Below are 137,264 nucleotides of genomic sequence, written 5' to 3' on the forward strand. Positions count from 1 at the left end.
AGACCACTCTGAAAGGTGGTCTAGTGTGGCTGAAAAGGCCGATTCGGGAGTGACAGTCCCTTCCACACCGGGAGCAAGTGCAATCTGTCCCTGGTCTGTCTCCCTGGCGATGGGCCTTCCTTCTTTGCCTCTTTGCCTCAGACTGTTGGCCAAGTGTCTCTTCAAACTGGGAAAGGCCATGCTGCACAGCCTGCCTCCAAGCGGGTCGCTCAGAGGCCACAGTTTCCCACTTGTTGAGGTCCACTCCTAAGGCCTTCAGATCCCTCTTGCAGATGTCCTTGTATCGCAGCTGTGGTCTACTTGTAGGGCGCTTTCCTTGCATGAGTTCTCCATAGAGGAGATCCTTTGGGATCCAGCCATCATCCATTCTCACGACATGACTGAGCCAACGCAGGCGTCTCTGTTTCAGCAGTGCAAAATGGTTTCCAACCATTTTTTTTTAAAGTTCAGCTGTCCCCCACCTCCCATCTCCACCCAGACAAGATTTCTGAGTCATAAAGTTCATCTTTTGGATGTGAAATTCCCAAATGCAGATTTTGACAGGTCATCTGGGACGCTGAGCAGGCTTGATTTTTAGTTTTAGTTTTTTTTTAATGAAATAATTTATCATGATTGATCAAGGCGGACTTCTGAAAATGTGGATGGGGGGTGGGAAAACCAACCTGACCACCTGTCCAAGTAGGAATGTTGAGGCTTCCTTACATGAAAATGAAAGAACTGCAACTGAGAAATTCTCTTGTATTTCCTGTGACAAAATGAGGCAGGAAAAGGATCTGTGGAACTTTGGAATGAGATGAATTAAGATTCTACATCTGAATGTTCATAAACACATACACACACGTGAGAGAGAGAGAGAGAGAGAGAGAGAGAGAGAGAGAGAGACAGACAGACAGACAGACAGACAGACAGACAGACAGACTTTGGGTGCAATCCTCACCTACTTTCCAGCACTGGCATAGCAGTGCCCATGGGGCATGTGCTGCAACCTGCAGTTCGGGGGCAACCACAGAGGCCTCCACCAGGTCAGGGAACGTTTGTTCCCTTACGTCAGAGCTGCATTGCCCTTACCCTGGTGCTAGAAAGTTGGCTAGGATTGTGCCCTTAATGTCATTTTGTTCAAAGTTGCTTTGTCATCAAGTTGATGAGAAAAAACAAGATTCCATGATCTGTGTGGTGTCTGCACCTTCTCCCCATGTCTGCGTGGGTTTTCTCTAGCCTGGAAAGCTCACAGTTATTTCAATGTGGGAAGTGTTTGGGGGTCTTTATTTAGAAGTTTGGTGATGTTTTTATGACCAGGAATCTGCTGCAGGAACATAATTCTTGTTTACATATCACAATTCACGGTAAAATTGGTTTTGTGATAAGTCACTTCGCTTAAAGTCACCGTTTCCAAGAAGCAATTGACAACTTTAAGTGAGAACACTCATCAAAACCATATTCTGCAAACTGAATATTGCACAGCAGGGGCAAACGCTCTGGTTCAACCCTTCTCTTGCGCCAAGAAGTTACTATTGACACCAATCCTCTGCCACCTCCTAGACTTCGGTCCCCACCATATATGTGTGTGTGTGTGTGTGTGTGTGTGTGTGTGTGTGTGTGTGTGTGTGCGCGCGCGCGCATGCGTGTGTGTGTTGCAACTACAATTTACAGGGGGGAAAAAAGGATTTCAACAATGCACTTAATTAAAATCATGTCTTGTTTGGACCGAAGGTGGTTTGAACACTTTTACTCAGAAAGCATGATCGAACTACACCTTATTAATTCCGTGCAGGAAGTAGAACTGGCAAAGCTCCCCCCCCCCAGAGATCTGATTGCTTTGCACATCTTTTACTTTGTTGCCTTTAGACAGAATTGACTTGCTCCACATCTGGTGCCCAGTGTCTGCTACTTGATCTACACCTCAATCCCAAACACATTTTCCTGCAAGCAAATGGCAAAACTAGACATTCAGTGGTGGTGGTGGTGGTGGTGGTGGTGTGTGTGTGTGTTTGTGTGTGTGTGTGTGGCATCCTTGTATTTTTCTTTCCAGTAAACAACAACTGGATCACTCCACCCCCAGGGATTGGGACCATTATACGGGGAGGGCTTTCTGAGCCCTCTTCCTCTGCCACAGCCTTGAGTCAGATCAGCATCTCCCAGCCACAACTTTGACTTGCCACGAAAAAGAGACTCCTGTTGGCGCAAGCGAGTGTTGTTTTCATGGGAGAGAGTGTTTTACTTCCTCCAGTTGTGGAGGAAGTCAGACATGACTGTTGGAAGGAGCCAATGAGGCCTCTCTGAAGCGCCTCCAAAAGTGCGCTCCTTCCGAATGAGCCGTTTTGTGTTGTTTGTGTTGCGCTTGGCTGTTGTGTGTGTCTTTGCTGCACTGGAGTTGAGGTTTCTTTTTATAATCTTCCAGTAACTCACCAAGCTACCTCAGGATTCCCGCTCTGCAAAGCATCCTTCTAATGGATTCTTGCCTCTCTTTTTTTCTTCTCTCTTAACCACAGAAAGCGGAAACCCTCACAATATTTCTTACACACACACACACACACACACACACACACACACACACACACAGAGTGTATATATATGTGTGTGTGTGTGTGTATATATACACATACACACACACACTTTATACTTTATATATATATAAATTTTAAATATATATATATATATTTTCACTACTTTTCTTTCTATATATATTTATATAAGGACTCATATTTTTATATACCTCTTATATAAGGGCCTTATATATTTATATAAGAACTCACTTCCATATATATATATATATATATATATATATATATATATATATATATATATATATATATATATATATATATATTCACTCCTTTTCTGCTTCTTTCTGGTGTGTGCATTCAACCCTGCATCTCAAAGTGGGAAAGGAGAGGGAGAAAGAGGAAGAGGAGGGCACAAGTGTGATAACCAATGATGGTAGACTGTCGTCTTATGTTCTTATGGTACCAACATGCCAGTTTTGCCCTTTGTAGGTTGCAGGGGTGAACCTCCAGTTCAACCCTCCCCCTCCTCATGCGCAGAACCTCCAGCACTGATCATGTGTTAATACCATTGACAAGAGCAGGGTTGGCCTTAGGAGCTAAGGGGTCCAGTGCAAGACGTTTTTGTGGGGACCCCCCCAGCTCTCCCCCCCCTCCCCAGGTTGAGCAGCAGTGGTGGCCCTGGGGCTGATGGCACCCCATGTAAATCACAGCACCCAGAAGTAAGTAGCGGTGACATAATGACATCGGCACCAACTGTTTCCGGGGGGGGGGGGAGGATTTCCGATCAATCAGACCAATAGGCAGGCAGGAGGGCAGCCCAGTGGCAACACTCCACTAGCAGTGCTCTCCTTGCAATATCTCGGCATGGAGGATTCCATGCTGGCCCGTCAGTGAAAGAGTGAGGTGCCAGCCGTGGCTGTGGGCAATATGCTCTACACCACAGCATAGCCCCCCCCCCCACCAAAGGCAGGGACCAATTGGGCCCAATTGGTCAAAGCTAGCTAAAGCTGGCCCTGGATAAGAGGATTATGTCCCATCCTTTTATTGTTCTGAAAACACACTCTGCTCTGCATTTGACTGCCGAATTCCAATTGGACGAGGACAATTACCAATATTAAATCTGGAATTGGAACCTGCTGAGTTGCCAGAACTTTCTGTCTCCCCTGTTCTTTGGAGTGCATAGGATTTCAGCCTATAAGACTGAGCTAAAAATCATTCTTTACCAGTTTGAATCTCAGCTCTGCCACAAACTCATTAGTTAGCATTTGGCAAGCCACTTCCTCTCGGCCTCAGTCTTCCCCATCTGCAGCATGGGGATAATGATGTAACCTTCCCTTAGGGTGGCTTTAGGGATTACACTGGAGGCATTTTGCATGCTCCCAAAGTGTTACCTAGATACATGGCAAGCATTGTGTTTATACTGAGAATTGCATGAATGATGGCTGAAAGGATGAAACTCCAAGGCTCACTCCTATGTCCTACGACGGATAAAAGGTGCATGCTAGTCGGGATTGTTAACAAGACCTCAGTGTAGTACTAATGCTACGGAAGAGCAGGTATTAAGAGGGCAAGACCTGTCCTACACTGAACCCACTGGCATTCCTGGAGGGGGGTAAAACACGAACCCCTTATGTCAGTGCTTTCCAGCACTGACATAAGGGCAACATAGCTCTGAGGTAAGGGAACAAACATTCCCTTACTCTGGGGAGGCCTCCGTGAGTGACACCCAACTGCAGGATGCAGCATATGTCCCATTGGCTATGCCAGTGCTGAAAAGCACTGACACAAGGGGGTTGGATTGCACCCTAAGTTGTGCAGGTTCCCGGATGCCACTGCAAAGCAGACCCTCTCCTGGTGAAGCAGCCATGACTGGCTCTGAGGTGGGAGGAGGGGCTGCATTACACCGATGTTTGAGAGCTTGCAAAATTTAATATTCCCCCCCGCCCTGCTCCAGAAACTCCAGTGACTGAACCAGAGTGCAGGCCCACCTTCCCCAGTCAGGGCCAGCCCAAGACATTCTACTGTGGGGAGGCAGAAAAGCCAAATCAAACCCCCTCTCCTTTTTCCCAATTAATCTGTGGAATTTCTTTCTGCAATTAATCTGTGGAACTCCTTGCCACAGGATGTGGTGAATGGCATCTGCCCTAGATGTCATAAGAACATAAGAACAGCCCCACTGGATCAGGCCATAGGCCCATCTAGTCCAGATTCCTGTATCTCACAGCCGCCCACCAAATGCCCCAGGGAGCACACCAGACAACAAGAAGACCTGCAAGGCCTCCTGGGAATTGTAGTTAAGAACATAAGAACAGCCCCACTGGCTCAGGCCATAGGCCCATCTAGTCCAGCTTCCTGTATCAAACAGCTGCCCACCAAATGCCCCAGGGAGCACACCAGACAACAAGAGACCTGCATCCTGGTGCCCTCCCTTGCATCTGGCATTCTGACATAGCCCATTTCTAAAACCAGGAGGCTGCGCATACACATCATGGCTTGTACCCCATAATGGATTTTTCCTCCAGAAACTTGTCCAATCCCCCTTTAAAGGCGTCCAGGCCAGTATAAAAGGGAATTGGACCAACTGATGGAGGAAAAGTCCATCATAGGTTACAAGCCATGATGGGTATATGCAACCTCCTGGTTTCAGAGGTAGGTGACCTCAAAATGCCAGGTGCAAGGAGTGGCAACAGGATGGAGGTCTGTTGTTGTCATGTGTGCTCCCTGAGGCATCTGGTGGACCACTGTGAGATATAGGAAGCTGGGCTAGGTGGGCCATTGGCTTGATCCAACAAGGAGCTATTATATTAGTTCAATTAGCTAGGAGTTCTATTAGCTAGAATGGGGCACAACCCACTTGGAGGTTCTCCTGTGCACACTTCATTGCCTCAGGCTGTGCATGAGCCCAGCCCCACTGTCCATCCCAAGAAGGCTGGAGTGCACAGCTGAAGACTCTGTTCCTTTCCTGGGACCCTCCGTTCACCCTCCGTTGCCTTCCAGCTTGGCAACTCGTGATTGGTTGTCAGTGAAAGTCTGTTTTTCCTCAGGGCACCCTGCTGGCTTGTCAGGAGGCTGGTATTCGTGTGGGAGGGGATGTAAATCCATGAGCTCTCATCACCTCGTTATACTCTAATGGGGTGAGGGAGGCAACAGTGCTTTCCTCTGCCGAGTCCTTAATTCCCGATGATTTCTGGGCTTGATCTCCTGGTGTTCATTGATATGTCGTCAGTGTTTGTGGTCCAACCGTTCTGGCCGAGCAGAGCTTGGGGGAAAACGAGGGGAGTGAGTTCATAGTTTCTTTTTTTGCATGCATTGCCCCCGACACATGGTAGTCGTTAGAAAGAATGCATCATCCTGTCTTTTTTGAAGGAGCAGGCAAACAATATGACAAAACATCCTTTAGTTGGCCTGCAAACAATTGCAAAGATGGATTGATCCTGCAGAGGGAAGAGAAGAAGATTTAAGACCTGTCTGGAAGCTCCTCAAAAACAGATGACAAGCAACCTCCCTCTCTGAAATCAACCACGGAGGAACTGGGGAGACTGGGGAGGAATTCGGAACAGATAAAATGACCAGATGGGTCTGGTTTTGTCTGCCACAAGAGGACCAAATGTGGTTGCCAGTCTTGTTTGCAACAAGGCTGCAAAAAAGAGCAACGGAGGCTGCAATCCTATGCACACTTTCCTGGGACAATGGAACACAATGGAACTTATTAATTATTATTAACAGTATTTATATACTGCTTCTCAACGGAAATTTCAGCAACTGTTACCCTGCACATGCTGGATCTTGTCTGATCTCGAAAGCTAAGCAGGGTCAGGCCTGGTTAGTACTTGGATGGGAGACCGCCTGGGAATACCGGGTGCTGTAGGCTTCTACCATGATCTCGGAAGCTAAGCAGGGTCAGGCCTGGTTAGTACTCGGATGGGAGACCGCCTGGGAATACCGGGTGCTGTAGGCTTATACCATGATCTCGGAAGCTAAGCAGGGTCAGGCCTGGTAAGTACTTGGATGGGAGACCGCCTGGGAATATTGGGTGCTGTAGGCTTATACCATAGTCTTTCGAGACTGAAGGTTGCCAACCATTACAGAGAAAAATCAAATAACTAATGGCTCCCTGTCCCAAAAGGGCTTACAATCTAAAAAGATGCAAAAGAACACCAGCCACTAGAAAAGACACTGCTAGGGTGAGGAGGGCCGGTTACTCTCCCCCTGCTAAATAAAAGAGGAGCACCCACTGGAAAAATGGCCTCTTACCCAGTTAGCAGGGGTTACTTAGCTGGACTTACTTCTGAGTACTCACTCACTGGTTTGGGTTGCTCAATGCTTTCATTATGGGACTGAGGGCCCAAGCCTGTCCAATTTCCCAGTGCCAGTGCAGCTCTACCAAGGGGGCATGTGTGGCATCCTGTGGTGGGGAGGCAGTCACAGAAGTTACAGTTGTTTGAACATTTGTTCCCTTGCTTTGGGGCTGCATTATGGCTGCACAGATGCTGGAAAGGTGGCTGGTACTGGGTTCCCTCTGTTCCTCCAGCCCTAGGACCAGAATGAATATTCGCCAGTGTTCAAAACGTGCTGAATCTTCCCATGTCATTATTCGCATGATTCGTTTGAAATTCAAAATCCAGATTTTGCTTGGGGTTTTTGGGCCTCCACATCCAACCGCTGGCCACTCGCTAGCAACTCTTGATAGCCCTGATTCAGCCAGGTTTTATAGTGTGGTTCATGGAATCTGACAGTTGACACCTTGTAGTGTCCATAGCGGGTGAAGACTCCTGGTGCGCGACCAAACGCGGGGGCTTAGCCTGTTGATGATGGGCAGTCGTCGACGGAGAGAAGGACGGGAGACAGACACGGTCACTTTGCACAGGCGGTTTACTTGAGTCAGACATTTAACATTCATGGGACCTGTGATGTCACAGGCCCCTTTGGCTTACATAGACTTGTGCCGTCGGCACATGTTAGGATTGTTCCCCAACCCTTCCCAACCCCTTGAGGTTCCAGGCAGAGTTCCCGGGCTGGTGCCTGTTGCCCCAGGATATGGGTTCCCCGGAGGTTGGTCGCCTGCAGCACTGGTGTTCGGAGTCAGCCCAGATGTCCTCAGGAGGATCCCAGTGTTTGGTCCTCGATCAGCTGGCCAGCATTGGGGAGAGTTGGCTGGGAGTCCTCAGGCCTGTGGCCTTGCTTCTGAGGATAGAAATCCTATCCAGGGGCCCAGGGAGGTCCCAGATCTGGGGGCTCCCAGTCCCAGCTCACTCTCTCAAGGACCGAGGCAGTCAAGTTCCCTTTCAGGTCATGGACCGGCAGAATAAGGCCAGGGTTGCTACCCCCCTCTGGCCTTCCCTCTGGTGCTGCCTGGGGAGAAGCGACCTCCCCCTAGGCTGCCTAGGCTGCTTATGAAGCCAGTGTCTGGCTTAGCTGGCCCCACCCTTTCCGGCCAAGTGGCTATTTGATGCTCCCAGGAGGCCCTGAGCCCTACTCCTGGGGAGATGCCCTGCTTGGGGGCCCAGTCCTGGCAGTATTTGTGACTTACCCCCAAGGTTCTTACCCTACCCGTGAGGAGACCCCTGCTCCTGAGCAAACCCTGGCCGGGGCTGGGCCCAGGTGACACACCTTATGGCAGGGATTTGCAAATCCTATCTAGTCACTAAAACACACTTGTGCATGACAACAACGACAACAACAACAACAACAGTATTTATATACCGCTTTTCAACAAAAAGTTCACAAAGCGGTTTACAGAGAATATCAAATATCTAATGGCTCCCTGTCCCAAAAGGGCTCACAATCTAAAAAGATGCAAATGAATACCAGCAGACAGCCACTAGAACAGACCCTGCTGGGGTGAGGTGGGCCAGTTACTCTCCCCCTGCTAAATAAAAGTGGAGCACCCACTTGAAAAAGTGCCTCTTAACCAGTTAGCAGGGGTCAACCATCAAGTACACTGTGGTGGTGGTTGGCAACCTTCAGTCTCGAAAGACTATGGTATAAGCCTATAGCACCCGGCATTCCCGGCGGTCTCCCATCCAAGTACTAACCAGGCCTGACCCTGCTTAGCTTCCGAGATCATGGTATAAGCCTACAGCACCCGGTATTCCCAGGCGGTCTCCCATCCAAGTACTAACCAGGCCTGACCCTGCTTAGCTTCCGTGATCATGGTATAAGCCTATAGCACCCGGCATTCCCGGCAGTCTCCCATCCAAGTACTAACCAGGCCTGACCCTGCTTAGCTTCTGAGATCATGGTATAAGCCTACAGCACCCGGCATTCCCAGGCGGTCTCCCATCCAAGTACTAACCAGGCCTGACCCTGCTTAGCTTCCAAGATCAGACGAGATTGGGCATGTGCAGGGTAACAGGTGACTGTCCTGTTCACTATGTAGTTGCTTCTGGCAAGAACAAACTAAGCGGAATGAAAATTCAAAAAAAAAAATGTTTGCACTTTTCTTTTGAAAACCACTGCATATCAGCTATTTGTCGAGTAATAAATACCACTACATGACAAATACCAAGCCTCAAATATCACACTTTGAAGTAAAGCATCGTTGGATGTCAAATGTTTGGCAAATATCTGAGCATTCAGAGACCATCTGCGGAACATTTAACAACATGGTTTACAATGAGGACTAAGACTGAGTTTGTCTCATGATGCAATCCAATGCATGTTTTCATAGGCGTAAGCCTCACCGAACACTATTATTATTATTATTATTATTATTATTATTATTATTATTATTATTTTATTAATTTATATCCCGCCTTTATGCCCAAGGCGGCATACAGCAATTAAAATACAACATCAAAAACAATAATTAAAACAATTTACAAATAATTAAAAATCTAAAAACAAACCCCGTGGATTCTCATATAAAAAAGCAAGAAAGCCAGCCAGCCTGTCAACAATTAAAAGCTTTTTGAAATAAAAAGGTCTTCAGTCCATGCCAAAATGTTAGCAAAGAGGGAGCAGTTCTCAATTCTAAGGAGAGGGTATTCCAAAGTTCGGGGGCCACCACCGAGAAGGCCCTCTTCCTGGCCGCCAATGGGACTTACTTCTGAGCAGTGGCAACACTAGGGTTTGTGTCACCCGGTGCAGGAGGCCAGTGAATCACCCGTATAATGGACAACTCCCATGCAATGGCAGTGGCAATGCCCCTTGGTAAAGTACCAGCTTGGTAAAGTACCACTGCCCCACCCCTGCTTGTTTTTTGGCTATAACTTTTGATAGAATAGAGATATTTCAAAATGGTTTGTTTCATTGCATTACGCATGAAATCACACATCGATTGATATATAACATGATGGTTTTACTGATGAAATAAATGATGGTTTTATTTGAAAATACCAAGATTTTGAAAATTTCGGTGAGTAGTGGTGTCGGCCCCTGTGTGTGTCACATGGTACGGCCCGCACCCCCCGCACCCTCAGCGCCTCCCTAGAGATGCCTCTGCTTCTGAGTAGGCACACGTAGGATTGAGCTGACAATTTTCCTAAGCACCAGCCTCCAGAGCAGAGATGAATTTGCTCCCAAATGTTCTTTCCAAAAATTCTCCTATGAGGATTTTGAATATTCTCTTGCTGTTGTGTGAATAGAAGAATGATTGCTGGATTTTTGCCAGTGTTTTTTTCTCTTTGGCATTCAGTGAACTTTGAGATTGGACAGTTTGATGTTTCACAGTAGTGTATATCTGGTCATGTGTAATAGTAGGTAAGAATCAGTTACCAGTGGGAGGAGGAGGACTGGTGGAGACAAGAGGCTGGGTGGAAATGTGTACTCCCCCAATACTTCACCTTGCTATGCAATAATAATACTTAACATTTGCACTTTTGAATAGTGCAAGGGTATAGCAGCAATCCCGCAATCTGGTCACCCTCATAGTTCCTTCAGTGACACCCCCTTCAAGTGGCGCCCAGGGCACATGACCTACTTGCATGGGCCTATATATGCCTCCGGTTGCATTATCATGATAAGAAAAGATGGGCCCATTGTGAACATATATTTGACACTCCAACTAGCACATCATGTCATAAAACTTTTATTCAAATGGATAGCAATAACTGCTAAATTCTCTGAAACGGATTACATCAATATATTGCAAAGAGAGAATGCTTAACTGTCTGGCTTTTGTTAAATTGTAGCGAACGTGTGTGAAAATTCAACAGCTGAAATTTCAAACTTTACTTTGACCTCAAGTGACTGTAAGGATACTCCGACTGACAACTCCAGTTCCACCAAAAATTAACTTTGTAATTTCTCCTTACAATCATGGGCACTGCAAATATTCATCATCATCATCATCACAACCTTTATTGGCATATATACTGCAAATATTAATACATTGATTACGATCTAAACTGGATGTGATGCTAAAACACATCATTGTCTAGAATCGCAGAATCATAAGAGTTGGAAGTGGCTGTCAAGGCCAGCTTGTCCAATTCCCCACTTGAATCTAGTTTGGTGCTTTCCCCCTGTCTTAAAATAGATGCTTTGAGGGCATGGAACTCTACTTGGATTGTGGTACAAGGGCATTTAACCATTTAATTCTATGTCATTTTCCAACTGAAGATGCCACATCCCTACCGGCTATTTACATCTGAAAGTGCCATTGCAGATATCAGTATTTAATGCACCAATATGGACCTCCTCCAATATGGAACCAACCTCCATAAGAACAAAAGGAACATATTAATGTACCAATATGAACCTCCTTCAAAATGGGTTCTGAGACAGCAATCGGAACCTTTTCTCCTGTCAATTTTAATCAGTGGTGGTGGACGTTCATTATTGGTGTTGTGAATCTTCCTTATTTCACAAAATGCTTCGAGCAGCTTCACACAATAATAATAATACACAGTAATTTACAGCTTTACACAATCATCACCACCATCAACTATGAAACAGCAGTATAATGAGAGCTACCTTTCTTGTGTTGCTTTAATAAGGAATGAACCAAAAATATTAAAGATAGCCATTCCATCTCATAGCGCTTGGCACCTTTTGCCAGTGCCCACCCAAGACATTTTACTTCACACTCTCCAATTCCTTCCTTCTTTCAACTCTCTGTTCTTCCTTCCTTTTCTATAAGGCAGGGAAGAGGAAAGGGATGTGATGCCACTTCCACCTTCCTGATTCCGCAGGTCATCCCTGGTACGGCTGAGTTGCCTGTACTCAGTGGCATCACTAGGCGTGTGCAGGCGTGAGGATGCATCAGGTGAAACCCTTGGGGGGCGACAGTACTATTGGCCAAAATTGTGAAAATCTTGGTATTTTCAAATAATGCCATCGTATTCTATATCATTTGATGGGTAATTTAATGCATAATGCAATGAAACAAACCATGTTGAAATATCTGTATTCTATCAAGAGATATAGCCAAATAACCAGAAAAGGAAAACACAACTGCCTCATGTAACAAAAAGTGGATTTCCGTCACACAAAACTGACCAATGAGACTGATTGTTGCGAGAGCCAATGAGGTGTTACAATGACAAAGCAGAGAACCAATCAGGCGTTAGTATGAATCAGCTCTCATTTCCATATATCAGAGTATTACTAGATTTCTGGAACTAGGATTACTAAAACCAGTATCACTAGAACTCTTATTCAGTTGTGTGAGTGTCATCGAGTTGGCCTCTGGTTTTTGGTTGGTTACTGATTTGTGCTGATTTAACCTGTGCTGTTATATATTTAAATAAACAACAAATCAAGTGAATGGGAGTGACACCATCCATAGTGATGGGATGTATTTAGGGCATTTAGGCTGTACTTATGATGTTGTCATTTATTCTGTACAGTTCGGTATAGGAGGAGGTCCATCATGGGGGTAACATAACAAGCTCTTGTAGTGTTACCTCTACCTGTACTGCCCCTGCACAGTTCATAAGCTGCCACCTGAAGCAGCACACCTCCTCTTGCTGCATGGTAGATTGAGCCCTTCTGTTGTAAGTTACATGTCTCAGAAAGGGGCCTGTAAGTGAGATTTTAGTACATACAAAATTCCATGTAATATATCAATCTGTCAATCCACCAATTGGCGAAAGAGCTGATGATTAACCCAATAAATGCCACTGAATTCATGGGAGAGCCCAAGCAGTTGGTGTAATGCCCCCCTTCCCAAAACACACAAGGTGTGTTTGTGCAATGCACGCAACCATTGTTTTCTGGCAGCCCAAGATCCACGAGCTGCAAAGTGTATGGGGAACAGCAGAGCCACCAAATCACCCTTGAGACCAAATGCCTTCTGTAAATGACTCAGCTGCTTTTATGCTTTCAGGATGTGGTTGCTGAATTGGTTTGCATTATTCTAGCCTGGATCTTTTTTTATACAATTCAGATGCTCCCATTTCTAAAAACCATGGGTGTTTTTAAAAAAAATTGAAAAAGCCCAGCCCCTAAAGCAGCCATTTTTTCAACCGGTGGGCCATGGCTTGTTGGTGTGCCGTGAATGGTCCACAGGTGTGCCACAGAAGTTTGGGAGAGGGGCATCTATTAGTAGGGCTATTGGAGGATGTGCGCCTCCCACCAGCAGCATGATCTGCCTGGTCAAATGTCAAAAAACAAAAATGTGCCTTGACAATGGTAGCACCTTGTCCATGTCTAGCCTAGACGCCTTTAAAAGGGGATTGGACAAGTTTCTGGAGGAAAAATCCATTACGGGGTACAAGCCATGTTGTGTATGCGCAACCTCCTGATTTTAGAAATGGGTTATGTCAGAATGCCAGATGCAAGGGAGGGCACCAGGATGCAGGTCTCTTGTTATCTGGTGTGCTCCCTGGGGCATTTGGTGGGCCGCTGTGAGATACAGGAAGCTGGACTAGATGGGCCTATGGCCTGATCCAGTGGGGCTGTTTATGTTCTTAACTACAATTCCCAGGAAGCCTTGCAGGTCTCTTGTTATCTGGTGTGCTCCCTGGGGCATTTGGTGGGCCGCTGTGAGATACAGGAAGCTGGACTAGATGGGCCTGTGGCCTGAGCCAGTGGGGCTGTTCTTATGTTCTTATGTGCCGTGAGATGACAAAGGTTGGAAATCACTGCACTAAAGGCTCTCTCCTGATGGCAGGAATGGGGCAGGGAGGGGAAGGAACGGGGGAGAGAGGGTTGGATCCTGGCAGCACTGGCATGCACCAGAGGAGAAAGAATGGGGATAGGATCCTGGTGCATGCCGGGATCCAACCCTCCCTCCCCCATTCCACCTCCTGCCGGCTCCTTCTCCACCCAGACACTCCCGCGTTCCTTCCCTGACCTGCCCCATCCCTGCCATCACCTGCTCCCCCTCTCCAGCTTACCTGCACTCCTACAGGTAGCTGGTAGCAGCAGCGGGCTGCCAACAGCACTTCCATTTGTTAAGGTGTCTCCAAAATTGCTACCAGTGGCACACTGCACTTGCCACGATGTGGCCATTCACAACAGTGGAGAAACCCTGTTCCCTGGTTGTAACTGTTATTCAGAATTAGGCTGATAGTTTGCTTTAGTTATTTTTTTTTTTCATAATTTATGACCTCTTTGCGCAGTGCATAGTTGGCCTGTGGAATTCATTGCCACAAGATGTGGTGATGGTTATTAGCTTACATGAGAACCTAAGAAGAGCCACGCTGGATCAGGTCAAAGGCTCATCTAGTCCAGCTTCCTGAATCTCACAGTGACCTACAAGGGAACACAGAAGACGACAAGAGACCTGTATTCTGTTGCAACTTCCTTGCATCTGGCATTCTGAGGTAGCCTACTTCTAGACAGGAGGTTGCACGTACCCATCATGGCTTCTAACCTGTGATGGACTTTTCTTCTAGAAATCTGTCCAATCCCCTTTTAAAGGCATCTACGACAGACACCACCACCACATCCTGTGGCAAGGAGTTCCACAGATTAATTACACACTGGGTGAAGAAATATTTTCTTTTGTCTGTTCTAATTTTCTGGACACGCAACTGTAGTGGATGTTTCTTGGTTCTGGTGTTATGTGAGAGGGAAAATAAATTCATCTATCCACTCTACCCAGCCCCTGCATGACTGTGTATGTCTCCATCACGTCCCCTCTCAGGCGCCTTTTTTCTAGACTGAAGAGCCCCAAACACTCCAGCCTTTCCCCACAAGGTGCGCCAGCCCCATAATCATTTTGCTCCCCTAGGAATTGGCCAAAGTTTTGCATGAGGACAGGTCTATCAATGGCTACTAGCCAGGATGGCTAAGCACCAACCATTCTAATCTAAATTAAGGCCCCTGTTGATGCCCTTTCCCTGGGAAAAGCTCCCATAGCAGCTGGGGTAGTGGTCCAATCTGCATTGGAACCGAGCATGTGGCAAGGGAGGGTTTAACAGTCCCCCATCCCCCCAAATTGCCCATGCGTCCAGTTGCTGTTTACTCAAAATAGCTACTTTGGGGCAAATAGCCAATGAATAGGGGGTGATTTTTAGCACATAAAAAGCAGAGGGGGAAAAACCAACACCTGCCGCTTTGCACCACAGTCCTGTGCAGCATTCAATGCTGCAAATCATTGGTCCAAACCCTGAGCCCTCCTTTACACCTGGCTCTGCCCCCCCCAACCACCCTTTCATTCCCAGTTCCAGTTGGTGGACTACGGCAGCGATTTTCTATGGTCTTTGCCTCTAGTGAGGTCACTTCCAGATTCCAGGAGACTCTTCTGAGTTCTGCGGCTCTCTTTCTAGGGCAGCTGTCAGTAGTAACAAATTATCTGCCCCTCTTCCTCTGCAGACTCCGTAGTAACAATACAGTAAGCAAGCAATTGTAGTCACAATTCATTACTACAGACAGTTGCCCTAGAAACCGAGCCACAGAACCCGGGAGAGTTTTTCAGCTATTTTCGACCACTGTGCTCCAGACTCCTGTGGCACACCTGTGAATCTGTCGCAGCACATCAGTGCGCCCCAGCACACTGGTCGAAAATAGCTGAAAAGTTGACAACAAAAGTAAATACCGACAAAGCCTGAAGTCTGCCTGTGCCTGATTTAAATCATTCAGCACTGCAGCCCTACTTCAATGCTTTTTTGATAACGGACAGTATGTACTCCTGGACTTTTGGTCCCTATTTTGCAGCTCTGTAGGGGCACCCTCGCTCACTTTGTAGCCTGGTACTCAGCTCCTCCCAGCCCCACCCTTTGACCCCACAGTGGCAGAAGAATTCATGTCACCCCAGAGTGGAAGATGGAGAGGGGCTGGAACAAAGGAAGCCTTCTATGAGTAAGAATTAAATTCAGTTTTGAGTCAAGACTTCTCAGACTGTAAATACATGGAGATTCCTTCTGACCCCTGACCTCTTTTGCATGCGTTCATGACTCCCTCCTTCGCTGGTGTGAAGGTTTTCAAGATGATTTTCTCCGGGAAGTTTGACTTTTTGGTTGTTTTTTCTTACACCTGTTTTCATGTCTATCTTTCCCACTCATCTCTCCTCCAACCCAGTGTCTGCCTTGCCCCTGCACATCAGCCACTTTCCAAATGAGGTAGCTCTGCTGACAGACAGAGGAAGTGGTTTCCCCAGTCCATGGGAACGGCTTGACGGTTCTCGGAATGGACCCCGCGTATCGCAGGTCAGGCTTCCTTCTGAGTGGGGCTTCTCTGCAAATCAGAGCCTCATGTGAGAACAGAACCCTATGCATGACGCCTGGGAAAAAAGTGCCAGCATAGAGTGGTGGTGGGGGGGGGGGGAAGAGAGCTCTTGTTTCTCTTTTTTGATGTAATGCTACACCCACGTGGGCTTGTGAAATCTCCTGCTAGACGGCATCTCTGTACGTGACCTAGCCGTAGCCAGTGGAGTAACTAGAGAGGGCGCAAAGCACTAGGTTTTGTGGGGAGCCTCGCCGTGGCGTGCAAGTGGGCCCTCCCCCTCCCCTTTGGAGCCATTCCAGGCCAAGAGAGCAAAACAGAGCCAATGGAGGTATATTTTAGTTTGTAATTGTAATTGGGCATTTGCTCTGTTTTGAGAAAGGCAGGGGATAGATAGATAGATAGATAGATAGATAGATAGATAGATAGATAGATAGATAGATAGATAGATAGATAGATAGATGGATGGATGGATGGATGGATGGATGGATGGATGGATGGATGCCCTAATTGGAAACGTTTTTTGCTGGGACCCAGGTTCACAGCCAAGGTCTGTCTGTCTGTCTGTCTGTCTAAGGACATCTATCTATCTATCTATCTATCTATCTATCTATCTATCTATCTATCTATCTATCTATCTATCTATCTATCTAAGTTCAGTTGTCTTCTGAAAACCCATAGTCACCTGTCTGACATTGAGCGCAGCCTTTCTGAGAGAGCTGGAGCTCCAGCTGCAGTGTCTGTCTACTCAAGAGTAACTCATTCATGGAGGGGGGGGTGCTTTCCTTCAAAGGAATGTGGGTTTTGTCAGTTACTGGTAGAGAACAGTCCTTAGGAGTGGACCTCAACAGATGGGAAACCCTGGCCTCTGAGCGGCCCGCTTGGAGGCAGGCTGTGCAGCATGGCCTTTCCCAGTTTGAAGAGACACTTGGCCAACAGTCTAAGAGGCAAAGAAGGAAGGCCCATAGCCAGGGAGACAGACCAGGGACAGACTGCACTTGCTCCCGGTGTGGAAGGGATTGTCACTCCCAGATTGGCCTTTTCAGTCACACTAGACGCTGTGCCAGAACCACCTTTCAGAGCGCGATACCATAGTCTTTCGAGACTGAAGGTTGCCAATACATGGCAGAGAACAGAAAGGGGAAAAAAGAACACTCATTCTCTTTTGAAGAGTAAAGAGCTGAGAAGGGCCCATCTGCAGCATGCCATAAACTAAAAGAAGTTATTTATAGCATTTTTCCATTCATTTTTGTTCATTTTCATTTTATTTTTTGTTTGGAAACATTGGTACCCAAACTCCCCCCCACACACACACTTTTTAAGGCACCCAGTTGGTGCAGCTCTCTTGTTGCTGAAGGGTAGCCATTTCCAAAACAATTCTAGCCATGCTTGCCCACTGAGAAAAATATCTTTAGCTACTAAGGGCCCAATCCTATCCAATTTTCCAGTGCTGGTGCAACTGTGCTAATGGGGCATGCACTGCATCTTGTAGTGGGGCAGTAGTCACAGAGGCCTCCATAAGGTATGGGAACATTTGTTCCCTTACCATGGGGCTGCATTGTAGTTGCACCGGGGCTGGAAAATTGGATAGGATTGGGCCTTAGGCTGCAATCCTATACACACTTTCCTGGGAGTAAGCCCCACTGAACACAGTGGTACTTACTTCTGAGTAGACAAGCATAGGATTGTACAAAAGTTTAGAGCAGCAATTTTCAACCAGTGTGCCGTGAATGGTCTGCAGGCATGTCATGGGAGTTTGGGAGAGGGTCATTTATTAGAAGGGCCAATGCAGGATGTGAGCTTCTCACCTACAACTTGGCGTGCCTTGTCAATTGTTAAAAATCAGACGGCGTGCCTTGACAATTTCAGCACTTTGTCAGTATGCCGTGAGTTGGAAAAGGTTGAAAATCATTGGTCTAGAGCAGTGTTTCCCAAAATTTGTCCCCCGCTGTACCATTTTGCATGGTCCATCTATTGGAAGTACCACTGGAAGTAACTGGTGATGATGTCATCGCCAGTAACTTCCGGATTGGGAGGCCAGTTGCAATGTGACAAACACCAGTAAAGAGGCGCAGGGCAGACGGGATGGCTTTTTTTGAGTGTGTGAAAAGAACACACTGGAGCTCTGCTTGCCAAGCTGAGCCTCCTGTCACTTTGCATTGCTGATCTCAGTGCTGGGCAATGGAGGTCTGGGGGTCCTGCGTGTACCACTGGACATCAGCTCAAGTAACACCAGTGGTACGAGTACCACTAGTTGAGAAACACTGGTCTAGAGACACGGAGATCTTCTTACTTGGCAGCCATTAGTTGTTGGAGACACTCTACCCCACTATTTGCCTCTCCACCGCACTTCCTCTTCCACCCCTCTCTCCTTCCTTTTAGAATCCATGGAACAGGAGAAGAAGGAGATGGGCAGGTAGAGGAAGGATCTGCCATCATCCCACTGCCTCTGTTGGCCTGATGGGCGAGCCGGCTGTGTCCCTGGTTCCCATCCCACTGTCAAATCACAGGCCTTTGTCCTAAGGTCTCTACTCCATATTCCGTATCACTTGTTGCCATGTCCAGGCACCAGAAACCAAGTGGGGGGGGGAGAAAGTTGACTGAGTCCTTGGACAGGTTGTAAGCCCTGCGGGAAACTCAAAACATACGTAGTGGGATGATTTAAGGACAAAGCTCTGTGCCACAAAGTCAGGAAGAAACCACTTAAGTGGGGGGATTTCTGAAGTGCCAAGGCCTTTTTCCCTCATTAGCAGGAGCCAGGGCTGGAGCTGGCCAACAAGAGTAACAGGAAAGGCGGGCACACCCTCCAACAAGAGCCTTTCCTCTGAGCTTCTCTGTGTAAGGCTCTCATTTACTGGCAGCTTTTGTTCCCCAATTACACCAAACTCTGTAATTAAACACCTTTTTTATTAGGGCAAGGTAGCTGTTGAAAATCCTGCCCGGCAGCAAGGCTGGTATTTTATCACCAAGGCTGCCAGCACAAAGGAAATGGATGGAGCCTACCAGCTCCTTCTGCTCCGACATCCACCTCGGAGCCACCCAAGTGCTTCAATCATGGCCAGGCTGAAGGGCGGCTGGAACCACCGAGATGCAATTTGCCATAAAGCTGAAATGGAACACAATGGAGTCATTCTCTCCCCACCCTCCTGCTGGCGGTGTAGCATGGCCGTATACCTATACCAGTTCGTGTTACATCCAGGAACCCATAAAAAGGCTCTGATCCCCAGCCAGGGAATGGCACACGCGACTGTCCCCCATAGTCTGTAATGGCAGGCCAAGATTGCCAAGTAGAAGTTGTGCACGTAGGCAGCTTGGAGCTGGATTCAGGGCTGGCCCTTAGGAGCTGTGGGGGCCCAATTGGAAATGTTTTTTGCAGGGTCCCAATTCACAGCCAAGGTCTGTAGAAGAGATCCATGTAAAATGTATGATAGATTTTAGATATCTAAGGGTGCAATCTTAGCCAACTTTTGAGCACTGAGGTAAGGGCAATGCAACTCCGAGATAGGGGAACAAATGCTTATTTACCTTGAGGAGGTCTCCGTGACTGCCACCCAACTGCAGGATGCAGCACATGCCCCATTGGCACAGCTATGTCAGTGCTGGAAAGTTGGTTAGGATTTGGGCCCCCAAAATCCTCCTTGTCCTTTCAGCCCAGACTAAACCCTGGCACAAGGTTTGTGATCAAACAGGGCATTACAGATTCTGACTTGGAGAATTAAGGAATGGCTCAATTAAAAAACATAATGGCATCCAGGTTCCAAACTACTGAGGGCATTACAAGTCATAAGTGACTCCTTGAGTGGACCCCGGAATACACATTGGAAGACAATGCAAGTCAAGAAGAATCAGTGTGATGTGACCCCACTGAGCAGCCCCAGCTAAAAGCCTGATTGCTGCAACTGAAGGACAACCCCACTTTGACTGCATTACAGTCATCCAATGGGGAAGCAACCCGAGTGTGGATCACTGTAGCTAGATCAGTCCTGTCTAGGAAAAGCTGCAACTGGTGAGTCAGCTGAAGCTACTACAAGGTGCCTCTCATCAGTGAAGCCATTTGGGTGTCCAGGAGAAGCTGCAGACCAAGAGACCTGCTCTGAGGGGGGGCACCCCTATCAGGAGACTCCCAGATTGGTAGAATACCCATCTGTGGAACTCCTTGCCACAGGATGTGATGATGGCATCTGGTCTAGATGTCTTGAAAAAGGGATTGGACAGATTTCTAGAGGAAAAGTCCATCATGTATGTCCATAAGCCATGACATGTATGTGCAACCTCCTGGTTTTAGGCTACTGAGAATGCCAGGTGCAAGAGAGTGGCAACAGGATACAGTCTCTTGTTGACTTGTATGCTCCCAGAGGCATCTGGTGGGCCACTGTGAGATGCAGAAAGCTGGACTAGATGGGCCTTTGGCCTGATCCAGCAGGGCTGTTCTTATGTTCTTATGTAGTAAGACCGCCATGTTGTCTGGCTAGATCCTTCTCTCGAATATACTTGTTTTCTAGGGCAGTATTTCAGGGAGTTTTTCAGCGTGAAATTCCCCCAGTCATAGTCTGAAACAACGTAATCTCCAGAGGGCTGTACCACGTGATCATTCTGAATACATTGCAGGTGGCTCAAAGGTACCAGACGATAGCCTCCCCTTTAAAGCACAAGAAGAGAGTGATGCAAATTTAAGTGGGACCTCAAGTGAGGTCAGAATGTCCCTCCACTAACTATCTGCTGAAAAAAATCCTCGAGTGCCACAGATCTGTGTTCGAAAAATGGAAAGTATCTGAAACAGAAAATAGAAGTGCTGCTTGCAGTTCAGATTTCTGCAGAAAAGGCTTTGCTCTCTGTAAGAGGTCCAATAATGGCTCTCTTCCTTTTAATTTTTATTTGTTTGGTTCTTCTGGTGACAACACACTTGGGGTACGTCTGGCCGTCTGCCTCCGAACACTTGGTTGCATTTCTTTTCCCTTGCCCCCACGGCTGCCCAAGGTTGGGAAACGACAGAGCTGGCAGCTTCAGAGACTGGGAGCTTCACACCAGGAGAGGCAGGGCCTCTGTCTCTATGGTGTCCCCCTGCCTCTATGGTATCTTGCCAGCTGTGGTTTGAAGCTGTTCTTGATGATATTCTGGATGCCAGCTTGACTACTTATTTCCAATTTCCAAACCCAGTCAGAAGTGTGGTTTTGGTGTGGCTGGGAGAACAGCTTGAAACAAGAGTCTGTGGAGGAGGAAAAGCACAGCTAGATGAACAAAGGAACAGCTGCTCAAGCTCCCCCTGTTTTATGGGGCAGGAAACGCCCCCTTGAAACCGAGGACCTAGCACCTGGGAAGGCAAGGCCAGCTGACTGTGGTAGACCTTTCAGTCTGGCTGGTGAGGGTGCCCATCTCCATCCTCCCATCCCTTCCATTTCTCCTTCTCTCTGGCTTTGAAAACGAAGAGGGGAATAACATGGAACAGGACGTGTGGACACTGTAGCCTATGACTCTTGTCTTCTCACCTCCTCTTCCACTCACCCCTTTTTCCTTTTCAAACCCTAGGAGGAGGAGCTGGTGTGCTGCCAGGCAGTATTTGATATCTCACCTTGGGCCCTGAGAGGTCTTGCCCTGAACATGAGAGCCATCAAAACTAGAGTTGTCATAGCTGTCATCCTGGTTGACAGCCCTGATTGGCTGGTATTCTGGAAGAATGCAGCAGGCAGAGCCAATAAACTGCTGGAGTTATTGAAGAGCTAATTCCCCCAAGGGTTTTCCTGCTCTTCATCATCAGAGTTACCAACAGCTAGTTAAGTGCACAGTGTATTCAAGCACACACTGTGTTTCCTTCTGATAAGACATGTGCAGAGTTAATACACGGCATGCATCTTACCAGAAGAAGACATGATATTTTTCTGTGTACCTGTCAGATTCCCCTGAATCAAAAAAGCATCAAGACCAAGATATTTATTAAATAACATTTGCATTTAGGCAGACCAGTCCAATCCGGGGCTTACAGTATCAGATCTCGTAGTCCACCACTGTAAGTCCTGATCCACCGTCTCAAAAGGCGCACCACTTCATGCGCTGCAAGACCGTCGGTGCGGATGGTAGGAGGCCCCGTATGCATTTGAACAGCTCACCCAGGCCATGCTGGAAAAAGTGAAGTGGCAGTGGATGCAGTTCATGGGTAGTTCAGGGGAGGGTCGGAGTGGGGAGGGGGAGGTTTGAGGGCAACAGAGAATGGATCACCTGTTGTGTCCATCCAGCAGAACACTAAAATTCTGATTAAAAACCTCCCTTTGGAAGCTTCTGTGTGACATTCTGAGGCCTGAATGACATTTTAAAAAGGAACCCTCTGTTTTAAAAAGCACAGGCGCCTTATTAAAGGAACTTCTTTTAGTGCCTAGTGATTTGGTCCTGCCCTGAAAGAAGGCCAGTTGACCCACTGGGACAGCTGCCTCAGTTGGCAGTTCATCTCTCCACCTGCCCACTAAGCTCCACTGCCTCTCCTCCTTCTCCCGCTCCATGGATTGGAGCAGAAGAGTAAGTATGAAGGAAAAGAGTGTGGCTAAAGTATCTGTATTTTTGGTGCGCTAGCTCAGTGGTTCTCAAGCCTTTTAGCACTGGGACGCACTTTTTTAAATGACACTGTATCAGGATCCACTTAGCTTTACAAATCTTTCAAAACAGGCTATTTAATTTATTTATTTATTTGCAAGCAACTCGATCCATTTTCCATAAATAGGCAGCCCTAATGAATAGCCTCAAGGTTTGAGGGGGTTAGTTATGTGGTCCAGCCCTCACCTGCCTCCACTACCTGACATCGACGAACAAGGAAAAGGAAAAAAAAAAGAAAGATGCTCAAACATTTATCTCTCTATATTCATACAAGCTTGCAAACTGCAGAAGCTCAGCTGACTTGCAGAGCAATTAGCAGCAATCTTGCAAACTGCAGGAGCTCAGCTCTTTGCAGGGCAGTTAGCAGCGATCTGATTTTTGAATAGCTAAGGACTTGAGGCAATGAGTTATCTGATCGTTCCATCACCCGTGTTTTCACTGGAGGCTCTGCGGGACCCACCAGAAATCGCGTCATGACCTGCCCCACAGTTTGAGAAATGCTGGGCTTTAGCGTCTGTGTCTCTGCTGTGCCAGTTTAACGCTTTTCCCTCCCCCACACTTCCCCTTCTGCTCTGCCTTCCTCTTCCTTTACCAGTCTGGGGAGCCAAAGGAGCAAGGCTGGAGCATGTCCAGGCAAGGGAGGGGTAGCATTTGGCAGTCTGCCTCATACGCCAGGAGGTCTTGTGCTGAAGCTGGCCATTTTTACTCCACATTGCCCATATAAAGTGAACATTTGCGCTTGCATGGACTCAGCGGTTGTCGCCCGTCCCTAAAGAACCACCCAGCGTTGTGGAGAGAAGGCCACAGGGTGGATTTAATGAGCTGCGATTTAATGGTTTGATTGGTAACGTGTGTGATTGTGGGGAAGCCATTGTGAAGCACTTTGGAGGGACACAGAGAATTTGCAAACACACGTGCAAGGAGAATGTGGAGCAAGCTGGAGATCCGCGATTCCCTTCTACATTCCTAGCCAACTCAGGTCACTTCATGCACAGTGTGTGTGTGTTGACAGCCTCACAACTGCCGGCAGTCGGAAAGCCCGCCATCAGATATCTCCCGCCGAGTAGTGTGTTTGATATTCTCCACCAGCCAAATAACCCGGGGTGAAGAACATGTGCTGCGATGAGCATGTGGCATCCATGTGTCTACTGACACATCTGAACGGTTTGTCATGTGGTTACATGTCTGCTTCCGGACCCACTTCCTTGATTCTAATGATTGCCAGTTTATACTCGCGGCAGACTACAAACAAGACAAATTTGTTTCCAAAAGTTCTCTTCTGCAAATGTGGATGTCAAATAATCATTGACCAAAGAGGTGAATATCTGCTGAATATTCACCAACAGCTTGGTACCTGTATTTGATGATTGATTTCGATACTTGGTATTTGGCAGTTGATATTAGACAGCCGACATGCAACAAACTTTGACAGCGGACATGTGATTGGCCTTCATATTTAACAGTATTCAGTGGCATTGCTAGGGGGGTGAGCGGGGTATGGGCCACACCGGGTGACACGAACAGGGGGGTGACGCCACTACTTGACAAAATTTTTAAAATCTTGGTATTTTTTTAGTATACCATCTTGTTATATATCAATCGATGTGTGATTTCATGCAGAATGCAATGAGGCAAACCGCGTTGAAATATCTCTATTCTATCAAAACCTATAGCTATAAAATAAGTGGGTGACGCCGCTAACAGTGTTGAAGAGCATTTGAGCAAAGACATGCCATTGGCTCATATTTGTCAGCGGACATGCAATGTCCATTGTCCCATGGTCAATAGCAAGTGAAAGGAAGCCTACTTTGCCAAGCATCTCCAGGCAATCCTCTGCCATTGCAGCATGGTGCTTCTTGAGAGAGAAGAAGGCTGCATCATATACTATCCTCCCCACCTGCAGCGCCTAAGCCAGAGGTGGCCAAACTGCAGCTCATGAGCCACATGCAGTTCTTTGACCTATCAAGTGTTGGTTGGCAACCTTCAGTCTCGAAAGACTATGGTATAAGCCTACAGCACCCGGTATTCCCAAGTGGTCTCCCATCCAAGTACTAACCAGGCCTGACCCTGCTTAGCTTCCGAGATCAGACGAGATCGGGCATGTGCAGGGTAACAGTTGCTGTACGGCTCTCAGAAATAACCCTTTTTGCAGCACAATTAATATAACAACCAAATAAAATATTTTCAAGATTTATAATTACTTACTGGGTATAAACTGGGAGCCCACCGGATTAAAACACAAGTTTAATGTTCATGGTGAGTAAATATATTTAAGAATTTAAATGCTTCTTAAGTACTGCAGCTCTTAAGCATCTGAAGTTTATCGCATGTGACTCTGATGTCAAGCAAGTTCGTCCACTCCTGGTCTAAGCTCTCCCCTGGCATTGCTCTAAACCAGGGGTGTCCAAAGTTTTTGGCAGGAGGGCCACATCGTCTCTCTGACACTGTGTCCAACAAATCTCCAGAGGGCCAGAGGCTCATTGGAGACTGGGGGCTCTCTGAGGGCTGCATTGAGAGGCCTTAAGGGCCGCAAGTGGCCCCAGGGCCGGGGTTTGGGCACCCCTGCTCTAAACCTCTGGCTCGTCATCATGCACTGCTCTGGGTCAGTGCTGTAGCATCACACCTGTCTCACCAATGGAGTCTTGTCTGTGGAGAAGCCCCTTATGAATGACTTGCTTGAGCACTGCCAGCCCTTCCACGCAGCCACTGGATGCAGGTTGTATCAGCAGAAGATTGCAAGAGGTCTGGGGGGGGCAGCAGCCTTTGGGTGCCTTTCACCCTCAGTTGGCTGCTGCCACTTCCCTCCAACCTGCTGCCAAGACAAGCTGCAGCAATCTGCTTCTTGCTCACTTGAGCAAGAAGCAGACCATTCCCAGAGGTGTCACTAGGGTTTGAGCCACCCGATGTGAGGACTCATTGTGTCACCCCATGGTGGACCTCCTCCCATACCAGACGATACGGAATAAATTACAATATCATACACGCAGCCTAAATGTCGTGGCATCACTAGGGTTGGTGTCACCCCATTTTATTTATTTAAATATATAACAGTACAAGTCACCCAACAAATCAGTAATCAACAAAAAAAAAAAAGTGGCCAATTCGATGGTACTCACACCGCTGAATAAGAGTGTTATATGAGCTCTGATCCATGGAAACGAGAGCTGACTCATACTAACTCCTCATTGGCTTCCCTGCTGTGTCATAATAGCACCTCATTGGCTCTCAGAACCATCAGTCTCATTGTTCAGTTTTGGACTGAGGAAATTCACTTTTTGTGTCATGGTAGTTACGTTTTCTTTTTCTGGTTATTTGGCTACAGTGTTTTGATACAGTACAGATACTTCAGTGTAGTTTGTTTCATTGCATTCTGCATTAAATTACCCATCGAATGATATATAGCAGGGGTCTCCAAACATTTTGGCCAGAGGGCCGCAACAAATATCTGGCATGGTGTTGGGGGCTGGAAAAAAAATTTAAATATAAAATTTATATAAATAAATTCGAGATGGAACTTAGATGGGCTCATTCCTTCAAACTCTCTGGTCCTTAGAACACCCTCCAGACGCAACCAGAGCACAGTTCCAGTCATGTTTGACCAAGTGGGCCAGAGGCTTTCAGGGGACAAGAGGCTGGCCGCGGGCCGAACAGAGGCTGGCTGCGGGCCGAACAGAGGCTTGCCACGGGCTGCATCTGGCCCCTGGGCCAGGGTTTGGAGACCCCTGATATATAGCATGGTGTTGTTGTTTGAAAATACCAAGATTTTCACAATTTTGGCCAGTAGTGTTCTCTCTCTCTCTCTCTCTCTCTCTCTCTCTCTCTCTCTCTCTCTCACACACACACACACACACACACACACACACACACACACACAGGGCAGTTTCCTCCCAGATTTGACACTGTTTTAAGGAGTGTCTTGTATGCGTTCCTCGGCCCTGCGTATCTGGCTTGCCAGTAGCCAGTATATGGGGTGGTATCCCCAGCACCCCATGCGGGCATCAAATCTGAGTAGATAGGAAAATGTCAGATCCCAGGAAATTTCTGGGCCCCCTCCTTTGGCTCCTGGGCCCCCTTTTTGACCCTGGGCCCTGGTACAAATTACCCCCTTTACCCCCCTCTCCTAGGCCCTGCCCTAAAGAACTCTAAAGGGTTGATTGCCAGATTGCAACCTGGAGATCTGTGCTGTACCTTGACATTCCTCCCTGCCTGGGGGATGAGGCAGCCATGGCTTCTCCTTCCAGTGCCTTGCCCTGTACTTTCTGATTTATCCATGATTCATCCTGAACAGAAGTTCTCTGTTTGCCTGAGAGGCGTAATCCTACTGGGGCTCAGGGTGAACAGAGGGGAAAGGACGCGTGGCCGGCTCTTAGTGGGATGGTTTCTTTTCCCCTGTTGGCAGCCTCCTGTCCCCACTGACTGAAGGTTAATTGAGAGGAAGCCATGGGGTCGGTAGGCCCACCACCAGCCCTGGTCTGCCGACCACAGAAAAGCCACCGGGAAGGTCAACTTCCCCACTGAACGCCAAGTGCTCTCTGGGATGACTTCACCCACAACAACAGGGCTGGAAATTTGGTTCAGCTGCTGTTTTTGCCGGAGACCCATTCAGTGGCGCTCCCAGGAAGCAGAGCGCATGACCCGGAGGAAGCTTCTGATTAAAAATTCATTGCAAATTTCTGGCCCGAAATTCTCAAGAGCACACGCCTCGGTTAAGGTCATGTCGTGGTTCGGCTTTTATTCCTGGATCTCTTCTGCAGCGTGATTGCAGCACAGTGTGAGGGGAGACACGCACAGGCAGAGGACGTTCCCACTCTTGGTTTCTGCTGGTGTCAGATGAGTGGAAGTCAAAAGAAGGGTCATGGGAGATGTGGCCTGGACACAGGACCAGGGGATGGGACACCCCCAACCCTGGCACACACACCCTTCTGCTTGTGAGCGGCCCATTTTAATCTTGAGTTTGTGTGTGTGTGAGTGTGTGTGCTGTTGCAAACAAACCATGAGACAAGTTGTGGCAATGTGGAGGCTCACAGCACCAGCAGAAAGACCTGTACCTGCCAGAGAAAGTAAGAACATAAGAACAGCCCCACTGGCTCAGGCCATAGGCCCATCTAGTCCAGCTTCCTGTATCTCACAGCGGCCCACCAAATGCCCCAGGGAGCACACCAGGTAACAAGAAGACCTGCAAGGCTTCCTGGGAATTGTAGTTAAGAACATAAGAACAGCCCCACTGGATCAGGCCATAGGCCCATCTAGTCCAGCTTCCAGTATCTCATAGCAGCCCACCAAATGCCCCAGGGAGCACACCAGGTAACAAGAGACCTCATCCTGGTGCCCTCCCTTGCATCTGGCCTTCTGACATAGCCCATTTCTAAAATCAGGAGGTTGCGCATACACATCATGGCTTGTAATCCTTGATGGATTTTTCCTCCAGAAACTTGTCCAATCCCCTTTTAAAGGCGTCCAGGCCAGATGCCATCACCACATCCTGTGGCAAGGAGTTCCACAGACTCCTTAAAGTTGGCTCTCCATGGGCTGGCAGAGGGGTGGGAGAGGACGGAACAGAGGTGGGGTGGAGTGTAACAGGTCAGGGGAAGGGCGGGAAGAGGGTGGATCAGACCCAGGAGGGGAGTAGAAATGGCAGCAGAGACCTGCACTGTATCCTGTCCCCCTTCCTGAGCCTGATTTCCCACCATGGGGCTACTCGGATGTGTGCCAGCTATTTTGCTGGTGCAAGCTCAAGTAGCCCCATTGCGGGTGCTGGATCTTACCTAGGCAAGGGAACAAATGTTCCTGCCAAGGGCCTCTGTTCCCACATAGGATGTAGCGGAGGCAGTGGCGTTGCTAGAAGGGTGTGGGCCACACCAGGTGACGTGCATGGAGGGGGGGGGAATGACAGCATTACTGGCCACAGTTTTTTAAATCTTGGTATGTTTGAATAATACCATCATGTCATATATCATTTGATGCATAATTTCATGCAGAATGCAGTGAAACAAACTGTGCTTAAATATCTTTCAGAAGTTCCAGTGTTAGAGCAGGCACGCAGGGCAAATTGCACAAACATTTGTATAGAATCACCCAACTGTAATTTGCAAGATGCCAAGTACGATGCTGGCAACCAGCCACAATCACAGCAAATGCTCCTTCCATCCTAAGTAACAAACCAAATACCCTTCCCTGGTAGAAAACCCATAGCCATCCTGCCCCTCCTCATCCTCTCACTTCCTGGCTTAAAAAGGAAGATAGGAATGGATCAGAAGTGTGGAGGAGAGGAGAATGATGGGCTAGAACATCCCCTCCACTCTAACCCTCCACTCTCCTCTTCTTCATACTTCTGGTCTGTTCCCTTCTTGCTTTTCAAATCCAGGCATTCGGCAGAAGAGTACTGGTGGAAGTGATTGGCAGGCAGGATTGCTTTCTGTAACTACTAATGCCAGTTCCTGGAGATGCCAGGACAGTCTTGGAAGGTTGGCCACCCTATGTTTCAGTCAGTCCCGTGGATGGTCCTACCCTGCACCCTGAAGGCATATGTGTCCCTGCATAGTGAAGACAAAGAACACATTTAGCAGTGAAATTCAATTTTTTTCTAACCAGAGAAGGGCAGATTTTGCTAGTCAGTCTGTAGCCTGAAAATGAGCAGAGACCAACACTTCAGAGCAGTGGTTCCACTTGCATACCTTGGGGAGGTTGGGGGGGTACGACAAATGCCCTGGGGAGCTACCCAGGGGGCGTCACCACCACCCCCTCCCCCATCACCCATTTTTTACCAGGCCTTCCCAAGACTTTTTGAGGGCCAGAGAAGCTGCAGGTAACCTCCCCAGCCCTCAGAAGGTCTTCTGCGGCTTATGGCAGGCCTCAAAGTGTCACTTTCAGTTTTCGGCAAAAACCTCAGAAGGCCTCCAGGTGCGGCCAGTGGGCAAGTGGGGCAGTGTAGGGGGGCTGCATTGTGTGGTCCTGGCCCCAGGTGGCACAGGGGTCAGTATCGCAATTGAGTGGTTCTCAACTCATGATCTCCGGAACACACATGGTCCACAAGACCGTGAGAAGTGATCCGTGAGATCGCAGGGAAAAAATAGTCTTCGATACCTTCTAGCATCTCACCAAGCAAGTGAACCCAAGAACCACCAGAGAGGGCAGAAAACAGACTGCCTGCAGCCGGCACTGAAGTGTTGGCTACGGCTGAGGGTGGTCCATTCTCCACCCTCTCTGGCAGTCCGTGGGGGAGCGCTCACTTGGACCACCCCCACGGACCACCAGAGAGGGTGGAAAATGGGCCGTGCACAGTTGCAGCCAGCTCTTTCAGGGTCCCAAAGTGCATTCCCCTATGGCCTGCCAAATTTAATCCTATTTTTTGTGTGCAAGGGTTGGGGGTAGGGGGGTTGCATGTGGTCTACGACAGTTCCAATTTTTGCCTCAGTGGTCCATGGGTTCCTAAAGGTTGGGACCCACTGCTCGAGAGCAACAAATACCCTTCTTGCAACCTGTAGCAGCCATCAGTCACCAAAAACCAAAGTTCGTCTCTCCATTCCAGTTTTTTTTTTTTTTAAACAAGATCCTTCTGACCGTCATATCTCTCTGTCTCTTTCTCTCTCCGTGTGCTTCTTAATTAATATCAGGATTCGATTGCAATAGGAAACAAGGCAGCTTTTGCCCCAGTGCGGATGGATATTACTGTTGCATTTGATGTGGGGATTGGAGGAATGCTGTTATTCATTCCTGCCTGCAATAAAAACCACATGTTTTTAAGACTTACACTTGGAGGGGAAAAAAGGAAGAAAAAAAAAACCTCTTAGGAACGGGATCAAGTATGTTTTGTATGCATAGCATGAGATAAAAAACGAGTCATAAATATTCAAAGAACAGTCGGGCCTTTGTGACGGAGCGCAGGAAGTCAGGAGAGGGGCAGCCCGTCAACGCAAGGGGCGCGGCTTTGGCTGGAAGAAGTGAGAAAGGAAGGATTCACTTGGCTGTCAAATGATGCAGGCTTCCACACAGGCTCCAAGATGTTCAGGGCCAGCATATGCGCGGTGGATTGGACTATTGATCTGTTCAGCTCAGAACCGTCCACTCTACGCCTTGTGCAACTCCATATGTTGTTCTGACTTCATGAGTTCTGTGTGCTGCCACAACCTGCATGGTAGCTGATCTACATGCAGCCCAGTAGCATAGGAAGTGGGGGGGGAGTGGGGCCGTTCACCCTGGGTGATGCGCCCTGGGCGGGGTGACAGCCGCACCACCTGAGCCCTTGCCAAGTGGAGGCCCATGGCGTGTTTGGTGACCGATGGGCCCTCCCTCCTGAGGCTCTGAACGGTCAGAAATGGGTGCCCTGGAAACAATTCCATGGCATGCACAATTATGCAATGACGTAATTGTGTCACCACAGAACCACTTCTGGGTGTCACATGTCATGCAGGTGGTGGTGTTGCACAGCAAGGGGGGGTGACATCTGCCCTGGGAGGTGCCCATGCTCATCAGTGTGCATGCGCCATGAGGCCCATGCGCAACGCGCAGTGTGCATGCGCAATGTGGCCCATGCGCCATGAGGAATAAATGTGTAACAGAAGGTGAAATGCTGCCTGAACAACAACAAGCTGAGCTGCAAGCTGAGACATTTGTGTAAGAATTTGCTTTTGTCAGCAATTTAAAATATCCCACCTATTGCTTCTGCCTCAAATGAAGTTTTACTATTGACTTATCAGTTTGGCCTGGGATTCATTCTCTGTGAAAAAGCAAAAGAAGAAATATAGGCCTGTGCATTTGGGGGTGGGGGGAAAAGGGGGAAGTGTGGCAGTATTGCTCTGGCTGGACAGTGATGCAAAACGTGCCTGAGCTCAGAGCAGAGTGCAGAGTTCCTCCCTTCCTTTTTGTCCTCACAACAACCCTGTGGCTGAGAAAAAATTGACTGGCCTGAAGTCACCCAGGAAGCTTCATGGCTGAGCAAGAATTTGAACCTGGATTTTCCAGGTCTTGGGCCAACTCCTCAACCACGACCCCATCCTATGGGGTGAGTGGGGAAGCCAGGGGTATTCCATGTAGTACCATGCCCTGGGGTAGTCTGGAGGCCGTGCTAAGGGCAAAGTAGCAGTCATCTCTCAACATGCTTACTGTGTTTCAAACTTTTATGAATGAAATTTCCTTAACAGCGATACTATACATCTAAAAAGGTCATCGCAACAAATGTCCTTAAAGTTCCTGGCTTTTCCCCCTCAACTTAAAATCTTGAATGTATCCAAGAATATATCAATATTCCTTGAACCTTGTCAATAATTTCATCCCCCCCCCCAGCTTCCCTCACATAAGAAAGATGTCCATGGACCTGTAAATTCTAATAGAGAATTAGCTGCATTGTTTTGAACTAGAATTTCATGGCATTTAAATGGGTTTATATTTGTAATGCAGATGTTAAAGAGATCAAACAATCATCAACAATAAGAGGAAAAAATGAGTTAAATTTCTCTGGTAATCGGGGCCAGCCTTAGGAACTACAGGGTCCAATGCAAAACACTTTTGTGGGGGGGTCACACCCCCGTGGTCCCCCTATGGACAGTGAGACACGCAGCAGCAGCAGCAGCATTGACAAATTCTTCTTAGGGGGGATTTCAAGCCAATTGGACCCAGCGATGGGTAGGAGGGAGGGCCAACCAGCGTCAATGCTCTCAATGCTTGTCAATGCTCACCACACTCTCCTTAGGATGCTTCTGAAGGTTCAGGAGCATCAACTACGGAGCAAGGGGCCAGCTGCATCTACGGGCGCTCTACTCGCCATTCCAGTGCAGGCTCTCTCCAGGCATGGGGCCCAATTTGGCCCAATTACTCAACCTGGTGGGGTATAAATATCAAAATATCGAATAGCCTTTCTATAAAAAAAAAAAATGAAATTCAGTAAAGAGCAGAGAAGCATTTTAGTAAGGAAAGAAAATACATTTCCTTTGTGTGTTCAGGTTGGAAAAGAATAGACCTCATGGATTTATTTCCTAGCAGCGCTTATTTATCATAATCAACAGCCTAATCTATCCACATCTTGGAACATGTTTGCTGCCTTACAACAGTTTCGGAAATTGCCCTAGAGTTACGGGAGCGCGGAGACCTGCCAATTACAAACTCTGTTTAGAATCTAGGGAAGTCCAGGGATAGATTGCAAAGTGTTGCTCAGTTTGGGAATCTTAATTGCCTGTTTCAATCCTAAATGGATTTCAATAGGTTTAAATTCTGCTGAAATGGACAGCATTTCCTATAGCCAGCTCAGGGCCAGCCCAACCATGAACTAGATTCAGAGACTAGCCTTAAGAGAGTGATTGACTTGTCAGGGATGCTTGTCTCCACCTCTCCCTCTCCTCCTCTTGATTCCTGGATTGAAAAAGGAAGAGGAGCAGAAGAGATGTGTGGTGGAGAGAAGAATGGGGGGCTAGAGAGCCCGATGTTCTATCCCACCACTCTCCTTTCCTCCATACACCTTCTTCTATCCCATAGATTCCCCTGTTCCTTTTCAAACCCAGGGACTGGGAGAAGAAGGACCAGTGGTGAATATCAAAGGGTTTGTGTACTACTTCAGGCCTCGGGCTGGCCCCAATCAAGGGACATGGTGTGTGTATTTAAGGGCTAGCATTCCAATCCGAACCAGTCTATCTGCAGACAGGGAGAGGTTATAAATTACAATGCTTGTGGCTGACAATGACTGCACAACTGCCTTCCAGGTTCAATGTCTGGGTGTATTGCTGGCAAACCTTACTGGGTTGTATTAACCTAAATGGAGACATGTTATTTATGTTCTTTTGGGGGGGGGAGGGGGAGATATCCTGCAACTTTATAGGCCAGAAACCAAGCCTTCAGGTGAGAGCTCGCAAAGAAAGTTAACCCACAATGGGCACAATCAAGCCCAGAGCTTAAGCACCGTTAAGTCCCCTTGATTTTAGTAGGAGAACTCTCCCACTGAAATCAATGGGGATAAAAAAAAAAATACTTAACCTTGTTTGGTTCATACCCAATACAAAACTCATCACTTCCACTTCACCCCCTTCTCCTTTCCCAAACCTGGAAGCAGGTGGCAGAGTAGCAGAGAAGGCTAGAATGCCACTAGGAAATGGAAGGTTGCACTTGTTGTATCCCCACATCACTTGTCACTGCAGGGTTTTACCCTAGTTATGCCTTCACTGAACCAAATAGGAGGTAGCTTCACATCAGAGTCCTCAAACAGCAGTAAATTTTATCATGTACGTAGAACAGGGGTGCCCAAATCCCAGCCCCTGGGCCACTTGCGGCCCTCAGGGGGTCCCAATCTGGCCCGCAGGGAGCCCCCAGCCTCCAATGAGCCTCTGGCCCTCCAGAGACTTGCTGGAGCCTGTGCTGGCCCAATGCTACTGCTCTTAGCATGAGGACGGCTGTTCGACCTCTCACCTGAGCTGTGGGACGAGGGTTCCCTCCACTAATTAGTTCCCCCTGGCTCAAACATGGCTAGTTCTAGCAGCATACAAAACTACCACTCAACCCCAGCACCAATGGAAAGGTAACCAGTACGTAGCTTGCCTGTGGGGCTCCCAGTCCTAAAAGCCTCAGCTCTTCCAGGTACAGCATCACCCCCTTAGCTCTCTACTACTCAGCAGTCTCCATTCAGCTAGTTTGACAGGCAGTCAGTTAGTTCATTCACCAGTTCGTTAGTCAGTTAGCTAGTCCATGAGTGCCAGTCTGTCCATCCATCAGTCTACCAGTTCATCAGCCACTCCATCAGCTAGGTAGGTTAGTTAACCCACCCACACCTCTCCTTCCTTCAGGGCTGCTTATATCCTGTAATGACCTGACTGCCTCTAGTGGCAGCAGCTGTGCAGCACATCCACTGCTAATTAGAGCCCTGGGGTTAACCCTAGGTTTCCTGGATCTTGTGCAAGGGGCCACTGCTAGCACCACACCCTAACTTCTCAGGGGAGGAGGGTGTCTCTTCAGCATTTTCCCCTACACCCGGTAAATAATTATAAAGCTTGAATTTTTCTTATTTACCTTTTATATTAATTGTGATGCAAAAAGGAGCTCAGCCACCACATTTCTGAGAGCTGCACATTATATGTCAAAGAGCTACATGCGTCTCGCGAGCTGCATTTTGGCCACCCCTGGTCTAGAGCCTCTCCCCCACACTCGCACTCTGCCTGCCTCTTCTTTTTCAGGCCTGTTCAGTTAATTCTGGAAGTTAACCCTTCTCCCTTTGCCAGTTCCTTGACGGAGTATCACCCCCACCCTGCAACTGCTGTTAGCCTTGGAGTGGGGAAAAAAAGAGAGTGACATGAATTAGGATTGACTTGTTGCTATCCGGGAGTGATCTGGCAACAGCTGACAGTGGAGGAAGTAAATCAAACATATTTCCCAGGGCCAACGAAGAGGATATATTCATTTCCTTAATGAATTCAGTAAGGAATTCCTACTCCTTAAATAAAACGATGGGGCAGATCACAGCCTCTTGCCAGCTGAACTGAGCTTTATTTGCTGGGAAACAAACTGAATTTGATGGACATTTTCCCAGGGATTCAATGGCAATGCGCTCAAGTAGTGAACAGATCTCCTTAGGGAATGACAAACTCTTCCTCCCTTCCGTCTTTTGGGTGGTTTTCTTTAATCTTGGTCCTAATTCCTTTGGAAGCAGAGCCTGCTGAGACCACTGGGGCTTGCTGTCAAATTTGCCTGTTTAGAACTGAAGCACCCTTTCCGTAAACAAACCAGATTCTTGGACATCTTCCTTTGGCAACCTTTGTGCGGAAATCTGATGAATCTCTTCCTCAACTGGGCAGTGTAAAGGATGAATTATGAGGGTAGAGGAAACAAATATTACGGTAGCTGAGCCAAGGCCGGCCCTACCACGACACCGGGTGAAGTGGGCTGCTTCCGGCAACAGATATGGGGCCAGTTCACAGGGACAGCATAGCAGCCCACCCACCTCTCTCCATGGGCTACTGCCAGAAGGAAAATGGCATCGCACTCCTTTCCTCTTCCTGAAGGAAGGGGGAGGGAGAGATTTCAAAGAAAATCTGGGGGGTGTGATTTATTAGGGCATGGGGGAAGGAGAGGGGTTGCCATTTGATACTCTGCTTCAGGGAGTAAAGTGCCTTGGCTAGTCATGGGCCATGAGTGGGCAGTCCAATCCTATCCAGTGCTGGCACAGCAGGGCTGCATGACCCACACTGTGTCCAGCACTGGCTGGCAGTCTCCTCAGGAAAAGGGAACGCTTGTTCCCTTACCCTGTGTAGAGCTCCAGCCTGCCCAATGGCACCACTCAGACCTGCACTTACAAGTTGGTGCAAGTCCAAGAAACCCTGTGTTGGGGGAAAAGGTTAGGGGGCATAGGATCTGGCGTAAACCAGCACTGTTGAACCTGCCCTGCCTTCCGGGCCTGATCTGCCCCCTCTCTCCCCTCCCCTCCCCCTTACACTCCTCCCTTCCCCCATTCCGCCCTCCCTTGCCCTTGCACTGCTTGCAGATTCAGCGCTGGTGGGAAGGCGCCACCTTCCTGCTAGCATAGCCTACTCACAGGGTGCCACAAGCGTGCTTTACGGCATGTTTACTACACCCTAGGCTGGCCCAGCAGTCACTGTGCTGGCACTACTGAAACTTAGGGTAGCACCATCAGACTCCCTCTCTGCACCAGCTTGGGAAAGGGGAAGATTTCAAGGCCTGTTGTTTGTCAGCAATTCTAGAAATTAAGTGAAATGATCAAGTTTCCCTATAGCAGAGTAGAGTAACACAGTTCTACACCGGAGAAGGGGGGTTGGATGGGGGGAGGGTTTATTCTCCCTCCCATGCTGTTTCACCAATTAAAATCACCCCTTAAAGTTCTGTTTGACCTGCAAGGTCCAAGGCATAGTCACCTTCCTAGTTTATAAGTTGCTGTCTCCTGCTGAGTCTCTTCATCCAGCACAGTTTTGTCTGCACAGGGTGGTAGCATCTGGCTAGGGTTTCAGATGGTCCTCCCCTCCCTGGTCCCCACCTGGAGATGTTTCCAGGGCTGAAACTGGGGTTTTTTGTATGCAAAACAAGCAAGCAACAGAGCTATGCCTCCATTCCAAACGGATGAGACCCATAGGCTTGTCCTGTGGGGCAGATAGCAGCCACGTGGGTGCAGTGGCACAGCTACAAAGCATTAAGTTTTGCAGGGAGCCTCACCAGGGTGTGTAATCGGCCCCTTCCCTTCAGATTCCTTCCAGGTGAATGCTTTGTTTTGCTCCCACTGCCTGGAATGGCTCTAAAGGGCGCTGCTTGCAGGCCATGGTGAGGCTCCCTGCAAAACTTAGTGCTGTGCACCCCCTCTAGCTACACCACTAGGTGGGGGGTGTTGTCAATCAGGGGAATGGCATGTGGAAAAGGCTCTTTCACACCTCTAAGTCCTGATCCTAATTCTCTCCCCCCCCCCTTAGTTGCAATGAGCAGATGAGGCTAAGGGCACTATCCTAGCTGTACTAAAAATAAAAAAGAGCCCATTGACTTACCCTCCAGTTCTAGGAGAACCCAATCTTATGCCTGTCTACTCAAAGGTAACTCCCTTTGTATTCAATGGGCCTTACAAAAGTATGCATAGGATTCCAGCCTCAGGCTGCAATCCTATCCACACTTTCCTGGGTGTAAGCTCCATTGAATACAATGGGAGTTACTTCTGAATAGCTAGGCATAAGAAAGTGTGGATAGGATTGCAGCCTGAGGCTGAGTGGATTCCTTTTTTTTCTTCTTTTTTTTTACCCCTGAGTGCAGCTAGGAGGGCCAAGGCCACCTAATGAGTTCACAGCACCAGGTTTGACCCAGGGGGGACTTCCTGCTGTCCAGCTCAGCCACCTCTGCACAAACTCTGATCTCAGAAGACAAGATCTGGTTTGTAACTTGGGAAACTCCAGTCCAAGAAGCATCAGGGGGAGAGGAAACTGCGGGGGCTGCTGCCAGGTTCCTGCTTTTTTCCCCTGCCCGCTTGGTGGGAGGTAAACTGGCTGTGGGTTCTGAGAACCTCTCTTGGCAGGGCAGGTTCTGTGCTGAGTACCTGAGGGGTTCTTGCGACTGGCAGCTCGAGACAGGCAAGGCTGGAAGGACGTGGTTAAAGTGCCAACTAGTGGCGAAAGGAGGACACAACCTCTCCTTCTGGACCATTTATTCACCGCCGTCCAGAGTGGCGTCTTGACCCAGTTAGCAAGAATAGGAACAGATTAAATGGCCCCGCCCCCGCCCCCGCAACTAAAACGGGGCATTTCAATTTTACACCCCTAAAGGTTGCCTTTTAGAAACCCCCCCCCCCTGTGCATGAGTTTTTGCAGGCACAAATAACATTTGCTTATTCTTTAATATTAATATCAATTTTTTTTTTTAATCTCACCCCCTTCCTCCAAGGATCTCAGGGTGGCCTTATCCTCACAACAGCCCTGCGAGGTAGGCTAAGCTGGGAGAGACATTGGCCCAGTGGCACCCAGTGAGGCAAGGCTGAAATTTCTCCAGTCTTAAGAGATGCTTACCTGGTTGCATGCAGTAGAGGCTGTATGTAACTGACATGCATGTAAATAACATACCTGGTTGGGGGTAACTAAGGGCACAATCCTAACCAGGTCTACTCAGAAGTAAGACCTATTTTGTTCAATGGGGCTTACTCTCAGGAAAGTGTGGTTAGGATTGCAGCCTGACACTGTTAGTCCAGTGTTTGAATCACGACCATGGCTGTTTTATGAGACTGTTGGCTGTGGGGAGCAGGGACTCCTGCAGAGACACATCTTGCAGCCCTCCCCCTCCCCCACTGCAGGGAATACTGAGTCTTGGGATGGACTGAATGGTCTCATCATGCACAATAGAAAGACACACACACGCGAGGCGACTGGAAGCAAAGCCGGAGCAATGATTCAGGCAGAGACCCAGGAGACAGCCTCCTTTTTAAAACTGACCTACTAGTCTGCGGGACAGGGGCAGGAAAGTGTAGTGGTTAGTGCGCCAGACCTGCGCCAGCAAAACCTGCGGGGCAAACCGTCCTCAGCCGCGAGGTTTAGTGGGTGAGATTGGGCTAGTTCCTCTCTCAGGTCTGGTCTACCTCGCAGGGTCGTTGTGTAGATAGGAGGGAGCACGAGCCGCCCTCCCAGCACGGAGGAAAGCGCTCCTGTTTTCGTCCCCTCGCCTAAAGCACCCTCGTCTAAAGGGGCATCTGGGCTCTCCCGAGGCCATCCAGTCGTGTGTCCTGCCCCTCCATCAAGACCCCTTTCCCCTAATGGGCTCCTGCGGGGATCGTTTTCCAACGCAGTGCGCGTTTCAATCCCCTGTATGCTTACTCGGAAGTAAACCCTCCAACTTCGGTGGGGATTCGTTTCTGAAGCGCGTGCGGCAATTACGCAGTCTTGGGCAGCGTGCCCAGTGGGCGCATTTACTCTTGAGTCACCCCCACTGCCATCCATCCGGGCTTACTTCCGAGGAGCCGAACCCGGGATGGGTCCACCTGTCTGCAGCCCTCAATACCCTTTTCTAGGTTCAATTCCGTTGAAGTCGGCTGCCTGGACTAACCCCAGAGGAAATATACTTCGGATCGGGGCCCCTTTTCCGACCTTTGGATGGGATCCACTGTAAGCACTTTGGGGGGAAGACCCACGATCCAGTGGGTCTTCCTACCGAGTGAAGCTGGGGGGGGGGAGCCGTTTACCAAAGCCTTAGCTTCTTTACTCCGAAGTCCTGGTGGGCTCGACTCTTGCCCTGGAGAGTCTAGTGGGCTTCAACTTGGGCTTCCTCCCCATGAAGTCTGACAGCCCAAATCCTAACCATGTCTACTCAGAAGTAAGTCACATTACAGTCAATGAGGCTTACTCTCAGGGAAGGGCACATAAGATTGCAGCCTCAAGTCTTAGGGCTGCAGCCCGAGCGAACGCACTCTTACTCGAGAGTAAGCCCCATGGATTTCAGAGGGACTTCACTCCCACGGCTTGCCGCGTTCGAGTCGTCGCCCCCCCCCCATTTCAGTGGGGAAAGAATCAAGCGATCTCTTTCCAGTTGAGTCCGTAGAATGATTCGGGAATCAGTGAATCGACTTCAGGCTGGATCGTGTCCACACGGCTGCTAGCAGCTCCGGGTCCTTTCCGCTCAAAAATAAAAATAAAATAAAACCCCCACCCCCCCCAAAAAAAAATACACCAGGGGGTCATTTTCAATGAATAAGACCCGGTGTGCCTGCAGTTCTCTCGCGGGGAGAACGAAACGACCAAACCGAATTGGAATCGAAGTCAGCAGTCCGGAGAGCCCGACCGCTTCGCTTGTTCTCTCCGGGCTCCCGAGGTCGAAAGAGGCAGGATTTTAAAATGAAAAATCATCTAATTCTACGCCTGTTAGTATGAGATTTTCGCACAGTCAGGGATGTGTATCGACTGGTTTATTTTATATAATATATAACATAATGCAATATAATAGAATGTAGAATACTATAATAATTATTAAACTATTATTAAAATAATTTATTATATAACATTGTATGATATTATATATATAATCATATACAATAATAATATTTTCTTGCATTTTGCAGCTGCCCATTCTTTAGCTGGACTTAGTAATTACTAGTCAGGCCCCGCCCAACTATTATTATTGATTATTGATGTTTTGTGAGACTGTTGACTGTGGGGAGAACAGCCCAGAGCAGGGACTCCTGCAGGGACACATCTTGCAGCCTTCCCCCCCATTGCAGGGAATGTTTAATAAATAAATAAATAATAATATTGGGGAAAGCACAATACAAAGATTTACAAGTAGAAATTGAAAGGCTGTGGCAGAAGAAGCTCGAGGCTGCAGTCCTAACCACGCTTTCTTGAGGGTAAGCCCCGTTGAACAAAATGGGACATACTTCTGAGTAGACCTGGTTAGGATTGTGCCCCAAGTGATCCCAATGGCGCTGGGTGCCCTCAGTGCTATTCCAGAACACCTTGAAGAGCACCTGAACAGCATCGGGTGGGAGAAACTGCCACCCACCAGCTACCCAAAGCAGCTTTACTGGGAAGGAACAGCATCTTGCGGTGATATTTATAACAGCAGAACAGGACCAAAACCAGGTCCTGGAGAAGGACTCCATGTCCGGATAAAACAAGCCAGGCAAGGACACCTGTCTGACTGTGCGGAAATCTCTCAATAATAATAATAATAATAATAATAATAATAATAATAATAATAATAATAAAATAATAATAATAGAGCCAAAAAGGTGGTTTGGAGACAGCTGAGGACTGGAGACTGCCCCAGTCCTCCTCCACCCGGCAATGGCTTCAATGCAAAGGGCGTCGCCCGCATGTCTACTCAGAAGTAAATCCCATTCTAGTCAGTGAGACTCACCCTTGAGGAATCGTGGCTTGGATTGCAGCTGCAGTCCTATATGCTTCCACGGGGCATATTCTCCCCCCCCCCCCGCTGGTCAATGGGTAAACTCACGAGTAAACGCCCTGGTGTTGACCGGTCTGGGGCTAAGCGAGCCCCTGGCCTGCAGCGGGATTTCGGAGGAGGGCTTCGTTTCGGAGTCACGCCTGGAAAGGCGGCCGGGGGTCGCTCCGTCTGAACGCCTCTCCGGGCCCGACGGGGCGGAACGTCTGCGGCCCTTTAACGCGCTTACTCGGACCAGGGGCTGCGGTGGGGGGAGGCAGGCAGGTGAGGCAGAGCCTCCCTGCCCTAGAGTCCACTCCTATGCATGTCTACTCAGAAGCAAGTCCCATTATAGTCAATGGGGCTCCCTCCCAGGAAAGCGTGGATAGAATTGTAGCCTAAAAGCCCCAGCCTAGGCATGACTACTCAGGAGTAAGACCCATTGTAGTCAGTGAGTTTTACTCTCAGGAAAGTGTGGATAGAGCCGCAGTCCAGGCATGTCTAATCAGAAGAAAAACCCGTTGTAGCCAGTGGGGCTTACTCCCAGGAAAGTGTGGCTAGGATTGCAGCCTCAAGTAGGTGCCAAGGCTGCGGGTTTACGCGGGGAGAAAGTCCCCTGGATCAGGACCCTGGAGACAATCGGGCTGCCAAGTGGGGCAGCCAGAATCCACGGGGCCCGATCGCCCTGTCTTACTGGATGCAAACCTGGTGTGGCCCTCGGGCTGAGGCTTCTTACAGACGTGCGGACAGACACGTGTCGTTTAAATCGATAAATTAATACAATGTGTAAAATAAATTAATTGCATTAAATTAATCCAAGGCTCGTATCCATTCCCCCCCCCTCCACCCCCGCAAGCTGCGCTGAGCAGTTTTCTTTTTTCCCCCGCTGCAAAGTCAAGAAATCCGAATCCAAACCCGATTCAGCGTCACCGTGTGAACGGGGTCCTCTTCTCCCAAGGCCCAGAACGCAGCCCCGGGAGGCTCCCTCGGTCTGGTTCGAGGATGTTCAGCTTTGGGGCCTCCAGCAACTTCCCTAGAAAGTCATCCTTGCCCCCCGCCCCGCCCCCGATTCTCCAAATCGGTTTGGCTTGAAGGTTCCGAGGCTCGATTCGAATCGGCTTCTCTTAGCAGGTCAAATTAATTAGCCTCGAACTATCCGGGAGGGGGGAGTTTATTAGGCTATGGCTAAAATCCGGGGGGGGGGGGGATCGCCTTGATCCGCGTTTCTTGCCAATTCGTATCGGAAAAGAGCTTCGGGCAGGTGATTTGGGTGTGAATTCGATTCGGAAAAGGATTCAGAGCCAGGCTGGCTTCGCAGGGGCTTGCAAGGAAGTAGCATCCGCGTGCTAAGCGGGGGGGGGGATGGATGGATGGGGGCCTTCTTGTGCTTTGTTGGTTGCCCTGAGTCATTTCTGCTGGACATCAACAGCCCCCCCCCCTTGAATGGGTTTGGATTTAGATATTGGGGGGGGGGCGACTGCACGACGCCCCTCCTCAAGGCCCACCACCTTTGCCCTGAATTTTTCGCCTTTCCTCCTATCCCCACCTGCAGAAACTAAGAGCCTGTGCATGCCTACTCAGAAGTAAGCTCCATGGTAGTCAACGGGGCTTACTCCCAAGTAAGTGTGGAGAGCTTTGCAAGCCTACCTCTGCGTCCCTGGAATGGAAGGGGGGGCCGCCGAGGGGGTAGCTCTCTGGCTCCTGTTCCCTCCCCTTCCTGTATCAGGAGGTTGATTGAACTGTATGCTCCTCGGGGCAGAGATCGTCCTGCTGTCCCTTCATGCGCCGTGTCAACCTGTTAGGTCCTTGCCTCCCGCCTTCGCTGTCTCCAGATGTGGTTGTCATGGGCGGAGGGGGGAATCAGGCAGGCGGTGCGAGGCGGAGAGGTCTACCAGGGTCACCCAGGCAGGGGCCACCGCCTTGAAGGCCCTGCGCGGAGCGAGGGCTGCCGCTTTCACTCCGCCTGTGATGTGGGCTCCCCGGAAGCATCTGGTTGGCTACTGTGGTCGGCCTGGCGGGCTCGGGGCAGCGGAGTGGCTCTGCCCCGAGGGGGTGGGCTCATTCTCCTCCCCGCAGAAGCGCGGCCACGCGGATCTCCGCTTCTGGTCAAGGCTTGTGGGGCGCGGTGCCTGCGAGGGCTTCGGCCACCCAAGCGCCCGCATCTCCACCGGTGGAAGTCCCAGGGCTGACTCCGGGGAGTCCGGAGCAAGGGGTGGAGGCGAAGGTGCCCAAGGTTACCAGTGGTGCTCGTGGGCGTCCCATCGGTGGGTTTCCATGCACGCGACAGTCCCTGGAGGCAGCAGCAGGGTTCCGGGTAGGCTTACTCGGAAGTAAAGCCCACTGGCTTCAAGGGGGCTTGTAGCCCAATCCTATGCAAGTCCACTCAGAAATAAGTCAGTGGGGCTCACTCCCAGGAAAGTGTGGATAGGACTGGGCTGCCAGGTTGCAGTCCTACCCATACTTGCCTAGGAGAATGCCCCATTAACTGTAGTGGGACTTACTTCTGAGTAGACATGTAGAGGTTTGGGCTCTCAGGTTGCAATCCTACCTACACTTACCTGGGGGAGTGAGCACCATTGATGGTAGTAGGACTTACTTCTGAGTAGACATGCATAGGATTGGGCTGCCAGGCTGCAACACACTCACCTGGGAGTAAGCCCCAACGGGACTTGCTTCTGAGTAGACTAGAATGCCCGAGTAGACCAATGCCTAGGCTTGGGCTCTTGCTCCCAAGTAAGCGTGCCCCAAACTCCAGCCTAACTGGCCCCGGTTTGCAGGCTGTGGGGCCAGGACAAGAGAAGGGGGCTGAGATTGGAGGGGGGTGGAATGGGGATGGACCGTCCCATTGAAATCCATCCTGTTGCATCGCCTGCAAGACCAGCCTTCTAGAACGGGGAAAGTCTGAATCACCCCCCCAAGCAAGTTCTTGGAGAGAAAGCGGGTGGGGACTAGAGCGGGGGGCGTGGTTCTGAGAAGCCCCTCCCCCTTCCTGCCTCTCTCGCCCCGCCCCCTTTCACTTTCTCCCTCCCTGCTGGGTGGCTGGGCGGGCTCCCTCGCAGACAGGCGCGCCACTCCCCTTTAAAGTGGAAAACCCCAGTGTGCAGCCGCTGACACTTCGGGGCAGCCTTCGGAGGCGCGGGCTGGGAGAGAGAAGGAGGGAGAGGGTGCAAGCGAGGAGGAGGAGGAGGAGGAGGAAAGGGCTCCCCCCAGCCGCAGTGGTCCGGACGTGTGGCTGGCTGGCGGACAGGGCTTGGGGGCCGCCTGTGGGGGGGCTCTGGCCGTCCTGCACCCCCGTGGAAGCCCCCCGGGGAAGGGGCTCGCCCCCCTAGTGGCCGCTGCCGCCCCGCCGCCCTCGAGGAAGAGGAGAGGCTCCTCCGCCAGCCCAGGAGGCGCCGGCGCCCGCGGAACTCCCCGCCTCAGTGCCCGCGACGTGGCCCGCCGCCCTGCGCTCCTGGGCCCCCGCCGGGCAGCCGCCTCTCCGCCGCTGCGGCCGCCTGACACCCGCTGTTGTGATGCGTATTCCCGTAGACCCCAGCACCAGCCGGCGCTTCACTCCCCCCTCCACGGCCTTCCCCTGCGGCAAGATGGGCGAGAGCAGCAGCGGAGGCGGCCTGCAGTCCTCGGGGCCCCGCGGACGGCCGGAGGCGCGCTCCGTGGTGGACGTCCTGGCCGATCACCCCGGCGAGCTGGTGCGCACCGACAGCCCCAACTTCCTCTGCTCCGTCCTGCCGTCCCACTGGAGGTGCAACAAGACGCTGCCCGTGGCCTTCAAGGTGAGTGCCAGTTCCCCGCCCCGAGGGCGCTCCAGAGCGCGGGGGCTGCGCCTCCTTTCAGGGCCCCCCATCCCCAGCAAGGAAGCGCTTGGCCAGGGCCAGTGGAGTAGCTGGCGGGGGGGGGGCAAAGCATCAAGTCTTGCAGGGAGCCTCACCGCAGCGTGCAAGGGGCCCCTCCCCTCCCCCTCGGAGCCATTCCGGGCGGGGGAGCACAACGGAAGCGCATGCGCTGAGGTGAGGCTCACGATCGGGGCCCCAGGAGCGTACGTGCTCAGGATCGGGCCCCAGGAGCTTGCGCGTCTGTTTTGCTTCCCCCCTCCGCCCGGAATGGCTCCGAAGGGGGAAGGTCCCCTTGCACGCTGCGGTGAGGCTCAGGATCGGGCCCCAGGCGCGTGCGCATGTTTTGCTTCCCCCCCAGCCTGAAATAACTCCAAAGGGGAGGGGGAGGGGCCCCTTGCGCGCTGCGGTGAGGCTCCCTGCTTTGCCCCTCCTCTGGCTACGCCACTAGCCAGGACAACCTCCCCGGGTCAATGCCCAGGAGCCTCCCAGGCAGGTGCTTGGGGGGGGGGGGCGGGAGGAAGCGTGTGGCCCCTGATTTCCGATCTTCGCCTTCCTCTGCAGAAAGACCCCCCCCCCCCGCGCAGAATCTCTCCCCAGTCCTGGGGAATCCGTTGCTTTCTTTCCCTGCCGCTCCAGGCGGACTACAAGACCACGAAGAGACGCCACCTTCTTTTCAGGCTGCAGTCCTAGCGACACTTACAAGGGAGTAAGTCCCATTGACTGTGATGGGATTTACTTCTGAGTAGACACGCAGAGGCTTGGGCTGGTTGAATCTCCATCGTGTGTACAATCAAAATGCCAATCCCCCCCTTCCCTTTCAAAGTCCCCCCACCCACCCAACCTAGCCCTAGAAGCGGGTGCGAAGACCGGGACTCTCCAGGCCCTGCGCGGGAGATGGAAAGTGGGTCGAATCGAAGTGGGTCTCCCCCGTTGGCGTTGCAAACGGAGGGCTATGAGGGGGGGGGGATGAAAAATAAGCCTTCCATTAAGACTCGTGTGAACACCCCTTCCCCAAACCCGTGTCAGGCTACAATCCTATGGAGTAAGCCCCTATGAACACAATGGAACTTACTTTTGAGTAGGATGGGGCTGTCATTCCATCCCTCTTCCCCCACCCCCCGTGGAGAAGTTATTAGGGTGGCAGGGTGCCCTTGCCCTGGGGGGCTCCAGAAATTGGGCTGAGCGTATCTTAAATTGGGGGGGGGGGTGTGTGTGGAGAGGATCGCAGAAAACGAGCAACAGCTGGGGGCCTCGGAACCCAAGGAAGAGATGAACGTTGCTTCGGAATCGGGCCCCTCTGTATGCACGGGTCTTTGGTTTTACACGTGCTCAAGAAGTGTCGCTTTTCGCCCCTCTCATTTAGGGCCGTTCAGACCCCCTCTCACCAGTAAGGGAGAGGGGCTGTGCGAATCAGCCCCCTCCCCCGGAACAACAGCTCTCCTCCCTTCCCTGCTGCATCCGTACCCCACAGAAACTGGGGCAGGTTCATCCAAATCCTAAACACGCTTCCTTGGAAGTCAGTTCCATTCCTTGAACGAAAGGGACGCCCCGAGTGAATGCGACGGCAGCAGCCTTAGACACAAGGGGTTAATGGGGATCTCAAGCCTGTCAAGATGCCCCCCTCCCTAGCTTTCCCCCCCCCCCGTTCATGTTAAAACGGTCTTTGCGTGAAGTGGGGAGGACCTCTGGCGGGGTCTTTGAGTCTCAACCCCAAAACGCCTCCATTTAGTTTTGAAAAAAGGCGCTAGTCCTCATGATGGAGGGGAATCAATCGTTTAAAATGTATGTCACCTCTGGAAAGCGGGGAAGAGCTTCAGCCCCACCCTCCACTGCAAAAATACAAAGTGGCAAAAATAGATCAGAAGCCCTTTTTAACCCATTTTTTTTTGCCCAGCCCACAGGGGTGCACATTTGATCCCTGTTGCTTATACTTTGGGCAGAAATGGCTTTCAAACGGATGAACTGGCACGAACACGGTACCCAGGGCGAGAGTGGCAAGAATTCTCTTCTCCTTTCAGCACCTAATAAAGATACGAATCGGGAATTCCCTCCCCCCCTCCTTCCCATAAGGCCTAAATTTAGCTTGTACTGTAATCACCTCGGGGCAAAGACCTGTCTCCTCTCCTATGCTAAAAGGTTTAAGCGCTCCACGGGTGCGTGGATGGCGCCAGATTAATTACCGCTAATCACCCTCGCGAAGATCACGGCTTCCCCGCTTTTGTGTGGATGAAGCCTATGCGGGTCTACTCAGAAGGAAGCCCCTTGATAGTCAGTAGGGCTTACTTCCAGGTAAACGTGGATAGGATTGCAGCAGGAGGGTAGAATCCTATGCATGTCTACTCAGGAGTAAGTCCCGCTATGTTCTATGGCGCTTATTCTCCAGAGGGGGTGGATAGGATTGCAGCAGGAGGGTACAAGCCTAGGCGTGTCTACTCAGGAGTAAGTCCTATTGTGTTCTATGGGGTTTACCCTCCGGAACGTGTGGCGAGGACTGCAGCCTGAGGCTGCTGTGGGAGTGCGCTCGCCGGGGAGAAGGGGGAGGCTGAAATCAGCCAGGCTTACTCGCGAGTAAGCGGCTCTTAGCCGAATCCCCTTCGGTTCTGTGGAGAGGGAGCCTTGAAGACCGCAAAGGGGGGGGGGACGCGCTGGTCTGCGGTGTCCCAGGGGCACCACTCCCAATCTCAGCCACTCCAGAGCTACTCCGGGTTTGCTACTCCGTGTTGCGCTCCCCAGCAGCCCAGCCTCTCCTCCTGCGCGGATCTCCTCCAGTTTGGAGGTGCGCTGGGGACACTTTGAAGGGCGAAGGGAGTCGGCTGCCAACTTAGGAACCAAGGAGGGAGAGAAGACCAGGAAGGGAAGGGAAGAAGCCCAGCGGGAGGGAAGATCCAGGTGGCATCTCCAGGGCGGGCGAGTGGCTCCCCGCTCTCTGATCAACCCGCTTTCCCTTTCTCTTTCTCACCAGCCTGGACTCCGCCACTCACCGCGCTTTTCACTCCATTTCATCTCCTCCCTCTCCAAAAGTTTAAAAAACAGGGGGACTCTGACTTTGTGGAGCTCAGAGCCAAGTTTGGAGTTGGCCTGTGGAACTCCTTGCCACAGGACGCGGGGGTGGCGTCCGGCCTGGATGCCTTTCAAAGGGATTGATGGAGGTAATGTTCACCACGGGCTACAAGCCCTGATGGGTATGAGCCACCTCCTGATTTTAGAAGCAGGGAGGGACGGAGGGCACCAGGATCCAGATCTCTTGTTGTCCAGTGTGCTCCCTGAGGCCCCAATCCTCTCCAGCACCGGTGCAGCTGCAATGCAGCACCAAGGTAAGGGAACAAATGTACCCTTACCTTGAGGAGGTTCCCCCCCCCCACAGGATGTAGCACACACCCCATAGCACAGCTGGAAAATTGGATCGGATTGGGCCCCGAGGCATCTGGTGGGCCACTGTGAGCTACAGCAAGCTGGACTAGGTGGGCCTCTGGCCTGATCCCCCAGTAGGGCTCTTCTTATGTCCAGCTGACAAGGGAGTGGCACCAGGATGCAGGTCTCTTGTGATCTTGTGTGCCCCTCCCCAGGCATCTGGTGGGCCACTGTGAGATACAGGAAGCTGGACTAGGTGGGCCCTGGGCCTGATCCAGCAGGGCTCTTCTGATGTTCTTAGATTGCGATCTGTGTCACTCCTGGGGCGATCTTCTGAGCTCCCAGCAAAAGGCACCTTGGATTCCGGCTGGCTTTTCAGAGCCTAAAACCCCCACCCCCCACCCCATAATAATAAGCTACAACCCAGCCAGGGCAGAACATTTGCTGTTTAAATTTGTAAATTTGACAGCCCACCATGGTTGGCAACCTTCAGTCTTGAAAGACTATGGTATAAGCCTATAGCACCCAGTATTCCCAGGCAGTCTCCCATCCAAGTACTAACCAGGCCTGACCCTGCTTAGCTTCCGAGATCAGACGAGATCAGGCACGTGCAGGGTCACAGCTGCTGCCCACCAGTTTCAGGTGAAGGTGCATCCTGATCGGGCCCCAGATAATAAAGTGGGTTTTGCTAATTTTTTATTATCATCATCATCATCATCACACTATATATGATATTATGTACTATATATTTATTTTTATTATATTAATATTTATTTTATTATAAAATATGTTAATTATCGCCAATTACAAATTAGAATATAAATATAATAATTATTTTATATATTAAAATATTTAAAAATAATAATTTAAAATAGCAGTATGTATAAAAACGGGTACTAATCAATAATGACAACCTCGGGGCGCCATCGGCCTCCTGCAAAGAGACCACAACCTTTGCAGTCCCTGCCCCGCGGAGCTTACAGTCGAACTCCACCACCCAGCCTCAATCCCAGCGTTTCAAAATCCCCTGCGGCGGGAGAAGTGGTGTGGGGGAGGGGGCTTACGGTTGTCCTGGCAAAGGCAAACGATTTTCTGCCGGTTTCCTCGGGATCCGAGGGCTCCAAGACCTGGCTAAGAGCCCAATCCTATGCGTGACTACTCAGAAGTAAGTCCCATTAGAGTCAATGGAGCTTACTCCCAGGAAAGTGTGGATAGGAAAGATTGCCGCCCGGGGCCGAAGTCGCAGACCCGCGAGGGGCTTACTCTTGAGTAAACGGGCTCAGGCTGCGCCCCTGCCAGCGGTGCCAGTCGTTTCAGTGGTTCACTGGTTCTTCCAATACTGTTGTTGGCATCAGTGGGGAGCGTTGCAAGTGCTGCCGGATCGGGGCCTCACTGTCCACGCGGAGGGGCGGGGCGGGGAGCGGGCAGGGAACTCGCAAGCAAAGGCAGAAAGGGGGGGAAAAAATCGCAATCCCCCCCAATAAAAACTTGGGGAAAAATTAAGAAGAAACCGCTAACAGCCCAATCCTAGACATGTCTACTCAGAAGTTTGTCCCATAGAGTCAATGGGGCTTACTCCCAGGAAATAGTGGCTAGGATTGCAGCCTAAGAGTCCCAGCCTTTGCATGCCTACTCAGAAGTAAGTCCCCTTATAGTCAATGGGACATTCCCAGGAAAGTGGGGCTAGGATTGGAGCCTGATCCTCCTACGCCCGTTTACACAGAAACCACTCAACGAGTCTCACTCCCAAAAAAGTGGCGCAGAGGATCTCAGCCCCCCCCCCCACTTCGGGCGCCTTGTCCCCCTCCCCGGCCAAAGGAAGGGGTGCGGAGGTGGAACCCACATTCCCAGGCTCACCATCGCTGAAGGAGCAGCCCCATTTCTCCTGAAACGGATCAAACAGATTGTGGGCAAGCGACGCCCTTTCCTTACGTGGATCCCCCCATAAACCCCACCCCCCATACAAAGAAAGTCCCATCTATTAAAAAAAAGGAATTTAGAACAAACAGGTCAAGATCCTGCAGAAACCAAAGCAATTCTAACCATCATCATCATCATCATCATCAAACGCTGTGCTTAGGAAGGGCTCAATAAAAGGATATAAACAAAATCCAGTCAAAAACAACATGATTGTGTGATGATGATGATGATGATAATGAAAAAAGAAAGTTCTGTCTATTAAAAAGGGAATTAAGAACAAACAGAATCAAATAGAATTGCTATTATTATTATTATTATTATTATTATTATTATTATTATTATTATAGAATTGCTATTATTATATAATAATAATAATATAATATAATATAATATAATAATAATAATAATTATATAATAATAATATTAATAATAGCAGCAAGTCAATAATACTTGGCAACAAGTACAATACAGCAAGTCAATAATAATAGGCAACACAATAATAATAATAATAATAATAATAATAATAATAATAATAATAATAATAATCCTGTTAGTTCTTAATCCACCTTTTAATAGATGGGACTTTCTATTATTATTATTATTATTATTATTATTATTATTGTGTTGCCAACGTTGTCCTGATGGCATGCATATTGCAGAGGGGGGCTTTTCCCACGCTTGTTGCATTATGCCTTCCAAGATGATGTGTTGACAACCATAGTCCCAGGTAGATATTCTCATATTTTAAATAGGAGAGAGATTTGACCGATAGTCTTACGGAGTAGGATTCAGTGCCTAGATCAGTCCTTTAAAAAGATGAGTGCATAAATCTATGCACGTATGAATATAAAATGCACGTGTGAACATGCATACATATGCACGTGTAAATATAAATATTCTTAAATCTGGGGGGGGGGGAATGAAAACACCATCTCGTTGTATTTTTAAACCAGCCCAGCACCGATCCAGCTCCTGATTTCTCCACGGGGGGGGCGGGGGTAATGTGGCATGGAGCTCTAAGGAATTTGGCCTCCTCCTTTAGGAGAAGCAAAGTCTGCCCTCTCAGGTAGGCGCACTGACTTGGAAATCGTCCGACCACTGAGTGAAGCCAGGAGTAAGTCTCTACTCCCGTGTAAAGCGCATCGGGGTGCCATAGTTCCAATCCCAGCGCCTGGAGAGTCCAACCTAAAAAACGATTCTCTGCTGAGAGGAGCACAAGCCTAGGCAGGTCTACTCAGAAGTAAGTCTGATTGTGCTCAGTGGGGCTTACTCCCAGGAAAGTGTGGCTGACGATTGCAGCCTACGAGGAAAGCAAAGACTCCCAGGTGGTCCCAAAATCACAGTCGGAATCTTGACTCGCACTTGAAGGGGGCCCGATCCCTTCTGGGAGGAACCCTTTTAGGGCTCCCAAAATCAGGGAACCTGAAGTGCTCCCCGAGAGGCAGGATCGTGCCCCACCCAGGCTGGCGGTGCAGTGTGGGTCCCTCAGAGAGCTTCGTCAGGCAGCCTGTGTGGTCGGGGCTGCAGTCCTATCCTCACTTACCTGGAAGTAAGCCCCATTGACTAAAATGGGACTTACTTCTGAGTGAACATGCATAGGATTGGGCTCTAAGGCTTGCAGTCCTATCCCCACTTACCTGGGAGTAAGCCGCATTGACTATAATGGGTCTTACTTGTGAGTAGACATGCATAGGATTGGGCTCTGACTGATCCATTGGTTCTCCTCCTCCTTTCCCCATATTAATGGCTTTGGTTGCAGACACTCCTCTACAGGGCGGTGATAGAGGCATTCCTGCCCCTCAGATCAGCCCGGCGCCCCCCTTGCCAACTCAGGTGGGCTTCTACCCCACTTACAAATGTATCAAAGTTTCGGCCCTATATCTGCATTGGAGCTTTTTCCACGAATCTCTCCCAGACCTCTCCTGCTCCCCAAGCTGTTTAATTCTGCCTAGCCCACTCATTTACCTAGCCTAGCTCATTTGGTCCCTGTTGCGTTTATGCAACGTTGGGCAGAGATGGGTTAAAGAGCAAACTTGCAACAAGGATTTCTTTCCCTGAAAACAGTTGTGGAAGGATGCCTGTCCCCCATTCCTGGTTAAAATTGTCTGAGGATCAACTCTGGCCAAATATTTCCTTGCCCTCTGTGCTTCAGCACTTCTGTGCTCTGTGCTTTTCACAAGAAAAGGTTCTGGGACTCCAAAGTGACCCTTTCAGACATGGAAACCGTCTCCTGAGCAGCTGCTAGCTGCAGACCCTGGATTTTGCCTAGTGGGAGGAAACAGCACATGGCACATGCTCAGGAATGCTTATATAAAATAGATGGTATGGCTGATAAGGCCCTGATTCTAATGCAGATTCCAAACATGAATGCATGGATTGCATGCATGAATGCATGGATTGAATGCATGTTTCAATCTGAAGTCCCATGGAGTTTAATGAAGCTTACTCCCAGTGGTGCAACTAGAAGGGGTGCACAGCACTAAGTTTTGCATGGAGCCTCACCTTAGCGTGCAAGAGGCCCCAGTAAATATGGCTTTACTCCCAAGCCAATATGGCTTTACATATTTACTCCCAAGTAAATATGGCTGCTGAGGATTGTAGAATTAGGTGATGTCAAGAGTTAAAAGGTGGAATTTCTTTCCATTCTTTTGGTCAAGCCCAATGTTACAGCCTTTGAAATTTTGCAGGGAAAAAGGCAACTGGGAACATCAACCCAACTTGGGACCCAGACACCCAATTTAAAAACAATTTAAAAACATTTCAAATCCCATCCAAACCTCAAGCAAAGTCGAGCAAAAGATATTTGGGCAAAAGATATTTGGGCGTTAAAATGTGCCTTGTTAGAAATTCCAACCTGAACGTTTCTTTCCCTTACAATAGTAACTGTGCCCATCTATTTTAGAATCAAATTCACAGGCATAGTTGAAAAGAATAATCATGTTTTAATTAATTGATATTCTGGTCCCATGTCCTTTTATGTTTTAAGTGACCCTCTGGCCCCCTTACTTGTGGGGCTATAAAGAAGAAAAAAAAGCACACACACAGAGGCTGGATTCTACTCATTGGTTTACAAAGAAGCAGCCTCCCAGCATTCTGGCCAATGAGTACAAAGGCCCTGAGATAGTATCAAACATGGTTTATCTTTTAAAGTTAAATTTTAAACACTGAATGTGTATTTATTTAAGGCATTTATACCCCACCTTTCCCCCACAACAATGGGGTGCCCAGCCCCAGAGCATATGTATATTCATGTAAACACATGCACTATGCCCTATATTAACTAGCTGGTGTGCAGTGCCCCTCTGTCCCCTTAAGACCCCTTACCACAAAATCCCTTGCTCTGGGCCTGGGTTGAATCCAGCCAATTTTGGCTTTTCTCACATTCCAATCAGGGCCAGCCTTAGGAGCTGGGGCCTCAATTGGAAGCTTTTTTTGTGGGGCCCAGACTCACAGCCAAGGTCTATGGATTCTGAGAAATATATAAAATGTATTATAGACTTCATATCTCTATGGTAGAATGGAAAGCAACCAAAATGTGCACTTAAAAAGTGCATGCTAGTTAATGGACCAAATGGACCTAAGCGTTTTTAAATATAAAATTGCATACAAGACTAGAGTGGTTTACCCTAGCACGCCACCCTTAGGCGCAGGGACCAATTGGAAGCAATTGTCCAATTGACTTAAAGCTGGCCCTGCTTCCAATGGTTGAGACCACCTAGTGGTGTCAAAATGGAGACTGACTGCTTCTTGTGTTCATTAAAAAAAAAAAAGTGGAGGCCCCAGCGCTGTGGATGTTTATGGCACTGTGCATCCTAAATACGTCCTAATGGCACGTTCTTCCCAGGCTTAATGGGCAGATAACAAACTGACAATTGAATTGACCGCTTTGGAACCTCAGTGGGAGAGGTTGACGTATCAACTTCACTCTCTGGGTGCGATGCAAACACCCAGAACTCTGCCTGGCTGGTATCCTTCCTTGAGTCATAATTGCAAGGACTCAGTTTTTATATATATATTCCATGAGAGGACCACTGCATCCCAGACAGCTGCATCCCAGTCAAATGTATGGGACATTTGCATCCGGTTCTTTTTGCATCCCAGACATTTGTATCCCAACAAGTGTATATTACATGTACTTTTTAATTTTCAAAACAAACCAAAAAACCAGACGTGACTGTCCAGGGGCTTCAATGACCGGGAAGCATCTGACCAGGATACAATTGTCCAGGACACAGATACCCTAGTACTCTTTCTGTACTATATACAAATTAGATAATATCGATAAACATAAATATTCATATTTATAAGTCAAGTCAACCTTTACTAGGCATAAACATTTGGTAGGTGAAGACTCTGTACGGAAACTGTAGAGAGAATATAAACCTAAGTAGTACACAAATATGTGTGCACACCTACGTGTACACACAGATACAAACGTCCAATACATTTTACATACAAACATGTATTATTTAAAAAAGCAAAACAATCAGTTACTCTGCAGATATTGCCAAAGATGTAATGTGCTCAGTGATTACTTGCTGCAGAAAGCTTGGCTCGATTCAAATTACTCAAATTTAGGAACTGTGCGACTGAGAGGGTTGTATGCTCTACATCACCTGCTAGAAGGAATTGAATTATCTCTTTCTCAGAATGCCCTGTTTTGGAATGGAGCAAGGGAGAGAGAAATTGTTGTCTTAGTGCTTGACATCTGGGCATATTTATAAGATAAATATAATATAGTGATCTTTATAATAATATAATTATATTTTAATAATATAATAAAAACATACAGTATCTATGTATTAAAACTATAAGGGTACCATCCTGTCAAAGTGCAGGTCTCACTGATTTCAGTGGAGAGAGTGTGTACACCTGTTGACTCTCCAGGTGAAATCAATGGGAGTTCTTAAGAAATTGAATGGCGGGAGCTGCCTTTGGTCCATGGTCCATGGAGCTCAGCGCTGACTAGCCCTAGCTCTATTTTTCTGTCCTCCTCAGGGATGCTGCCAGGGATTGAACCTGGGATCTTCTAGCATGCCAGCTATGGCCTCTCCCCCAAATGAGTAATTATAACTGGATTGTGGTCCAGGTTATCTCCCTTCCACAGATATCCCAAAAGATACCGCTGAGGTTCTGAAATTAAGCAGATGAAGCTCTATGGATAACCAATTACTGTAACAATAAGCCTGTGAGTTGCTCAACAGCCCAATAGTGATATAACACCTCCCTGACCTTAGATGCACCTGCCTTAATGTATATCCACCCAGGTTGATCTCTTTCCATTTCAAAAGGTCTATTCGAAGGGGATTCTATTAATTCCGTTTATGGCATGATTCTATGCATGTTTACTTTGGAAGTAAACCACACTGGGTTCAGAGGGGCTTACTCCCTAGTAAGCCTGGATAGGATTGCAACTTGTAGCTTGCACAGCAGAACTTCCCAGTAACTTGAGCTCTTGTGTATCTGTTTTGTCAATGGGTTAGGCCCAGATTCCTTATCTGGAAGCTCTAGTAAATCTGGCTGTCTGGATTCAAACAGGAAGAGGAGAAGAGAGAGGTGGGCTAGAGTGTCAGGGACTTTCTTCTCCTCCACACTTCTGCTCCATTCCCCTTTCTTTTCAAATCTAGGAAGCAGGCGGAGGAAGAGTGGGTGGTGGGTGCTGTTGTAACCATATACCTTACAGAAATCTTTTCTCGTTGCCGACAATTTTAAGGTTGTTGCCCTTGGCGATGTGCCTGATGGGACGGTGGTAACGGTCATGGCCGGTAATGATGAAAATTATTCTGCCGAGCTCCGGAACGCCTCTGCAGTGATGAAAAATCAAGTGGCCCGGTTTAATGACCTTCGCTTTGTTGGACGGAGCGGCCGAGGTAAGAGGATTGGAAGTGAACAAAGAGCAAACCCAAAAGGGCTTCAGACAAATGCATGGAGGAGGTTTATTAATGGCTATTACGCATGGGACCAAAATTGAGCCCCCCTTTGTACACATATCAGCAATTTTCAGTGCTTTTCCTTGACAGCGCACTGACCATCTCTTGTGATGTAACTACCTGCCACATCTTCTAACCTGGTAGTCCTTTTTCCTGATCCCAGAGGAAACCAAAGGGATATATGGCACTCCAGGGGACATCTTATTGAAGCTCTCCACTGCTTCACCTACTCCTATATGCCGGATTAAAAAGGGAGAGGGAGCAGAAGAGGAAGTGTGGAGGAATGTGGTGGGCTAAAGTTGTGCTGTTGTCCATTTCACATACCCCTCCTCAATCTCCTGTTTGCTCCGCTGGAGGAAACTGGCACATTTTGATCAGGAAAGTGGCACAGGAAAAACACCTTCACCACCACCATTGCTCTGATCAATCTGACAGCCCCTCATGGCTGCAGTTTTGTCTCTAAAAACCTCAAAAATGTTGGGAGACCAGGTATGGATCTCCTACACAATGTGTTGTTTGGCCCTTAACGTTCGTCCCTTGTTCTCCTGACAGCTGGTCCTGATAAATAATAATAATAATAATAATAATAATAATAATAATAATAATAATAATAATAATAATAAACAACTTTATTTATACCCCGCCCTTCTCCCCAAAGGGATCCAGGGCGGCTTACAACATATTAAAAACAGATTAAAACATAATTTAACAACAAATAAAAACATATTAAAAACACATTAACAGATACCATAAAAACAGTAGTCAGATAAAAAGTCAGATAAAAAGAGCATAAAGCAGCAGATCATAGAGGACTCAGGCCTGTAAAAAATACTAAAAGATGTAAAAAAAGATGTTAAAAAGGCCATGAACTGAGAAGGCTTGTTTAAACAAAAGGGTCTTCAGGCCTCTCTGAAAAGTCTCAAGAGAGGGAGCCATTCTCAAGTCAAGGGGAAGGGCGTTCCATAACGTTGGTGCCACTACTGAGAAGGTCCTATTTCTTGCCGCCGCCCCACGTACCTCCTTAGGCGGTGGCACTTGTAAAAAGGCCTTCTCTGCTGACCTAAGAGGACTTATTCTGGATTGTGCGGAAGTAGGCGATCTCTAAGATAGCCTGGCCCAGAGCAGTATAGGGCTTTAAAGGTTAAAACCAGCACCTTGAATAAAAGCTAGGAGTATAGTTTTGCTTCTGGACATTTATTTCAAATGGACTCTACGATTTTTGTGCAGTCTGCCCTTGCTACCCTCATCTCTTCCTCCACACCCTGTCTTGTCTTCCCAGTTGCAGATTTTTGACCGTAAGCTCCTTGGGGAGGCAGGTAGTAGTGTGTTTTGTTTTTTTCCTTTTTCCCCTTATGGACAGCCATGTGTGTTGATTGTGCCTTAGAAGTTATAACCATGAAATAAAGGCATTTGAATGTCACCCTGAATTCCTGGGAGACAGAGCAGGGCATAATTGGTATTGATTGATTGAACATAGGATAGCAGCAACATCAGAACCTGTGAAGCAAGTTCTTGAATCATAGAGTTGGAAGGGACCTGATAGGTCATCTAGTCCAACACCCTGCCTTAGGCAGGAAATCTTCTTACAGCATCTTCAACAGGTATAGCCTCTCTATTTAGATACATTTTATTGTTATGTATACAAGCCTTGCTTTTCAACCAGGCTCCCTGCGCAACTGTCAATTTAGTTAATAATTAACCAGTGCAACATTTCTAGTAGGTAGAGGTGGGTGAAAACGGCTTCATTTTTTCGTGGATTTGGCTGTATTCCAAAAGTTAGGCATGCAGAAAGCAGTGTTTTGTGTTTTTAGTAACAATTTTTATTATAATTATAAATTATAATCACTTTAAAAGTGTGCTGCTGAGGTGATATAGGTAGTATTGTGTTAGCAGATGCAGCCACAGTCATTATCCATGCACCTCCTCCCCACCATAAAGTAAGAAATAAAAACCAAATAAGACAGGCTTTTTGGGGGGGGGGCAGATTTTGGTGGTTTTTTTTTTTTTTCAAAAATGAGAAATGGATAAAGCAGTGTTACGTGTTTTTATTTCATTATCACTGAATTCACCCACTTCTACTAGTAGGTAGGGGTGTTTACCCTGCACATGCCTGATCTCATCTGATCTCGGAAGCTAAGCAGGGTCAGGCCCGGTTAGTACTTGGATGGGAGACCGCCAGGGAACACCGGGTGCTGTAGGCTTATACCATAGTCTTTCGAGACTGAAGGTTGCCAACCAACCAGGGGTGTTTAGGAGAGTGTAGGTGAGGGCCAGAGAAGCCCCTGATGGCTGGCTGGTGTCAAGGGTGCGGGTCCCAAGTCCCTCCACAGCTCTGCAATGTTTTCTGGTCCCTGGAAGTTGGTGATCACTTCCTGAGATGCTCTCTCCAGAGGAGAGAATGGTCACAGAAGAAATAAGTAAATAATAAAGGGAGATATGATGAACCCTTGAGAGGGAGTGCAGGATTTCATCTGTCTGCAAATCATGAAGTCAGTTGGAAAAATGGAAAACAACCCTGTGAGGTAGGTTAGGCAGAGAGAGACTTGTCTAAGGTTTCTTTTTTCCTTGATTGAATTGGAGGGCCAAGCTCTCTCTCTCTCTCTCTCAAATCAGTGGCTCATGACTGGGAGCATGCAGGCAAGGGCTCAATCTGGCAGCAGTGATGCTTGAGGGATTACTCTGTGCTGTTAGCTGTCACATCAGGACATGTCGGTGCAGCCTCCCTCCCTCCCTCCTTTGAGATGATGTCACTCCTTAGATATTGGCTGAAAAAGTTTCCAAACTGAACACAGTTCAGTCCCCGTTTGAGTTAGAAGTGATGGATGCTTCCAGTATGATAACTTAGTTTTTTTCCAGGAGGCAAGGCACAGTTTTGAAAGGGGCTGACTGATTACATGTCTATCCCACCCTTTAGCCAAGGGTTCAGGACAGTGTTCTTGGGAACCATTACTCCAGCCACTATGCCGTGAATTAAATGTTCGTTTGTGCTGATGTCGCAAGTTTCACATTGGCAAGAGCTCCTGAGTTGCATCTCTGTTTGGGCTTGATCCATCCAACTGTCATTCGGTTGCAGGCAGGGCAGGATCACCAGGGCCAAACTACAGATTATTCAGGGTTGAGCCACCTTTCCTTCTTATTGAATGAGAGGAGTTCCATGAGAAAAGGCTAGGCTCTCCCACTTAGAATCATCAGAATCTCACTTGACTACAATTCAGTGGCATCCCCAGAGGAGTGGAAGGGGTGCAAATGCCTCAGGTGCTGCGCTGGGGGTGGCAGCGTAGTGACCCTCTCTCCCTCCCCGAGTACACCAGGAACTGCACTGAGAGTGGTTGCAGGAGCAGGGCCACACCCGCCCCTCCTTTTCTTTAGAGGGAAGGAGAGGGGGAGAAGCACTCAGAACAAAACTTCACATATAGGCTGATGGGTTCTGAGCTGTCTGTGACAGATCAGGAGAGAGATCTTGGGGTGGTGGTGGACAGGTCGATGAAAGTGTCGACCCAATGTGCGGCGGCAGTGAAGAAGGCCAATTCTATGCTTGGGATCATTAGGAAAGGAGAAGAGAACAAAACGGCTAATATTATAATGTCATCGTACAAATCAATGGTAAGGCCACACCTGGAGTATTGTGTCCAGTTCTGGTCACCACATCTTAAAAAGGACATACTGGAAATGGAAAAGGTGCAAAAGAGAGTGACTAAGATGTTTACTGGGCTGGGGCACCTTCCTTATGAGGAAAGGCTACGGCATTTGGGCCTCTTCAGCCTAGAAAAGAGGTGCCTGAGGGGGGACATGATTGAGACATACAAAATTATGCATGCAAAGGATAAAGTGGATAGAGAGATGCTCTTTACTGTCTCACATAACACCAGAACCAGGGGACATCCACTAAAATTGAGTGTTGGGAGGGTTAGGGCAGACAAAAGAAAATATTTCTTTACTCAGCGTGTGGTTGGTCTATGGAACTCCTTTCCACAGGATGTGGTGACGGCATCTGGCCTGGATGCCTTTAAAAGGGGATTGGACAAGTTTCTGGAGGAAAAATCCATTACAGGTTACAAGCCATGATGTGTATGCGCAACCTCCTGATTTTAGAAATGGGCTATGTCAGAAGGCCAGATGCAAGGGAGGGCACCAGGATGCAGGTCTCTTGTTATCAGGTGTGCTCCTTGGGGCATTTGGTGGGCCGCTGTGAGATACAGGAAGCTGGACTAGATGGGCCTATGGCCTGAGCCAGTGGGGTTGTTCTTATGTTCCTAACTACAATTCCCAGGAAGCCTTGCAGGTCTCTTGGTATCTGGTGTGCTCCCTGGGGCATTTGGTGGGCCGCTGTGAGATACAGGAAGCTGGACTAGATGGGCCTATGGCCTGATCCAGTGGGGCTGTTCTTATGTTCTTAACTACAATTCCCAGGAAGCCTTGCAGGTCTCTTGTTATCTGGTGTGCTCCCTGGGGCATTTGGTAGGCTGCTGTGAGATACAGGAAGCTGGACTAGATGGGCCTATGGCCTGAGCCAGTGGGGCTGTTCTTATGTTCTTAAACTACAATTCCCAGGAAGCCTTTCAGGTCTCTTGTTATCTGGTTTGCTCCCTGGGGCATTTGGTGGGCCGCTGTGAGATACAGGAAGCTGGACTAGATGGGCCTATGGCCTGATCCAGTGGGGCTGTTCTTATGTTCTTAACTACAATTCCCAGGAAGCCTTGCAGGTCTCTTGTTATCAGGTGTGCTCCCTGGGGCATTTGGTGGGCCGCTGTGAGATACAGGAAGCTGGACTAGATGGGCCTATGGCCTGATCCAGTGGGGCTGTTATTGTGTTCTTATGACCAGCGGGGATTATAAGCTCCTAGCATAGATGATACCTTGTAGGCCCAGCAAACTACCAGGTGTATCCAAATGGTTATATCAACTTGTCATTGGTCATCCATAAGTAATGAAATGTATGGAGGGTGGGGATCAGGATCTAGCCCTGTCCCATCTCTGCAGGCTCCGCGGAGAAGTTCTGAGGTCTGCATTGAAGGCAGGGTGGAGCTAGCAGGCAAAATTCATACCCTTCCTATGTATGCATTCAGGGTGGGCCTTAGGAGCTGTGGAAACATTTTCTTGTGGAGCCCCAGTTTCAAACCACTTCTAACCTGGCCTGGTTAGGTTGCAGCAGGGCCTGTCCCACATCAAGAGTGGGGTTGGTGCCAGTTGCGACTCAGCCTAGGGCAAAGGGAATTCCTTCCCCTTACTGCGGGTAAAGCTGCAGCAGTCCTAATGGGTCTATTTGGATCTGTACCACCTCAAGATCTGCTCACCTGCTGCCCATCCACCAGCTCACCTGCCACCTGCCCTCCCCTTACCCAGGAATGCCTCCTTCCTGCGCCCACACCCCCAGGTCCCTGTGCCAGCCTGATTCAGCCGGTGCAGCCTTACCAGCCCAACAGCCCAACAGGGCTTAGGCCGACCTCCCTCCTTGAATGGTGGTGCAAAAGTGCTTTACGGCACTTTCGCGACACCGTTGAGCCGGCACGAGGGACTTGCACTAGCCCAACGCAAAGTTGGGATTGTGCCCTTAGAGATGTAAAAATAAATTTTACAGTGGACTTTATATCTCCATGGTAGAACGGAAAGCAATCAAAAAGTGTGCCGAAAAGGTGCATGCAGGTTAATGAGCCAAATGGATCTAAGCACATTTAAATTGGGAGCAATTGGCTCAGTTGTCTCAAAGCCAGCCCTGCATGCATGCATTTCAAATCCTGTCAACTGTTACCCTGCACATGTCTGATCCCAGAAGCTAAGCAGGGTCAGGCCTGGTTAGTACTTGGATGGCAGACCACCTGGGAATACCGGCTGCTGTAGGCTTCTACCATGATCTGGGAAGCTAAGCAGGCTCAGGCCTGGTTAGTACTTGGATGGGAGACCGCCTGGGAATACCGGGTGCTGTAGGCTTATACCATGATCTGGGAAGCTAAGCAGGCTCAGGCCTGGTTAGTACTTGGATGGGAGACCGCCTGGGAATACCGGGTGCTGTAGGCTTATACCATGATCTGGGAAGCTAAGCAGGGTCAGGCCTGGTTAGTACTTGGATGGGAGACCGCCTGGGAATACCGGGTGCTGTAGGCTTCTACCATGATCTGGGAAGCTAAGCAGGGTCAGGCCTGGTTAGTACTTGGATGGGAGACCGCCTGGGAATACCGGGTGCTGTAGGCTTCTACCATGATCTAGGAAGCTAAGCAGGGTCAGGCCTGGTTAGTACTTGGATGGGAGACCGCCTGGGAATACCGGGTGCTGTAGGCTTCTACCATGATCTGGGAAGCTAAGCAGGGTCAGGCCTGGTTAGTACTTGGATGGGAGACCGCCTGGGAATACCGGGTGCTGTAGGCTTCTACCATGATCTGGGAAGCTAAGCAGGGTCAGGCCTGGTTAGTACTTGGATGGGAGACCGCCTGGGAATACCAGGTGCTGTAGGCTTATACCATGATCTGGGAAGCTAAGCAGGCTCAGGCCTGGTTAGTACTTGGATGGGAGACCGCCTGGGAATACCGGGTGCTGTAGGCTTCTACCATGATCTCGGAAGCTAAGCAGGGTCAGGCCTGGTTAGTACTTGGATGGGAGACCGCCTGGGAATACCGGGTGCTGTAGGCTTATACCATGATCTGGGAAGCTAAGCAGGGTCAGGCCTGGTTAGTACTTGGATGAGAAACCGCCTGGGAATACCGGGTGCTGTAGGCTTCTACCATGATCTGGGAAGCTAAGCAGGGTCAGGCCTGGTTAGTACTTGGATGGGAGACCGCCTGGGAATACCGGGTGCTGTAGGCTTCTACCATGATCTGGGAAGCCAAGCAGGGTCAGGCCTGGTTAGTACTTGGATGGGAGACCGCCTGGGAATACCGGGTGCTGTAGGCTTATACCATAGTCTTTCGAGACTGAAGGTTGCCAACCATTTCAACCATGCATGCATGTTCACCGAAGAAGGCTAAGCTGATTTTAGGGTCCTGCGAGCCTGTGCTCCTTCCTCCAAATGACAGCCTTCCAGCTTCACCGTCCTTCCTCCCTGAGTTCTGAATGTATATACACAAGTCATCAAAGACATCTTAGCTTCTCCGCGTTCAGGCCAAGCGATCTTAAGAATGATTTGCGTGTAATCGCTGTTTACTTGTTGCTCTCTATGAAACCCAAATAGTTTACATTCTTTCGAACATTTCCGCTTTCCTGTTGGCTCCTTTCCCGAGTGGCAGGCCTTCTTTAAAACTCCCCACTTAACTGCTTGCAGGTTGATGAATGGAAAAAAAAAAGTTTTGCTTTTATGAATTAAGCTTTCATTTCTGTAGCCAATTATTTGCTTAAGTCACCTCTCAACCCCCCTTCTTTTTTTTCCACCCTCTTGACACAAGTTTCCAAACTGAGCGCAGCTCCAATCCGAACTTGACTCTTGAAGTCATTTGGAACCAAGCCCCCTCACCTCCACATGGGTCTCCATGTCTGGACTAAGAAATTACAGTAGTCTGGAGTCCTTGGGGGGCACATGAGGAGTTTGGTTTCTACTTCAAATTGGGGGGCCAGTCAGTGCCCAGTGCAGTCAGCAGAAAGGCCTTTGTCTTCAAGGGTAATAAATCTCGTGTCTTTGTCGGGGGGGGGGGGGGGGGTTCTAACTTCTGCATGTCTCTAAGGCTGCAATCCTAACCACACTTTCCTGAGAGTAAGGCCCACTGAACAAACTAGGACTTACTTCTGAATAGATCTGGTTAGGACTGTGGCCTAAATTTGTAATGGTAAAAGAAATACATGCAGGACAGGTTTCTGCAAAGGTGCATTGTTTGCATGTTTGGCCCATGTTGGGCCATAATTAGCAGAATTACAGGCTAAAGTTTTTTTTCAGGAAGTGTGTAGACCTTTCTGCACAAGAATCAAATCTCTTTTCGTGTCCTTATTTTTATTGTGTTGCATGTCGCACAAACGGGCATTAAAAAATCCTGCATAAAAAATATCAGTGAAAACGGTTCAACCTAATCTCCCCCCCCAATGTACTATTTTTTGTGAGCGCAAGGAACCCTCTCCTCCCCCGAGATGTAGCATTGTGCCCTTAACTTCATGGCAAGCAGAGCAGGCAAAACGATTCTTCTCTTGACGTGGAAAAATGTCTTGCTTCACTTCAGCACCTGTATCTTCATCGAGTCAAGTTAAAGAAGTAGTTTAAAAGTTGGCTAGTGGCACCGTCAGTACTGAGGCCCCAGAGCTCAGGGGCAGAACGTGCGGCGATATAGCATTAGCAGTATTACCCCTGCTAATTGGGTAAGAGGCACTTTTTCAAGTGGGTGCTCCTTTTTTTAGCAGGGGGAGAGTAACTGGCCCATCTCACCCCAGCACTGTCTGTTCTAGTGGCTGTCTGCTGGTGTTCTTTTGCATCTTTTTAGACTGTGAGCCCTTTTGGGACACGGAGCCATTTAGTTATTTGATTTTTCTCTGTAAACCGCTTTGTGAACTTTTAGTTGAAAAGCGGTATATAAATACTGTTACTAAATACTGTTAATATTGGGAAGGGCCCAGATCATGGTCCGTTTTAGAAGGCCTAGGACTCCAAAGGGCTGCTGATAGAATTGGACGGCCCAAGCAGCTCTAAATCCTTGGTACGAGGTTTTTGATCCCTACATCATTCAACAAGACAACGTGAAGAGGCTGATTCCTGTAGGTTAGGTGGATAATTTTTCCCTTGGAAGCCTCCTCATTCTGGATGCCTAGGATTGATCTGTGGCTATTCTCAGGACTAGCACATCTGTGAGTCTCCAGCTGCCACCTGCTTGCCCACTTCTGCTCCTCCTCTTCTCGCTCCCTGGGGTTGAAAAAGAAAAGGAGGATGAAGCAGAAGAGAAAAGTGCAGAGCAGAGTTACTGTCTCTTAGCCTTGCTTACCTCACAGGGTTGTTGTGAGGACAGAAGGAGGGGAGGAACCATGTACACCACCCTGAACTCCTTGGAGGAAGGGTGGTATGGTTGGCAACCTTCAGTCTCGAAAGACTATGGTATAAGCCTACAGCACCCGGTATTCCCAGGCGGTCTCCCATCCAAGTACTGACCAGGCCTGACCCTGCTTAGCTTCCGAGATCATGCTATAAGCCTACAGCACCCAGTATTCCCAGGCGGTCTCCCATCCAAGTACTAACCAGGCCTGATCCTGCTTAGCTTCCGAGATCATGGTATAAGCCTACAGCACCCGGTATTCCCAGGCGGTCTCCCATCCAAGTACTAACCAGGCCTGACCCTGCTTAGCTTCCGAGATCATGGTAGAAGCCTACAGCACCCAGTATTCCCAGGCGGTCTCCCATCCAAGTACTAACCAGGCCTGACCCTGCTTAGCTTCCGAGATCAGATGAGATTGGGCATCTGCAGGGTGGTATAAAAAGGTGAAAAAATTGAACCAGGCCTTATTTCCAGAATGGCAGCCTGTATGTGTTCCTATCCTTGTGTGTTTGACTCATGTCCACTTTCTCTTCTCTTGTTTTTTTCCCTTGCCCTATAGGAAAAAGCTTTACGCTGACAATCACAGTCTTCACAAACCCCACCCAGGTTGCTACATATCACCGAGCCATTAAAGTGACCGTGGATGGGCCCCGGGAACCAAGAAGTAAGTTGTCTTTCTTTCGAAGCGCTCGTGTCCTGCTGGCGAGAGTTCTCACCTCGGTGCACCTCTCTAATGGGTGCTCTTTTGGTACGAAGATGTGGTCAGGTCTGGAAGCCATCTGGGTTGTGTGCCACTTTAGCGTTCTTATGGTGTGGCTTCTCTGCATCAATGACGTGAACAAGGACTCTCCAGTGAGTGCTTTTGAGATGGGGAAATCATCTCATAAGTCAATGAGGAATAGCAAAAAATCTAAATACAGGCTTAACATGTTTAAAAGTTGAATGTCAGGTGAATTGCACGCTCCAGCGCTTTGGTGCTCACTGGTTAGAGTGTTGGAAGCCAAAGTGTAGGTTCCCCTCCTACGTCATAAGAACAGCCCTGCTGGATCAGGCCATAGGCCCATCTAGTCCAGCTTCCTGTATCTCACAGCGGCCCACCAAATGCCCCAGGGAGCACACCAGGTAACAAGAGACCTGCAAGGCCTCCTGGGAATTGTAGTTAAGAACATAAGAACAGCCCCACTGGCTCAGGCCATAGGCCCATCTAGTCCAGCTTCCTGTATCTCACAGTGGCCCACCAAATGCCCCAGGGAGCACACCAGATAACAAGAGACCTGCAAGGCTTCCTGGGAATTGTAGTTAAGAACATAAGAACAGCCTCACTGGATCAGGCCATAGGCCCATCTAGTCCAGCTTCCTGTATCTCACAGTGGCCCACCAAATGCCCCAGGGAGCACACCAGATAACAAGAGACCTGCAAGGCTTCCTGGGAATTGTAGTTAAGAACATAAGAACAGCCCCACTGGATCAGGCCATAGGCCCATCTAGTCCAGCTTCCTGTATCTCACAGCGGCCCACCAAATGCCCCAGGGAGCACACCAGATAACAAGAGACCTGTATCCTGGTGCCCTACCATGCATCTGTCATGTTTGGAGAGAGGTTTAGCCTAGCCTAGCCCTTCTCCCTGACTAGCTAGTTTTCTGCTTGTGGGGAGGTTGTTTTTTTTCTTTCGTTGAAGAGCATTCAAACATACAACCCATCCCCTACTTGCAGCCTGATGATATAATCTAGTAAAATTATTGCTTGCTGATTGTATGACCTGGCCTGAATTGTGCAGATTTTAATTTCGGTGTTCCAAATGTTGTAGTTTATCACTGTCATTCACAATGTGCCATTAAAGGTGCAATCCTAACCCCACTTTCCAGCACCAAGATAGGGGCTATGCAGCTCTGAGGTAAGGAAACAAACGCTCCCTTATTTTGAGGAGGCATCCGTGAGTGCCACGCAACTGCAGGATGCAGCACATGCCCCACTGCAACAGCTATGCCAGTGCTGAACAGTTGGTTAGGATTTGGGCCTAAGTCTAACCCCCAAATGTTACAGTGTTCAGAATTTCAGAACCTCTGGGCCTGAATGAATGAGACTCCAGGAGCAGTGTGATTGGGCTTTAATTTCCCCAAGACAATGCTGTGATCCACGGTGGATCAGAAATGGCAGTAAATTAACCATCAGAAGATGGTCCCTGTGCCCCCTGCATTCAATAGCATTGAACTCAGCCTAAGATCTTTAGATTCTTATGGTTCAGGAAAATCTTGCTTATATGTTCCACCTACATGCATATCCTTCTTTACTATCTTCCTCCTGTGCTCCATGGCTTTGAAAAGGAAGAGAAGAAGAGGATCTGTGGACGGGAAGGCAGTAGTGGGCTAGAATGGAGACTCTCTAGCCCACCACTCTTCTCTCCTCCACAGTTTCACTCTGTTTCCCCTCGTCTTCTTCTTCTTCTTCCTTTTTTCAAACTGGAGGAGCAGTGGAAGTGTGCAGGCAGAAGGAGGCAGGGCCCTTCCACCAATATGCTGCCTGAGGTAGTCTCCTCGATTGGTCTCATGGATGGGCCAGCTGTGAAGCTTTTCCGCATCATTGGAGTCAGGCACACAAGAATAGGGCACACTTCAATTTTGCGTTTTCTGCTAGGTTTGTAGACTCTCTATGGTCCACTCTTGAGTGTTAAATTTACAATGCAAGTGTGCTTTAGAAAACTGTCGTTCCTTATCTGTGTAAAGTCCTCTTGAGTGTATGCTTAGAAAGATAAGAAGAGCCTACTAAAGGCAGAAACGGGGTCAGTGATGCACCAAGGATGGTTTCCAAAAAGCAGGGATTGCCCCTGGCAATTGGGGACAATGGAGTGCATGTGCTTGAGGAGGTGGTCCGCGGGCTGAGTCAGAGGTCCGCCAACAGACACTGCACAGTCCACCTCTGCTCATGCTAGAGTACTTAGCATAATGGTTAGTGCAGCCCAGATTCACCTGTGAATCATTCCCACTCTGCCTCTGCATTTCAACACAGCACGGAAATTAAAGATCTCGAGGGATAACTTGATGAGCTGCTGTACTGGGGATTAGCCTATTCTAATCAGATGAGTTTCTGTTAGTTTATGTTTTGCGGGCGACCCAGCTTTGCGCTGGGTATCTTTTTATCTCTATGTACCGGGACTCGGAGGAGGGTGGTGGTTGCCTTTTTTCCCTTTTGCGCAATATGCAGTCTGATGTTTTGCAACGGGCATTAGAGAATGTGGCCCGCGCAAGGCTGCAACAGCCCCACCCTGTCAACCTTTTAGAACTTGCAGGTGTCGGGAAGTGCATGCACCTGAATGTGCGTCTCTATATGCATGTGCATGGCTGTCCGTATGTTTTTTAAACAAGCCAGCTCGGGGAACAAACTCCTCAAAAATGCAGACTAAGATTGCACGAACGGCTGCCTCTGCATGAAATGTAACGTGTGAATGACTATATGCAGAACGACAATAGTGTGTACATTGTACATGCATTGAACAGAATGTGTGAATAAGGCATTCATTAGTGGTGGCATTTGGTTACTGTAGGGACATCATCATCATCATCATGTAAATTACTAGAACTAAAAATGAAAGTCCATGTGTCCCAACGTATCTGCAGGGGATCCATTTCAGGCCCCCCCAGACATAAAAAATGTGCATATGGGGAAACCTCCTCAGGCCCCCATGTCCCCCCCCCCCCCACACCCATTACCTTCAGTTTTCTCTATTAAAAATCAAGCATGTTTCTTATGGATGCTATAAGAGTAAAATAACAGGCATTCAGGCAGCCTGCACGCGAGGGCAGCCATTTTCAACAACTGTGCTGTGGCACACTGGTGTGCCGTGGCTGGTCTGCAGGTGTGCTGCTGGAGTTTGGGGGGAGTCATTTATTAGTAGGGCCATTGGGGGATGTGAGCCCCCCATCAACAGCATGGTGTGCCTTGCCAATTGTCAAAAAACTGATGGTGTGCCTTGAAAATTTTAGTACCTTGTCAGTGTGCCATGAGACAAAAATGGTTGAAAATCACTCCACTAGGGGTGTCACTAGGTCAGAACATTAACAGGAAGCAGGAACTGCCCTATCCTAATCCTGCCAAATCCTGTCCAGTTTTCCAGGGCTGCTGCAGGCCTGCCAATGGGGCGTGCACTGCATCCTGCAGTGGAGAGGCAGTCGCAAAGGCCTCCTCAAGGTCAGGGAACATTTGTTGCATTGCCTTGGGCTGCATTGCAGTTGCATCAGTGCCAGAAAGTTGGATAGGATAGGACTGGTCCCCCTAATGTGCCGACTGCCTGCCAATCACTTTGCTCTCATATCGCAAGATGTCTGAAACCGCAAATGCTGGATCTATGGATATGGGGGAAGATACAGTCAACTTTTGAATATTACTGTTAGGTTGAATCACATTTTTGTCAGAAATATACTGTTTAGCCGGGGGGGGGGGGGATGTCTAATTTGTCCAAGGCAGGAGAAACCTGCAGGCCACCCTAGTGCATGGTTGCGCAAGACAGTGCTCTTCTTGAAGCTCCTCTTCTCTGGCTCCCAGCTGTGCTAAATGCTGGCCCATGCAGGCTGCCTGCAGAACCAGCCCCAGTGCTCCAGCTCTCCCATGTCCTTCAGGTTAAATAACAGAGGGGTGGGGTTGCAAAGAAGGAGGAAGGAAGTCGTCTAGCTGCTCCTATTTCTGTGATGAAAGTAGCAGAAGGCCAGGTGGCCGCATCTGATTTTAAAAAAAGCCATGTGCTCTTTGTGATCTACAATCAGGCTGTTAATCAGTTAATTGTGCAGATTAATTGATTCATGTTTCAGTTTCTCCACCTTCTCTTCCTCCTCATGGCCTTCAAAGGGAATCTTATAAACAACGGATTTGGAGCGGGGGATGTGGGTGCATTAAAAAAAAGATCTTGACTCTATCACAGTGCCTCATTGGACTGGGTGTTTGAATGAACTCCAAATCCCAACTCGGAGATACTGCATATAGTCCAGGGCAGTGTTTCTCAAGCTGTGGGTTGGGACCCACTAGGTGGATCGCAAGCCCATTTCTGGTGGGTCCCCATTCATTTCAATATTTTATTTTTTAATATTTTAGACTTGATGCTACCAAGGGATGTGGCTGCATTTGGGGAAATGTGACAGACCTGTACTTTTAACAAGCTACTATGTATATGCTTTTAACAATGATAGTAAGTGGGACTTACTCCTGGGTAAGTGTGGGTAGGATTGCAACCTAGGATTGTTAAAATTTTTCCTGCTTGATGATGTCGCTTCCGGTCTTGATATCACTTCCGGTGGGTCGTGACAGATTCTCATTCTAAAAAAGTGGGACCCAGTGCTAAACATCTGAGCACCGCTGTTGCAGGGTATGCCTAAAATCGTGCATCTTATGAAGTGGGCTGCAGCCAGGGTCGGCCCATCCATGAGGCCTAATGAAATGGTTGCCTCAGGCAGCAGTTTGATGGGAGATGCCCATCTCTGTCCACCTCCTTGTTTCCACGGCTCCTTTCTTCAACTTCTTAGACTGAAAAGGAGGAAGGGGGACAGAGAGAAAGAGGGAATGTGGAGGGGAAGAGATTACTGAGCTGGAACATTGGAGAGGGGGAGGAGCAGAGGTTGGCTCCTTGTTGGGTAAGAGGGGGCAGCATTTGGCCTGCCTCCTTGGAGCCTTAGGCTTTAACCCTAATTGTGGTCTATGATAGCTTTGGCTACAGTTGATCTTCTAGCTGTCTGTAAGACTGTATGGTTTCTGCTGCAACTACCCTTTGGTACACAGTGACCCTTTGGAAGTGGCTACTTAAAGTATCAGTGGTGTAAACTGAAACATCATGTGCAAACGAGTCAGTACGTGTTCGGAAACCTGTGTATCTTGCAGGGACGCTTGTTGAAGGTCAAGGACTGGCCGCCACTACCCGAGGTTTGCTTACCCACATTGTGTCGCGTGTACTTTGCTTCTGCGCTTTTAGGTGTATTCAGAGGCGAAGCAAGGGTGGAGCCTGCGGGGCACCTGCTCCGGACACCACCCCAAAGGGGGCACATTTTTTTCCCTCCACCAGCACCTCCTGCTCCATGACTTTCAGGTTTGCCAGGAGACAGAGGAGGTGCTGGTGGCAGCCACTTTGTGATCTGGCAGCTGCCCATATTCTTTCTCCTGTGGGGGCTTCCCCTCAAGGTCTGGGGCGGCAACCAGATCGCACAGTATCTGCCATGAGCACCTCCTTCTTCTCTGGGCAAACCATATAACATCACTGCCCCAGGTGACGGGCCTGTTCAACACAACTCTGAGTATATATAGAAAGTGTAATGTGTGAATGAGACAAATACATGCACAGAAGCACATGTATCATGTGTACGCTTGTAAGGAGCTGGCTGCCTCCCACCACTGAGTGTGCACTTGCATTGCAAACTGCATGTGTGAAATGGTCCTCAGCTGTGCCCTCCCAGGTTGTCTCGGGGAAGTTGCCGACTCTGTGGCTTGGTCTCCCGCGTGCAAAATGGAAGCATGTGGCTGGTTTCATATGGCCGTTGAACTGGAAGGGAGAGTACAGGGATCATAAAAACGTTTTTAAAGAAAGATTCTTGCCTTTATGAGTGAAGAGAAAAACTGGGAATTGTGTGGCTAGTGAAATTTCAGTGATTGGAGTGGGGGGAGGCTATAATGCCCTACCCAGCTTTGGGTTTGCCCCACCCTCTGGAACTAGCTCCAGAAACTTCCAAACTCCTGTCTCCACTAATGTCATGATTTTTTCCACTTTTTGCCAAAATGAGCCACTTTTTCCAAAATGATATTTTGCGATCTTTAGATATCTTCTGTCTTGGAAGCAAAGCAAAACTGTGCAGTATGCCAATTTACATAATTTTGGAGGTTTTTTTGGTCACAGTATGTGTGGGCTCCCCTGGTTTCAATTGTAACTGTACTTCAAAGAGAGAGAGAAAAAGCAACAGGGAGCATAGCCGCTGACCTGATGTTCTCTTTAATGCTCAGGCTGTCTTTGCAGCAGGGAAGGGTGACTAGCCTGCCATTCGCAAGCAGATGGAAGCCATTTCTCCCAAAGGCGGAGGTAGCTTTCCCTTTAAGGCTATTAATGGCTTGTGCACAGTCTCAAGCTTATGCAAAAGAAACTTTTTTTTTTTTGCAAAATGGCACATTCTCATTCACACTCCCCTTGTGCTTCTGGGGCCAAATGTTGTCACACGCCTACAAACAGGAAGCAATAAAATAGTTGAACTTTCCTGTGTCACTTCCTTATGAGCAGCTTTAAAAAAAACAACACTTTTTTAAATTAGAGGGACGCCTGCTCAGACAAAGTATGACAGCTTCCTTGCAGAGAACAACCATAAGCAATATACACAGGGTGAACCAAAAGTAGGTGGAGAGTAAATGATAACATTTATTTTGGGATTACATATACAGTTATATTTTGAGATTACATATACTTGTTGGCATCCTTCAGTCTCGGAAGACTATGGTATCGCGCTCTGAATGGTGCTTCTGGAACAGTGTCCTCTCCAGTGCTCGATGCCTGGGTAAAGTAGGTATGGAGGATAGGCTGTCACCCATGCAGCAAATCCCCCCTCTTCACGTCGCTGAAATGGTCCAATGAAAAGGCAGAGGCCAATACAATTGGTTCCAGCGGCATCGCAGGAGTTGCCAAAACGTGACTGTGTTCAGCCTTGAACTGCCTCAGGGACTCCGGCTCCGGATTTTGTCTCGAGGTTGACTCCTGAAGCCTTTTCCATAACTGGATGTAGCCGCAAGGCAGTGGAGGTTTGGGATCAGAGTTTTCCTTCTCTCAGATGAGCTGCCTTCCCAGGCTGATGAGTCCCATCTACCCGGTGGCTGTTTAGTCGCCTCTTACGACAGGTACAGCCAAACTGAGGGCCTATTCTTATCCCCAGCCCCAGAGATTACATATACAGTTATATTTACTAATACAATTAAATATAATTTAATATAATATAACACAAACGCCATAGTTATAATGAACACCATCGTTATAGTATAACCCTAACACAAACCCTATTCCACCACCTACTTTTGGTTCACCCTGTATATATATTGCAACCAAACGGCCCTAAGGCAGCCTTGCAAGGGGTGATACAAGCCTTGCCTTGTATCCCCCTTAAAATCAGCAGATCGGCCTGCGCTGTGGGGTACAATCCATTGCAAGGGGGTGTGCTTTGTGTTCTTGCACTGGGCCTTGCAAAGTCTCTAGAGCAGCAATTTCCAGCCTTTTTCATCTCGTGGCACACTGACAAGGCACTAAAATTGCCAAGGCACACCATCAGGTTTTTGACAATTGACAAGGCACACCGTGCTGCCAGTGGGTGGCTCACATCCCCATTGGCCCTACTAATAAATGATCTTTCCCCAAATTCCTGTGGCACACCTGTGGACCACTCATGGCACACTGGTGTGCCACAGTACAGTGGTTGAAAATGGCTGCTCTGGAGCCTCAAGTCCAGAGACAGCAGCGTCACAGGGGGGGGGGTGTGTGCAGACAGGCAGAATGTAATTCTGCATTAAATAGAACCACACTTAAATATTTTGTACAGTATTCTATCAGACGTTGTAGCCAAATAACCAGAAAAAGAAAGCACAACTGCCTTATGTATCAAAAAGTGGGTTTCTTTAACTCAAAACTGACCAATGAGACTGATTGTTCTGAGAGCCAATGAGGAGTTGTGATGACACAGCAGGGAACAGCAGGTGTTAGTATGAGTCAGCTCTCATTTACCTGTCTCACAGCTAATACTAGAATTCTTGTTCTGTTGTATGAGTGTCATCAAGTTGGCCACTGGTTTTTTTGTTGGTGACTGATTTTTTTGGGGGGACCTGTACTGTTCTGTATTAAAATAAAGTTAATGAGAGTATTATACCAACCGTAGTGATGCCACTGCATTTAGGTTGTGCATATGATCAGGTAATTTATTGTATATGGCCTGGCACAGGAGGAGGTCCATCAGGGGGGTGACACAATGAGCTCTTGCACCGGGTGGTGCAAACGTTAGCCTCTGCCCAGAGATTCAGGTGGTGGGGGCGAGACGGAGAAATAGCTTGGGAGAGCTTCATATCTCTCAAGTGAAGCCTAGAGACACAGGGACAAAGCCAATACCAGAAGATCTCAAGCAAAGAAGAAAACATCTCACCTTCTTGCTTCTGTCCTGGCATCGTGAGGTTTTACTTTTTGCCCCTGGAGGTTTTGAGATGAGAAAGGTGAACATGGGCCTCAGTTACATGAGGGCTCGTTTTACAGGAGGCAGAACTTTAGGAGAAATGTCTGAACCGGAATGGCAGTTTGACAGCAGAACTGACAAACAATGGAGGATGGTAGATTCTCCCTCAATAGAAGTCTTCAGGTGGAGGCTGGACAGCAGGACAGACTTGTCCATGCGGCCAACTGAGGAGGCCCTCTTGATTGGTGTATCCACCACGGCCATGCTTCCTCCTGTTCCCTGGATTGGAAGAAGGGAATGGAGCAGAAGTGGTAGTGTGGAGGAGAGGCGAAGGGCAGGCTTTGGGTGGAAGGCAGAATTGCGTGTTCCTAAAGGAGTTTGAAGAGAGACTTGGCCAACAGACTGAGGCAAAGAGGCAAGGAAGGAAGGCCCATAGCCAGGGAGACAGACCAGGGACAGACTGCACTTGCTCCCAGTGTGGAAGGGATTGTCACTCCCGAATTGGCCTTTTCAGCCACACTAGACGCTGTTCCAGAACCACCTTTCAGAGCGCGATACCAGAGTCTTTCGAGACTGAAGGTTGCCAACACAACACACTATCCATGGCCTTTTTGAAGGCAGCATGTTGCTAAACACCCATTGTTAGGAAGCTGCAACAGGAGAGCCATTCTTTGAGCTCTGCTTTGCTGGCTTCCCAGATACCCTGGACTGGCAGTTAGGAAACATGGGTAACGGGTTAAATGAATCTTTGTGCCTATCCTTGCAAAGTGCTCTTCTTGCAAAGATGGGGGTGCAAAGAGCAGAAAGGGTGTAGTATGTCATCAGACACTTCAGAATGGCGTATTCTCTATCCATCTAGGAGGAGTAGGGCTCCCACAATTCTTGTTTGAGACTTTAGAACGGCAGTCCAGTCTGCAAAAAGGCCATGGAGCAGACCGAAACTGCCTTGGTGGATACCTGGGCAAGTGGCTATTGCACCCAGTTAGAATCAGATTCTAAGACCCTACCATAAGAAAATGGAGAGAGGGGACTAAGAGCCCAATCCTATGTATGTCTACTCAGAAGGAAGTCCCATTAGAGTCAATGGGGCTTACTCCCAAGAAAGTGTGGATAGGATTGGGCTGAGAGAGGGATACCTGCGTTTGCAAGCTCAGAGGTCAGGGATGTTACTGCTGCCTTTTAAACAGAACGCAAGATCTCCTGGAATCTTGGAGATCCAGCACAGCTTGTGGCTGTGTGGGAATCATGAACACCATTCTTCCTAGAGGGGCCCCTCTGTTTTTAGCACACATGCTTGTAACAGGTGAATGTGTTTTTCAACCATTCGAGACAAAGTGATGGGGAAGAATGTCCATTACAGTACATCTGGTTTGCTGTTGATAGCCCAGGAGGTGGGCCAAGAAAAAAGTCAGCCCATGATTGTGGACCCCCTAGCAAACTAGGGTAGCATCACAGAAGCTCATCTGACTTACCCAAAGACTGTCCCAGCCTCATAAGAGGCTAGCAGGCCTTTCACAGATCCAAGAAGCATATAAGGTCGCTGTGGGCTCCATCAAAACTCTGGTGTCTTTCCAAGCTTTGTGGCCGGCAGAAATTCAGCAGGTGAAGCTTTTCCCATCAACTGTGTCTGCATATCTGGGCAAAGCTTTATCTAGTAAATTCCTGCTTGCTACAGAGATTTTTGGTAGATGCTGTGTTTCAACATGGAGGTGGGGTATGTAGAAACTAGACCCCCCCCCCCCACACACACACACACAGTTGGGGAAAAAGACTATTATTCATAATGCACACATCTTGATTCTGGGGACATAAACTTTGATGAACACAAGAAGTGTGTCTCCTTCCTGTTTCTTCTTCCTCATATGTGAGCAGAAAGTTTGATGGCTGTACAAGTTGGGCATCCCTTATCACTGGCGTAGTTAGGAGGGTGTGGGGGGTGCGGGCCGCACCGGGTGACACGCTAGGGGGTGTGATGCGCCCTGGGGGGAGGACTTGCTAACTTTGAGGTGTTAGGAGCTACCATGCCGTGCCATACACCATTGGATGCAGAATGGCCAGGGGAGTGCAGTGCAAAAAACAAAATTGCAATCTCTCCTTTTGTTCAAAAGTTATGGCCAAAAAAAGGAAGGAAAAAATGCATGGAGCCCAATGGAAAGTGAAAGTGAGCCGTAGCACACGTTTACTCACGAATAGGCATACTTGCCATAGTTTGTCGGAAAGGGCAGGCTGAGAGGAATCCACAATGGTCCCGATCCAATGAATGCAGCCAGGTGGTTGCGTTTACTCTCAAGTAGGCAGACTTACCTTAGTGGAGGCAAGCTGAGAAGCAGGCTGAGAGGACCCCAAAGAGGTCAGAATGGTCCTGATCCAATGAATGCAGCCCCCCAAAACATGGAGATGTAGGTCCCCCCTCCCAGCTGCGAGTCTATGGAGCCCTATGGAAAGTGAAGCAGCCTCATGTCGTGTTTACTCATGAGTAGGCAGATGTGCCTTGGCTGCTGGTCAGGCCAGGCAAAGGGGAATGTGAGGACACAAGAATGGTCCTGATCCGATGGAGCTGGAGTGCAACAAATGCTCCAGAAGGCAGCCTCCTACCCCCCACTAAAAAGGACAAAAAAAGAGGCTTGAACTGGTAAGGGGAAAGTTTTCTGTTTTGCACTTGCAAAGCCAGGAGGGTCTTTATCTTGATGTGCCTGAAACAGAAGAACTTTAGACTGGGCACTGGGGAGGGCTGGAAATCTCACTGATGCTTTTTGGGGGGTGTTACTGCAGGCAGGCTACAGAGTAAGTTCCATTGACCACCATGACTTACTTCTGAGTAGACACGCATAGGATTGGGCTCAAAGGCTGCAATCCTACCCACACGTTCCTGAGAGTAAGCCCCATTGACCACAATAGGACTTACTTCAGAGTAGATTCCCTTGGTGGAACAGAACTGGCTCCCCCTTATTTAATTATTTTATTTTAATTTAATTATTTATAATTATTTATTTTAATTTGCTTGATGATGTCTCTTCTGGCCATGACATCACTTCCAATGGGTCCTGGACAGATTCTCATTCTAAAAAGTGGGTCCCAGTGCTAAAAGTTTGAGAACTGCTGCAATGAGGTGTTAGTAAGTTGACAAGGGGTGTGTGTGTGAGACTCTACAAGTTTTCAAAATCACTAAAATCAGAATTTGGAGGAATAAGACCATCATGTTATATATCAAACAGTGCGTAATTTCATGCAGAATGCAATAAAACAAACCACATTGAAATATCTGTGTTATAACAAAAGGTACAGCCAAAAAACCAGTGGGGGCGGGGCGATGGTACATCACCACGCCCACTACCTGGGGCTTTGCCCTGCCCACTACATGGGGTGACGCACAGGCCTCCCGCACCAGGTGACTCGAATCCTAGTGACGCCGCTGTCCCTTATCCAAAGTCCTTGGTATGAGAAGCGTTTTGGATTTTTCCCGTATTTTGCAATACTTGTTTGTACATAATGAGAGATTTTGGGAATGGAGCCGAAGTCGAAACACAAAATTCCTTTGTTTCATATACTTTTCATACACAGAGCCTGAAGGTAATTTTATACAATTTATTTAAAAGAAGTTTGTGCATGAAACACGGTTTGTAATTTTATTTCTTTAGGGGAAAAAAGTAAAAAAAAATAGTCATGTTGGTGCTCAAAAAATCTGCGTATTTTGGAATATTTCAGATTTCCAGATAAGGGATACATAACCTGCACAGTAGTTTCTACAGCACCCAAGTGCAGATTTGGTTAGGAAATCAGCGGTACATCTATATGTTCACACACTCTTCCTGCCTGCAAATGAACTTCCCCCTCCCTTTTATTTTTGGAGCTAACCCTGATGCAGTGTTAGCACCTGCTCTGACTTTTTCACTAACCACGGTCACCTACAAACCATGGATTTGCTGGCCACGGTGGAATGGAACTAACCACAGTTTCCAGATTTACCTGTGCAGATGAGATGCTAACCACAATGAGTGCTGCAAGCAGAAACACTGTGAGCCTTAGTGATCGGAGAGGGAGGTGTAGGTTGGCCCTGGGATAAGCATAGTTCAGAGTCTGGGCCGTGGTAAACAACACTGGGCCAGAGTTGTTTGCGTGCATGTGAGCCAAGTGGAGAGAAACAGGGAGAAATTACTTTGAAATATCGCCTGTTTACAGCTCAGGCAACTCCCGGACTGAAGTCTGTTTTTAATGTTTACTGTTACACTTGGAAAAGCTGATTAACGAACGTGGATGTTTCCCCTCCAGCAAGATTTTTTTTTTTTAAATACGAGGAGACAAACAGGCAGGCTTCTGTTCTGCAGAAATGCACAAAACGATTGCAGTTGGCTTCTTTCCCCTCGCTTCCTTGCGGAGCAAGGCCCTTTGGATGTAAATCACTCGTCCCATGCTAATTTAGATGAGGTGATTGTCATATTGTTTCAATGTGGCAAAGTCCTCCACTTTCCTTTGAGAGGTTTTTTCTCCCCCCCACCCCCCCAATGCAGTGCAAAACCCTGGAGAGACATTTTAGTTATCATCAAAAGTCTTTGGTTTTCCTAAGCATTCCTTGGAAGCATCTTCCAAACATGAAGCTCTACCTCCATCTCAGAGTTCTTTTGTAGGGTGAAATTTGGTGATGCAGCTCTGGTTTCAGGCTGGATTGATTTCCTTGGGAGGTGGGGGGAGCTTGTTGCACAGAAAACTACAGTAGCTTCAGTACCAACCCTGAAGTTCCACCAGGACTTGCAAGGGGCAGATGCCAATCCCAGTGGCTCACCTTGTGGGACGCCTTGCTATGCCAAATGCTCCCCTACTATTACCCAGCAGGACATTAAGTGCTGTCTCTTCTCCATTTCCCACTTCCAGGATTCGGAAAGGAGGAGGGGAATGAAGCAGAAGAAAAGTGTGAAGGAGGGGATAATAGTGGGCTAGAGTGTATCCCAGGGTCACTTCATCCATGAAGCCAGCTGAGACTGGCAGGGCTTGCTCATCTCTACTACTTCTCCTCCATCTCCCTGTATTTGAAAAGGAAGACAGGAGTGGAGCAGAACAGGAAGTGTGGAGGAGAGGACAGTGGTGGCTCTAGCCCCCTGCTCTTCTATCCCCTACATTTCCTCTTTTGATTCATTCCTCTCTTCCTTTCTGAATCCAGGTAGAAGGAAGGGTGGCTGGGTAAGGGGGGGGTGCATCTGCCTTAGTTGCCAGGAGCTCTTGAGCAGCCCTGGCATCCCCCCTGATCTTGGGTTCATCTTGTCCAGTATTCCGCCTCCCACAAGAGCCAGCAAGATGGTTCCAGGAAGCCCGCAAACAGGGTTTGACGACCATAGCTCTCCCCTGCTGTTGCCTCAGTGCCTGGCGTTTATTCCGGTGTCTTCCATATAGCCACCATGGCCAAGGTTAGGCCTTGCATCCTCCATTAATCTCTCTAATCCCCCTTTAAAATCAGCCAAGCTCATAGCCATCACCACATCTTGTGGCACTGAGTTCCACACAATGGGAGAAGAATTATTTTATTCTTCTGGCCCATCAGTTTCTTTGGGTGACCCAAAATTCTAGCATTATGAGGGTGGGGGGAGAGTGCCCTCCATTCTGTTCCACTTTGCCTCAGTACCTCTAATCTCAACTTATTGTCTTCTTTTTTTAAAAAAACAAAAAACTAGTTTGATTTTTATTTCTTTGACTGGTGTTTAATTTTTTGGTTTTATGCATTTTTAAATTGTTATAAGTCATCTGTTGCTTCACAATGAGAAGGCGGCATATAATTAAAATGAGATGCTATGAAACAGGGGAACCTGCAGTTCAGTGAGGATGCTGGGAACTTTGTCAGAGTTTTCCAGACCCCCCCCCCCTTGGGAAACTGAAGTTCCTAGGGCTCCCTCAGTCTAGGGCAGTGATCTTCAATGTTTTTTCTTCCCATGGCACACTGAACTCTATGGTCTACTCTATAGTCTTAGGCTGCAATTCTAACCACACTTTCCTGAGAGTAAGCCCCATTGAACAAAATAGGACTTACTTCTGAGTAGACCTGGTTAGGATTGTGCCCTTAGAGCACAATCCTGAGCTTGGTGCCCACTGTTGCAAACATGCCGTAAGACACTTTTGTGGGCCCTTTTGCCCGTGCTCTGCTGGTGCTCGCCCAGGGCTAGTTGACACTGGGCTAGTGCTGGAGCTCTGCCACTCGGTGATCACACAGACTGCCAAGAAGCGGAGAGGTAGATGGAGGAGTGGGGGGAAGTGGGGAGAAGGCGTTCTGGGGAGGGGGAGGAAGGGAGGGGAGAGGGCAGCCGGAGGAGGTGTGCCAGGGTGAGGGGGCGGGAGGGAGGTTGGACAGGTGGATCTTTGCTCCACCAGATCCAGAGCCTCCATGTCAGGCTCACCACCCAACAGGGAGGCTCTTGATTCTACTCTGACCTTCAGGTCGCCACAGAATTGAGTAGCCCCATTGCAGGGCTGCTCACTTTACCAGGAGGAAGGAGAAAAAAGTCCCCTTCTTCCAAGGAGCCGGCGGCGGCTGCCTGGAGTGCACAGGATGTGGCCGCAGTCATTTTCAATGCTGCTGCAGCCCCACATGCTGGGCAGCTCAGGATTTGGGCTGTGATTTCACTTCCAGCTTCCGGGAGACTCTTCCAGGTTCTGTGGCTGCTTTGCCAGTGAAAGAAGAGGGGCAGACCATTCATTACTACAGCCAGTTCTCCTGGAAACAGAGCCACCAAACCAGGGCAAGTTTTTTGTTATTTTCAACTGCTGTGCTCCAAACTCCCGTGGCACACCTGCGGACCTTTTATGGCACACCGGTTGAAAATCGCTGGTCTAGGAAATGACAGTGACCCTCACAAGTAGACACCTAGCATTGAAGGGATGTCGGAGGCTGAAAGGTTAAGAACGGAGGCACTGACCAGATGCAGGGAGCTCCAGACAACCAGCTGTGATTAAACATGGCCCCACTGTGGTTCTGTGATCATGGATTAGCAAAGCAGTAACCATGTGTTTTACTCAGAAGCAAGTTCCATTGAGCTCCACTGTTCCTTTTAGAATATCTGTGTTATTTACAAAGATACAAGCCAAATACTCTTTTCTTGGGGGAAAAATAAAAAACAAGCACTTCTGCAGTAGGTCGTAGATCCTCCCAATTCTGTATTTGATTATCAGAGAGAAACCCCCCCCCCCGAACCCCAACCTGCTTCTCCCCACCACCATATTGCAGTTCTCTGCCTTTCTCATGGCTGATGTACAGGTGGGGCTTCAGTATCCATGGGAGATCCATTCCAGGACCCTCCACAGATACCAAAATATGCAGAGAATTAAAACTGAGGGGTGGGGGGGTATGATGGTAAACTGGAAGTGCCTTCCTGAAGACTCCAGGAGGTCTTCTAAGGCAAGGGGAAGCCACATGCAATTTCCGTGCACCTCAGTAGTCCTCTCAGACTTCTGAAATGCATTTTCGGTCACATGGGACGTCCTCTGAGACCCTGCAGTGCAGGCTTGGCATTCGCGTTGAGTCAAATCCATGAATGGCAACCTCACGGATTAGGCGGGCCCACTGTAGATGTGACTTTAAGCATGGATTTGGCCTTCCTTCTTTGGATCTAGATGGGAACTATTTTGCCCTGTGCATTTTTCTGTATGAAAGCTCCCCCCTCCCCCCCCCCCAAAGCTACAGGTCTCATTAGGGGAAACAAGTCTGCTAGGGCAGCTTCCGTTCTGGGGAAATAACAACTCTGAGGGTGCCCTTGTTTTGTCAGGACAAGGGCATAAAGAGAAAGGCCGAAACCTTCCCCACCGTGGCTGAGCAGAGATTTGAATCTGGATTTTCCAGATCTAAGTCCAAAACCAGACCCACAGAGCCACCAACCTGGCTTTCCTCACTCTGGTATATAGTATCCTCACTGGTCCCCCCCTCCACTGTTGCTGGGAAAAACATCCACCCCAATGCTGGGAAGAGATTCCCACCCATCCAGGAGCACTAACAGTGCTTTGTTCTGCCCCTGGCCAGGCAGCCACAGAGATTCCAGCAGCCCAGCGCACTTGTTGCATCAGCAGCAGTGTTGTGGCAATGCTCGGAGCAGATGGCATGATTAATGGAACCTCTGTTGCTGTCATTACTGCGGATAGCGCATTGATATGATAAGTGGAGGCTGGTTGCGTGCAGTTGCCTTGCTTCCTTCCACGCACGCCATTATCCTGGCTGCGCCCCGCCTGCTCCCAAACATCACAGCAGCTGCCGTCACAGGTGCAGCAAAAACAAGGCTGGTCCATCGAGGCATTTTTGCTGCCACTCCCATCACCAAATCAGTAGAGGGGTTTGCCTTTTTTATTTAATATTCATTTCAGACTCAGACATTATCTTTGGACTTGATGCCCTCCGTCCTTGACCCCCTTCCTTGAGTGCACAGATTCAAAAATGTGCATCTCCGCTGCTCTCCTGTCTTTTTTTCTAAATGACATTACATCTGCTTTATTTTTCACATTTTTATACCGCCCTTCCTCCAGGGAGCTCAGGGTGGTGTCTATGATTCCTCCTTTTGTCCTCACAACCACCCTGCAAGATAGGTGAGGCTGAGAGAGTGACCAGCCCAAGGTCACCCAGGAAGCTTCACGGCTGTGCAGGAATTTGAACCTGGATCTTCCAAGTCTAACTCTTGAACCGCAGCACCATTCTGCCTCTCAGCCCAGGTTTTCAAAATGGCGGGGAGCTCATAAACCAGGCTGACCCAAGGCCTATGGGAGCCTGCGGTGGCCTGCCAAATGCTGTCCCCCTTCCGTGGTGATTAGGCAGCCCCGGCTCCTTCTGTTGTGGAGTGGAAAGAGAAAAGGGGGACACTCTAGCCCACCATACTCCTCTCCTCTACACTTCCTCTTCTGCTTCATTCTTCTTCCATCTCCAGTCCACAGAGTGGGAGGAAGGGAGGAGGAGGAGACAAAGGGATGGGCAAAGGTGCCTCCTGCCCCCACCAGCTTGCTGCCTGAGATGACTGTCTCGGTTGGCTCTTAGATGGGCCAGTCCATCAGCCCATGCAGTGGTTCAGCTGGGGCTTAAGATGTTTGCATGGGACAGATCTGAGGAGGGGCAGACCCTGATGCATGCCGCAGTGTTCACTGCTTGTGGGCACTTGTCAGGATGTTTGCAGTCAGTATGTTGCTTAGGGGATGATACTGCCTTTGTGTGAGTCCATCCCTCCTAATGCCGCATGCCTGATCTCATCTGATCTCTCGGAAGCTAAGCAGGGTCAGGCCTGGTTAGTACTTGGATGGGAGACCACCTGGGAATACCGGGTGCTGTAGGCTTATTGTACCATAGTCTTTCGAGACTGAAGGTTGCCAACCATTTTGTCTTGCAGCAAGCACCTAGTCCTCAAGGTCGTTGTTTTTTTTTAGAAACCCAGGACCATTAGCATGCAAGGCCACTGAGATCAAAGGACTCGACCTAACAAGTAAAGGCAATGGAGGTTTGCATAGTCTCTAGTTTGCACTGAAGTCTCTAGTTTGCATAAACAAGCTCTCCGTTTTGGCATGCATTGGAGCCAAGTGCTGTAAGAAGCAATGCCTTTGTAGCAGGGCACCCATGGCAGAAAGCTCTGGTGCTTGGGGAATCAGTGCAGGAGATCTCCAACCGCACTCTTGAGGTTAATTTCATGCGGTGTTTACAAGATGTACACCAGGGGTGGGATAAAGGGTGAGTCTTGACAGGCACGGATCCAGGATGACCTACCTAACTTGTTTGTTGTGAAGAAGGAAGGCACCTCTAAGCTCCCAGAGATAATGCAGCCATCCCAAACCCACGCTGATTTTTTTTTTTTAAAGCCAAGCAAAAAAAAAACAAAAAAAAAAAAAACCACTTTATTTTGTACCAGCTTCTACTGCAGTCATACAAGGACCAGGGCAGACACACCTCAATTCCAGCTGCCCACACCCTCGGTATCTTATCCTGTCTATCTTGGTTCTCATACCACACCCATTGCCGAGGGATCGGAGCATAGCCTTGTGGTTAGGAGCTGCTGCTGCTTTGCCCATTCTTGTGTATCCAAATGAGAGGACATGAAAAAGGCCCTTGGACCAGTGATGCTTTTTCAGGTGCATCTCTGAGCCTCAAAAGCCTTGGATTTTGTTCAGAAATCTTGTCCAGTGCAGAGAACATTCAGCCTGTAGGCTCCTCCAGCAGACCCTACTCTGTCTCATAATAGCCCAGTGCCCGGAAGGAAGGTGGCTGGTAGGTCTCTTGGCTATTTCCCCTCTTCATGCCAAGTGCTGCTTCTTCCCCTCAAACCAGTACAAGGTTCTCCCTTCTGTGCTCCTTCTTCCAAATGCTTTTTCCGGCCTGCTTCCACAGACGTGCTCCAAGAAGGGAAGCGGCCTGGAATCCAATTTGACAAGTGGTGAGGCAACTCAAAGTTGGAGCGCTGATTCAAAATGTCCCTCCCATTAGTGGTGTAGCTAAGGGGGGCAGGGGGTACATTGCCCAGGGTGCCACACCTTGATGGGGTGCAGACCCACGGTGAAAAAAGCAGCCTTCTGAGGCATACGGCCTCCTCAGGCTTCAGAAGGTCTCCTAGAGGCTTCGAATGGCACTTCCAGTTTTTACAGACCTTCTGAGTCTGCACGGGTTGTGTGTGTGTGTTTAAAACATTAGTGCCCTGATGGGCTTAGCTATGTCACTGTTTCCCATTTTCTCCACCATCTTTTCTCTTGTTTAAAATGTCCCTCCCATTTTATCCATCATATTCTCAGGTGGTGATTTTGGGATCAACTCTAAAAACTGGCAGTGCAAGAACCCTCCTGTAGGCTAATCCCCAGCCCCACACCAGATGTCCGAACATTCAGCAGAACATCTGAAATGGGGGTCTGCTAGACATGTCCAGCTTCTGATAGTCTACTGAACCTGTGAGTGTTGGTGGGTGGGGCCAGGAGGTGCATGTATGTTGAAGGTGGAGCCAAAGAGCGTGCCTTGCAATGTGTTTGGAGGAGATGCATGGAGGGGTTCCACCGAATACGGCTTAGGTGCCCCCTAAAGTAGCCACAGAGTCCAAGACTTTGGCTTTGGTACCAGAATGAAGACTGTATCTCAGTGACCTGCAAGGACAATAATAAACTGATGGGGAAATGACTAGAGAGGAAGGAGCAAGCTAGATGCCTTTGTGGTCTAAACCACAGAGGGAACTGCGGCGGAATGTGAAGCACTTTGCCAGGCAGAGAGGAGTGGGACGACCCAGTTCTTGGCAGGGGTCGAAGTTCCAGCAGACTGGCAAGGAGAACAAGTCGGGCAAGCTGGAAGCTGCCTGCACCATTGATCCGATGAGAGTTGGTTTTCAACATCCATGAAAACCATTAAGTGAGCCACGTGTGCACCCTGGGGAAGGTTCCCCTTGGGGCATAAAGTGGTAGTTGCAAAAGAAAAGAAAAAGAAGTAACAGAAAAGGAAAACCCACAGGGTAGCTGTCACGCTGCCAAACTGGGAGGAGATTTCCCCACTCCTACCGGTTTCTGATCAGGTGCAACAGTCTGATCAAACGCTGGTGCTCAAGGGTGGACCAGACTGTGCAGACATCCACCGTGGTCGTTGGCTGTTTCTCTTGGCCCTCAATGAAGTAAACAGCTAGACCTTTTATAGGCCATCCCCAGATTTCTAGGCCAACCTTTGGTAGTGTGGTGCAGTGGCTAGAATGCCTAAATTAGGGCAGATGAGAGCTAGGTTTGCATGGTCTGCCCTTGGCCATGAAGCTGTTTGGGTGACTGTGGGCCAGCCACTCTCTCTCCCTCTCTTAGCCTGACTTACATCACAGGCTTGTCATGAGGATGAAAGAAGGGGGAGAAGCCATGCGCAAAGAAGCCTTGGAGGAAGGGCAGTATCTGCTGATACCGATTGGGACCAGTGCAGGCTGAAGAACTCTCTGTGCGCAGAGGGTGCATGCTATAATGTGTGTGTGTGTGTGGGGGGGTGCTGTTCCCTGCCGATGGGACTCATGGGGGAGCATCTGGCTGGCCAGTGTGGGGAGCAACACCCTGAACCACGTGGACCCACCGGGTTCCCCCTACTCTCGGATTTTTACAAGCCACAGGAAAGCCACAGGATGCATCGTTCCAAACGTACAGGCTTCCTTAGGATCTCCAAGTGTGTGTGTTTGCAACCCATCTGGTTGCAAAGATAAGCCTGAAGGTGTGTGGGCACTGCCTGATGAAACCACATGAAACCAGAGGGGTGGCTGAATAGGATTCCCAGGGAAGGAGGCTTTAGTTCCTCCTGGCCCCTCCCGTAACTAGCAGAAATAGAACTATGCAAAATCAGCTCAATCATCCTGCCTGTTGGGTTCACTGGCACAGTTCATCCAGACTGAAGAAATGGGCTTTATTTTTAGGATGCTCAAAGTGTTATGTAGCACCAGGACTGTGCTGGGTCCTGTTTAGTACCGCTGGATGATCAGAGGCCTGTCGAAGCCACCAGAATGTGGGTCTCATCTCATCCCACCTGTCCGAGCATGGAGGCAGATGGGCTGGGAGAGAGACACTTTGCATTCCTGCATAGGCAGAGGAAAAAGCGCAGAGGACTTTCTGATTGGCAGAAGCAACTTCTGAGATATTTCAGAGCTGGGCCCAGGTTGCTTTGGAGCCTGTGCTGAATTGAAGGGTATACGGTGTATCGGGGCGTGTGACTTTCATGACACTCACAAGCCTCTTACCACCATTGATTGTAGCAAAATAGCATGGCAATCCCAGGTCCCCCATAGCAGCTTTCTGAGAACAGCCAACAGACCTTCACAAAAGGTATGGACTCCCTGAAATGTGGGCACTCCTGGGATTTGTAGTGTATGCATGCGTGCTTGCTGCCCACCGCTCTTTTCCTTGTTCCCATCTTCAGAGATAGTGGCAGAGACAGGCAGGCCAGTGGCAGAGAGTGGCAGAGATAGGCAGGCCAGTGGGTGGACAGAGCTGGTCACCCTTCCCCAGTCTGCTGCATGAGATGACCACCTCACTTGGTCTCCACGACTGTCTCAGGTCTCCCTACCTCCCCATTGGTGAGTGTGAAACAAATATGGGGCCATCCAGGTTTTTTTTTCTTTTTCCTGGTGGATCAGTGGTTCTCCTTGCTTGCCAACATCCTTCTCAGGGTTGGGCAGAGAGCAGGGTGACATCAGGGTTGGGCAGAGAGCAAGAGTCTTTTTTGCTTATCTGATAGGCTTGCTCTGTCTTTTGTGGGTATATTCTAATAGATAGAACAAAAACGGTTATGTGATAAGAGAGTTCATTGTGCACTGGGGATTTCTCTGTGCCCAGAGGGGATGACGCCCCTGTTTTGCTGTTTTGGATTATGGAGGTCAGGCTCCATGCTAGCTCAGAGAGTAAAAGGCTGTGGAAAGAAGGCCTCATGCATGACCTGTTTCCAACACAACGATATACAGCGGGTCCTCCTTGATATCCATGGGGAATCTGTTTCACGACACACACCCCACCAAGGATACAGAAAACCATGTATACTGGTATCCATGGTGGGGGGAGTGGCACGGCACTGCAATTACTCACCTGGAGACCACACCAGCCCTCCAGAGGTTGCACCAGTCTCCCAGACTCCTCAGAAGGCGTCCTAGATACAAGCCAAAGCACTTCCAGTTTGCGCCGATGACTCCTGGGAGGTGATCTGAGTCACAGGGAGGGACACAACCAGGGGAGCCAAGGAACCCTTGCAAACAACCCGCCGCTCTGGACAACATATAGGATTGTACCCCTAACAGAGAGGTCCTGGGCCAATGGCCCAGGAAGTTAAGGGAGCTGCCAGTCATTAGGGAAGCCCTGCCTTAGTACCTCACCGGTTGCACAAGATAACTCGTTGGCCAGTTCAATGTTCTTTTCAAGTCGTAATGGCTCAGGCTCCTGGAAGGCTCCTGAAATCACCAGTTTAATCAAATTCTGGGCTGGCTGTTTCCTTGCTAGCTTGGGAATGTTTTCCCTCCCTCCAGAAACAACAATTATCAAGTCTGGCCAAATTTCTGACTCCTCCGTAATTACGAGTAACAAAGAGCAGCTCTTTAGGGCTTTCTTAATATTGCGTTGTTATTTTTTTTAAAGATTTTTTTTTTAAAGAAACATGTTTCAATTACCTTGAAGAAATATGATTTCCACGAGGGTCAAACAATTAAGTTAAATGGCGCATGTGTTCATTCCTGGCTCTCCCCGTCCTGTAGACAGGAGGAGGCAAATTGCCAGCAGATGCCAAAAGTGGAAGCTGGAGGACTTTTCTCAACCTCTGCCTTGTTCGGAGCCTGTGGGGCTTTAATTCAGTTAGGGCTTGCCTAGACTGGGACAATTAGCACTGGTTAAAGGATGTCAAGGCCCCCCTCTGAACACAGCCAGGTGATCCGAGGGCTCGTGCCCACCTTCCTGGCAATTTGCCTCCTCCTCTCTTATGTGTTGGTGAGCTTTTGTGTGACACAGAACACAAAACACATGATGATTGACTCTGGATCGACCCAAAGTACTCCCCAATCTACACAATCTGTCATGCGTAAGAGCAGCTTGCATTCTGGGGATGTCTCTTATTAACTGATGTGAAAAAGTTTTCCCATGGTTGACCCCAGTCTCCCCCTTGCATGGAGTGTCAAATGCCATTCTGTCTTGTCACAGCTCCTCCCCACTGGGCCTTGTGCCCGCTTAAGGCTGATTAGTTTTCCTTGGTTGACTCACCAGTACAGCAAGCAAAAGTCAGAGTCCACAGTCAGTAAGCCAAGTCACAGTCCAAGGTCAGTTTGCCAGTCAGTCAGTCCAATCAGTCAAAGGTGCCAATTCAGAGTCCAAAGTCAGTAAGCCAAGTCACAGTCCAAGGTCGGTCGGTCGGTCGGTCGGTCGGTCGGTCGGTCGGTCGGTCGGTCGGTCCGTCCGTCCGTCCGTCCGTCCGTCCTCTCCACAATCACTCCTCCTACAACCCACCATCCTTTCTATCTCAGGTGCTCCTTATATCCTGAGGGATCTCCTTTAGCCTCTAGTGGCTGCAGCTGTGCAGCACACCTCCAGCTACCACCTGGGCCTTAATCCTGCATTCACTTAGAGTAAGGGGCACTGTGGACACCACACCCTATCTCCTCGGTAATATCTTCCTCAGTGTCACTACACTTTCCCCCTTACCTAAAAGCTCAGCCTTATCCATTGCTCTCCTCCTCCTCCTCCCCCTCCTCCCTGGATCTGAAAAGAAAGAAGGGAACAGAACAGAAGTGTTTTGCATGGTGATCAAATTGCAGATTGAAGAGAGGTTTCACTAGGGCCAGCCCATTCATGAGGCCAACTGAGGGCCCAATCCCATCCAATTTTCCAGCACCAGTGCAACCGCAATGCAGCCACAAGGTAAGGGAACCAATGTTCCCATACCTTAAGGAGGCCTCTGTGACTGCCTCTCCACCACAGGATGCAGCGCACGCCCCATTGTCACACTGGAAAATTGGATAGGATTGGGCCCTGAGTCAGTAGCCTTAGGGCAGCAGATTGGCGGAGCGGGGGTTCCTCATTGATCCACCTCCACTGTTTCTCAGTCTTCTGCGTCTTGGATTGGAAAAGAGGGAGACAGAGCGGAAGTGGAAGTGCAGAGGAGAAGAAGAGTGGTGGGCTAGAGTGTCCCTCCTCCATCCCTCTCTTTCTTTTCCAGTCCGGGGAGTGGGAGGAGCCGAGGCTGACACATAACTGGTGGGGTGTGGGGGGAGGTCAACGTTCGTTCAGCCTGCTTTCTTGGGCACTGGAAAGTCTTGGGCTGGCACTGGAGATGACTCCATATGATCTTGTTTGGCGTAGACAGGAAGTTAAGGTTGACCACAGGTGAAACTGAACCTAACAGAAGTCACAGATCTGCTGCAAGGACATCTCAGTTCCCATAATACTCAGTGAACATTCTTTTTGTTGAAAAGTGGTATATAAAAACTGTTAACAACAACAACAACAAAAACAGCATAAGATGACATCATCATTCTGTGTAGTCTTTGTCATTGGCTGTGCTGCGAGGGCAGGGAACTTGGTCATGTTGACACCACGTGTCAACGCCACGTGTTGAGGGCAGGGAACTTGGAACTTGGTTGACAGGGTGCTAGAGAAAGGACCCAGTTCAAAGTTGAGCACCTGCTCTAAGGTCTCATTTCCCTTCCTTGGCATCTCAAGGTAGGGCTGGAACCCCAGAGAGCCACCACTGTCCAAGGTCAACAAGGCTAAGCTAGGTGGGCTCAGCTGGCACACTATAACTGGCCACAAACCCCATAGTTGTTGGCAACCTTCAGTCTCGAAAGACTATGGTATCGCGCTCTGAATGGTGGTTCTGGAACAGCGTCTAGTGTGGCTGAAAAGGCCGATTCGGGAGTGACAATCCCTTCCACACTGGGAGCAAGTGCAGTCTGTCCCTGGTCTGTCTCCCTGGCTATGGACCTTCCTTCTTTGCCTCTTAACCTCAGACTGTTGGCCAAGTGTCTCTTCAAACTGGGAAAGGCCATGCTGCACAGCCTGCCTCCAAGCGGGCCGCTCAGAGGCCAGGGTTTCCCACCTGTTGAGGTCCACTCCTAAGGCCTTCAGATCTCTCTTGCAGATGTCCTTGTATCGCAGCTGTGGTCTACCTGTAGGGCGCTTTCCTTGCATGAGTTCTCCATAGAGGAGATCCTTTGGGATCCGGCCATCATCCATTCTCACGACATGACCGAGCCAATGCAGCCGTCTCTGTTTCAGCAATGCATACATGCTAACCCCATATTATAGATACAAAGCCTCATATCCCAGCCATAACATGAACCCTACCTTTGTTTTTTAAAAATTAAAAAATACACCTAATAAAATATAAATATACATCTATTAGGACACAAATGTCCAGGACACAAAAAGAATGGACACAATTGTCCCATATCAGGATGCATTTGTCCAGTTGCACGGGATACAATGGTCCTGTCACTAAAACGGATATACGTAAGCTGGCAACTCTATCCTAGTGCAATGATGTCTCGGCGCCTGCCTGGCAATTGGATGGCCAACTGACTCCAAAAAAAATGCCCTGCTCTGCTCTTGTGCCTTTAATCTGCAAATGAAGTTTTTCATGGCGTTCAGACAAGCATTAGAGCATGTGCTAAGGTCTGCGGCTCAAAGAGCTGTTAAAGGCACAAGAGTCAGGGGCTGAAAAAAGTTGGGGGGAAAAATTACAGAACCAGGAATGTGAGATGCCACTGTCCAGAAGACACTAAAACTGGTTGTGGGTTAGTGGTTTCAATGGCTTTGTGGAGAGGCAGGTTACACATCGCCCCCAGTTCCTGGAAATATGAGCAATCGGCCTCATTTATGTGAACTGAAAATAAATCTCAGTGAGGGGGGTGAAGGAGGAGAGGCTGGATTCCCAGTGCACCTCTCGTCAAAGAGCATCAAGAAATAGATACCAGGAGTAGCTTCAAGGAATCAGGCAGCACTCAGGCCAAGGGAATTGAGAAACTGAGACTAATTAATGCACTCTGAAATTGGGCCAGGGTATCGGGGTGAACACCCCCTCGACATACTCATCCCATCTTTCATAACTGCATCTTTCTTTCCCAGTGCGGAGATGCACGTAAGAATTGGGTGCCCCTGGCAGTGCCAATGGCAAGTCGGTTGTTGGATCAGAGCTGCGCTTGTCATGCTTGGCCCTCAAGCTCTTGCTAAGCAATTACTCTCGGCTGGTGGTGCGCTGTGATCAAGGCGCGGTGGGTGCATGTGTAAAGGAGCCTGTTCATGTGGCTTAATCCTTGAAGAGCGCATGAATGCCGACAAGGGGGGGGGGGAAGGCAGAGGAAGGTGTGTGCTTGTGTGAGTATTTCTCAGTTCCTGGCATATGAAGCAGAGGTGCTTTAGTTCCCAATCAAAACTGGAGTGCGCAGGGTTTTCTTGCTCAAAAGGTCAGTAGTGTTCAGAGTGTGTAGGAGTATATGCTTCAAATTTCCCCATTTTATTAGAGACAGTACCTATTTTCTGGTCCCGATCTCTGACCCGTGTGTCTGTTGAGGATGCCCAGTTACTGTTTTAATCATAGGGTTTCTTGGAATTGCCATTTTGCAGGGCTTATCTCCCAACCAGATGCTGTCTAGAAGTTCTGAGTTGGGAAGGTATATTCCCTTGCCTGTTCAACCCTCCTTCTCTGCTTCCTCAGCAAAAACTGTAGTTCGTGCCAGGGATGGGCCGAGACTCAGATGACTCAAACTCGAGTCACAGGAACATACATTTTTCACAACTCATACGGACTCGAGTCACACGTGTCAAAAACTTGGGCACTGACTTGGGGGTTTTACCCTGAAAATGAAAAAAATAGACTCGAGTCAAGGCTTGCGTATGTGCTTGTGACTCTGTGCTTGTGTGTGCTTGTGACTCTGTTTTGTACATGTGCTTGACTGCTCTGTCTGTTGTTGTTTTTTTCTCCGCTTCTGGGGCTTGACTCACTTTTCAAAAAAAACTCAGGCTCAAGTCAAAATGACTCAAAAATGGCTCTGGACAAGATGTAATGGCCACTGTTATGACTTGTGGGTGACTCGAGTCAAGGGCGCAGAGACTTAGGACAAGACTCAGCGCTGTGACTCCGGCACATCCCTGGTTCATGGCCTGGTTATCTTTCATAATGACTACTGCAACCTCCTCCTTGCTGATCTTCTGTTGATTCATCAGAGTCCCCTTCCCTCCACCATACCATCTGCTGATAAGGTCCTTCATTTTCCCCATCGCACTAATCACATCATGTGCACCCTTAAAGCTCTCCACTGGCTTCCTGTCCACCACTGGCTGCAGCACACATTCCTTGCCCTCACCTTTAAAGCCCTCCGTGGCCTCTCATCTTGCTACGCTCCTGCCCAAGTCCAGCTCCACCACCCTCAACCATCTGAAGATCTCCTGTTTTCTCATACAACTTGGTCCTTTCTCCCTTCCTGTCTCTTATCTTTGGAACTACCTCCCAGGATGCTTTCCAGTCACCTTCTCCAAATCCCTCCTTAAAATCTACCTTTTCCAGAAGGTTTTCGGCAGGGCATCCTAACTTCCTGTCCCTACTGTAACAAAGGTGGCATATGTGTAACTAACAGTGTTGCTTACCCTCCCCCTACTTCCACCTGGCACCATCCCCTTCTTTTCCTTGTGTCACTCTCTAGATGAGCCATTTTCAACCAGTGTGCCGTGGCACACTGGGGGTGCGCCACCAAAGGTTTGCAGGCATGCCATGTGAGTTTGGAGCACAGCAACTGAAAATTTCTAAAAGACACTTCTTGGGTTCTGCGCTTCTGTTTCTAGGGCAACTATCTAGTAACATCTGGTCTGCGCTCTTCCTCCACTGGCGGAGGAAGTAATAATCCATTACTACTTGTAGTAAAAATTCATTACTGCAGTCAGTTGCCCAAGAAACAGAGCCGCAGAACCCAGAAGAGTCTTCCGGAAGCCCAAAGTGACAAGCCATAGAGAAGACCATAGAGGTCAGTGTGAGATGAAAGAGGTTGAAAACTACTGATACGTGGTGAGCAACTCAGGCAGCGTCCCACTCAGTGTAAAGAATTCTGAACACTGAAAATGCTGTGCAGATTAATAAGTAAATAAAAGCAACATCTGTGTATACATGTGCACACAAACAGTGAGGCATTATGGAGCTCACAGCCTGGCTTTTTTGCACATAGCAGCTGTTGAATTGTGTGTTTGGAATTTCTGATAATACATGGTAGTAAAATGTATGTTTTCCTAGTGCACCTTTAACCAAAAGAACAAATGTTTAAATCTGGCTTTTGAATCAGTGGAGGAAAAGTGATTGCAGACTAAATGGAAGACGGGATGCAATGGAGAAAGTGAGGCTTGTGTGCCCATCTACTCTAGCTTTCTGTATCTCATCATAGCCCACCAGTTGCCTGAGGAAGCATCCTTGGAAAGTTGTATAAGCACGACCCTATTTTCATCCATGAAATGCATGTGTGTGGGAGGGGGTATGTAAGTGAAAGAATTCCTTGCCCTTGGAGGAGGTCATCCCCTGCATTTCTGCAGTCACTAACAGAGACTTCAGAGGTCAGGCAGGTGGCAACTGGAGACTGGATCTTTTCTGTGGGGGAACCCCAGTTGTGGAATCCCCTGCCCACAGGCTCTCCTGTGCATCCCCGCTGTTGCATTAGAGACTTCACGTCTGTTTCAGTTGCCTTCGCTAGCCACCTCGGTCGTTTTGCATGGTAAGGTGAGGCCTGGCAAAAGAAATTGGGGTGCCTGCTGAGTAGAATCACAAAACAGGGACACATACAGAAGCACAACAGGCAACCCGCCCTGGAGGTGGATAGTTCTGCTGTGCCTCTCCATGGGGTGGGATTGAATGGTGCACAGTGCAATCCTATCCAGGTTTACTCAGAGGTAAGCCCCACAGTGTTTAGTGGGACTTACGCTATATAGGACAGCAGCCTCAATCGTGCCGGAAGCAAAGCTGTGGCATTTTAACCTGCTGACAGAGGACAGGACTGCAAAGAGGAAATGTGAAAAACAGGCAGAGGTTGAACAGGCAGACTCTTCTTGCAGACTCAGGCAGAGGTTCAACAGGCAGACTCTTCTTGCGGTTGGCTTCTGTGCGCTCCAGCATGGAGTTTGGGAATCCCTGGTCTCTCCAGTGTCATCTCTCCTTGATGACAAGACAAGAATGAATAAACTACAAATAAACAAAAGAACCTGGGGGCACACATGCTACAATGTGGACTGTCTCCTAACTGACCAATGAGGCTGATTGTTCAAAGAGCCAATGAAGTGTTGTTATGACTCAGCAGGAAACCAGTTAGGGGCTAGTATGAGTCAGCTCTCAATCAGCTCTCATTCCCATGGATAAGAACCAATACTAGAAATCTTATACCGTTGTGTGTCATCAAATTGACCACTGGTTTAGTGGTGGTTCCTGATTTGTTGGGTGACCCGTACTGTGATATATTAAAATAAGGTAATGCCACTGCATTTAGGCTGTGCATATGATATTGTAGTTTTTCTGTATGATTTTGTATGGAGGAGGTCCATCTTGGGGGTGACGTAGTGAGCTCCAGCACGGGTGATGCTAACCCTTGTGACGCCTCGGGGGCATGGCTGCCCACCTGGGAAGCAAATGGTTGGCATGTGTCGCCCCTCCACTTCCCGCCTCTCCACTTCCCCCAGCCTGAGTCCCACCCTGCAGAGACCAAAAAAGACACCCAGTCCGGAGAATGGGCCTCTGCCTACGTCACCTCTGGTAGAATGCTACGGCACTGGCTGGAACCCAGAACGGCCGCTCTGTATCCACAGTACCTCTTTCCACTTGAATTATGTCTAGATGGAGCCCAGTATTCTCAATTTGTGATAGAGGCTTTATTCTGAAGTTGTAGTTTGTCTTATAGCGCCACCTACAGGCTTCCTTCCTCTCTGCTCCTCAGCAGTGCTGTTGGGTCTCTTTGAGCTGGAGGATCAGGGCTGCCATACTGGCCTTCAGTGGGGTTGCTTTTCAGTCGTCCCCCCACCCCCAAACCAGAGGCTGCCCCAAGCAGTAGCAGCAGCAAGACGTTTCCCATAAGGGCAAGTCATGCAAAATATATAGCGCTGTGGATTGAGGCTCCTGTTTCCCATCATGGTCATTGCATCTACAATGTAACCCCTCCTGCTGACAGCAAGTCTGCTCACATCCGGTGATTAGGCTTCTTTCCTAGCAGCCTGACTTGCCAGAAGCTGCTGGTACTTTCTTAGACCTGAAAGATCCAGGTTCAAATCCATGCTCTGCCATGATGCTTCCTGGGTAACCATGGGGCCAGTCTCTCTCTCTCTCTCTCTCTCTCTCTCCCTCTCTCTCTCTCTCTCTCAGCCTCACCTACCTCACAAGGTTGTTTTGAGGACAAAAGGAAAGGAGGAACCACGGACACCACCCTGAGCTCCTTAGCCGTATAGAAATGTAGAAAAAAAAAAAAGACTGGTCAAAAAAAGTTTTTGAATTCTCTATAACAGTGTTTCTCAAACTGTAGGTTGGGATCCACTAGGTGGGTTGCGAGCCAATTTCAGGTGGGTCCCCATTCACTTCAATATTTTACTTTTAATATATTAGACTTGATGCTCCCATTTGGGGAAATGTTACAGAACTGTACTTTTCACAGGCTACTATGTATATTCTTTTAACGAGATAGTAAATGGGACTCACTCCTGGGTAAGTGTGGGTAGGATTGCAGCCTAGGATTGTTTAAAATGTTCCTGCTTGATGACGTCACTCCTGGTCATGACATCACTTCTGGTGTGTCCTGACAGATTCTCATTCTGAAAAGTGGGTCCCCATGCTCAATGTGAGAGAACCTCTGCTCTAAAACTTTGTATCAGGCTGGAAGCAAGTTTTGGAGAACCCAAAAGCTTGCTTAAGGTTTGATGTTATTTGGCTTAAGAAAGGTATTGCCTGATTGTCCTTGTTGGATTTTTTTCCCCCAGCATGGCTACCAGCAATTTTTTTTCTCAGCACCAGGAAACATTGTAACAACCAGCTAATTTCCCATATGTCAGGCTGTTGTGCAAACCTCTGTAACAACTTCTTACCCTCTAAAAAATTTTTAGAAAAGCAAAATTGAGATAGCAGTTTATTATTTTGTTATTTATTTTTCCAGTTGTGGTTCACCTGTCACTAAAAACCACAAAGTGGCGAACAGGAAAATATGACAACATAGAAGTAACAAAACAATTTTAAAACCAACTAAAATTAATCAGAGACAGCGAACAACCCAGCATACACAAAACCCTTCCAGGCCACCTTCGTCCCCACCCAAGGCCTGGTAAAAGAAGTGTGACTTAAGTGCCTTTTTAAAAACTAAGTGGGAGGGATCATCACAAACCCCTAGATCAGCCATTTTCAACCACTGTGCCGCAGCACATTGGTGTGCCATTAATGGTCTCCAGGTGCGCCACAGGAATTTGGGAAAGGGTTATTTATTAGTAGGGCCATTGGGGGATGTCAGCCCCCCCACCAGCAGTGTGGTGTGCCTTGTCAATTGTCAAAAAACCGACTGTGTACCTTGAACATTTTAGTCCATTCCCAATGTGCCATGAGATGAAAAAGGTTGAAAATCACTGCCCTAGAGTAGTGAGTTGGACATCTGGGGGCCATCACGGAGAAGGCCCTGTGTCACACTCACCCCAATTTAGCTTGGTTCAATGAAGGCATGTGGAACAGAGTCTCTGCCCCCCCCCCCAAAAAATCTTCACAGGTGGGGATATTACTATTTACCAGGAAAGTGCTAGAACAGGGTTGTCAAACTTGTTTCATATAGTGGGCCAAATAGCATTCATGATGCCTGCTGAGGACCAGAAGTGACATCATTAAGCAGGAAGTGACATCATTAAGCAGATGATGGCCAGAAATAAGCACTTTGTTCTCACACAGAAACTCATTGGCTGCAAAAGACAGAACAGAAAGTGTTCAAATATTGTTCATAATTTCACGAATTGGGGGAGCCCAATTGGGGGAGCCCAATTATCACAGAGGGAGAACCCAATTATATTGGGGGCCAGAAAAATTGCTTCTGGATTCAGCATCCGGTCTGTGGGCCATACGTTTGACATCCCTGTGCTAAAAAAACCATTCCCTACAAAATGGGAACATTTGGAGCACACGCAGATTCTCAACCCAGGTAACCCACATTCAGTCCAAAGTCCAGTATCCTTTAATCCCCCAGTCGTTCCCATCCTACCTCCCCAGTTTCCATCCCATGATTGGGGTGAAATGTCGCTCTCTAACTGACCCAGCATAGGCAGGGCAGCAAAAAGCAAAGAGCTGGTGCTTGAAGCAAGAAGCAAAGAGCTGGCACAGAGCGGATTTGTGTCCAACGCACAACTTCACAGGCTTAAAGCAGCCTTGGTTGATTCATTGCATTGGTTTTTAATCTAGCAATTAATTAATACCATCTGCATGCTTTTGCAGAGGAGTGAAGAAGGCAGGAGCTTTTGCTGTTCTGATAAGACACCGTCAGTGCAATCCTAACTTGCGCTGGAACGGGAAGGCTGGCGGGCCTGCGCTGTATTCAGGGCACGTTTTGGGCTCGCTGAGCCCAACGGTATGGCTCCGTTTTGCTCCCCCCCGCCAGGAATGGCTCCAAAGGGAGGGGCCGCTTGCCCGCCCCGCTGCCAGCCTGAGCACTCCACCCCCCTCCAGCTACGCCACCAGCCCAGCTGACTCACACGGAGGTGCAAACGTGCTTTACAGCACATTTGTGATCCTCCCGGGCCAGTGCAAGGGACTTGCGCCGGCTGAGCGCATCCTTAGGATTGCACTCTGTATCTGTCACTGGGCTCAAACATGTGGTCCTCAGAGGGTCCAGGATAAATATAAGTTTGGGTCCACTTCCAGATCACATCACATGTTGTTGGCAACCTTCAGTCTCGAAAGACTCTGGTATCGCGCTCTGAAAGGTGGTTCTGGAACAGCGTCTAGTGTGGCTGAAAAGGCCGATTCGGGAGTGACAATCCCTTCCACACCGGGAGCAAGTGCAGTCTGTCCCTGGTCTGTCTCCCTGGCTATGGGCCTTCCTTCTTTGCCTCTTTGCCTCAGACTGTTGGCCAAGTGTCTCTTCAAACTGGGAAAAGCCATGCTGCACAGCCTGCCTCCAAGCGGGTCGCTCAGAGGCCAGGGTTTCCCACTTGTTGAGGTCCACTCCTAAGGCCTTCAGATCCCTCTTGCAGATGTCCTTGTATCGCAGCTGTGGTCTACCTGTAGGGCGCTTTCCTTGCACGAGTTCTCCATAGAGGAGATCCTTTGGAATCTGGCCATCATCCATTCTCACCACATGACCAAGCCAACACAGGCGTCTCTGTTTCAGCAGTGCATACATGCTAGGGATAGCATCGTAGGGAGGCAGATTGTAGCAAGGCAGAGATGGGTCCACAGATGTCTCTTATTGAAGCAGCAAATGGCAGCAACACGTGTGAATGAGCCATCCCAGGCCATCACACACCCTATTGAGAACTTCCCGATCACTTCACATCATTCTCCTCCACACAGTGATTTTTCAGCAGTGTAACTGTAACATGTTCATCTGCGAGACATCAAGTGCGATGAAAAAGTCAGCATGTATATATGCATGTATAAGGTGCATGATGGAACTTGGAGGTTGCTTTGGGCTGAAATGGCCAGCCAATATAAAGGTGCCAACAAACCAGAAAAAAAGGGCATGGTCTGCTCTGTAATGCAGAATTACATGTGCCTGTAATTCCTTCTTGAGATGCAGGAATCAACAGATGGTGTTCTTCATGGCATGGCGATGAACTTTGTCTGCTAAGGTCCACAGCCACCGGCGCTGGCGGAAACGTTGGCCACGCAATCTTCCGTCAGGGACTACCCGCTTCCGTTTGTAGGAGCTGCTGGTGGAGCAGACAAAGGAAAGTAGATCAACCAGCTCCTGATCACTCCAGGTGCAGCTGGAGAATGAATCGTATCATTGTGTCAAATCAGGAGTGCTGTGCTGAAAGGAGAGAGGCACCTCTCCGAGTCCTGCTGGCTACATCTGATAGCCCCGTGGATCGGCACATGCCACGAAGCTGCTTTTTGATATTGGCCCTTCCCATTGCTAATTTATTTGTGATTCTCCGGGGTGAGAACGAGTGTGGCATGTTACGATTAGCCCATGCACTCAACATCTCCGCAGAGGCAGGGCAGGGCTGCTGTTGATACACGCGTATCAGGTAATTAAACTGGCATCAATCTCCAAAGCCTTATCTCTCTGTATATTCACGCCACATATTTGTGTATTCAGATATCTAGTCAGGGCAATTTCCGCCCAAGGAGCCACAAGGCCTTTGATTCCATTCGCATTTGGGAAAAGCGGGGCCGTCCCATTCAGGCAGCTACCTGGACAGCACTGAATGACTGCCTAACTCCACCACTCCTCCTACTCCCTGGATTTGAAAAGGAAGGGAAATGGAGCATCAGGCTTTCTAGGCCACCACTCCTCTCCTCCACACACCCACTCTGGGCCCTTTTCATATCCAGAAAATGTGCCGTGCAGTTGTCAATCACTTCTACAAGGCAGGGGGTCTTTACCAACTTTACAGCCAGAGGGCTCCAAGGGATCCATCTCCAGTATTCCATGTTTTATGACCGATGTCTCAGCTATGTATTGAAGGCACCCCCAACTTCCAGTGTGCTTTTCATAATGACTGCCACCAATATCCGATTCACATTCATCTTTCCAGATGGAAAACATTTCATGCGTTTGATGTAGCGATAGAGATCTTCCTCCTCAGCTTGTTCTTTGGGGGGACGGGGAATTCAGTGTGCTCATATCATGATGTCATCGTTTGTCAGGTGCCAAATGGCATCTGTCTGAGTTGAAAAAACAGCCTTGTGGACACTCGTGACCAAATTCAGTGCTATGATATTTTATTAGTGGATTCCCTTTTCCAGTGCAATTAATATGACACGTTTGAGGAAAAACTAGGGATGGGATCGTCTGGAAATGCAAAAGACATCTCCTTTCACTTCAAAGGCGTAGAAGAATTTCCTTGGTCTGCCTTAGATAGGGCAAGTTTATTTCTTTACTCAGCGTGTGATCGGTCTGTGGAACTCCTTGCCACAGGATGTGGTGCTGGCGTCTAGCCTGGACACCTTTAAAAGGGGATTGGACAAGTTTCTGGAGGAAAAATCCATTACGGGGTACAAGCCATGATGTGTATGCTTGTTTTTATGTGTATGCTCCTGATTTTAGAAATGTGTATGCTCCTGATTTTAGAAATGGGTTATGTCAGAATGCCAGATGCAAGGGAGGGCACCAGGATGAGGTCTCTTGTTATCTGGTGTGCTCCCTGGGGCATTTGGTGGGCCACTGTGAGATACAGGAAGCTGGACTACATGGGCCTATGGCCTGATCCAGTGGGGCTGTTCTTATGTTCTTAAGTGTTTGTAACGTAGAATCCCAGAGATCGTGGGGACTTTATGGACCATCTAGTTTGACCCTGTGCTCAGTGCAAAAAGTCCAGAGCAAGAGGTGTCCCCAGTAGATGGGTGTCCAGCCTCCATTTGGAGACTTCCAACATGGGGGAGCCAGTCCCCTAGAGAACTGATTCTTTTGTCAGGCTGAATTAAAGCAATTCCCCCAAATATTTAACTGAAATCTTCCTCCCTGTAACTTAAACTTATGTTTGGGTCTTGGTTTTGGGGGATACAGGGAGGCAAGACCTCTGGCACGTTGTGTTTCCTTTGCCCTTGTCCGTGTGACAGCCCTCCAGGGATTTGCTGTCCTCCACTGAATCCTCAGCAGTGGTATCGCTAAGGGAGTTCTGGGGGTGTGGGCCACACTGGGTGATGAACACAGGGAGGATGACACCACTACTGACCAAAATATTTTAAACCTTAGCACTTTGAAATATGGGAGGAGGTCCATCATGGTCCATCAAGGGGTGACATGCTGGCCTCCCGCACCGCGTGACAAAAAGCATAGTGATGCCACTGCATCCAGCAGCTGGGAGACTCGTCCTGTTTCTGTGGCTTCTTTTTCTGTGAATGGCTCACATAATCCATTACTACAGACCGTTGGCCTAAAAACAGAGCCGCAGAAGCTGAAAGAGTTAGGCCCACAGAACCCAACCCATAGATTGGGAATTGCTGAACTAGAGCATCAGTGGGAGGATTTGATATTTGCTGAAACTGTCTCACCTTTCTGAAAGTCTTCTTTGGCTGTACACTGAATTTTTTTCCCCCTTAACATTTCAGGGCACAGGCAGAAGCTGGAAGAGCAAGCCAAGTCCTTCCCTGACCGTTTTGGGGAGCTGGAAAGGCTGCGGCACTCCATCCGAGTCACCTCCACGACCCCCAGCCCCCGAGGAACCACTCCCGGACACTTTGCCCCCCAAACGCCAAGTCAGCTTCAAGGTAAGAGGAGCTGGTGCCTCTCTGCCAGTTGTCTTCACTCTCATTTGGGTCAGCCACGCAGCTGGGCATGTCAGGTGCGCCTTGGCTGGCTGGAATCTTCTGAGCCGGGTGGCTCCTCCAGCACCACTCGGTGGGATGCGTCCTCACTTTAAGGCGCTTGACTGAATGGCTTGGTTGACCATGGAACACCAGGGCTGGTGGCCTCTGGTTCAGCTAGCCCTATTTACCAGCATTCGGGTAGCCAAGAGTCCGTCACTTTCTCCGTCACTCAGCCGAGCCTACCGTACCAGTTTGCCATCAGGATACAAATGGGCAGAGCCTTCTGTGCATCACCTTAACGTATGTTGCAGGAAGCGTGTCATGCATGCATGAGGGAGATAATGTATTGATAATGTATTGATTTAAATGTGAAAAGCCCACCTCCCTTTAGCAATCTTCAGGCCACTTTGGGCTCAGCCACCATGCGCTCTCACCTGTGAGCAGCAAAAGCACAATCCATGACTCCCCTTCGAGCCCCACACCTGGGGGCAGCCTGCTCCCCCCCGCCCTGCCCTAGCGACACCATTGCAGCTTGGCCTTAACTATGACCACAAAGATCTGATGTGCACAGCCAGCTTCCTGCACCCATCACTGGGGTGCCTTGGGAGATAGGGCAGCGGCCTTTCCTTGGGGTGCTTTCCATACCCTTGCTTGTGTGTAATGGAGCCATGACCTAACTAGAAGAGCTCCAAAGGACCTCACTCAGAGCCGAGCCAAGACTTGCTATGCCTGAGGTGGCACACCACATGCCACTCTGTTGCCTTGTGGTTCATCCATTTCTGCCACTATTTCCCCTCCTCTTTGCTTCCTGGATTGGTAAAAGGAGAACGGAGCCAAAGATGACACGTGGAGCCAAAGAGAGTGGTGGACGAAAGTGTTTGAGGCGCTCTAGCCCTGAATTCTCCTCTCCCCCACATTTTCTCTTCTGCTCCAGGACACTCTAGCCTAGCACTCTCCTCTCCACATAGCCACTTCCCCTTTTCCTTTCAAACCCAGGGAGCAGGAGGAGTAGCAAAGGAAGCAGGCGGCAAACTCATTCCACCAAACTGCCACCAAGCAACCCCCAGGGACAGGTTGGCCCTGCTGTAAAACAGTACTTGGAAGATCATCCAAGCTGTGGTGGAAAAATATGTCCCTAAGATTGCTCGGTAGGTTGACAGAAGGTGAAGAGCCAGCCTGACGTGCCCTTTGAAAGCCAGTCCCGTCGGTTCTGAACTCTGCCTTGTATTGGGGTGTGGTGCTCCCTTTGAGCTTGGGTAGGGCTGCTCCCCTCTGCTCCTCGCAACCCTCTTCTGCCTTGAGGTTTAGACTCCTTGCTACAGTAATTGAGCCGACTTCAGGCACTGAATGAGGCATGGGAAAGAGAGCTCCGTTCTGCCTCCTCTGGGCTTCTTAGAAATTCTGGATGTTCCTCTTTGGTCCTTTGAACAATCAAAACAACATTTCCTGCAGGGCGTAAAGTGTAGCATCACCCGAACAAGCTGCTTACTGCACTCAGAAGCCTTTTCCAGGGCTTGTTGTCACAACCAGGCTAGGGCAACCCCCAAACCAGGATAAAGAATCAAGTTTAAGGCAAGAGGTGCAGGAAACTGGCATGCTCTAGATCAGGGGTGCTCACACTTTTTTGGCTCGAGAGCTACTTTGAAACCCAGCAAGGCCCGGAGATCTACCAGAGTTTTTTTACAATGTTCGCGCCATCATAACATATAACATTTATGTGTACAATGTATGTTGGTGTACCTTGAGCCCCATTGAGTATAACAGGACTTACTCCTGAGTAGACATGCCTAGGATTAGGCTGTGAGGCTGCAATCCTAGCCACACTTACCTGGGAGTAAGCCCCATTGAGTACTCCTCCCAGAGGCACCTGAAGGGGGGGGTCGGCACTCTGCGATCTACTCATTTTGCCTCGTGATCTACTGGTAGATCGCGATCCACCCATTGAGCACCCCTGCTCTAGATTCAGCCCCCTTGGAGAATAGCTGGTGTAATAGGCAGAATACTGAGTGCCACCTGTGAGCCCACAGAGGAGTCTGCCTGTAGGGTCTCTGCATGATGTCCTGCTCTGGCTTTGCCTCAGTCCAATCAGCTCCCATGGCCAGCCCAATCCATCGTAACTTTAAGGCTTGGCTTCTGGTTTCAAAAAAAGGGTTCCTTATTCTAAGTCCAGCAAAAGTGCCAGGTGTCTAATGTTGATAAACCTGGGGTGGGGGATTGGAAGCATGTTCCCTGGACCCGCTCTGACTGTCGTACGTTCAAGCACCCTATTGCGCAAGAGTTCCTATGCGCTCATTCAAACGCATGGAGGTACCTACAGTGTCACAGGATCCCTCACCTGGACAACTGGAGGATCTAGGTCACACCCACGGGTCCTCACACATATAGGATCTGTGCATTTGAAGGCAGGGTGGTTGAAATCATTGCGGTCCCGATCCTCTCCATCTGCGCATGCATGACTACCGAAATCAACACCCAAACTTCAGGGGGAAAAATTTCTTTCTAAACCTCTCACATGCTTAAAATAGCCATTTCGTGATTACTAAAAACATCTGTTGAGTTGGACAGCAGTGAACTGGTTTTCCAGAGGAAGCGAAGCCCGTGGCAGTTTCTCTTTAAAGGGCAGGATGAACAGGCCAAGATGGATTGCCTGGCGCCCTTTTGTTGGCATGCTCTGGGCTTCTTAGCCATTCAGTTTCCATTATGCACGTTTTGGGGGTGTCCAGGAGTAGCTTGACTGTGATCTGGGACCCCCAGAGAAGGGGTAAGTGGTTAGTGGTCCCTGGACCAAATCTTAGAGAGAATGCAGCTGAGTCCCAGTTGCCAAGTCAGATGTGAAATGGGGCCAGGTAAGGGGAGGGAGATCAGTGCAGCTTGGAGCTCTGACCACCTGGGGTGTGTGTGTGTGTGTGTGTGTGTGTGTTCCACGGCTTTTGGCTCTCCAGGCCTCGCCATGCTTCAAGCAAAGCTATTTGCTAACCAGAGAACCAGGATCACTGGTGTCCAGGCACTTCCCTGGATGCTATTGTGAGCCCAACCAGAGCTGTAAAGCACTGCTCAGGTGCTCGGGCAGTGATGTTGTGATGACATAGTAATGCAACTTCTATTATTATTATTTATTTTTACCCCGCCTTTCTCCCCGAAGGGTCTCAAGGCAGCTTACAAAACAAGGTTAAAACAGTTAAAAACATAATTTAAAAGCAGATAAAAACATAACACATCATAAAAACAGTAGTCAGATAAAAACTAGTCAGGTAAGAGCATAGGGCAGCAAATTAGAAAAGGATCAGGCCTGTGAACAGATGTTTAAAATAAAAATGTTAAGAGATGTTAAAAGATGTTAAAAAGGCCAGGAACTCAGAAGGCTTGTCTAAACAGAAGGGCCTTCAGGCCTCGCTGGAAAGTTACAAGAGAGGGAGCAGTTCTTAAGTCAAGGGGAAGGGAATTCCATAGTGTTGGTGCCACTACTGAGAAGGCCCTATTTCTTGCCGCTGCCCCATGTACCTCCCTAGGCGGTGGCACTTGTAAAAAGGCCTTCTCTGATGACCTAAGAGGACGAGCCGGATTGTTAAAGATCTCTGTGTCATGATCCCTGGCTTGGAAACAATAAAGGGTATACATCCTGCGTGTGGGAGCCTGCATGTGCTGTTGTAGCACATGGTTCTTGGGAAGGAAGACTGCTGTGGTTGGAGTCAGGGAGCATGTCCTTGGGTCTCCAAGCAGTGGCAAATGAAGAATGCATTTGTGGGGTGGGGGATGCACTTGTGGGTTGGGGGAATGGAAGTCCATTTAAGTGTGTGCTTTATTTCTTGGGCTGTGCTGGTACTTGGAGAAATCCTGGACATTTGAGCCCATTCATTTATTTACTCCTCTAAGTTCCATCTCTAATATATTTATTTAAATTTTATATATTTTTTTCCGGCCCTCGACACTGTGCCAGATATTTGATGCGGCCCTTCAGTCAAAAAGTTTAGAGACCCCTGGCTTAGGTTAAAGCAGTGATTTTCAATTGATGTGCTGCGAGAGGTCCGCCAATGTGCTGCAGGAGTTTGGAGCACATTAAATTCTTCCGGGTTCCGTGGCTCAGTTTTAGGGCAGCTGTCTGTAGGAATGAATTGTCTGTCTCTGAGCCAATGGAGGGAGAGGAACGGACAATTTCTCACTACGGACAGTTGCCCTAGAAACTGAGTCACGGAACCGGGAAGAGTCTCCCGGAAGCCAGAAGTGACATCACAAGAGGCAAAGACCATAGAGAAGGCCATAGTGTGCCATGTGAGGAAAACACTGAAAATCACTGGGTTAAAGTTGTGCAAGGGAAGAATAATTGTCCAACTCCCATATTATCAGCAGTTCAGGCTTTGCCACAATGCCAGGCTGGTCTGTTCGTGTGGCTGACTGAAACCATTACACAACCCCTCTCACCTACTATATATATTATATATACACACATGAGTGTTAAATATCTCTAGTGTTTATCCTGTCAATCATCATAGCTTAAGCCAGGAAAGCAAACAGATACCTAAAGAATGCACAAATTGCTAGATTGGATCTGTCTCAGTGGGTCCCATCATGGGATGTTTGGGGACTTGCGCAGCCATTGCCATTTGCAAGAGACAACTGGGTCACTTTTGTTGCTAGGAGGGGTGCTTCCAGATGGCCTCCTTCCAGATATGGCAGCTGTTCTTGGGACGCCAGGGCTCACACCGCAATCAACGTTTGTCGGAAGAACTAGATTGTGTCTCCCGCCCCGCCCCCCATAGCACCGTGACTCAAGCCTTGCTCCAAGCTTTTTCCCCATTTGCATAAGCAGCTAATGTAGCCCCCTCCCAGTCCATGAGCACCCCTTCCCCCCGGAATGTTTCTGAAAGACAGAAAGTAGCAAAAGTAATGGAGATTTCAGGCAAAGCATCACAAAGTAAGAGAAAGCTGTACTCTGAGAGCCAGGGTGGTGCAGTGGTTTGGGAGTTGGTTTTAAGCCTGGAAGATCCAGGTTCAAAACCCTGCTCCGCCATGAAGCTTCCTGGGTGATCTTGTCATTGTTTCTCAGCCTCATGGGGATGGGGCGGGGAGAGGTGGAGGACGGGCAGATCGGATTCTGGATGGGGTTATCAACAGCAGCCACACACTCTGTATCCTGTCCCCCTCCCTGGGCTTGGAATCCCAACACAGCTCCGCTTGGACTTGCGCCAGCGATTTAGCTGGCGTGGGTCTGAGCAGACCCGTTGCATAGTAGACCAATTGCACCGGCTGGGGCTTTCTCTGGGGCGAGGGATCAGATGTCCCCTTACCTCAAGGAGACCTGCCCAATCCCAGCAAAGGGTGCAGCGCGGCCGCTCTGGCTCGGCTGGCCTTGCTGCATTGGTGCGGGTTAGGACTGGGATGGTTGGTTTAGGATGAGACCTATACCTGGCCTACTGCATTGGAATGAAGTAGCTGGGAGGTGAGAGGGCAGCATGGCTGGGATGTCACGTCACACTGGAGATGGAGGGTGCCTGAGTGTTCCCCTGTCCAACAACCATCCAACAACCCTACAACCAGGAAACTGGCCCAGCCAGAAGCAAACTTAACCTACACCTTGCTGGGCCCATTGCATGTGAGGGCAGGGGGGGGAGGTTAGCACAGTAGAGCATTCACAAATAGTACACCCCTCTGAAATGGGTTGGCCACCTTCAGTCTCGAAAGACTATGGTAGAAGCCTACAGCACCCGGTATTCCCGGGCGGTCTCCCATCCAAGTACTAACCAGGCCTGACCCTGCTTAGCTTCCCAGATCATGGTATAAGCCTACAGCATCCGGTATTCCCAGGCGGTCTCCCATCCAAGTACTAACCAGGCCTGACCCTGCTTAGCTTCCCAGATCATGGTATAAGCCTACAGTACCCGGTATTCCCAGGCGGTCTCCCATCCAAGTACTAACCAGGCCTGAGTCTGCTTAGCTTCCCAGATCATGGTATAAGCCTACAGCAGCTGGTATTCCCAGGCGTTCTCCCATCCAAGTACTAACCAGGCCTGACCCTGCTTAGCTTCCAAGATCATGGTATAAGCCTACAGCCCCCGGTATTCCCAGGCGGTCTCCCATCCAAGTACTAACCAGGCCTGACCCTGCTTAGCTTCCAAGATCATGGTATAAGCCTACAGCACCCGGTATTCCCGGGCGGTCTCCCATCCAAGTATTAACCAGGCCTGACCCTGCTTAGCTTCCCAGATCATGGTATAAGCCTACAACACCCGGTATTCCCAGGTGGTCTCCCATCCAAGTACTAACCAGGCCTGACCCTGCTTAGCTTCCCAGATCATGGTATAAGCCTACAGCACCCGGTATTCCCAGGCGGTCTCCCATCCAAGTACTAACCAGGCCTGACCCTGCTTAGCTTCCGAGATCAGACGAGATCGGGCATCTGCAGGGTAACGGTTGCTCCAGTCCATTCTATGAACTCATTCTACTGCCTGCATAGACCACAAGCTTTGTGGCTAAGCAAGGATTTACAATTTGACTTCCAGCAGTCGCAACTCTGTTGCTACCAAGGGACTTGTTTTTTTCATGAGGGGCAGAGCTGGCCTTTTGCAGGCTCCTAGAGCTCTCAGCCCCCTCTGTGGCTGTGTTAGCAATCCTTATCTCTGATCAGCAGCTACTTCCATTTTTAAAACCGGAAGTAACTGCTGATCGGAGATAAGGGCTGCCCCCCAACCTGCTCTCCTCCAAGCCCATGCAAGCACTTGCCTGGTTTCCAACACCGCTGTAGGCCACTGAGCAGAGCTGGGTGATCCAATTCAGAAAACCAAAGCCAGGATGGTGTAGTGGTCAGGGAGTTAGACCCGGAAGGTCCAGGTTCAAATCCCGACATAGCCCAAGTGACTTTGGACATCGTGACCTTCCAGGATCCATCTACTTGAATTCTCAAAGGCTGAGTCTGTCCAAACTTTTCTAAATGAGGAAGTTTTTATCGCTGCAGTTCCCAAAGAGGTGGGTGGTGACCCACCATGGAAACCGGAAGCAGGGCCATGCAACCCTCTTCCCTATGCAGAAATGGTTCTTCTGAACATGAAGCTGCCTTTGATTGGTCCAGTTTGCCTGACGGTGGCTGCCTGAGATCTCCCATCCCTCCTGTCTGAGACACTCGTAACTGGAGAATGTCAGAGCTTGAGCCTGGGGGTGGTTTCCATGCATTATGCATGTGTGCTAGTTGAGCTACAGCCCAAACAGCTCGTCTTGCTTCCAGAGCCTTTGCGTCTTGGAACCCATTAAAGTCAATTCAAGACCCAGATTTTCTCCAAGATCGGTATGAAAATGGAGGGGACTGTTCATCGGATTTGGCTGTTTGATCTGGAAAGGGGGGCAGCAACTGTTACCCTGCACATGCCCAATCTCGCCTGATGTCAGAAGCTAAGCAGGGTCAGGCCTGGTTAGTACTTGGATGGGAGACCGCCTGGGAATACCAGGTGCTGTAGGCTTATACCATGAACTGGGAAGCTAAGCAGGGTCAGGCCTGGTTAGAACTTGGATGGGAGACCGCCTGGGAATACCGGGTGCTGTAGGCTTAGACCATGATCTTGGAAGCTAAGCAGGGTCAGGCCTGGTTAGTACTTGGATGGGAGACCGCCTGGGATACCGGGTGCTGTAGGCTTATACCATGAACTGGGAAGCTAAGCAGGGTCAGGCCTGGTTAGAACTTGGATGGGAGACCGCCTGGGAATACCGGGTGCTGTAGGCTTAGACCATGATCTCGGAAGCTAAGCAGGGTCAGGCCTGGTTAGTACTTGGATGGGAGACCGCCTGGGATACCGGGTGCTGTAGGCTTATACCATGATCTTGGAAGCTAAGCAGGGTCAGGCCTGGTTAGTACTTGGATGGGAGACCGCCTGGGAATACCGGGGGCTGTAGGCTTATACCATGATCTTGGAAGCTAAGCAGGGTCAGGCCTGGTTAGTACTTGGATGGGAGACCGCCTGGGATACCGGGTGCTGTAGGCTTATACCATGATCTTGGAAGCTAAGCAGGGTCAGGCCTGGTTAGTACTTGGATGGGAGACCGCCTGGGATACCGGGTGCTGTAGGCTTATACCATGATCTTGGAAGCTAAGCAGGGTCAGGCCTGGTTAGTACTTGGATGGGAGACCGCCCGGGAATACCGGGTGCTGTAGGCTTCTACCATAGTCTTTCGAGACTGAAGGTTGCCAACCAACCTCTGGAAAGGGGTGCTGAGAAGCTTGAAAACCAATTATGTGCTGCTTGGCTAAAGGATGGGGGCGCAGGCCCTGGCAACTGCACCACAAAAAACGGCAGGGCGAGTAGAGATATGGGACTCTCTCCCAGTGCCACTGACTCCTGTGGCTGGGAGACTGGTCATCCCCTGGCCGCAGCAAGGGGACACCAGTCGGGCCGATGACCTCTGGTTGAACATGCACTCCTGGCTTCCCAGTCACCTGGTCCAAAGTGCTGCCGTTTCCGTTGATAGATTGGGTCAGCTATTTGGAGCGTGTGGGCGCATGGCTTTCCCCCTCACAATGGGTAAATTCTTACCTCTAAATGGGCTTATTCAGTTAAGGCAGCAGCTGGTGCGATTTTGAGAAGAAAATAAACTTTTCCTTCAAATATTTTGATTGGCAGCACGACAAGCAAAATACCCTTGGAATTGCCAGGGCCCTCGGAAAGCCATACAGGAGCGGATGAAATCTAGAAAGACAAGCTGGGCCGTCGTAATTTTTTTTTTTTTCAGAGGCAAAGCCATAAAAATCCGTGGTGGTTTTTATTTAACTGGTGGATTCCGCACGCGGTTGAGGTGCATGCGGGGGGGTGGGTGGAGTGGTAGCATTGTCAGCTCCAGCTGCAGACAGAACAGAAAAGCTCGAGAGAGCGGGAAAGCCCACAAGTCTCCATTCCCCCTATGCCCAAGGTGCGGGAGCAGTAGACTACGCCAGCTGGCTGGAGACACAATTATGGGGCAGCAAATTGTCACTTTTTTGTGTTGTTAATATGTCCACACATTGTATCAGCCCAAAACCTCCTGGCACCGTAGGCTGTGTGCCAAATGCTGCCTCCCCTGACTGGTAATGTGTTCCCCTGGTAATGTGCTTCTGCTTTCTCACTGGACTAGAAAAGGAAGAAGGGGATGGAGCAGAAGAGAAAGTGTAGAGGAGAAGAGAGTCTCTGACACTCTAGCCCACCACTCTCCTCTCCTCCACACTTCCTTTTCTGCTCTGTCCCCTCTTCCAAATCCAAGGAATGAGAGGAGGAGCAGCAGTAGTGAAGGAGCAGGGTGGGTGGAAGAAGACACCCCTGAGGCAACTGTTGCAATTGGCCGCATGGATGGGCCAGTCGTCCCCCCACACACACACACACAAACCCATTCAAGTTAAACAAATGTCGACTCTGCTCATGGAATCCACAAGAGCAACTGCGACTTCAGATTCCTACCATCCTGAGAGTGACTTAGATTATTTGGGCAGAACTAAAAGGGGTGAGACTTACAGGTCAGCCTTCCAATTCTGTCAGTGGCCAACTAGGCACTGCCGAGAAGCTTAAAAATGGCAACAAGCATAAGGAAAGCCAGCCTAGCTTCTGGAACTCAGGACGACTCGCTCCCAACATGGAGGTTCCGTTCTGGACTGCCAGTAGCCATTCAGAGCTCTGTCTTTTATGAGTTCTGTTTTCTATGTCATTCTAGTCCCCCCCTCTGCCCCTCCATCTCTAAACAAGAGTCTCTAAATAAGAGTCACAATGGCCCAGATGCAGTTTGAAGCGCATGAATAATTGAGCCAACATGGAAAGATCTAAGGAAGCTAGCCTGGTGAGTTTGGCTGGAACACCATCATATATACAGTCGGTCATATGCCGGAATGCCACCATGCAGTACATCCCTGGACTACTCTCTGCCTCCATGATTTGCTACCCAGACCTAGAAAATCCATGGTTTGACAGAACTGCTGAATACTTCCTTATCCTTTGTGTTCTTAAGGTATGGGAGGCCACACTCCATGCTCCAAGACAGGGTGCATGTTTTTGTCACCTTGATGTAGAAAAGGCTCCTTCCCCAGCTGTAATACCGGGGCCTGACCGGTGTTCACACATCGCAGGAGGAAATTCTTTAGGCCAGAGATCTACCTCCAGCACTTTGCACCACTCCTGCCCCACCCCACACACACCCCTTGTTTTGTTTTGTTTTGTTTTGCAAAGCCCTTGGTAATTAACACACTTACACTGTTGCTTTTATATTACGAGCAGGCAGCAATTGCCAAGTACGACAAGCACAGACTCATAAACTGTGGCCTCTCTCTCGCTCTCTCTCCAAAAAAAAAAAAAAAAAAACACCCAGGGAGTGCGGTAAGACAGGAAAAGAAAAAGGAAATGTGCCCTAAGCACTGAGCTTTTCATTTGAATTTGCTCTTTAAGGAATATTATTTATGGCCACATGAAACATAATGAGGGCGCACAAACCCTGCTCAAGCAGCAGAGCAGAGAATGGCGCCTGCCTGCCGCGGAGACCAAGATATTCATCGTCTGGAGTGCACCTCACAGCCAACAGTGCCCAGGAGGAGGACAGAGCAGGGCAGAGACACAGGCAGGATCCAAGGAGCACATGAATCAGTTCAGAATGGAAGGCAGAGTTTGGAAAGGGGCGAGGGGGAGACTCCAAAATGAAAGCAGGGGGGGATGGCACCAAAAGGCCAGGAAAAGCAGGCAGAAAATCTCAGCTGCGCCCAGGAGCAGACCGCGAAACCTCGTTTCCCCAACTCAGTGGTTTGCTGGACGGCTGCCCCCAGCACTGCGCATGCAGCCTGCGCACGAACCGCTTCAACCGTTGCTCTCAGGATGAGAGAAACGTCTGTCGTGCCCCCAAGGACCAGAACTGTCAAAAACGTGTCGGGCCTCTCACGTCGCGCAAAAAATGTGCACCCCTGAGCACCCGTCGGCCGTTGGCTCCAGTCTCTCCGCGCTCTTTTGCTTGACTTGGGGCCAGGCAAGATGTGACGCAGGAGATTCTGTGATGGTATCTCCCCCAAGTATTTTTCTTTGCTTAAAAATAACCCTGGGGGTGGGGGGGGGGGTATTTGGGCCAGGGCTGCCACATTGAGAGAAAGCTTAACTCTTTCCCCTTGCGCTGCTTTCGTTGCCTGATCGAAATGCCTCCCAAAGCGGGGGGGAGGGGGGGAGTCCGGTGCAATGGGTAGCTATCTTTCCCCCTCCCCGCAGTTAAAAGCAGCAGGGTCAGCCCATAATCTCCCAGTGTCTGAGACGATGAGCCAAATAACACCGTCCCCTTACCCAGAGATGTGCTAGTCACTTCCTCCATTTCTTGCTCACTTCAAAAGAAGAAGGGGACAACGTGAAGGATATGAGTGATGGGCTAGAGACAGCAGTTCACAAAAGTTTTGGGTCTCTGGAGCCCTTTAAACCCCTCAATTGAACTTTGGGGAGCCTCACTGGTACATGTATGGAGTCTTGAGAAGCGCATGGGCAAAGTTGTTGGCCATTTATGGTGTGCTTGTAGAGTCCCTGAAGGGATCCCAGGGAACCCCAAGGCTGCTGGGAGCACACTTGGAGAAATGCTGGGCTAGAGCATCTGAGACACTCTAGCCCACCGCTCTCCTCTCCTCCACACTTCCTCTTCTGCTCCAGTTAACTCTTTCCTTTCCAATTCAGGAAGCAGGAGGAGGAGTGGCGAATATAGGCAGAGGCTGGTACCCCTGTGCCCCCCATTCTATCACCCAAGGCTTGAAATTCTGCCCTACTCACAGCACAGCAGATGGGGGGGCGGATCTGTGGCTCTGGAACTCCTTTTGGTTGGCAAAGGTCATCTTTGGATCCGTATAACTGAAGAGTCCCTTCTGCAGACTCAGACCGTCATGCACCCATCTCAGCCACCTCTGTTGACACCGGCCAACTGGGGCTCTCCAGGATTTCAGGCACGGGGTTGTTCCCCTCTCCCCTGCTTGGCACTGGAACCTGGGGCCTTCTCCATGCAAAGCTGGTGCTCTGCCACTGAGCTACACCCCTACTGAGACAAAGGGGAGGTGGAGCCCCTCCAGGCTCCCTAGTGGAGAAGGCTCCATTTTGACACCCTAGTAAAGGCGTGTTGCTATGTGCAGACTGAGCCTCTTTTTTGCAGCACTGCGCTCTACCACTGAGTCCTAGAGAAAGACCTCTCGTTCTCCTCGCTGCCAATGTCACTGCCACACACCCCCAGCCCTATATTACACTTTGCTGAAGGCTCTACTCTGCCTGTTTCTGTGCTATACAGTAGTCCCTCAGTATCCATGGGGGTTCCATTCCAGCTGCCCCCCTGCAGATACCAATATTCATCAATACTGGGGTCCCCTTTTTAAAAGCAAAAACCAGTAAGAAAATAGCTCTCTTTACCTACGCGCTGCAAAACTGTGCCGTCTGCAGGGCCGCCCTTCTGTACGCCCGGAAGCCATTCTGGGGTGAGCCAAGGCCAAGGGAGGGGGTCGTGAGACCCAGAGGTTGCGTCCGGGAGTGCAGAAGACCGCCCCGCAGCCCCGCAAATGGCACAATTTTGCCGTGCAAAAGTAGGGAAGGCTATTTTCTTACTGATTTTTGCTTTTTAAAATGTTTTTTCAAAGGGGATCCAGGCATCCGCGGATAGTGAAATCTGGGGGTACCAGACCCATGGATAGGGTGGTTCCACTCTACTCTTTTTAGTCAGCTAATATCCTATCTTCACTGTTCATTTGGCATGCGGTACATGAGAGAAGCATAGTTTCCTACAATACGTCAGCAAGAGTTCAACGTAGACCTCAGCAGCTGCCATGCACAAAGTGTCAGGCTCCACCGTGCTTGACGCTTTGGTGTTTCACAGGATGTGCGAAAGAGGCAGAATGCCTCTCTCCCACCCTCCCACACGTACACTCATTTCTAGAGACCCTGGAAGGGCACCGAATCCTGACGACTGTAAACTCCTCTAGCGCTTCACGCTAGCCAAAGTTTGACGAGGCAAAAGAGAAAAGGGGGTAGTAAAAAACTGTAGTGCGGGTGAATCAGTGGTGCATCCGGGGCGTGCTGGTACATTTTAACTTGCAGGATTTCATCCGGACGCATGGTTCATATCATGGCGAAGCTTCATTAAGGCTATAACAACAGCAGCAAACATCAACCTGAAATATTTGCATGAGTGTGTTTTCGTCACCTGCCACTTATTCCCATTTCGTTTGAAGATCTCGCTCACTTCATCCCAAGTTCTCGCAGTGGGTTGTAGTATTTAAAAAAAAAAATACTACAAGAGTGGAATTTTGAAGAACTATGCCAAATAAATATTAAAAAGCTTATTAGTGTGGTTGCACTCAGGAGCAAATCCCACTGTGTTCAGTAGGACTTACTTTTGGGTGAAGTTGCATAGTTGTGTAGTCCTAATGTAAGGTACCATACTGTCTCTCATGTAGCCCTTGAGAAAAAGGGTGGCACAGACATATTAACAAATGCCCCTTAGGCATCCTTCTCAGTTTGCCTGATGCTGCTTCTCAGCCACGTTTCTCTGGCCAAGGCAGCACCTGAGTGCTTCTGCTGATGACATCACCGCTTCTGCTATAGGCTAAATCCCAGAGCTCCACTACCCTTTGCACCAAGGGGTCCACACCATGGTAGCTCAGCAGCACAGCAATGATGTCATATGTCATTGCTGGCCTTTGTAACAACATAAGAAGAGCCCTGCTGGATCAAGCCAAGGGCCCATCTAGTCCAGCTTCCTGTGTCTCACCGTGGCCCACCAGATGCCTCAGGGACAGCAGTTTTCAACCTCTGTGACACGGCACACTAGTGTCAGGTGTGCCGCGGGTCCAAGGAGTCAGGCGGCGGCAGCAGCGGCTTGGAGCCTCACGCAGCAGCAGGAGAAAAAGGAGCAGCCGTGCAGGGGCTTCAACACTCCTGCTGTTGTTGGTTCCTACCACCCCCCCCAAGCTGATTGGGCAGCCAGCCAGGCAGCTAGAGAAGCCTGGAAGAGCTCCTAGCAGGCGGAACATAAGGGAGTGAGGGTGAGCAGCGAGAGGAAGGAGGGAGTGAGAGCGAGCCTGAAGGTGGAAGCAGGTAGGAGCCAGAAGCAGCTGGCTGAAAAGGATCGGAGAGACCCTTTTCCTTGTCTGCGATGCCCCAAAGTGACCCTGCCTGTGTTGCCTCCCCAGCAAGGCTTTGGCAGGAAGGGCGCCGGGCCACAATCCTATCCACACTTACCTAGGAATAAGCCCCATTGACTATAATGGGGCTTACTTCGGAGTAGACGTACAGAGGCTTGGTCGCACTCTTTCTTGAATAAATGAGCAGGCAAGTGATGCTTTTCTTCCCCCCCCCACCCACCCCCTTCCCTCCTGCACACACATCCCCCATCATAATTGCAGTTAACCCCTCTCTTTCTGCCCCTCCCCTCCCTCTGCCCCACCTTCCAAAGTTCAGAGGGTGCCTCCCATTCTCTCTCTCTCTCTCCCCACCCCAGTGAGTCCTGCACTTGTTTCAGCCGCATCTCCTCCCTGTCCCTCACAGCACATTTCTATTTCTCCAGTGTGCTCAGCCTCATCTCTCTTTGCCAACACTTTTTGGCATATCACTAGTTGGCATCCTTCAGTCTCGGAAGACCATGGTGTCACGCTCTGAATGGTGGCTCTGGAACAGAGTGTCCTCTCCAGTGCGTGAAGCCTGGGTAAGGTAGATATGGAGGGTAGACTGTTACCCATGCAGCAATCCCCCCTCTCCACGTCGCTGAAATGGTCCAATGGAAAGGCAGAGGCCAATACGGTTGGTTCCAGTGGTGTTGCAGGAGTTGCCAGAACATGACTGTGTTCAGCCATGAACTGCCTCAGGGACTCCGGCTCCGGATTTTGCCTCGAGGTTGACTCCTGAAGCCTTTTCCTTAACTGGATGTAGCCACAAGGCAGTGGAGGTTTGGGATCAGAGTTTTCCTTCTCTCAGATGAGCTGCCTTCCCAGGCTGACGAGTCCCATCTACCCGGTGGCTGTTGGCATATCAGAGCGCATCGATTGATAACAGTTTGAACAGACCTGCTTCAAAACCTTTCCAGAAACCACGTACACCTCCCTCTCCAAGCTTCTTGGGAATTTCTTTCATTGTCATGTAATGATCTAAGGCTGCCATCCTAACCACACTTTCCAAAGCCCCATTGAACAAAATAGGACTTACTGCTGAGTAGACCTGGTTAGGCTTGTACCCTTAGTTATATTAATTAAATTAATTGTAACACAACGTAATTATAAACTAGTAGTGTGCCTTGACAACTTTAGTGCCTTGTCAGTGTGCCGTGAGCTGAAAATGGCTGCACAGGGAGCATACAAGACAACAAGATATCCGTATCCTGCATGCCTTTCCTAGCAGGGGGTCATGACAAAATATTGTTTGTCTCCCCTTCACCCTTGTCGTGAGGGAAGCACCGATAATGCACACAGCCATTTGACCACCTCTGCTTGCAACAGATGGATGGGTGGAGACTGCACAGAAATGGAGTGCGCACGAAAGATGCTGGCTGGGTTTTAACTTTGCCTTGTGCTTGAAATTATTCAGGTGGCCTGGTCTATTACCCCACCTCCTCTTTCACCTTTTCAATTTGGCCAGGACACCTGGTAGCACCAAGGCCAAAAGGGCCTGGACCATGCTAGTGACCAACCGAGAGGCCGCCCCTCAAATGGTGGTGACGTAGAAGCTGCCATCTTGGATTGCAGAAGTGTCGCAAGGGCAGTGCGGGGCTGCGGACCACACCAGGTGTCATCCTCAGGAGGGTTGACGCTACACCACCGGAGACTCCATTCTGTGATCTTTGGCCAGCTCTGGGCTGAGCACCCATATGCTCAGCAGCGAGAACATGAAGCGACTCGGCCCAGAATGGACCAAAGATAGCCAAACAGAGGCCGTCCAGAGGTGGGCTTTTTGCATTTCAAGCAATGCAATAACCTAGAAGGTTGGGGGGAGGGGGCGACATGATTATGTAAATACTTCATCCCTGAACTTCCTGAAAACCAACTAGTTGGCAACCTTCAGTCTTGAAAGACTATGGTAGAAGCCTATAGCGCCCGGTATTCCCAGGCGGTCTTCTATCCAAGTACTAACCAGGCCTGACCCTACTTAGCTTCTGAGATCATGGTATAAGCCTACAGCACCTGGTATTCCCAGGCGGTCTCGCATCCAAGTACTAACCAGGCCTGACCCTGCTTAGCTTCCAAGATCATGGTATAAGCCTACAGTGCCCGGTATTCCCAGGCGGTCTCCCATCCAAGTACTAACCAGGCCTGACCCTGCTTAGCTTCCGAGATCATGGTAGAAGCCTACAGCACCCAGTATTCCCAAGCGGAATCCCATCCAAGTACTAACCAGGCCTGACCCTGCTTAGCTTCCCAGATCATGGTAGAAGCCTACAGCACCCGGTATTCCCAGGCGGTCTCCCATCCAAGTACTAACCAGGCCTGACCCTGCTTAGCTTCCAAGATCATGGTATAAGCCTACAGCACCCGGTATTCCCAGGTGGTCTCCCATCCAAGTACTAACCAAGCCTGACCCTGCTTAGCTTCTGGGATCAGACAAGATCAGGCATTTGCAGGGTAACAGCTGAACACCAAATTTATCCAGGTAAATTGCACACCAGGTAGCACCCGCCCCAGAGGTGCCTCTGCTGGCCTGGTCTGTTCCCTCTTTCTTGGATGAAATTTTGTCATCCAGAAAAAAACCATCACGTTTCCTCAGTCCTCGTGGCCTCAGTCCCCTCAGAGTCAACAAGAATCAGTCATAGCTTGACCCTGCTGTAAGCCTGCTTTCCACTGTGTGTTGATAAGCAGCATTTCTCGGGACTATCAACACAAACAGACCACCCACATGAAGGCTTCGGAAGACCTGGCACAGGCTCCAGATTTCTCCCCCCCCCCCCATGCCTCTGCATATGTAAGCCAAAGCAGATGGACAGACCAGCTTGGGGGGGACACATTGCCAGAGGGGGCGTGCTGTCCGCTTACGACTTAGCCCCAGTCAGAGAACACCTAAACAATGTGATTTCTGTTTATAATTGTGCGGGTGGAAAGCAAGAATGGTTGCTGTGGACACACACATACACAAGTTGCAGGCGGCAGTCTGAGAGAATCATGTCACAGACTTGGAGAAGGCCATAGTGCGTTTGAATGAACATGTAGGTAGCACTGCCCATTGCTGATGGCATCCCTGCAAATCCCAAATTTCTTTCCTTGCGCATTGCTGTGTCCTCTGAGCAGCAAGAAGTTCCAGAGATACAGACAGCACTACCTGATTCAGTCTTTCCTTAGGAAAGGAATCTCTGAAAGCATCAGGTGCCTTTGCTTGATTTTCAAACATGCATTGAACCAGCCATTTTCAACCAGTGAGCCGTGGCACACTGGCGTGCCACAAAGGGCCCACAGGTGTGCCCCTGGGGGTTTGGAGCACAGCAGTTGAAAATCGCTAAAAAACTCTTCTGGGTTCTGCAGCTCTGTTTCCAAGGAAGGAAGAGTCAGTGGAGGAACAGACAATTCACTACTACTGTCAGTTGCCCTAAAAACAGAGCTGCAGAATCCAGGACCCAGAAATGACATCACAAGAACTAAAGACCATATAGAAGACCATAGAAGTCAGTGTGCCATGAGAAGAAAAACATGGAAAATCGCTGGGCTGGAGGACAACCAGAATGATCTGGGGACTGGAGAATTTTACCAGGAAAGGGAATAGCTATAGTGTTCGGGACTTTTTAGTTTAGAAAAGGAAGCAGTTAAGGGGAGGGGAAATGACTGAGGCTATAAAGTTGCGCATGCTATAAAGAGAAGTTTTGTCTCCCTCGTCTCAATAGAACCAAGGCTCATCCAATGAAACTGATTTGCAGAGGATTCAAGACTGATAAAAGGAAATATATATATATATATATATATATATATATATATATATATATATATATATATATATATATATATATATATATATATATATATTTTTAGGCAGCATGCAATTAATCTGTGGGACTCACTGCAACAGGATGTGGTGATGGCCGCCACTTTTCATGGCTTTCAAAGTAGACTAAACAAATTCACGGAGGAGGCCGGGCCTCTCAGTGGCTACTAGTCACGATGGCCCTGCGTCACCTCCAGCGTCAGAATTTCAGGGGCTCAGTGGTGGAAGAGAGGGGTGCTTTTCTCTCCTGCTTGGGGCTTTCCAGAGGCAACTGAAGGGCCACTGTGCAGGCCAGGTTCCTGGCCCAGGTGGGCCTGATCCAGCCAGGCTTTTCAGATGTTCTGCAAACTACACTAGTAACAGTCTTCCTCTCTTCCTCTCTCCTGTCCCCCATCCAGGCACAGCTGATATAAGCCTATTCCCTGAGCCACGGCCTATCGACCGGTCATTTCCTGGATTGCCAAGCATTGCCGAGTCCCGGTTTCCAGATCCCCGGATGCATTATCCAGGTGCCATGTCAGCCGCCTTCCCCTACACAGCCGCACCTTCCACCACTGGCATCGGGGGCATCAGCATGAGCAGTATGCCCGCAACCACCCGTTTCCATCCCACTTATCTTCCCCCACCGTACCCCAGCTCCAGCCAAAACCAGAGTGGACCATTCCAGACCAACCCTTCCCCCTACCACTTGTATTATGGCACATCCTCTGGATCCTACCAATTCTCCATGGTGGCAGGGGGAGAGCGCTCCCCAACAAGGATGCTTTCCTCTTGCCCTGGTGTCTCGGCAGGCAACACCTTGATCAACCCCAGCCTGGCCAATCAGAACGATGGTGTGGAGGCCGACGGCAGCCACAGTAACTCGCCAACCGCCATGACGACCGCCGGCAGGATGGACGAGTCCGTCTGGAGACCGTACTGACAAGGGCCCGGCAAGCCGAACGCCGTCTGCTTTCACTGAAACAAGAGACCCGTCAGTATGCTCCGTCAGCTGTGATTATTACAAGGAGCGGATCGTTAAGTGGAGTCCCCGGTTCTCTGCCCCCTCCCTTTCCCAAAACACATTGCCACGTGAGATTTGCTCTCGTACAAAACATAGAGAATGTTGAGTCAATTAAGCCAAGGCGGATTGGAGATGACCCGAAGTTTATATACATTTCAAAAACCAAATTCTCATCGCTCCTTAATAAGGCCGGCCCTTGCCGGATATCCATTGTGTTTGGCATGTACATAGGAATGTATAGAAAAGAAACGCTTTGCTCTTTTTGCTGATAGGGCCCAATGCGACAAGCCCTGACCCTACAAGCAATGGCGTTGCTAAGAATGAACAAGAATGTTCCGTCGCTCAGCGACTGGAGCTGGTGAGAGAGCTGTGGAGCTGAGACAGGGCCAAGGTCCTTAAATTCTGGATCTGGTCTACTATGGCAGTCGCACTAGGTCACAGTGTGAGGTTCAGGGCCTGCCCAGAAACTCCCAGGCATCTGAGGGGCCAATGCTGGCCTCCCTCGTACAATGGTGGGGTGCAGCTTCCACCTCTCCTACTCCTTGGACTGAAAAAAAAATAGAAGGGAGGGTTGGAGAGGAAGTATGGAGGAGGGGAGAGTGGTATGCAAGAGCGTCGGTACTGTTCTCTCAGTACCATCCTCCTCCATGGTTCCTCCCCTGCTCTGTCCTCCTCGTCCTTTTCCAATCCAGGAACTCAAAGGAGGAGAAGGAGCAATGGAGGCGAGTGGGCAAACCAAGGTGGGCACCCTCACCAATCTGCTGCCTGAGGCAACTGCCCCAGCTGGACACGTGGATAGGCACGTGGTAGGCACCCTGGTGAGGTGGCAGCCTTTGACAGCAGACTGTGGAGACCATTAAGGGCAGCAGAGTAGGAGGGATCGACTGACTGACCTCCACAGGGCACAGGCAACTGGGAAGCTCCACTGAAATCAACCCAGCTTGAATCAAGTGAGGTTTGTGCAGAATGGTTGGCAACCTTCAGTCTCGAAAGACTATGGTAGAAGCCTACAGCACCCGGTATTCCCCGGCAGTCTCCCATCCAAGTACTAACCAGGCCTGAGCCTGCTTAGCTTCCAAGATCAGACAAGATCAGGCATATGTAGGGTAACAGTTGCTTCCCAATTAGATTAGCCTCAGATTTGTGTGTGTGTGTCTGTGTGTATTAGGGGGTACCATTTTGGATCTTCTGCCTCAAGTTGAAATCTCTTGGGCCAGCATTCGAACCGCCAGAAGATGCCCTCTGCATGGCCAGATCTAGCTGGCTGGCTGTGGAATGGCACACAGAAATAGGTGCTGCACACCTGAAAATTTTGCTGCGTGGCCGTCCAGATGGAGGATCATAGGTTGAAGAGGAAGTATGAGGTAGCGTGGGGGGCTTGGTTCAGTCCCTTCTGCTTCTGTTCCCCTCCAAACAGTTGTTCCACATGCTTCCAGCTTTCTTGTAGGGCTACATGTCAGAGCTCCAGTCACTACTGTGTGCACGCACTGGTGCATGAGTCCGTGAGTCTCGTGCAGGCTGTGCTGCACCACTAGTGCGTAGGTTGTACCACTTCAGACATGTTGGTGTGTGCCTTCACTAAAAATGTCTATCCCCACACATAGAACCCTAGCAAGTCAGAAAGGCTCGCTAAATCTCTTCTCTCTGACATTTACAGCGCAATCCCGACCGGCCCCTGGGCTGGCGCAAGTCCCTTTTGCCGGCCCAGGAAGGTTGCAAATGTGCCGTAAGGCATGTTTGCACCTCCTCGTGAGTCGGCTAGGCCGGCGAGCAGAGGCACACTGACCTTCGGAGGCTACTTAAGCCTCCGCACCAACGAAGGCACCGAGCTCGGGGAGGAGGTGGGAGGGTGGCGTTCTGGGGCGGGCGTTGGGCGGCCCCAGGGCTAGGCAGGTGGGGAGCAGGAGGCAGGGCTGGGACCCAGTATTTATGCCAGATCCCAACCCCTGTTCCCGAGAAGCACACCATCGTTTTCATTTTTTCGTCGTTGTGTTTTCCTTTGCAATTGACAAGGCACACCACACTGCCAACCGGGGGCTCACATCCCCCATGGCCTACTAATACATGACCCTCCTTGAAACTCCCACGGCACACCTGCAGACCATTTGCAGTACACTAGTGTGCCCCACCCTATCAATGTACCCCAGCACAGTGGTTGAAATCACTGCTATAGAAGAAGAAGATCATTTGAGAGTTATGCTTCATGAGAGAGAGAGAGAGAGAGAGTATGTGTGTGCAGCACCTATAGGGCAAGTGCTAAAAAATGCTGATTTTAGGGGACTGAGGCATCAAAAAGGACTGTGATGGTTCTGAGTTGTATCCTTAGGTTTTTTCCTCTGCAGAAGGAAGGAAGGAAGCCTTAAGGTGCAACCAGCTGATTATAAAAGTGGCTGTAGAACAAGGGTATGGTCCATCTCCATGAATGTGCAAAGGAATCATTATAGGATCTGACAGAACCCTCCTTGCTCTCCCAGTCCTCTTTACCCAGCAGGGCACCTGTCATCCAGCTTACATTGAGAGAATGGTTCACTGCAGCTGTGAATGGAAGGGCCTTCCAAATGCTCTACTAGAAGCCCCAGAGCCTGGGACAGTGACATCACACTGGAGTTCTGCCTGGAGGTGCTGGTGGCTTCGAGCCCTCATTCCTTCTCCTGTGGAGGTGCCCCCTTGAAGGTGGCTCCTTCTCCTGTGGAGGTGCCCATAAGGCAGTCATGTGCCCCCAGGACAAGTGCCCTTCATGCTCCACCCTTGTGATGTCTCTGGAAGGGAGCCAACACTGTATGGAGGAAACCAAGAAAGAGGGGGATTCCACTGGGCTCAATAACAATCTATTCATGCTCCTGTGGGGACAGAATGTGTCGCACATTAAAAAAAATTGACATCAGCCTCTATATTGTCCCCCTAGCAGATCGGATATGTGACAGTCTGATTTCTGTTTACTTCTGGTGTAAAAAATGCCCTCAACGTGCAGGATTGTGTGGCTGTTATTAATTTCTTGATGCCTTTCATTGAGCCTTGGCGTCTTGTTCTCAAGATAACCCCGCCCCCAAAATGCATTCAGGACAATCGAGGGCTTTTGATGTGCACCTATAAACCAAAGAAGACAGATCAACCTCTGGCAGCTGAATCCTTTCCAGTTTATGGCAGTCCTGAGCAGGTGTGAAGAGAAAAAGGTGTCTGTTTCATGCAAGCGGCCAAGTCTTTGGCCTGGAAGAAACTGCTTTGCACTAATAATATGCTCCTTTAAAGAGAGAGAAAAAAAATACAAGATATTAAAAAAAAATGCACAATTGCTTGTACAGTAAAATGTTTCGTTTGGCTTGTGAAATATTTAAAATGAAATGAAATCTTCTTTGGTCTTTATTGTTATATAATAATATAATTCTGAATCATGATGATACTTTTTGCTGAAGGATCCCTGTTCTTCAATGATGCTTCTTAGAAGTTGCGCGTCGAAAGGTTTCTAAAAACCAAAAAAAAAAAAAAGGAGAGAGAGAACGGTTATAATCACATTAAAACACAGAGCCTACCTTCTGTGCTTCAACGTGACAAAGGGCCCAATCCTAAGCAGGTCTACTCAGAAGTAAGTCCTATTGTGTACAATGGGACTTACTCCCAGGAAAGTGTGGTTAGGATTGCAGCCAAAGTCTTACTGGAATTTCTGTCTGTTTGTTTTTTTTAAACTGGAGCTGATTTTGATGAGGAATATTTTTTTAAAAAATGTTAATAATATTTAAGAGGTGAGGGTTTTGCGCAATATTCCAGCCCTGCTTGGTGGGATCTCTATTTTGAAATGTAGCCCCCCTCCCCTCCCCCACCAAGTACTGTCTTTCCTTTGTAGCACTGGTAACCATCCGGTACTAAGATTCTGCTGCAACATTGGACAGTCCGACTTTTGGTGAAGCCGTGGGAAAGAGTTATGAATGGGTTAACAGCCTTCCATCATGGCAACCCCTGACTTTGACGGCTCCCCCTTGCTGCTGTATGTACCCCCACAGCAGAATGGGGGTCTCATTCTGCCCAACTTGCCTTGTGGAGTGTTGGTAGTCTGTCAGGAGCCATAGCAGAGCCCAATTTTTCTCTTTTTCTGGAAGAGGAAAAAATAAGGTCTATGTGCTTGATCAAGTATTCATTATTATAGTGCTGAGTGTTACGTGTAATCATTTTAATGCCTTACCGCGTGGAATTAATAAATGTATGGTTACCGAGAGATAAATGGCTTCTTCTCGCTCTCTTGTCCAATGTTGTCGCTTTGGTGGATACGAATGGACATTGGTTCATGCCGCACCAGCTTTCTACCAATCTGCCTGAGTCCAGCTTCCAAACTGATGTTGAAATGCACCCAGAACTTTGGGTGGGGGGAAGGGAGGAGGTGGCTAGCAGCAGATGTATCTAGGAGACATCAAATCCGCAAAGTGATTTGCTTTGCTTTGGGAAGGGGGGGATGCTGCTGTTGAACACACTAGCTTGAAGAAAAGTTCTAACTGGTTCAAGATTGCCTGCAGCACTTTGAACATCCATGTGGCTAACAAGAGGCACCCAATAGCCCAGTGATTTTCAACCTTTTTCATCTCATGGCACACTAACAAGGCACTAAAATTGCCAAGGCACACCATCAGGTTTTTGACAATTAAGAACATAAGAACAGCCCCACTGGATCAGGCCATAGGCCCATCTAGTCCAGCTTCCTGTATCTCACAGCGGCCCACCAAATGCCCCAGGGAGCACACCAGATAACAAGAGACCTCATCCTGGTGCTCTCCCCTACACCTGGCATTCTGACTTAACCCATTCCTAAAATCAGGAGGTTGTGCATACTCATCATGGCTTGTACCCCATAATGGATTTTTCCTCCAGAAACTCGTCCAATCCCCTTTTAAAGGCGTCTAGGCTAGACGCCAGCACCACATCCTGTGGCAAGGAGTTCCACAGACCGACCACGCGCTGAGTAAAGAAATATTTTCTTTTGTCTGTCCTAACCCGCCCAACACTCAATTTTAGTGGATGTCCCCTGGTTCTGGTATTATGTGAGAGTGTAAAGAGCATCTCCCTATCCACTCTGTCCATCCCCTGCATAATTTTGTATGTCTCAAGGCAATTGACAAGGCCCACCATGCTGCCAGTGGGGGAGGGGGGATCACATCCCCATTGGCCCTACTAATAAATGATCTTCCCTCAAATACCTGTGGCAAACCTGTGGACCGCTCACGGCACACTAGTGTGCCACGGCACAGTGGTTGAAAATGGCTGCAATAGCCTGTTGCACATGGCTAGTAGAACATATGCACATTCCTTTCCACATTGCGACATGGATATGAAGGTGCAGAACATGAGAAGCAATGAGATTTTCTAGGAACCAGATCAACCTGGGGAGGAGGGGGGAGGCCTGAGCGGTAAGCGCACTTCTATTTACATAGTCCCTCCTCTTCATTTGCACAGTCCCATTTGGAAATTCTGTTGGGAGCTCTTGGGTTCAAGCTTTGTACTACGAGGAATGCTGTGATCCTGTTTTCTGCCCTGTTTTGAAAACTCTAAACCAGCTGCATAGAACCTGCCGGGGAAGCAAAGGACACGAGTAGATGCATAATTCTCACCCCTCTGGCCTCCGTTCAGCCCCTCCACCACACCAATTCACTCCCTGAGGCAGCCGTCTCAGTTTGCCTCGTGCGTGAGCCGGTCCCAGCCCAAACACAGGTTTGCCATCTTAGTGAAACTTAGGCCTGTGATTGCACTGCAGCTTTAAAAATGCCCTGGAAAGATTCAGAATCTCAGTAAACAGCAAGGCAGGGGTTATTTCTGACGCCTTCGTTGCGACCCTCCTTCAGCGCGCTGTTGCATGTCCCATCGCTGCCTGCAGCATCAAACCACAAGAAACACGCAAACGGGTGAGAATTTTGCTTCACAGCCTTGCCTAACGGAAATGTCTTTCTCGCACAGCCACACAGCACAGAGACACCTTTTTATCACAGCCACCGGGAGAGGAAACACGCTCAGGGTGTGACCATTATTTGTAGGAACTTTCCGTTCCCAAAATTGATTACAGCTTCTTGGAGCTCGATTGAAGGTTGAAAAGGGGTGGGGAAGGCGGATTTAGCAGCAAGCACCTGAGAAGAATGCCAGGCCTACCCAGAGTGAGAGTTCGCCACTTCTTTTTTGAGTCCACCAGGGTCTGCCGCACAGCTTGGGAGCTCCTGGGTTCACAACCAGCCTTAGGAGCTGCAGGGCCCAACCGGAAACATTTTTGGTGGGGTCCCAGGTTCACAGCCAAGGTCTGCAGAATCTTAGAGCCCAATCCTATACACGTCTACTCAGAAGTAAGGCTAATGTTACCTAACTCTCATGTAAGTGTGTATATAGGATTGCAGCTCTGGCAATAGAAATAAAATTTATTAGAGGTTTTCTATCTCTGGGGTGGAATGGAGCGCAATCAAAATGTGTGCTTAAAAAGTGCATGTGAGTTAATGGTGCAAATGGATTTAAGCACATTTTGATATAAAATGACACACATGTCAGCCTGTAAGAAAACAAACAACATGCGTAGATGACCTGAGAAAATAATTGCAAAGCCACTTGCTTTTAAGAATACAGGAGAGAATGAAAATGGTTGCTGTTCTCTGTAAAAAGCTGCAGTGTGGCATTAGGGGTTCATTGCAAAGTGTTGTGTGAATTTGACAAGACTAGAGTAGATTACCATATCCAGAGGTCCCCCTTGGGCACAGAGCCCAATTGGTTTAAAGCTGGCACTGCCTGGGTTAAGGAAACTTTCTTAATGTCTTCCTAGTTTGCTGCTGAAGCGGCAGGCCGTGCTAGAGAAGAGCTCAAAAGTGAGCTTGCGGATCCGCAAGTCCCACTGTGGCTTCTCCTAGCAAATGAGATTAGTGCGGCCGCCTGAACAAAACAATGCTTCACACTCCTCTCAAACTATGTTTTTACTTAGTATGCGCTTGGGGAATATGGCCGAAATGAATTCAGTGCACAGCTGTTGACAGGGAAGACTCCCTGGTTTGCCAGCCATTGGCCTTTTGATCCATTGATCCGCTAATGAAATGAGAGGCTGCACACCGGCTCCTCTGGCCTTCCACGCAGAGACTCCCCTGTCAGTGCCAGGGTAGCACAGAAGGCAGATCCCCGGTGGCTGTAGCAATCCGACCATCCAAAGCAACCCCTTGGGTTGTTGGCATGGCCAGCCAGGCCTGTGAATACCCAGGTTGGCCAAAGATGTCTTCTTGCCTCCGGGAGAGCATTCAATTAAAAAATAATACTGAATTCAGCAGGGCCCGTGAGAGGGGGATACAGGGAGCAATTTGAACCTGGGCCCAGAGTCAAAAAGGGGGCGCAGGAGCCAAAGGAAGGGGCCCAAAAATTTCCTGGGATCTTCTGATCTCACCCACACTCACTGCCTGTGGAGGATGCTATGGGCATTACTGTGGTGGCAGCTGCTGGCGCAAGCCATACGTACGAGGACGAGGAATGCATACCTGACACTCCTTAACCCAGTGTCAAATCTGGGAGGAACTTGGCCTTCTACAGTAGCTCTTTGGCTTGTGGATCTGCTGACCATGACGGAGCTCAGGGACACAGTTGTGAGACTACAGCTGCTGCAGAAGTACATTTTGGTGCACACAAGAGGCTTCCCATTCCAGTGTGAGCCTAAATACGATGATGCTAATTTTCTGCAGTGGATTTTCTATATTTTGCAAACTTTAGAGAGACTTAGGAGTGTGCTTGGTTTTCCGTATTACTGTATCTAAGAACATAAGAACAGCCCTGCTGGATCAGGCCCAGGGGCCCATCTAGTCCAGCTTCCTGTATCCCACAGAGGCCCACCAGATGCCTCAGGGAGCACACACAAGACCACAAGATACTTGCATCTCGCTGCCAGTTCCCTGCATCTAGCATTCTGTTGATGCTCACACCACCCAGTGAAGACACCAGGTTGCAATTGGGTTTAACTTGTGCTACTTTATTAAGCACATCTAGGCTGCTGATGCCACACAGGCAGGTAAATCTCGGCTCTGCAACACCTGTGCTCCAAAGATTTTCCCAGCTGTTGCCACCCCCACTCTTTTTCACCCCCTCCTCTCCCCCTTTGCGAAGGGTCCCAAAAGAAACTTTGTATTCCCTGATAAAATTCCTCTTGGAGGCCCTGGAATTGAGTAAAACCTCAATGTTCCTTTAAATGCAGAATCAGGACACACTTTGTTTTTATTCAAGAAATAGCAGTTAGATTATTCCCCCCCACCACCACCGATCAGAACCATGGTATGGAAGGAAAGGTTAGCCCAGTCCCAAGGCAGCATGTCCCAGATATCCGGTGGAATGGGTGCAATGGGGGATAGCACCTTCATCTCCTGTTTGTGGACTTCCCAGAGCTGGCTGGGCCTGACCCAGCGGAGCTCTTTTGGTGCTCTTGTGCATCTCCAACACGTGGGAGGCCTCATACAGGCTGTCGTCCCCCCCCACACACAGCATGTCCTATCCCATTATAAAAAGCCATGCTATGAATACCAGCCATTCAGAAGCAAAATATATTTCTTGGGAAGAGGGAGCGGAAGGAGGGCAGGCGATCCAGGAGCAATCTTGGGAAAGAGCAGCTCTTGACGTCATTCCTGTCCACTGACTCGGTGCCTGGAGGGAGAAATGGTTCATTCTCTCCCTTGCTTGGCAAGTGAGGTTCTCACAGGCTTTCCACGGACAAGTCCATCTGCACCTCCACGAGCTGCAAGTCTTGCCTCTCAGGGAAGACCTCTCAGGGAAGACCACTTAGAACGGTGGCTGGAAAGGTGATGGGACTGAACTTCAAAGTGCAACAGTCTCAGGTCAGACTGTCTCTGTTGGCCTGGGAGGAAAAACTACCCAGCAAGCAATTTCTGGAAGGTTCTGAAATTAAAAGGGAGCAGCAGGGAGGACAATTTCTTCTGCATCAGTCCGGGCAGGAGCAAGGCCTGGAGGGGCCATGTTCGGCAGCAGCCCCGAGCCTAGCAACATTATTTGTATTCTTTATTTCTGCAGAGAGAAAGGGATGCCTTGAGGATGGGGTTGTGTAATTATTTAGCATTTCAAGAGGGACTAAACACCCTCATCAGTGCTCTTCAATTAAATACTGGGGTGGGCTGAAAGATCGGTGCCCCAAAGGTGTCAAGAAGTGGGAGGGTTTCAACTGTGCTGACAGCTGCTCACAGTCGCTGCTGGGACCCACCCCTGGGGGTTGTGGACTCTTCCACCAGCCCACGCTCCTAGGAGTCTAACCACAGCTCAGACTAGCAAACACAAGCAGGCAATCATTACTTCTTTCCATGCCATGAGAATGTTTTAACCTGCTGCTTTATTTTTTCCCTGCAGATCAAGAATCTTAACAGCACTGGAGCAAGACAACATGGGAGGGGTTTCTGGTCAGTTGGCAACTCTTCCAGTCTCAGAAGTCATATTTGGAAGGTTCGACTTTTTTCTTGCTTGCTTTTTACTGGCTGAGCCTTGAGAAATAAGCCAGTGAAACATTTACTGAATATAGGGATGAAGAGATGAGAAAAGCCTCTCCTTCATTTTTGTATATCAGTCAAGGATGGGAACTCAGCTCATAAAGTCTCGCCTTGAGACGCAAAAACACATGTTTTTTGCAACTCGTGTTAACTCACATACATCACTGACTTGAACCCGATTCATGATTTGGGGCCAGTGACTCGGAAAAGAGTCATGACTCAAATTGACTCATGTCCCAACTCACTTTTTTGTGTGGTTGCGACTATGTTTTGTGTGTGTGGGCTTGCTTATTTTGGGGGGGGGGCGCACCTGACTCACACCACGGTTCATTTCTTGTAATGACTCGGACTCGAGTACAAAATGACTCTATAGCAACACAGGACGAGTCGTGACAGCCACCCATTCAGACTCACACATCGACTCAAGTCAGGGGGTCGGAGACTTGTGACTCAACTCGCGACTTGGCTCCAGCACATCCCTGGTATCAGGGCTGCTATTAAAGATGCAGGAGATGGACAATTAAAACAAGGAAACAAAGGCACCTGTCTACACATTTCCTACAATGTCCCTCCAGGGATCTTATGACTGTGGGGTGGAGGAAGGATCGTGGTTTCATGACACCAACACATCCATGAAGCCCATAAGATTATGGAACATCAATGAGTTCAGCTCACTGAAGTCAGATTTCAGGAGCCAGGAAATTCCTTGCTCACTGCCAGGGCCGACTTTAGGAGCTGCAGGCCCTAGTTGGAAAACCTTTTTTTGCAGGGTCCCAAGTTCACAGCCAAGGTCTGTAGAATCTTAGAGATGTTAATAAAAGTTATCATAGACTTTATATCTCTGCGGTAGAATGGAAAGCCATCCAAATGTGTGCTTAAAAAGTGCGTGTGAGTTCATGGACCAAGTGAATCTGAGCACATTTTAATATAACATTGTGTGTAAGGCTACAAGTAAACAAAATGCATAGATTACTTTTGAACAGTAAATGGTTACAAAGCCACTTGTTTAGTGACTGTGAAATGGTTTTGTAAAAATGTGGATTTTATTTTTACCCTAGGATAGGGGCCCCTCAGGCGCAGTAGTGGAACCAGGGGGGGGAGCTGAAAGCACCACACAACTCCGAAACTCACCATGTAAGCTGCCCTCCCCCTCGCTCTTGGTTCCATTCTGAGAAAAGCAATGCGGAGGCATGTCCTCCACGTTGCTTTCGCCCCCAGACGGGCTCCAAGAGCGAGGGGGAGGGGCGGCTTACACAGAGAGTTTTGGAGCCATGTGGCACTTACAGCTCCACCTCCCCAGTTCCACCACTGCTTAGGCACAAGGCCCAATTGGGAGCAAATGGTCCAATTGGCTTAACGCTGGCCCTGCTCACACTTCCACTTTTGACCACTAAGCTACACCAACCCTTGACCACCAGCCACAGCTACACCACCGCATCACTGGGTGTCCCATTTCTGGAAACAACAGCTTTCATGCACAATCCACCAGGATATTCTCCTGAGCATGGCCTGTAATTCCAGGACTCCTGTGCAAGAAGAACTTCCTAAAAAGCTTGTGGTCCACTGTCATCTACTGCGTAGTCTATTCCAGCTTGGCACTAGCAGTCTCTTGTGAAATGTGTTGGTACACAATGTTCACAACCTTCTCCAAAAGCTCATCTCCAGCAGCCCCAGGACATAATCTACTGCGTTACCCTGAGGGATGTGGCTTAATAAATTGTTTTTCACAATGCAGACAAAGCTGACTTTTAAGAAGTTAATTCTCTGACAATAGTGGGGGAAATCCAAGCTGCGGAGTCTCATGCCCGAGAAACCTTCTGAAGGCTTGGTTGGGCGGCCAGGTTGCAAGCCGGGGAGCGAAAGGGAGACAGCAGAAATTAAACCGTGTTGCTAATCTGTGAAATTTTTTGTTCTTGGCAGCGTATACAGAAGACATAAAACTGATGGAAATGATATGACTTTGGCACAATTGGCCTGGCTTGCTACAGTAAATATTCATTTTCACCCAGCGATGGAGAATTGAAAGTAAGTTTAAAAACTTCAAAGTGGCATGATAGTGGAAGAGGGAGAACAATTATTCTCATTAACTTGGCTTTTTGAGTCACCCAAGATGATGGGAAAGATAGATGGTTTTAATTAGGCAAGCTGGAGGAAGCCACAAAGAAAAAAAAGAGCTTGCACGGCTCCTGAGTCAGCAGTAGGATGTGGGCATATGTGGAAAAAGGGGATGTGGAGGCAGCACTGCAAGCACTAATGAAAAGCCAGTCCGCCCATTGCTAGAGAGGCAAAGCGCTCTCCTCTCTCCTTCTGAGAACAAACCAGAAAATTCATCCCCCTCCCACCATTGGCACTTGGAAATTATGCAGGACAGAATCTGGAAAACTTGGAGTATTATTCAGAATTCTTGCTTTTATTTTACAAAAGGCCTAACAAAAGGCAATACAGGCCCTACCCACAGGCGCACAGCCTGATAAGAGGCAATAAAAAAGGGAGGGAGGATGAAAAACAAGCCCATTCATGTCCCGTCCCCCCATTGGTAAAAGTTACATCAGAGGTGTTAATGGAAGAGAAAGACGATATTGAGTCTTGTGATACCTTAAAGACAAGCCAATTTATTTCAGCAGAAGCTTTTGTGGGTTACGGTCCACTTTACCAAGATGCATGAAGAAAAATGTGGCATAGATGTGGCATAGATGTGGTCAGGTGTATGACTCATCCAGGAGGCCAACTAAGCCTGGTCACCTTAGGCAGAAGATTGGTGGGAGATCAGTGGCTTGTCTCCATCTGCTCACTTGCCTTCACCGCTCATCCATCTCTCCTCCCTAGATTGGAAAAAGAAGTGGGGGAACAGAGCAGAAAACGGTGAACCACAAGTGCCTTCCAGTTGTGATCAGGAGGTCCTCTGAGGCCTTCCAGCTGGAGGCCTGGTATCTATGGATATACAAATCCATGGATGCCAAGCGCGCAGATAAGGAAGGCCCACTGTATGTAAAGGTATTATTATAATATACTTTAGGGCAGTGGTTCCCAAACTGTGAGCCTTGGCTCCCTGGAGAGTCATAGAAACCAGGTTCTTTGGAATCCTTGTGAAAAATCCACCCCCTATACAATGTATAGGATTGTAGCCCTAATGGGAAGATACGGCCAATGGCTCTGTAAGGCAAGGGAGCTGCCAGTCAAAAAAGTTTGGGTTTAGGGGAGGATGGGGAGGCTCAAGGCAAAAGATGGGGAGGCTCAAGTTCCTCTGTGTCAAAAGTCAGTGCACATGAGTCAGGATAGGGCCTTTTGACGGCTTACAAAGGGGCAGATTCAAGGGGGGACCATAAGTGCCTGACTCCCCCAAATTGTCACACCAGTGGTGAAGGGCACCCATCGAGAGCTAAGTCAGGCACCAGGGGAATGCCCACTGGGCGGGGCGTGGATGGCAAGATCATGCTCGGAGGATGCTCTGGCTGGCTTGAGGTCTTGTGAGACCTCAGGTGGGCCATGTGGCTGGAAGAGGCAGGGCTCCCCAAGCCAGCGGCCAGGCGCATGAGGAGCCAGGCCACCGAGGATGGTGGTTGCTTCTTTGGGAGCTCCAAGGAGATGATCTGGGGAGGCCTGCTCGCTGCCCTTCCTCACGGTCGTCATCCCCTGTCCTCCCCACAAACATTGAATCTGCCGCTGAGCTCACATATGACATGCGCACCATCCAGAGTGGAACCATTTGCAAAAACTGACATACTATTTAGTGGAAGTTAAGAAACACTTGACAGTTTTTCCCATAGCCAGACCGTGTTAAACAGAACAAAGTAAGGAAGACATTTGCAAGACACTTACCCTGAACTCCATGAAAATTCACCACTGTTTTATAATGAAGTTTGCATTCCTTGAATTTCCTCAGATTCTCAAAGTGTGCCTCAAAAGTTCACATTAGGCAAAATTCAGCAGCTTGTGTTGGTGATTTAAAAAAAACAAAACTTCTTTGTTTAATATGTTTATATGAATTTTTTTTTTTTAAGTAAAAAAGCAGCTCTCTATCTTGCTATCTTTAAAAATAAATAAATAAAATGCAGTCCAAAATATGAGTGGGTGTGGAGGACAATGGCAGATTCCTCACCTGCTTTCCCTAAATGTTTAAATCCCAGTTTACTGGGATACTGATTTCTGGGGAAGGGGGGGGGGAAATCTTCTGCAGGACCTCTTCTTTCATTTGCCTGTTCTATGTCAATGGTGTTTTCAGAGACTATTTGGGCCTGGCTAATTTATACCAGTGGTTCTCAGATGTTTAGCACTGGGACCCACTTTTTTAGACTGAGACTGTCAGGACCCACTGGAAGTGATCTCATGACCAGAAGTGACATCATTAAGCAGGAAAATTTTTAACAATCCTCGGCTGCAATCCTATCCACACTTACCCAGGAGTAAGTCCTATTGACTATAATTATTAAAAGCATATACATAGTAGCCTGTTCAAAGTACACAGATGACATTTCCCCAGATGCAGTCACATACCATGGTAGCATCGAGTCTAATGTATTAAAAATAAAATATTGAAATGAATCGAGACCCACCTGAAATTGGCTCATGACCCACCTAGTGGGTCCCGACCCACAGTTTGAGAAACACTGGTATATACAGTTTATATGTTTGTGTATACATCAAAATCCCCAAGTATGGAGAGGTTCGGTTCCTGGATCCCACCCTATAAAGGGGGAAACAGTGAAAGTTAGAGAACACTGCCTGTAGTGAAAATGACAACATCCCATGGTGAAATTGACAGTATCCTGAGTGAACTAACAACCACAGCCTTCCAGCACAGTGAATGTAATCTCTCTCTCTCTCTCTCTCTCTCTCTCTCTCTCTCTCTCTCTCTCTCTCTCTCTCTTATATCACACAGAAATATTCACTTACCAAAATAATTGCTTCCTCTCAACCCCCCCAATTATACTCCATAACCTTAACTCTGCCCCTCTCCTTGCATGACCAGGCTTAACAATGCTCTCTGTTGCAACGTGAATCCTCCCCACCTGATATCTGTCCACGGCGAACATCTGCAAATTGTTATACCCTGGCAGAGTTGCAAGGAAAAGAGATGATTCATGCAAGGAAAGCAAGCAATTAGAAGGTCCAAATTAAGCTTGTCCAGTCAAGAGTTGTGGCGTAATCTGGTAGTTACAGGGATATTAATCTGGGGCTGGAAACCGCCAGGCACCTGTTTGGTGAATATGAACCATCTCCAAGCCATGAGGCAAAGAAGCTGAGTATACGTGGTTCTTTTCAACACCTTCAATGCGCAACATATGTTGACTAGTCAAAGACAAATGTTTATGGACTAGTAACATAAGTAGTCTTATTTGTGGTACTATATAGTATTAAAGAAATTACTGGTGGCAAACAGGAGCCCTTCTGTCTTATTTGGAGTCTTTTTCTGTCTCCAAAACAGAGCAGGCCTGACCGAACTGTGCCTGGCTCAATCTCTATTATACCCTCTTTTCTCCTCACATTCTCATCCTCTAGCCGGGATGGTGTAGTGGTTTGGGAGTTGTACTTAGATCCAGGTTCAAATCCCCACTCAGCCATGAAGTCTGTCTCTCCCTCAGCCTCGCCTACCTCACAGGGTTGTGTGAGGACAAAAGGAGGGAACCAGGTATGCCACTCTGAGCTCCTTGGAGCAAGGGCAGTATAGAAAGGTGGAAAATAGAAATAAATAAGCCCTGACCACACCTTAACAAGAAAAGGGGAAGTAAATGCCAGAGGCACTTGTATCCCACTGAGTTCTACTTGCACCTGTCCATGGGTTATACCCATCCACCTGACCCTACCTGACTGGTTAAAAGACATGAGTTAAGAGCAATTTGCCTCTTTTCTCACTGATAGACTGCTTCAGCAACTGTTACCCTGCATATGCCTGATCTTGTCAGAAGCTAAGCAGGGTCAGGCCTGGTTAGTACTTGGATGGGAGACCGCCTGGGAATACTGGGTGCTGTAGGCTTATACCATGATCTCGGAAGCTAAGCAAGGTCAGGCCTGGTTAGTACTTGGATGGGAGACCGCCTGGGAATACCAGGTGCTGTAGGCTTCTACCATGATCTCGGAAGCTAAGCAGAGTCAGGCCTGGTCAGTACTTGGATGGGAGACCGCCTGGGAATACTGGGTGCTGTAGGCTTATACCATGATCTCGGAAGCTAAGCAGGCTCAGGCCTGGTTAGTACTTGGATGGGAGACCGCCAGGGAATACCGGGTGCTATAGGCTTATACCATGATCTCGGAAGCTAAGCAGGCTCAGGCCTGGTTAATACTTGGATGGGAGACCGCCTGGGAATACTGGGTGCTATAGGCTTATACCATGATCTCGGAAGCTAAGCAGGGTCAGGCCTGGTTAGTACTTGGATGGGAGACCGCCTGGGAATACTGGGTGCTGTAGGCTTATACCATGATCTCGGAAGCTAAGCAAGGTCAGGCCTGGTTAGTACTTGGATGGGAGACCGCCTGGGAATACTGGGTGCTGTAGGCTTATACCATAGTCTTTCGAGACTGAAGGTTGCCAACCAGACTGCTTTGGCCAAACAGTTCAAGGGCCGGGGTGGGGGGGCGGAGAGCATGTGTGTGTTCAAGAATTGTCACACCTCTGTCTCCTCCAGGGGGCTTCAGGATGCCCAGTTCACACATAGACAGAAGAAAAGGAGTGAAATGGAGTGAAATCCTGTCTCTGGTGGCAGTGACTCTACCCCAGTGTTCAGACTGGGATGTATCAACCACCAAGGCAGTTTGCTATGGCATGCCGCAATCTCCACTTGAGGAACCCAGAAGTGCATGAAAAGCACTCTGTTTTTCCATAACGCACAGCGATGGGTGCTCAGACCATCATCACAGACCTGGTTAAAGAAATCTTGGTTGATTAATCTTATGGGGTTTTGTTGATTCATTTTAGACACATTCTGCTGCCCGA

General features: G+C 49.0%; 1 protein-coding gene and 7 pseudogenes across 1 annotated transcript; 3 read left to right on the forward strand and 5 right to left on the reverse strand.

Moving 5' to 3' along the window:
• The first annotated feature begins 6,255 nt into the window (after positions 1–6,255).
• LOC136662076 (5S ribosomal RNA) lies at positions 6,256–6,375 on the forward strand (annotated as a pseudogene).
• A 2,375-nt stretch (positions 6,376–8,750) lies between these two features.
• LOC136661940 (5S ribosomal RNA) lies at positions 8,751–8,871 on the reverse strand (annotated as a pseudogene).
• A 15,776-nt stretch (positions 8,872–24,647) lies between these two features.
• Positions 24,648–24,767, reverse strand: LOC136661771 (5S ribosomal RNA; annotated as a pseudogene).
• Positions 24,768–44,476: 19,709 nt separating this feature from the next.
• On the forward strand, positions 44,477–120,813 carry RUNX3 (RUNX family transcription factor 3). The gene is made up of 5 exons (XM_066638496.1): positions 44,477–44,737; positions 55,782–55,938; positions 65,494–65,598; positions 101,763–101,921; positions 120,250–120,813. The coding sequence occupies exons 1-5, from the start codon at positions 44,477–44,479 to the stop codon at positions 120,771–120,773; spliced, it is 1,206 nt and encodes a 401-aa protein (XP_066494593.1). The 3' UTR covers positions 120,774–120,813.
• LOC136661992 (5S ribosomal RNA) lies at positions 58,083–58,199 on the forward strand (annotated as a pseudogene).
• On the reverse strand, positions 65,263–65,379 carry LOC136661984 (5S ribosomal RNA; annotated as a pseudogene).
• LOC136661842 (5S ribosomal RNA) lies at positions 108,260–108,379 on the reverse strand (annotated as a pseudogene).
• On the reverse strand, positions 118,405–118,521 carry LOC136661914 (5S ribosomal RNA; annotated as a pseudogene).
• Positions 120,814–137,264: the final 16,451 nt, after the last annotated feature.

The sequence above is a fragment of the Tiliqua scincoides genome, chromosome 10, assembly GCF_035046505.1.
Source record: "Tiliqua scincoides isolate rTilSci1 chromosome 10, rTilSci1.hap2, whole genome shotgun sequence".
NCBI classification, from domain to species: Eukaryota; Metazoa; Chordata; class Lepidosauria; order Squamata; family Scincidae; genus Tiliqua; species Tiliqua scincoides.

Excerpts from the sequence above, each read along its gene's own strand:
- RUNX3 (XM_066638496.1), top strand. The coding sequence starts at position 44,477 with ATGCGTATTCCCGTAGACCCCAGCACCAGCCGGCGCTTCACTCCCCCC. Across the intron at positions 44,738-55,781 it reads CGCTGCCCGTGGCCTTCAAG|GTTGTTGCCCTTGGCGATGT; the intron begins GTGAGTGCCAGT and ends GACAATTTTAAG. Across the intron at positions 65,599-101,762 it reads TGGGCCCCGGGAACCAAGAA|GGCACAGGCAGAAGCTGGAA; the intron begins GTAAGTTGTCTT and ends TTAACATTTCAG.